This window comes from Bombina bombina, chromosome 5, assembly GCF_027579735.1.
Source record: "Bombina bombina isolate aBomBom1 chromosome 5, aBomBom1.pri, whole genome shotgun sequence".
NCBI classification, from domain to species: Eukaryota; Metazoa; Chordata; class Amphibia; order Anura; family Bombinatoridae; genus Bombina; species Bombina bombina.
This window is the reverse complement of record NC_069503.1, coordinates 59,164,158-59,276,657: the sequence shown is the minus strand read 5'-3', so window position 1 is coordinate 59,276,657 and position 112,500 is coordinate 59,164,158. Positions and strand designations below refer to the sequence as shown.

The window sequence follows — 112,500 nt, the reverse complement described above, 5'->3', positions numbered from 1 at the left end:
CTGTGTGTATATATATAAGCATATTTATTAGTTAATATGTGTATTTACACTGTGTATATAAATATATAAGCATATTTATTAGTTAATAACAGAATTTATGCTTACCTGATAAATTACTTTCTCCAACGGTGTGTCCGGTCCACGGCGTCATCCTTACTTGTGGGATATTCTCTTCCCCAACAGGAAATGGCAAAGAGTCCCAGCAAAGCTGGTCACATGATCCCTCCTAGGCTCCGCCCACCTCAGTCATTCGACCGACGGACAGGAGGAAATATATATAGGAGAAATCATATGATACCGTGGTGACTGTAGTTAGAAAAAATAATTCATCAGACCTGATTAAAAAAACCAGGGCGGGCCGTGGACCGGACACACCGTTGGAGAAAGTAATTTATCAGGTAAGCATAAATTCTGTTTTCTCCAACATAGGTGTGTCCGGTCCACGGCGTCATCCTTACTTGTGGGAACCAATACCAAAGCTTTAGGACACGGATGAAGGGAGGGAGCAAATCAGGTCACCTAAACGGAAGGCACCACAGCTTGCAAAACCTTTCTCCCAAAAATAGCCTCCGAAGAAGCAAAAGTATCAAATTTGTAAAATTTGGCAAAAGTGTGCAGTGAAGACCAAGTCGCTGCCTTACATATCTGGTCAACAGAAGCCTCGTTCTTGAAGGCCCATGTGGAAGCCACAGCCCTAGTGGAGTGAGCTGTGATTTTTTCAGGAGGCTGCCGTCCGGCAGTCTCATAAGCCAATCGGATAATGCTTTTAAGCCAAAAGGAAAGAGAGGTAGAAGTCGCTTTTTGACCTCTCCTTTTACCAGAATAAACAACAAACAAGGAAGATGTTTGTCTGAAATCTTTAGTAGCCTCTAAATAGAATTTTAGAGCACGGACTACATCCAAATTGTGTAACAAACGTTCCTTCTTTGAAACTGGATTCGGACACAAAGAAGGTACAACTATCTCCTGGTTAATATTTTTGTTGGAAACAACTTTCGGAAGAAAACCAGGCTTAGTACGCAAAACCACCTTATCTGCATGGAACACCAGATAGGGCGGAGAACACTGCAGAGCAGATAACTCTGAAACTCTTCTAGCAGAAGAAATTGCAACCAAAAACAAAACTTTCCAAGATAATAACTTAATATCTACGGAATGTAAGGGTTCAAACGGAACCCCTTGAAGAACTGAAAGAACTAGATTTAGACTCCAGGGAGGAGTCAAAGGTCTGTAAACAGGCTTGATTCTAACCAGAGCCTGAACAAATGCTTGAACATCTGGCACAGCTGCCAGCCTTTTGTGAAGTAAAACAGATAAAGCAGAGATCTGTCCCTTCAGAGAACTTGCAGATAATCCTTTCTCCAAACCTTCTTGTAGAAAGGATAGAATCTTAGGAATTTTTATCTTGTTCCATGGGAATCCTTTAGATTCACACCAACAGATATATTTTTTCCATATTTTATGGTAAATTTTTCTAGTTACAGGCTTTCTGGCCTGAATCAGAGTATCTATTACAGAATCTGAAAACCCACGCTTTGATAAAATCAAGCGTTCAATCTCCAAGCCGTCAGTTGGAGGGAAACCAGATTCGGATGTTCGAATGGACCTTGAACAAGAAGGTCCTGTCTCAAAGGTAGCTTCCATGGTGGAGCCGATGACATATTCACCAGGTCTGCATACCAAGTCCTGCGTGGCCACGCAGGAGCTATCAAGATCACCGAAGCCCTCTCCTGATTGATCCTGGCTACCAGCCTGGGAATGAGAGGAAACGGTGGGAATACATAAGCTAGGTTGAAGGTCCAAGGTGCAACTAGTGCATCTACTAGAGTCGCCTTGGGATCCCTGTATCTGGACCCGTAGCAAGGAACCTTGAAGTTCTGACGAGACGCCATCAGATCCATGTCTGGAATGCCCCATAATTGAGTTATTTGGGCAAAGATTTCCGGATGGAGTTCCCACTCCCCCGGATGGAAAGTCTGACGACTCAGAAAATCGGCTTCCCAATTTTCCACTCCTGGGATGTGGATTGCAGACAAGTGGCAGGAGTGATCCTCCGCCCATTGAATTATTTTGGTCACTTCTTCCATCGCCAGGGAACTCCTTGTTCCCCCCTGATGATTTATATATGCAACAGTCGTCATGTTGTCTGATTGAAACCTTATGAATTTGGCCTTTGCTAGTTGAGGCCAAGCTTTGAGAGCATTGAATATCGCTCTCAGTTCCAGAATGTTTATCGGGAGAAGAGATTCTTCCCGAGACCATAGACCCTGAGCTTTCAGGGGTTCCCAGACCGCGCCCCAGCCCACCAGACTGGCGTCGGTCGTGACAATGACCCACTCTGGTCTGCGGAAGCTCATTCCCTGTGACAGATTGTCCAGGGTCAGCCATAACGGAGTGAATCTCTGGTCTTTTGATCTACTTGAATCGTCGGAGACAAGTCTGTATAATCCCCATTCCACTGTCTGAGCATGCACAGTTGTAATGGCCTTAGATGAATTCGTGCAAAAGGAACTATGTCCATTGCTGCAACCATCAATCCTATTACTTCCATGCACTGCGCTATGGAAGGACGAAGAACAGAATGAAGTACTTGACAAGAGCTTAGAATTTTTGATTTTCTGACCTCTGTCAGAAAAATCCTCATTTCTAAGGAATCTATTATTGTTCCCAAGAAGGGAACTCTTGTTGACGGGGACAGAGAACTTTTTTCTATGTTCACCTTCCATCCGTGAGATCTGAGAAAGGCTAGGACGATGTCCGTATGAGCCTTTGCTTTTGACAGAGACGACGCTTGAATCAGGATGTCGTCCAAGTAAGGTACTACTGCAATGCCCCTTGGTCTTAGAACCGCTAGAAGGGACCCTAGTACCTTTGTGAAAATCCTTGGAGCAGTGGCTAATCCGAATGGAAGTGCCACAAACTGGTAATGCTTGTCCAGAAAAGCGAACCTTAGGAACTGATGATGTTCCTTGTGGATAGGAATATGTAGGTACGCATCCTTTAAATCCACGGTAGTCATAAATTGATTTTCCTGGATAGTAGGTAGGATCGTTCGAATAGTTTCCATTTTGAACGATGGAACCCTGAGAAATTTGTTTAGGATCTTGAGATCCAAAATTGGTCTGAATGTTCCCTCTTTTTTGGGAACTATGAACAGGTTGGAATAAAAACCCATCCCTTGTTCTCTTATTGGAACAGGATGAAACACTCCCATCTTTAACAGGTCTTCTACACAATGTAAGAATGCCTGTCTTTTTATTTGGTTTGAAGATAATTGAGACCTGTGGAACCTTCCCCTTGGGGGGTAGTTCCTTGAATTCCAGGAGATAACCTTGAGAAACTATTTCTAGCGCCCAAGGATCCTGAACATCTCTTGCCCAAGCCTGAGCAAAGAGAGAAAGTCTGCCCCCCACCAGATCCGGTCCCGGATCGGGGGCCAACCCTTCATGCTGTTTTGGTAGCGGTGGTAGGCTTCTTGGCCTGCTTACCCTTGTTCCAGCCCTGCATTGGTCTCCAGGCTGGTTTGGGTTGTGAAGTATTACCCTCTTGCTTAGAGGAAGTAGAATTAGAGGCTGGTCCGTTTCTGCGAAAGGGACGAAAATTAGGCTTACCTTTAGCCTTAAAAGACCTATCCTGTGGGAGGGCGTGGCCCTTTCCCCCAGTGATGTCTGAAATAATCTCTTTCAAATCAGGTCCAAATAAAGTTTTACCCTTGAAAGGGATGTTAAGCAATTTTGTCTTGGAAGACACGTCCGCTGACCAAGACTTTAGCCAAAGCGCTCTGCGCGCCACGATAGCAAACCCTGAATTTTTCGCCGCTAATCTAGCTAATTGCAAAGCGGCATCTAAAGTAAAAGAGTTAGCCAATTTAAGTGCTTGAACTCTGTCCATAACCTCCTCATACGAAGATTCTTTATTGAGCGATTTTTCTAGTTCCTCGAACCAGAAACACGCTGCCGTAGTGACAGGAACAATGCATGAAATTGGTTGTAGAAGGTAACCTTGCTGAACAAAAATCTTTTTAAGCAAACCCTCTAATTTTTTATCCATAGGATCTTTGAAAGCACAACTATCTTCGATAGGAATAGTAGTGCGTTTGTTTAGAGTAGAAACCGCCCCCTCGACCTTGGGGACTGTCTGCCATAAGTCCTTTCTGGGGTCGACTATAGGAAATAATTTCTTAAAAATAGGGGGGGGGGACAAAGGGTATGCCGGGCCTTTCCCACTCTTTATTTACTATGTCCGCCACCCGCTTGGGTATAGGAAAAGCATCGGGGGGGCACCGGAACCTCTAGGAACTTGTCCATCTTACATAATTTCTCTGGAATGACCAAATTGTCACAATCATCCAGAGTAGATAATACCTCCTTAAGCAGTGCGCAGAGATGTTCTAATTTAAATTTAAATGTCACAACATCAGGTTCAGCTTGTTGAGAAATTTTTCCTGAATCTGAAATTTCTCCCTCAGACAAAACCTCCCTCATGGCCCCTTCAGATTGGTGTGAGGGTATGTCAGAACAGTTATTATCAGCGTCCTCTTGCTCTTCAGTGTTTAAAACAGAGCAATCGCGCTTTCTCTGATAAGTAGGCATTTTGGATAAAATGTTTGCTATAGAGTTATCCATTACAGCCGTTAATTGTTGCATGGTAGTAAGAATTGGCGCACTAGATGTACTAGGGGCCTCTTGTGTGGGCAAAACTGGTGTAGACACAGAAGGGGATGATGTAGTATCATGTTTACTCCCCTCATTTGAGGAATCATCTTGGGCAATATCATTATCTGAGGCATTACTGTCCTTACTTTGTTTGGACACTATGGCACAATTATCACATAAATTTAAATGTGGAGATTCCTTGGCTTTCATACATATAGAACATAGCTTTTCTGATGGTACAGACATGTTAAACAGGCTTAAACTTGTCAACAAAGCACAAAAAACGTTTTAAATAAAACAGTTACTGTTACTTTAAATTTCAAACTGAAAACACTTTATTACTGAATATGTGAAAAAGTATGAAGGAATTGTTCAAAATTCACCAAAATTTCACCACAGTGTCTTAAAGCATTAAAAGTATTGCACACCAAATTTCAGAGCTTTAACCCTTAAATTAACGGAACCGGAGCTTTACATTTAACCCCTATACAGTCCCAGCTATATGCTTTGCTGAGACCCAACCAAGCCCAGAGGGGAATACGATACCAAATGACGCCTTCTATATGCTTTTTCAGTGATTCTTAGCTCCTCACACTTGCATCTGCATGCCTTGCTCTCCAAAAACAACTGCGCATTAGTGGCGCGAAAATGAGGCTCTGTCTATAACTAGAGAAGGCCCCCATCTGAAAAAGGTGCCCAACACAGTGCCTGCCGTTTTTTCTAAACAATCCCCAAGATTAATAGTTAGAATCTGCAAAATATGCTTAGCAAAGCAATCGTTTTAGCCCAGAAAAATGTCTACCAGTTTTATATGCCCTTATGAAGCCCTTTATTCTTTTATTTAACTAAGAAAATGGCTTACCGGTCCCCATAAGGGGAAATGACAGCCTTCCAGCATTACAAAGTCTTGTTAGAAATATGGCCAGTCATACCTTAGGCAGAAAAGTCTGCAACTGTTTCCCCCAACTGAAGTTACTTCATCTCAACAGTCCTGTGTGGAAACAGCAATCGATTTTAGTAACTCCTGCTAAAATCATCTTCCTCTTGCAAACAGAAATCTTCATCTTTTTTCTGTTTCAGAGTAAATAGTACATACCAGCACTATTTTAAAATAACAAACACTTGATTGAAGAATAAAAACTACATTTAAACACCAAAAAACTCTTAACCATCTCCGTGGAGATGTTGCCTGTGCAACGGCAAAGAGAATGACTGGGGTGGGCGGAGCCTAGGAGGGATCATGTGACCAGCTTTGCTGGGACTCTTTGCCATTTCCTGTTGGGGAAGAGAATATCCCACAAGTAAGGATGACGCCGTGGACCGGACACACCTATGTTGGAGAAATGTGTATTTACACTGTATATATATATATATATATATATATATATATATATATATATATATATATATATATATATATATATATATATATATATATATATAAAGCATATTTATTAGTTAATATGTGTATTTACACTGTGTATATTAATATATAAGCATATTTATTAGTTAATATGTGTATTCACACTGTGTGTATATATATATATATATATATATATATATATATATATATATATATATATATATATATATATAAGCATATTTATTAGTTAATATGTGTATTTACACTGTGTATATATATATAAGCATATTTATTAGTTAATACAGGGAGTGCAGAATTATTAGGCAAATGAGTATTTTGACCACATCATACTCTTTATGCATGTTGTCTTACTCCAAGCTGTATAGGCTCGAAAGCCTACTACCAATTAAGCATATTAGGTGATGTGCATCTCTGTAATGAGAAGGGGTGTGGTCTAATGACATCAACACCCTATATCAGGTGTGCATAATTATTAGGCAACTTCCTTTCCTTTGGCAAATGGAAAGCTTCTGAAGCGTGATCATCGAACAATCAAGCGTTTCATTCAAAATAGTCAACAGGGTCGCAAGAAGCGTGTGGAAAAACCAAGGCGCAAAATAACTGCCCATGAACTGAGAAAAGTCAAGCGTGCAGCTGCCAGGATGCCACTTGCCACCAGTTTGGCCATATTTCAGAGCTGCAACATCACTGGAGTGCCCAAAAGCACAAGGTGTGCAATACTCAGAGACATGGCCAAGGTAAGAAAGGTTGAAAGACGACCACCACTGAACAAGACACACAAGCTGAAACGTCAAGACTGGGCCAAGAAATATCTCAAGACTGATTTTTCTAAGGTTTTATGGACTGATGAAATGAGAGTGAGTCTTGATGGGCCAGATGGATGGGCCCGTGGCTGGATTGGTAAAGGGCAGAGAGCTCCAGTCCGACTCAGACACCAGCAAGGTGGAGGTGGAGTACTGGTTTGGGCTGGTATCATCAAAGATGAGCTTGTGGGGCCTTTTCGGGTTGAGGATGGAGTCAAGCTCAACTCCCAGTCCTACTGCCAGTTTCTGGAAGACACCTTCTTCAAGCAGTGGTACAGGAAGAAGTCTGCATCCTTCAAGAAAAACATGATTTTCATGCAGGACAATGCTCCATCACACGCGTCCAAGTACTCCACAGCGTGGCTGGCAAGAAAGGGTATAAAAGAAGAAAATCTAATGACATGGCCTCCTTGTTCACCTGATCTGAACCCCATTGAGAACCTGTGGTCCATCATCAAATGTGAGATTTACAAGGAGGGAAAACAGTACACCTCTCTGAACAGTGTCTGGGAGGCTGTGGTTGCTGCTGCACGCAATGTTGATGGTGAACAGATCAAAACACTGACAGAATCCATGGATGGCAGGCTTTTGAGTGTCCTTGCAAAGAAAGGTGGCTATATTGGTCACTGATTTGTTTTTGTTTTGTTTTTGAATGTCAGAAATGTATATTTGTGAATGTTGAGATGTTATATTGGTTTCACTGGTAAAAATAAATCATTGAAATGGGTATATATTTGTTTTTTGTTAAGTTGCCTAATAATTATGCACAGTAATAGTCACCTGCACACACAGATATCCCCCTAAAATAGCCATAACTAAAAACAAACTAAAAACTACTTCCAAAACTATTCAGCTTTGATATTAATGAGTTTTTTTGGGTTCATTGAGAACATGGTTGTTGTTCAATAATAAAATGAATCCTCAAAAATACAACTTGTCTAATAATTCTGCACTCCCTGTATGTGTATTTACACTGTGTATATATATAAGCATATTTATCAGTTAATATGTGTATTTACACTGTGTGTATATATATAAGCATATTTATTAGTTAATATGTGTATTTACACTGTGTATATATATAAGCATATTTATTAGTTAATATGTGTATTTACACTGTGTATATAAATATATAAGCATATTTATTAGTTAATATGTGTATTTACACTGTGTATATAAATATATAAGCATATTTATTAGTTAATGTGTATTTACACTGTGTGTATATATATAAGCATATTTATTAGTTAATATGTGTATTTACACTGTGTATATATATATATATATATATATATAAGCATATTTATTAGTTAATATGTGTATTTACACTGTGTATATATATATATAAGCATATTTATTAGTTAATATGTGTATTTACACTGTGTATATATATAAGCATATTTATTAGTTAATATGTGTATTTACACTGTGTATATATATATATATATATATATATATAAGCATATTTATTAGTTAATATGTGTATTTACACTGTGTATATATATATATATAAAAGCATATTTATTAGTTAATATGTGTATTTACACTGTGTCTATATATATATAAGCATATTTATTAGTTAATATGTGTATTTAAACTGTGTGTATATATATAAGCATATTTATTAGTTAATATGTGTATTTACACTGTGTATATATATATATATAAGCATATTTATTAGTTAATATGTGTATTTACACTGTGTATATATATATATATATATATATATATAAGTATATTTATTAGTTAATATGTGTATTTACACTGTGTATATATATATAAGCATATTTATTAGTTAATATGTGTATTTACACTGTGTATATATATATATAAGCATATTTATTAGTTAATATGTGTATTTACACTGTGTATATATATAAGCATATTTATTAGTTAATATGTGTATTTACACTGTGTATATATATAAGCATATTTATTAGTTAATATGTGTATTTACACTGTGTATATATATATATAAGCATATTTATTAGTTAATATGTGTATTTACACTGTGTATATATATAGAAAAGCATATTTATTAGTTAATATGTGTATTTACACTGTGTATATATATATAAGCATATTTATTAGTTAATATGTGTATTTACACTGTGTATATATATATAAGCATATTTATTAGTTAATATGTGTATTTACACTGTGTATATATATAAGCATATTTATTAGTTAATATGTGTATTTACACTGTGTATATATATAAGCATATTTATTAGTTAATATGTGTATTTACACTGTGTATATATATATATATATATATAAATATATATATATATATATATATACTATATATATATATATAAAAAAGCATATTTATTAGTTAATATGTGTATTTACACTGTGTATATATATAAAAGCATATACAGTATATTTACAGGAAACACACAGTTCCCATAGACCGCAATATAAAGGCACTTTTCAGTGCTGTCTTTTTTAACACTGCACAGCCGGCAAATTTAGCCCCCAAAAACTGCAGTTATTTTTGTTTTGTTTTTAAAAAATGCTATTTTTTTATTAAAGAAAAGTAACACTTATATTTAGGGACATTTGGTGGACATTTAGAAAATTAACCAGAGATCTTTTCTCTTGTTAATTTTATAAGCGTTAATTGTTACCATGAGCTCGTGGTAGAACAAATCAGCCGCTTGTAATGGCTGATAACTTATGGGACCATTTGCACATTTTTGTGTGTGCAATAAATTAGCGCTCCACTTGTAGTCTAGCCCATTGTGTCTCATTAAATAAAATCAGTTTCCCCTCGGTAATTCCTCTGGTATATAACATGTACAATGCTAAGCATCTATTGCTATAAGAAAAGGTTTATCCACATGATGTGCACAATAAATATATCTCCCAGATGTCAATCATTTGAGACTGATGTTCTTGTTTATATAATTCTCTAACACTCTATTCATATAAAGACTCTTTATTCTGTAAATGTAATTATTACCTCTATTCATATAAAGACTCCTTTATTCTGTAAATATAATTATTACCTCCCCTATGTAAAACAAACGTACAACTCCTAACACTGGCATATTAATAAACACTGGGGGTGCTTTGGTGGTGAATGGTTGTGTAAACTGGTCAGTATGAGGACAGATCTGTATATTCCTGTGTGGTGTTTGGATTCTATCACATTGATATGAGAGAAACTGAGGTGCACATATATAGAGGAACAAAGGACAGCAGGAGAGCACTTCCAATCTGGGGCTTTTATAACTAGGATTAGAAAGTGTTATTTACAAGAGGATCCTTTATGATGCTTCTATTTAGAAAGTAATCAGAAATACATCAAAGCGCCACCCAAAGGGAGGCTAGGTCTAAGTGGAACTAAATTTGGAGTGCCACATGCAACAGAAGTGAATTAGAATGACAATCCTACACGTCCTACACTGAACCCAGGAGCTGTCACAGATACACAGCTTCGATGCTGGGATCTTTAAGACCTAGCTTCACATAACATCTCATATCCACCCTTGGATTATTGCTTACTATATTTACGTTTGGGACACTTCAAGTTTATACACTTCCCCCTTTTTAAAGGCACAATCTTGTTTGCTGAAATTCAAGATTTTAAAGACACAAATCTATTTGCTGTAATTCAAGCTTTTTAATACCAACATAGTTTATTTTGTCACAACCAATCGTCTATTTGAATTTTGATTTTACTTTTTAGTAGTGATTTTATAGCATTGAATATTATAGTTGCTTCACTAATTTAACCCACTGCTATTTGTTATTGCTTTTTTATTTATTTATTTGGATTTTTTCTTTGACACATGCACTTTGAACTCTGAATTGTTTATCTACTCTGTCATAGCACACAGTCCACTGGCCTCTGCTTACAAGTTAGCTATTTAAAAGCACTATTTGTATTAATAAAGCACATAGTTGAAATTTCATTGTGAGAAAAATTAAGCACATAGTTAAAGCCACGCTGTGAGCTTCATTTTTTACCATCTTTTGGAGTCATCTATACCATTCGTACACCAACCCAACCAATTATATACATTATCAATTTGACACGTAAGATTCCACTTTGTTTTTCTTTTTCACCTTTGTTCATGAGCATCTCTTCTGAGTTGATTATATGAGTTTAAACTGTGCTACTTATCTGGTTGTACTTGTTTGCTCACCTGTTGAGTATAACCTTACTCATCAGGGTTGTTCCAACTTATACCATTTTTTTTTATGTTTTACCAACTTGTGTAATCAAGTAATTTTATTAGTATTGTTAATCTCATGGATCCATGATGTATGTGTATATGTACTGTTGTTATTTTGTTAATAAATTGTCATTCTAATTCACTTCCGTTGCATGTGGCACTCCAAATTTAGTTCCACTTAGACCTAGCCTCCCTTTGGGTGGCGCATTGATATATTTCTGATTACTTGCTATATTACCATTGACAACTAGGTGTCAACTATCAGAGCTAGAGGTCATTATTGAGTAGGCGCTTAGTGTATTTTCCTTTGCTTCTATTTAGGATAATTGTAAAAAGGTTTGTACACTGTGTAAATAAAGTTTGTGTGTAAATATTTGGTGTTTTGTGATACCTGATTTCAATAAAAAACTTTTTCCCACTTTCTAAACATGTGAAAGGTTTCTTCTCTTATGAATCCTTTCATGACTTTTCAGATTACTCTTATGTGTAAAACATTTTTCACACTCTGTACATGTGAAAGGCTTTTCTCCTGTGTGAATCCTTTCATGAGTTTTCAGATTACTCTTTAGTGTAAAACTTTTCCCACACTTTGTACATGTGAACAGCTTTTCTGCTGTGTGACTCCTTTCATGAATATTCAGATGACTCTTTAATGTAAAACTTTTCCCACACTCTGTACATGTGAAAGGCTTTTCTCCTGTGTGAACCCTTTCATGAGTTTTCAGATTATTTATTTGTGTAAAACTTTTTCCACACTCTGTACATGTGAAAGGCTTTTCTCCTGTGTGAATCCTTTCATGAGTTTTCATCTCACTAATGTATGTAAAACTTTTCCCACACTCTGTACATGTGAAAGGCTTTTCTCCTGTGTGATTCCTTTCATGAGTTTTCAGATGACACTTTACTGTAAAACTTTTCCCACACTCTGTACATGTGAAAGGCTTTTCTCCTGTGTGAAACCTTTCATGGGTTTTCAGATCACTCTTTTGTGTAAAACATTTTCCACACTCTGTACATGTGAAAGGCTTTTCTCCTATGTGACTCCATGTATGATGTTTCAGACTACTTTTTTCTTTAAAACATTTTCCGCACTCTGTACATGTGAAAGGCTTTTCTCCTGTGTGAATCCTTTCATGAGTTTTCAGACTACTCTTTATTGTAAAACATTTTCCACACTCTGTACATGTGAAAGGCTTTTCTCCTGTGTGAATCCTTTCATGGGTTTTCAGATCACTCTTTTGTGTAAAACATTTTCCACACTCTGTACATGTGAAAGGCTTTTCTCCTGTGTGAATCCTTTCATGAGTTTTCAGATTATTTATTTGTGTAAAACTTTTTCCACACTCTGTACATGTGAAAGGCTTTTCTCCTGTGTGAATCCTTTCATGAGTTTTCATCTCACTAATGTATGTAAAACTTTTCCCACACTCTGTACATGTGAAAGGCTTTTCTCCTGTGTGATTCCTTTCATGAGTTTTCAGATGACACTTTACTGTAAAACTTTTCCCACACTCTGTACATGTGAAAGGCTTTTCTTCTGTGTGAAACCTTTCATGGGTTTTCAGATCACTCTTTTGTGTAAAACATTTTCCACACTCTGCACATGTGAAAGGTTTTTCTCCTGTGTGAAACCTTTCATGGGTTTTCAGATCACTCTTTTGTGTAAAACATTTTCCACACTCTGTACATGTGAAAGGCTTTTCTCCTATGTGACTCCATGTATGATATTTCAGACTACTTTTTTCTTTAAAACATTTTCCGCACTCTGTACATGTGAAAGGCTTTTCTCCTGTGTGAATCCTTTCATGAGTTTTCAGATTACTCTTTAGTGTAAAACTTTTCCCACACTTTGTACATGTGAACAGCTTTTCTCCTGTGTGACTCCTTTCGTGAATATTCAGATGACTCTTTAATTTAAAACTTTTCCCACACTCTGTACATGTGAAAGGCTTTTCTCCTGTGTGACTCATTTCATGAGTTTTCAGTTTACTCTTTTGTGTAAAACTTTTCCCACACTCTGTACATGTGAAAGGCTTTTCTCCTGTGTGACTCATTTCATGAGTTTTCAGTTTACTCTTTTGTGTAAAACTTTTCCCACACTCTGTACATTTAAAAGGCTTTTCTCCTGTGTGAATTCTTTCATGAGTTTTCAGATGACTCTTTTGTGTAAAACATTTTCCACACTCTGTACATGTGAAAGGTTTCTCCCCTGTGTGGGTCTTTTTGTGACACTTAAGGCTTCCTTTAGATGTGAAACATCTCCCACATTCTGTACATGTGTGAGGTTTCACAACTGTGTGGTGTTCAAGGAGATGCAAATTACATGTGAAGCTTTTCTCACATTCTGTACATTCGAATGGTTTCTTATTTGTATGAATAATTTGGCTAGACTTAAGACTTTCCCTTCTTTTAAATGTTTTGAAAACTCAGTAAATGTGTGTGGTTTATCCTCTGGGATAATCATTTCACTAGATAAGGCATAAATGTTGTCCTCTTGTTTGATGACTAAATTACTCTCTGTACATAATGATTGCTGCCCAGTTCCTGCAATTCTCCATCTCCTTTAAAATATCTGCTGTGAGTTTCCCCAATGTTTGTGAATAGTCATTAGTGTCTGAGACTATTAGAGTTTTGTGGTATCATTCTGATGCTTCTGTAGTGAAGGATGGGTATGAACTATTCAAGTGATTGTCTACATAAAAAGAAAAGGAATGAAGAAAATAAAGAAAGTTTATTCTTTAAAATGGATTCCATCAAATTACACAAATTATATTATTTATTTACATTCCATAAAATGGCTTCTGTTTTGTGTTTATTTTTATATTGATTAACCTGTAAATCACAAATTTAAACAAAGAAAGACAAATAATGTAAATATTTCTATGTCATAATAAACTAAACCACTGATTACTGATTAAAACAATTTATAGCGCCCCATTAAATAAGGTGCAGGTGGATAATGTTCTCAGCCAGGGAACAAATACATATGTATTCTGGGCAAGATAGGTGGCATCTACCATCCTTATTTAACATTGCACAAGCAACTGCACATACAGCACTGCCCGGCTCTCATGGCTCAACACCAGTAGGGTGAGAATATGATGTCTTAATCATCACAGACTAATAATTAGTGTGAGATGTTTTGAAAGGCTAAAGGAGCAGTGATCTTATGATACTTCTTAGCTTGCAGTTGCAGTTGTTTAATTTATATAATCAGCCAAAAATGTATTAGTTTAATAAGACTCACTGTGAAATTAAGGACACAAATCAGTGGCGGTTCTGGGGTGGGGAACACTTACTGGTGGAGTTCTGGGTGTTCCACATATGGGAACAAGGTAGGCGTACGTGTAGTTATGGGAGTTCCATGAGTTGGGTTAGGGCAGGGGAAGGTAGAGTTGCAGGTGATCTGAGAGCCGGTGTTGACACAAATGTAATTAAAAGGTGCAGATATAAATATAATAGTTTATATTTGTTTAATGAGGGATCTATTCTATTTTCCCAGTAATTAAAGCCAGCATAATATCTATTTTACTCACCTAACACATATGAGTTCATGCTGATAATAGGCTCCAATGTCCGTGCTCAGGAAGAAGGTTCCCTTATTCACTCCAGTTACATCAATACCTGATATCTCTCAGTGCTCTGGCCGTGTCTGTAAAAAGTATATTAAATGGTTTAGACAGATAATAATAAATAATGGTTCTGATTAACTGTACGTATGGTATAATTAAAGGCACACATAACAATTCATGTGATACAGATCAGTGTTTAGGTTATTACATAGTGCTATATGATTCAGCACAAGCATTTAGCACAGTTAGCTCTGTGGATGTTACAGTTGCACATTAAATATTTAGCTTTCCAGAAATTTACAAGTACAGTATAAGCCCAGGAGTAGACAATCTATTTATGAGTGGGACAAACCACAACCTTACAAATATATTATAATCATTTTTAATATCATTTATATCAAAGAGCAGCAGTTACACAAATGTTAAATAAGAGTTGTTTAAATGTAATTTAAATCTAATACTACAGTATTGATATTGTACTTTCTACAGATCCTCACTGTCAGACATTTTGTATTTACTAAAAATAAAATGTGTAACAAAACGCACACACAAATAGTGATAATAATACAGACCAATATGTAGTAATATATCCAACGTGAAAAGAGTCTTTAATGGAGTCAGTACCACAAATACAAATAGTCCATACGATGTTCCTCAGAAGGAAGAGAAAGAAACACATCATAGCATAATACTGTGTAATCTTCACTCCCCAGATGTAAGGCAGACCCTGAATACTCACATTAGTTAGAGCTTCAACAGCTCAAGATAATCAGGTTTATTGTGCAGACACTAGGCAGACTGGATACAGACACAAACAAATGCTTAAAGGGACACTGAACCCAACATTTTTCTTTCGTGATTCAGATAGAGCATGCAATTTTAAACACATTTCTAATTTACTCCTATTATCAAATTTTCTTCATTCTCTTGGTATCTTTGTTGAAATGCAAGAATGTAAGTTTAGATGCCGGCCCATTTTTGTTGAACAACCAGGGTTGTTCTTGCTGATTTGTGGATGAATTTATCCACCAATAAAAAGGAAATATGTATGCTTACCTGATAAATTTATTTCTTTTTTGATACAATGAGCCCACGGAATTCATCCTTACTTGTGGGATTACGCCTCCTGGTCAGCAGGAGGAAGGGCAAAGAGCACAACAGCAGAGCTGTATAAATAGCTCCTCCCTTCCCTCCCAACCCAGTCATTCGACCGAAGTTAGGAAGAGAAAGGAAAAGCCAAGGTGCAGAGGTGTCTGAAGTTTAACAAAAAAAATTAATAACCTGTCTCATAGAACTAGGGCGGGCCGTGGACTCATCGTATCGAAAAAGAAATAAATTTTATCAGGTAAGCATAAATTTCCTTTTCTTTTTCAAGATACAAGAGTTCACAGATTTCATCCTTACTTGTGGGATACAATACCAAAGCTATAGTACACGAAATGAAGACGTGAGTTGACAAGACAGGATGGAAAGCACCACTGCCTGAAGAACATTTCTCCCAAAAACAGGCTCAGCCGAAGCAAAGATATCAAATTTGTAAAATTTAGAAAAAAATTGAAGAGAATACCAAGTCACAGCCTAGCAATCAGCTCAACTGAAATAATATGTTAGAATGTCCACAGGAAAGCAACAGCTCAACTGGAAGGAGCTGAAACTCTTTTAGGAGGCTGCTGTCCAGCAATCACACATGCAAAAACAGATAATACTCTTCAAACCAAAAGGAAAGAAAGAAGTCGTAGCTTTCTGACCCTCACTTCTCTAGAAAAAATGTCAAACAGAAAGGACGATCGACGAAAGTCCGTAGTCGCTGAGAAAGAGAATCTATCTTTTTAAAAGACAGACTACGCCAAAACGTGTAGAAGACTTTCCTTCTGAGAGAAAAATTAGGACCTAAAGAAGGAACAACAAATTCCTAAATAAAATGCTCGTCTGAAACAACGTTTAAGAAGAAAACCAAGATAAGCACATAACACAACCTTATCCAAATGAAAAATCAGGCAAGGCGAATTATATAGTAATGCTGAAATCTCAAACATTCTTCGAGCAGAAGAAATGGCAACAAGAAGTAAAACTTCCAAGATAACAACTTAATATCTATGGAATGCATAGGTTCAACAGAACCCCATGAAGAACTTTTAAAATCTAAATTCAAATTCCATGGAGGAGCAATTGGTTAAAACACAGGCCTGACTTGAATCAGAGCATTACAAAAGGATGGAACCTCTGGAACATCTGCAGACACTGGAGTGAACAGATTAGAAAAAAGCAGAGATCTGACAATTAGGGAAACTCACTGAAAAACCCTTTCCTAAAGAAAATACTAAAATCCTGAGAATCCTAGCTCTACTCCATGAGTAACCCTTGGATTCACACCAAGAAAGACATATATGTCCCTATCTCATGGGCAATCTTCCTAGTCACAGGCTTACATGCCTGAAAAAGGAACCTATGACCAAAACTAAGACACCTCGCTGGCATAGGATCAAATGTCCAATCTCAAGCAATCGAGCCTCAAAGAAACTGGACTTGGATTGAAGAAGGTACCCTGATAAAAATGCCTTCCCGCAACAGAAACATCCAAGAATTGCCGAGATGACATGTTCACCAGATCGGCATAAACCAAATCCTGCAAGGCCACGCGGAAGCGAGGAGAATCACTGATGCCTTGTTCCTATTTGATTCGAACAATCACCGGCAAAAAAAAAATGCAAACGGGGGAAACAGACATTCTAGGCTGAACGACCAAGAACTGCCAAGGCAGTTATCAGCTCGGACCGGAGGCCCTGGACCTGGGCCCGTATCTCAAAAAAACAGGCAGGCTGATAAGATGCCATGAGATCCAACTCCAGCCGACCTTATTTTAAAAAAGGTTGGAAAATACTCCCGGACAGAGTTCCCACTCTCCCGATGAAAAATATGACTACTCAGAAAAATCCATTTTCCAGGTGTCCACCCCTAGGATATGGAACGCTGACAGATAGTACGAAAGAACTGGGCCGAAGCCAACTGAGGCCAGACCAGAAGAGCCTTGAAGCTCGCTCTAAGTTGCATGAAGTCTATAAAAACAACAGACTTCCGCTAGAGTCCACACTCTGCGAAGTCAAGTTCAAAAATCATTGTCCCTGAGATAGGTGATCCAGAGACAATCATTATATAAAAAAGTCCCTTGTCTCCTGATCTAGAGTTATTGGAGGAGACAAGTTTTGCATAACCCTCCGTTCCATTGCCTGAATATGCTTAACTGCATAGGTCTGAGGTGGAATGAACAAACGGAAATGTAAGCGACAACAAGGCGCTGCTCAATTAATCAACTTCAGAAAGGATGATTGGTTGAGTGGACCTCACCGGGGATTGACCCTGCAACCCTCAAATCTTTACAGAGCTCAGCCATAGTGCCTTAGCATGCTGAGCCATCTGTCCGGCTAAGGTCCATTACCGTCACCATTAGCCCGAATACCTCTATGTACTGAGCCACTGAAGGCAAGAAATGGACTGAAGGGCTGGACCAGAAATGCCTAGATATCCTGATCTCAATCAGAAAAATCTTCATTGATATGGAATACATCATATTCCCAAGAAAGCTAGCTTGAGCTTGGGACTAAGGAACACTTCCAAAATCACCTTTCACCCGTGAGCTCACGGGAAGTATAACAACATTCGTGTAAATCTTGATTGCTGTAAGAATGACGCCTGGACTAGTGATATTAGCCAGATAGGGCGCCATTGCAATGCCCCGTAACTGAAGCACCGCCAACAGCAATCCCAGAGTCTCCAAAGAACTTGGAACTATGGCAAGACCAAATATGAGAACTGTAACAACCACTCCCAGGTCTAAGAGGTTTCCTACGCAGAATAAAGACGACTCTCCCTTTGTCTGATTGTCAGACAATCTTGAAATCAGAAACTGCCTCTGAGAGGAAAACATTTGAGCTCGAAACCAGACTTTCACGAAAACAGAAAGTCAGTCCCCTACAAGATCCAATCCAGGACCGGAGCAGGTTCAGCATGCTGTCTTTGATTCAACAGCAGGTAATGTGTGAATCCAAGAGCCGGAACAGAGTCACATATGCTCCCAGTTTGATAACTGAAAGAGAAGAAACTGAGAAAAAAAGGAATAAGTCAATTGAAAGATGTATCTCGTCCTGGATTTTATCCAGGGAAAGTACTGACTAATAACCTCATACAACACATCAAACCAATATGCTGTCACATCAGTGACGGTAAAAAAGTACATAGATGGTTGCCATAGAAAAAAAAAAGCTGGATTGTGTCCCATTACTAAATGTTATCCCTAGGAGTATCCTCTAAGGGTATAGAAGTTTTCGTAGTAATAATTGAAACTACTCCTTCCGCCCTAAGGAATGTCATCCAGCCTCCTAGCTGATACGGCTATGGAAAACAGTCTTTGAAGTAAACGCAGGGCACTGCATGTGGGCCAGAAAATTTCTGTGAAAAATTTGTAGCCATCGTTAACAGACTCTTAGACAGCAATGGCCGTAGAGGGAGTTGGTTCAAGAATAAAAAATAAAATGGAGAAATCATTCCATAGGAAACGATACAGATCCTTAACCTGAAAAGTAACTTTATCCTTGTGTGTGTCTGTTTCATCTTCAGTCACAAGAGATGAACTAACAAAGGAACAGCTGAAAGTCATTTATTATAATGTACCACGAACAAAACGTTACTGTCACTTTATAAATATGATAGTGTGTATGTATATACTGGGCACCTGTAAAGCGCAGCCAAGCACCCGTAAGGGTCTCAAGGCGCTGCTAATATTATTGACCACTGAAATCGAACCTGCAACCCTTGGGTTGCTACAGAGTTAAGCCCCAGTGTCTTAGCGTTTGTTGAGCTATCTGACCGGCTATACTCATTTATATGTGTTTTTATACCATCCTAAGTCACAAAGGATGACATAACAAGAAACAGTTACAATTCTTTTAATAAAATTTTCACACAAAAAATTGTACGGTCTCTTTAAATTATAAAAGAGCATCTTATTTCTGTCATGCAGAAACAGACCAATATGAATAACAATATTGCTGTAACTAGACATTGCTAAGGACATCAAAGCAATGTCTATGCAAGGAACCGCAGAGCACTGCCTGTGGGTGAGCAATAATTGCGGACACTATAAGTAGAAAAATGCGGAAAGCATTGACCAGTGTCACCAGACTTCTAACAGTCACTTTAGAAGAAGTATATAAAATAAAAATCAACACAAGTAAATATGTTACTATCACTTTAAATTTTAAAAGTGTAACATTTTTCCTTTTTAAGAATTTGCAGTAAATAGGGCCAAAAACAGCGTAAAATTTTTTGCTAGCTTATCAATACCCCTCAGTAGTATCTCCCTCTGAGTAGTATGTACTCTAAACCGGGGCCCCACCGCAACTCAAAGACTATGCAAGGGTCTTTTGTGTGAGTGTTTCAAATAAATAGACTACAATTGCGTCTAAAATATGGTAAAACATATCTCCTCGGATCTTTATAAAGATGATCCATATAGAGAGGGGAAACAGAGCGCGATAATCCACAATGACCACCCTCATGTGTGTTGACATAATCTATCTCCCGGTCAGCATGAAGAACTATTGAACCGCCGGGAGATGAGTAAAAGCATGTCATGTAAACAGTGTCACAAACTGTACTGTCTTAACAGATAAAAAGGAGCGCCATGTAAAAGACGCCTTCAAGGACCGCCCTTCGTGGGCGTATGCAGAAATTAACCATGCAGTCATCTCCCGGTCAGCATGTAGATCTATTGAACCACCGGGAGATGATCAATAGCGTGTCATTTAAACAGTGTAACTGCGCTGTCTCTATTTCAGGTCACCGACACAACAGATATCTCCCAGGCGGCATGATAGATTTATTGAACTGCCGGGAGACAAAAAAAGGCGTGCAATGTAAGAAACGCCTCAAAGGACCGCCCTTCGTGGGCGTATGCACACGTTAACTATGCAGTCATCTCCCGGTCGGCATTGTCTTCTGTAACCGTCGGGAGATGTGATAAAGTACACAATAACATAAAAAAGGCGCTTAATAACCCCCCAAAATTTCCATTCTGAAGCATAGGGAACAAAATCGCACATTAGGCATCTCCCGGTCGGCATTGCTCTCTCATGTAATCACTGGGAGATGCGACAGATTATCATAGAGAATCTGAACCCTGGCCCTGAGTCAATTATCCCGCCTAGGGAAATATCAGCAGAGTCATCTCCCGGGCTGCATGTAGGTAATGAAAACGCCGGGAGATTAGGTCTTCCTAAAGAGCCAAAGTAATACATGTGCTGTCTAAAAGTAAAACATACCTGAGTTAAGAGCCCATCTCTTTCTCTAAGGGCTTTTAATCACAATATGAGTGGCCACGTCTTCTGAGTTCTTGTATATCCTCTAAGGGTATATCCCGGCCCAGAAATAAAAAACATAATTTATGCTTACCTGATAAATTCCTTTCTCCTGTAGTGTGGTCAGTCCACGGGTCATCATTACTTGTGGGATATTTGCTCCTCCCCAACAGGAAGTGCAAGAGGATCACCCAAGCAGAGCTGCTATATAGCTCCTCCCCTCTACGTCACACCCAGTCATTCGACCGAGAACCAACGAGAAAGGAGAAGCTAAAGGGTGCAGTGGTGACTGGAGTATAATTTAAAAATTTTGACCTGCCATAAAAAACAGGGCGGGCCGTGGACTGACCACACTACAGGAGAAAGGAATTTATCAGGTAAGCATAAATTATGTTTTCTCCTGTTAAGTGTGGTCAGTCCACGGGTCATCATTACTTGTGGGATACCAATACCAAAGCTAAAGTACACGGATGACGGGAGGGACAGGCAGGATCTTTATACGGAAGGAACCACTGCCTGAAGAACCTTTCTCCCAAAAACAGCCTCCGAAGAAGCAAAAGTGTCAAATTTGTAAAATTTGGAAAAAGTATGAAGCGAAGACCAAGTTGCAGCCTTGCAAATCTGTTCAACAGAGGCCTCATTCTTAAAGGCCCAAGTGGAAGCCACAGCTCTAGTGGAATGAGCTGTAATTCTTTCAGGAGGCTGCTGTCCAGCAGTCTCATAAGCTAAACGTATTATGCTACGAAGCCAAAAAGAGAGAGAGGTAGCAGAAGCTTTTTGACCTCTCCTCTGACCAGAATAAACGACAAACAGGGAAGACGTTTGTCGAAAATCTTTAGTTGCCTGTAAATAAAATTTCAGGGCACGAACTACATCCAGATTGTGTAGAAGTCGTTCCTTCTTTGAAGAAGGATTAGGACACAAGGATGGAACAACAATCTCTTGATTGATATTCCTGTTAGTGACTACCTTAGGTAAGAACCCAGGTTTAGTACGCAGAACTACCTTGTCTGCGTGAAAAATCAAATAAGGAGAATCACAATGTAAGGCTGATAACTCAGAGACTCTTCGAGCCGAGGAAATAGCCATTAAAAACAGAACTTTCCAAGATAACAATTTTATATCAATGGAATGAAGGGGTTCAAACGGAACACCCTGTAAAACGTTAAGAACTAAGTTTAAACTCCATGGCGGAGCAACAGTTTTAAACACAGGCTTAATCCTGGCCAAAGCCTGACAAAAAGCCTGAACGTCTGGAACTTCTGACAGACGTTTGTGTAACAGAATGGACAGAGCTGAGATCTGTCCCTTTAAGGAACTAGCGGATAAACCCTTTTCTAAACCTTCTTGTAGAAAAGACAATATCCTAGGAATCCTAACCTTACTCCAAGAGTAACCTTTGGATTCGCACCAATATAGGTATTTACGCCATATTTTATGGTAAATCTTTCTGGTAACAGGCTTCCTAGTGATATTATGGAACAGGAGGCTAACACCAATTTGGACAATCTGTTTTTTAAGATGGATACTTTACTCAAACGAGACACCAGAATAGAACTGGACATTAAGAGCTTTCAGATGTATCAAAAAGCCCAGCGTATACCACGTGGGCTGCATATTAGGAAGTTTCCTTCTTTCCAAGTTACTAATCAGATGTTTATTGAAAAATGGAATAATGTTTTGACAACTTGTTCTTTGGCATTAATTGATCTCATAATTGAATTTAAAAAGACACTACGTCAAGAGTTGACTGTTGAAAAATTAAAATTGCAATCATTTTTGCACCCACTTAGTGAAAACCCTGAATTCAATAAATATGACAATAAACTTAACAAAGTGATTACTGATTTTAAAAAGGATCTCTGGCACTTCAAGAAACAAAAGATACTTAGAGATAAGCAAGATTATGAGCTTAATAAAGTTTACAAGTGGACTGTGTCAGATACTAGGAGACGGTATAGGAGGAATTCCAGAAATATAAATGCAGAAAATAAGCAAGTAAGGTTTGCAGACACTGACACGGAGTATGATTATGACTCTTCTGATCCTGAGACCACAAGCTTAATAAAAGAGTCTACTGCAGAAATTGGATCTTTTTCCCTTGGTACTGATGTTGTGATACCCACTCTTTCACAGTCAAAAAACGGGCAGCGCCCACAGAAGTCTCATGTACGCAGAAAAAAGTACGCAGAGGGGGCCGAGGAAGGTCGCGCAGACCAACACCAAGACTCAGAGACATTAATACCGAAGTCTCGTCGATACCCACAGAGGAGGAGGGCCAATCCATCTCAGAAATATGCTTAGACACTGAAAATGTTATTAATCTTTCCTCCACAGTACTTACCAAACCACAGATAGAGGTACTATCCTTAGGTCTTGGTTTTTCCCCCACGTCACACTTTAAACTATTTGACACAATAGTTGATCTAAATAGATTTGTTAGATCTATTGTTCTTAAAAAGCATTTTTTTGGGCTCAACTAGTCAAAGTATAGAAGTGGGGGAAAAACATGTTCAAAGAAAGTTTGGTTTTGATTTTTCAGATGAATGTTCAGCATTAGATCTCTTGGCACTAGATAGAGAGAATTTGGATTTCTCTGATGTTCAGGTATCTGGTGATGTACAGGATATCACCAGGCTTAAGAGAAAATCAAAATTTTATCCTGTCCAGGCACGATCTAGTGCCATTGAAGTTTTCCAAAAAACAGTTGAACAAGAGTTAAAGAAATTGTCTGGTAGGGCTCTTAATCCCTATAAAGATAATTTGTCTAAGGCACAACATTCTGCCATTAAGCAACTACAGGCTAACTGTGAGTTAGTCATACGTAACTCTGATAAAGGGGGTAAGGTTGTTGTTTTGGATCGGCAGGCATATCTAACTGAGGCATATAGACAATTGTTGGATACTACAGTGTATGAAAAGCTCAAATTTAATCCCATTTTCTTTTATAAATCTGAGTTACGTAACATATTGGTTACAGCATTGAATGAGGGAATTATCAAACAATCTAACTTTGACTTTCTATACACTGAGCATCCGGTTATGGCCATTTTTCACTATTTACCGAAGGTCCATAAGCAAGGTACCAACCCCCCAGGGAGACCCATAGTGGCAGGGATTGGATCCCTCAATGAACCACTTTCGGAACTCATTGATGGCTATCTTCAACCATTTGTATTGAATCTTACAGGTTATATTAGGGACACGTCAGATGTTATTAGCCAGGTTGAAAGCATTCAATGGCATAAAAAATTTACTTTTGTTACCATTGACGTGTCCTCACTATATACTTGTATACCACATCAACAGGGCATACAAGCAATTGAATTCTTTTTGAATACTTATTCAAACTATGTTGAGATTTGAAGCTGTTCATCAAGACTGCTGTGGAATATCTGTTGACACAACAATTTTTTCTTCTTTGAGGGGGAGTTCTATCTCCAGAGGCGTGGGACGGCTATGGGGGCCAAATTTGCCCCCTCCTATGCCAAACCTTTATATGGGGTTGGTGGGAGCTGTCCCACGTCTATGGAGATAGAAACCCCTTCAGACATTTCATTCAATATTATGGTCGGTACATTGACGACATCCTTCTTATTCTGGAAGGGCCAATGGATCTTCTTGAACAGTTTTCAAAATCTATCTCCAGGACAATTTGTTGAATCTTAAATTCACCATGGAGGTAAATACATCTTCGATTTCATTTCTTGACATCGAACTATGTGCTAATCTACATACCTCCACTATAGAAACACAATTGTTTCGCAAATCCAGTGCAGGAAATACTATTTTGAATGCCCGGTCATGTCATCCCAGACATACTATAAATTCCATACCCAAGTCCCAATATATCAGGGTTAAACGTAACTGTAGCAATCAACAGACTTATTCAAAATTTTCTGCAGAACTAACAGCCAGACTTATTGAGAGAGGTTATTCTAAGGACCTTCTTGAACGGACCAAACAGGAAGTAGATCAGTTTGATAGGAAAACTTTTTTTCAATCAGAAAAATCTACCAAAATGAGTGGATTCAATAAACTCAAGTTCATCACTACGTATAGTGTTGAATTTGGGCAAATCTGTGATATAGTAAGGAGAGCTTTACCAATTTTAGATACCGATGAGAGCCTTAAAAGCATTGTAAGAGATGGCACTTGCTTTGTGTCACGCAAATCACCAACTCTAGGGAATCTTCTCTCTCCCTCCATGTTGCCACGAGTACCACATACACAGAATTGGCTTTCAATTAAGCCAGGGTTTTTCAAATGTGGGAGCAGGAGGTGCAAATCTTGTTCTCATGCCTCTTTTGGGACAAGCTTTGTATCTTCTGCTAATGACAAGAGTTTTCAAATTCGGGAACACATGACTTGTAATTCTTGTTATGTCATCTATCTTTTGACATGCAAGGGTTGTTCAAGGCAATACGTATTGCCTTGAAAGCGATCTTTCAAGGCAATACGAGCCTTGAAAGATCGCTTTCTTGAACATTTACGTTCTATAGAGGACCCTGAGTCCACTACCCCAATATCTTTGCATTTCAAAAAATGTCATAACTCTGACATTTCCCTCTTGACATTCCAGGGTATCCAATGTATCCCGAGACACCCCAGAGGGGGTAATAGAGGGATAACCCTCAGTAAAAGAGAGGTTTTTTGGATTTTTCATTTGGATACTCGAATGCCAATTGGACTTAACTCAGAGTGGGATGTTAAGCTGTATGTGGATCAATAGCAAGCCTGATTTGAATCTTTATTTATGATTATTTTTTCAAAACCGTTTTCAATTTTTCAAATTTAATTGTTCATTGCTGTACCTTTAAATTTTTCATCACATTCTGCATTTAATGAAATGTGTCTTTAATTGTTGTTTTTTACAAAAAATTATACACATGCTCATACTGCACGTCCCACACTTTTTCAGTATATTATGGATATCAAATAATATATATATACATGAAGTCATTTTTTGACTATTTTTATTTTAGGGACTGTAGCATATTGAGCGTGTTATTTCTAACAATCCCCCTAATGTGCACCCAATTTTTCCTATAAGTGCAGTTTCCCCATATTTGCCCTGTTGCTTACACATAATTGGTTAGGCAATTACCTAGGAGGAGTTTACCTGTGCATATAAACCTTGGAATTATGGGTGCACATTAATGGTCACTGAGGAGCTAAGGAGCTAATGCTTATTATGTGCTTAATGCACTAGGAAACGCGTCTGACCTTTTTGTTTTTTCCTGACCTGAGCTGCCAGCCGTATTATTTTTGATGCCTATACATTTGTAATGTGATTCGTTACAAATAAAAGAGTTGGATCAAACATCATTTCTCTACGTATTTCTTTACCTACCTGGGTGCGCTGACTACTAACATTGCTGATTGAATTTGGAGCGCAGGTGGAACGTTCCTGTCCTCGCACCAGTCGGGTGAAGCTGTGACGTCATTACGACGCATTGGAGGGGGTGTGATTCTCTACGTGAAGGCCACTGCAGGGTTCCTGGTAACCATTTGCCGCATCGAGTGCAGTGTCTGAGCGCTTCCTGGAACTTTTGACTAACAGGCTTCCTAGCCTGTATTAAGGTATCAATTACTGACTCAGAAAATCCACGTTTTGATAAAATCAAGCGTTCAATTTCCAGGCAGTCAGCTTCAGAGAAATTAGATTTTGATGTTTGAAGGGACCCTGAATCAGAAGGTCCTGTCTCAGAGGCAGAGACCAAGGTGGACAGGATGACATGTCCACTAGATCTGCATACCAGGTCCTGCGTGGCCACGCAGGCGCTATTAGAATCACCGATGCTCTCTCCTGTTTGATCCTGGCAATCAATCGAGGAAGCATCTGGAAGGGTGGAAACACATAAGCCCTCCCGAAGGTCCAAGGTGCTGTCAAAGAATCTACCAAGGCCGCTCCCGGATCCCTGGATCTGGACCCGTAACAAGGAAGCTTGGCGTTCTGTCGAGACGCCATGAGATCTATTTCTGGTTTGCCCCAACGTCGAAGTATTTGGGCAAAGACCTCCGGATGAAGTTCCCACTCCCCCGGATGAAAAGTCTGATGACTTAGGAAATCCGCCTCCCAGTTCTCCACTCCCGGGATGTGGATTGCTGATAGGTGGCAAGAGTGAGACTCTGCCCAGTGAATTATCTTTGATACTTCCATCATCGCTAGGGAGCTTCTTGTCCCTCCTTGATGGTTGATGTAAGCTACAGTCGTGATGTTGTCCGACTGAAACCTGATGAACCCCCGAGTTGTTAACTGGGGCCAAGCCAGAAGGGCATTGAGAACTGCTCTCAATTCCAGAATGTTTATTGGCAGGAGACTCTCCTCCTGAGTCCATGATCCCTGAGCCTTCAGAGAATTCCAGACAGTGCCCCAACCTAGCAGGCTGGCGTCTGTTGTTACAATTGTCCAATCTGGCCTGCTGAATGGCATCCCCCTGGACAGATGTGGCCGAGAAAGCCACCATAGAAGAGAATTTCTGGTCTCTTGATCCAGATTCAGAGTAGGGGACAAATCTGAGTAATCCCCATTCCACTGACTTAGCATGCACAATTGCAGCGGTCTGAGATGTAGGCGTGCAAAGGGTACTATGTCCATTGCCGCTACCATTAAGCCGATCACCTCCATGCATTGAGCCACTGACGGGTGTTGAATGGAATGAAGGACACAGCAAGCATTTTGAAGCTTTGTTAACCTGTCTTCTGTCAGGTAGATCTTCATTTCTACAGAATCTATAAGAGTCCCCAAGAAGGGAACTCTTGTGAGTGGAAAGAGAGAACTCTTCTTTTCGTTTACCTTCCACCCATGCGATCTTAGAAATGCCAGTACTAACTCTGTATGAGACTTGGCAGTTTGAAAGCTTGAAGCTTGTATCAGAATGTCGTCTAGGTACGGAGCTACCGAAATTCCTCGCGGTCTTAGCACCGCCAGAAGAGCACCCAGAACCTTTGTGAAGATTCTTGGAGCCGTAGCCAACCCGAATGGAAGAGCTACAAACTGGTAATGCCCGTCTAGGAAGGCAAACCTTAGATACTGGTAATGATCTCTGTGAATCGGTATGTGAAGGTAAGCATCCTTTAAATCCACTGTGGTCATATACTGACCCTTTTGGATCATGGGTAGAATTGTCCGAATAGTTTCCATTTTGAACGATGGAACTCTTAGGAATTTGTTTAGGATCTTTAAATCCAAGATTGGTCTGAAGGTTCCTTCTTTCTTGGGAACCACAAATAGATTTGAGTAAAACCCCTGTCCGTGTTCCGACCGCGGAACCGGATGGATCACTCCCATTAGTAACAGATCTTGTACACAGCGTAGAAACGCCTCTTTCTTTATTTGGTTTGTTGACAACCTTGACAGAGGAATCTCCCTTTTGGGGGAGAGGATTTGAAGTCCAGAAGATATCCCTGAGATATGATCTCTAACGCCCAGGGATCCTAGACATCTCTTGCCCAAGCCTGGGCGAAGAGAGAAAGTCTGCCCCCCACTAGATCCGTTCCCGGATCGGGGGCCCTCAATTCATGCTGTCTTAGGGGCAGCAGCAGGTTTTCTGGCCTGCTTGCCCTTGTTCCAGGACTGGTTAGGTCTCCAGCCTTGTCTGTAGCGAGCAACAGCTCCTTCCTGCTTTGGTGCAGAGGAAGTTGATGCTGCTACTGCCTTGAAATTACGAAAGGAACGAAAATTAGACTGTCTAGCCCTAGGTTTGGCTCTGTCTTGAGGCAGGGCATGGCCTTTACCTCCTGTAATGTCAGCGATAATTTCTTTCAAACCGGGCCCGAATAAGGTCTGCCCTTTGAAAGGTATGTTAAGTAACTTAGATTTAGAAGTAACGTCAACTGACCAGGATTTTAGCCACAGTGCTCTGCGTGCCTGAATGGCGAATCCGGAATTCTTAGCCGTAAGTTTAGTTAAATGTACTACGGCATCTGAAACAAATGAATTAGCTAGCTTAAGTGTTTTAAGCCTGTTTGAAATCTCCTCTATAGTTATTGAGTCAAGAGTCTCTTCCAGGGACTCGGACCAAAAAGCGGCCGCGGCCGTGACAGACGCAATACATGCAAGGGGTTGCAATATAAAACCTTGTTGAACAAACATTTTCTTAAGGTAACCCTCTAACTTTTTATCCATTGGATCTGAAAAGGCACAGCTATCCTCCACCGGGATAGTGGTACGCTTAGCCAGAGTAGAAACCGCTCCCTCCACCTTAGGGATCGTCTGCCATAAGTCCCGTGTGGTGGCGTCTATTGGAAACATTTTTCTAAATACAGGAGGTGGGGAAAAGGGTACACCGGGCCTATCCCACTCCTTAGTAATTATCTCTGTAAGCCTCTTAGGTATAGGAAATACGTCAGTACTCGCCGGTACCGCATAGTATCTATCCAGCCTACATAATTTCTCTGGGATTGCAACGGTGTTACAATCATTCAGAGCCGCTAATACCTCCCCTAGCAGTACGCGGAGGTTTTCAAGCTTAAACTTAAAATTAGAAATGTCTGAATCCACTCTATTGGGATCAGAACCGTCACCTGCAGATTGAAGCTCTCCGTCCTCATGTTCCGCATACTGTGACGCAGTATCTGACATGGCCCTATTATTATCAGCGCACTCAGTTCTCACCCCAGAGTGGTCACGCTTCCCTCTAAGTTCTGGTAATTTAGACAAAACTTCAGTCATAACATTAGCCATGTCCTGCAATGTGATTTGTAATGGCCGCCCTGAAGTACCCGGCGTTACAATATCACGCACCTCCCGAGCGGGAGATGCAGGTACTGACACGTGAGGGGAGTTGGTCGGCATAACTTTCCTCTCGTTGTCTGGTGAATGATGTTCAATTTGTACAGATTGACTTTTATTTAAAGTAGCATCAATGCAATTAGTACATAAATTTCTATTGGGCTCCACTTTGGCTTTAGCACATATAGCACAGAGATTATTCCTCTGAGTCAGACATGTTTAACACACTAGCAATTAAACCAGCAAACTTGGAAATACTTTTCAATTCAATTTACAAATAGTATGAAAAAACGTACTGTGCCTTTAAGAAGCACAGAAAGTTATGACAGTTGAGTAACAATAAAACGGATAAACTATAAAATCAAATTCTTTCCGGTAAAAATACAATTTTAGCAAAGGATTGCCCCCATTAGTAATGGATAACTAACCCTTCAATAGCAGAAAAAAATGTACAGAATATAACGCTTTTATCACAGTCAAAGCACAATCTCACAGGTCTGCTGTGGAGTTGATTACCTCTCCTCAAATAACTTTTGAAGACCCTTGAGCTCTGTAGAGACGAACCGGATCATGCAGGGAAGAAAAACAGACTTGTGACTGAATTTCTGATGCGTAGTAAAAGCGCCAAATTAGCCCCTCGCCCTTCACAATACAACAGTGAGGGAGATCAGTAAACAGTCTTAAATTAAATAAAATGCCCGCCAAGTGGAGTAAAATAGTGCCAAAACAATTTTTCACCCAGTACCCTCAGAAAATTTAACGATTTAAAACATGCCAGCAAAACGTTTAACATCAAATAAATGAATTGTCATAGAAAGCCTGCTGCTAGTCGTTCTCACTGCAAGATAGGCTAAAGTTTTATGCATACAGTATTATTCCAGTGAAGTGCCATTCCCCAGAATACTGAAGTGAAAATATACATACATGACAGCCTGATACCAGTTGCTACTACTGCAATTAAGGCTGAACTTACATTATATAGGTATTGGCAGTATTTTCAGTCAATTCCATTCCTCAGAAAATAATATGCTGCTACATACCTCTTTGCAGGAGAACCTGCCCGCTGTCCCCTGATCTGAAGTTTACCTCACTCCTCAGATGGCCGAGAACAGCAACATGATCTTAACTACTCCGGGTTAAAATCATACAGAAACTCAGGTAGATTCCTTCTTCAAATTCTCCCTGAGAAGGAACAACACACTCCGGTGGCGGTTTTAAAATAACAAACTTTGATTGAAGTTATAAAAACTAAGTATAATCACCACAGTCCTCTCACACATCCTATCTATTAGTTGGGTGCAAGAGATGACTTGGGTGTGACGTAGAGGGGGAGGAGCTAATATAGCAGCTCTGCTTGGGTGATCCTCTTGCACTTCCTGTTGGGGAGGAGCAAATATCCCACAAGTAATGATGACCCGTGGACTGACCACACTTAACAGGAGAAAATGACAACTTACTCACCATCTGCTGACAGCAAGGGATCTCCCAGGTGTGTGAAGTCCTACTGCTCACATGGACCTGAGGATAACAAGGAAAGCACTGAGTAAGATCCCTCAGACTTTTTCCCTGAATAGGGAAGCAACAGTATATGGGAGGTGCAGTGAGAATAATGTCCACAAGTTCCCATTGCTTTAAAGCCACAAAATGCTCTACTGTAGAGACGATCTGGTCTAGGCTACACCCTAGCACAAGTAAGCACTCTTTGTCACTACTTAAAAAATAATAAACTCTTGATTGAAGAATCTATAACTAACACCTCACTTTGCCTCTTCCTATCCACTACACAGGCAAAGAGAATGACTGGGTTGGGACGGAAGGAGAGAACTAATTATACAGCTCTGCTGTGGTCTCTTTGCCTCCTCCTGCTGACCAGGAGGCGTAATCCCCACAATTAAGGATGGAAATCCGTTGACTCAATCGTACTTGAAAAAGAAAAGTTGCTGTTCAGAGTGCTGAACCAAAAAAAAAAGCTTAGATGTTTTTTTTCAAATAAAGATAGCAGAGAGAATGAAGAAAAATTGATAATAGGAGTAAATTAGAAAGTTTCTTAAAATTTCATGCTCTATCTGAATCATGGAAAAAAAATTGGGGTCCAGTGTCCCTTTAAAGCAAATGAACAATTTATTAATAACAAAAGCTAAAGTCTTGTAAATCCCTAAGGGTAAACAGGTACAAAACATACACAATACTATGGGTGTGATCAGGGGTGTATTTATGCATAGGCCAACAAGGCCGGTGCCTAGCGTAGCAAATTTTGGGGACGGCACTTCTCCGTTGGCACTGAAAATTTGGGCATGAGTTTAAAAAAAAATCATTTTGATTGTGCGGCAGTCACATGACCCATTTTTTCGCTTGAGGTCATGTGACTTTTTCATCCTGATACCCGCCTTCCTGTCTGTTGACAATGCCGCGGTGAGAAGTGCTAGAGAAGAAGTGGAGCTGGGACTGCTGTGGAGTCGACGAGATCAGTGGAGTTGCAGAGTGGATCCTGAGAAAACTGGAGAGGATGGGGCTGAGTACTTAACTCAGGTAGGGCAGGGCATGCCACAGCTCCAAAGTTTAATAGCGGTGGCAGGTGGTAGATTGGATAGCATAGCATACTAGCGTTAATTTCAATTAGGAATTGTATTATTAATGGAAAATATTACTAAGTTCCACCTCACTCACGGAGATCAGTGTTTAGCTCATGATCCACCAGCTCCAAACTAGTTTAGACAATTGGGACAGCTGGTAGCCACCTCTCGGAGATCAGACGATCAGTGTTAGCTCAGTTAATATTTCATGGAGACTGGAGAGAGCTGAGTCAGCTGCCAAATAAAAATAGATATGCACAGGACAGGTACTTGCCAAATGCCAACACATTAACAAAAACCACTCTCTGTTCAGATGGGAGAAACTTACAAAACTGGTACCCCGTGACTGTCTAATACAATATCCTCTCCATTCTCCATGAAAATATTTATCTACCTAAACCAACTTCCCACTAACTTTATTCACCATAGCTAGATTAATAATACAGAATCTAATATTCCTATCCAACTATACAAGGGAACCCTAATATATATATATATATATATTATATATATATATATATATATACACATACATATATATATATACAGTGTATGTATATATATATATATATATATATATATATTATATATATACTATATATATATATATATATGTAATTAGATTATATCCTAAGGCGCCCATATCTAATTACACTGATTTTATATATATTATAATATATTATATATATATATTATATATATATATATATATATATATATATATATATATAATAACAAAGGAAGAGAGCGCACAAGAAGACTCTAAGTGCAGAGTGTTTATTACAAAATGAATTTTTTATATATATATATGGGGTGGAGAGTGGAGACCGATCAAAGGACCTCCTTGCCAAGGAGGTAATCTGGATCTTTACCCTAGGTAGTCGGCAACCATCTGGCCTCAATATTGAGACAGATCTGATCAACCATTGGTAAAGGACTTTTACCGCCTTTACTTCCTTTGCTTCCTCTTCTTTACATTCTTTCTCCAATGAGTAATTGAGCGAAGTCACTATCTGTATCAATACATTAATGCAAATTTATGTAGTCTTCAGTACATCAATTTAGTTTAGTTTAAGGGTCCTGAGTTGATGAATTGAAGGGCATGATAACAACCTGACAGCATATACTTTAGATCTCCTAGGATAAAACAAGTAAAGTTAAAAGGATATAATCTTAAAATATTAAATGTCGTTGTGATTGGTTGCATGCCTTCTCATATATCAACAAAGGAGCACATATAGGTCACTGTATAGTGCACATAGTATTTAGAAAAATCACCATTGGTTTCTAAATTTAGAATCAGAGTGAGTTGATAGTAGGATAATTAGTTATAGTTGGTAAAATCTATGATGAGTAGTAGAAAAGTATTATTATCAACAATTAGGTAGTATTAACATACATCATACAAAATCATCTGAACAACATTAATTAACTTAAATTAAATTTTGTCAAATCTCAAGAATATAGATGACTAACTAATGACATATCCCTTCACACACTCAGGCCTAGATTTGGAGTTCGGCAGTAGCCGTCAAAACCAGCGTTAGAGGCTCCTAACGCTGGTTTTGGCCGCCCGCTGGTATTTGGAGTCAGTGATTAAAGGGTCTAACGCTCACTTTACAGCCGCGACTTTTCCATACCGCAGATCCCCCTACGCCATTTGCGTAGCCTATCTTTTCAATGGGATCTTTCTAACGCCGGTATTTAGAGTCGTTTCTGAAGTGAGCGTTAGAGCTCTAACGACAAAATTCCAGCCGCCTGAAAATAGCAGGAGTTAAGAGCTTTCTGGCTAACGCCGGTTCATAAAGCTCTTAACTACTGTACCCTAAAGTACACTAACACCCATAAACTACCTATGTACCCCTAAACCGAGGTCCCCCCACACCGCCGCCACTCGATTAAAATTTTTAACCCCTAATCTGCCGACCACCACCTACGTTATATTTATGTACCCCTAATCTGCTGCCCCTAACCCCGCAGACCCCTGTATTATATTTATTCACCCCTAACCTGCCCCCCACAACGTCGCCGCCAGCTACTTACAATAATTAACCCCTAATCTTCCGACCGCAAATCGCCGCCACCTACGTTATCCCTATGTACCCCTAATCTGCTGCCCCTAACATCGCCGACCCCTATATTATATTTATTAACCCCTAATCTGCCCCCCTCAACGTCGCCGACACCTGCCTACACTTATTAACCCCTAATCTGCCGAGCGGACCTGAGCGCTACTATAATAAATGTATTAACCCCTAATCCGCCTCACTAACCCTATCATAAATAGTATTAACCCCTAATCTGCCCTCCCTAACATCGCCGACACCTACCTTCAATTATTAACCCCTAAACTTCCGATCGGAGCTCACCGCTATTCTAATAAATGGATTAACCCCTAAAGCTAAGTCTAACCCTAACACTAACACCCCCCTAACTTAAATATAATTTACATCTAACGAAATAAATTAACTCTTATTAAATAAATGATTCCTATTTAAAGCTAAATACTTACCTGTAAAATAAATCCTAATATAGCTACAATATAAATTATATTTATATTATAGCTATTTTAGGATTAATATTTATTTTACAGGCAACTTTGTAATTATTTTAACCAGGTACAATAGCTATTAAATAGTTAAGAACTATTTAATAGTTACCTAGTTAAAATAATAACAAATTTACCTGTAAAATAAATCCTAACCTAAGATATAATTAAACCTAACACTACCCTATCAATAAAATAATTAAATAAACTACCTACAATTACCTACAATTAACCTAACACTACACTATCAATAAATTAATTAAACACAATTGCTACAAATAAATACAATTAAATAAACTAGCTAAAGTACAAAAAATAAAAAAGAACTAAGTTACAGAAAATAAAAAAATATTTACAAACATAAGAAAAATATTACAACAATTTTAAACTAATTACACCTACTCTAAGCCCCCTAATAAAATAACAAAGCCCCCCAAAATAAAAAATTCCCTACCCTATTCTAAATTAAAAAAGTTACAAGCTCTTTTACCTTACCAGCCCTGAACAGGGCCCTTTGCGGGGCATGCCCCAAGAATTTCAGCTCTTTTGCCTGTAAAAAAAAACATACAATACCCCCCCCCCAACATTACAACCCACCACCCACATACCCCTAATCTAACCCAAACCCCCCTTAAATAAACCTAACACTAATCCCCTGAAGATCTTCCTACCTTGTCTTCACCATCCAGGTATCACCGATCCGTCCTGGCTCCAAGATCTTCATCCAACCCAAGCGGGGGTTGGCGATCCATAATCCGGTGCTCCAAAGTCTTCCTCCTATCCGGCAAGAAGAGGACATCCGGACCGGCAAACATCTTCTCCAAGCGGCATCTTCGATCTTCTTCCATCCGGTGCGGAGCGGGTCCATCTTGAAGCAGGCGACGCGGATCCATCCTCTTCTTCCGATGTCTCCCGACTAATGACGGTTCCTTTAAGGGACGTCATCCAAGATGGCGTCCCTCGAATTCCGATTGGCTGATAGGATTCTATCAGCCAATCGGAATTAAGGTAGGAATTTTCTGATTGGCTGATGGAATCAGCCAATCAGAATCAAGTTCAATCCGATTGGCTGATCCAATCAGCCAATCAGATTGAGCTCGCATTCTATTGGCTGTTCCGATCAGAGCTTGTAACTTTTTTAATTTAGAATAGGGTAGGGAATTTTTTATTTTGGGGGGCTTTGTTATTTTATTAGGGGGCTTAGAGTAGGTGTAATTAGTTTAAAATTGTTGTAATATTTTTCTTATGTTTGTAAATATTTTTTTATTTTCTGTAACTTAGTTCTTTTTTATTTTTTGTACTTTAGCTAGTTTATTTAATTGTATTTATTTGTAGCAATTGTGTTTAATTAATTTATTGATAGTGTAGTGTTAGGTTAATTGTAGGTAATTGTAGGTAGTTTATTTAATTATTTTATTGATAGGGTAGTGTTAGGTTTAATTATATCTTAGGTTAGGACTTATTTTACAGGTAAATTTGTTATTATTTTAACTAGGTAACTATTAAATAGTTCTTAACTATTTAATAGCTATTGTACCTGGTTAAAATAATTACAAAGTTGCCTGTAAAATAAATATTAATCCTAAAATAGCTATAATATAATTATAATTTATATTGTAGCTATATTAGGATTTATTTTACAGGTAAGTATTTAGCTTTAAATAGGAATCATTTATTTAATAAGAGTTAATTTATTTCGTTAGATGTAAATTATATTTAAGTTAGGGGGGTGTTAGTGTTAGGGTTAGACTTAGCTTTAGGGGTTAATCCATTTATTAGAATAGCGGTGAGCTCCGATCGGAAGTTTAGGGGTTAATAATTGAAGGTAGGTGTCGGCGATGTTAGGGAGGGCAGATTAGGGGTTAATACTATTTATGATAGGGTTAGTGAGGCGGATTAGGGGTTAATAACTTTATTATAGTAGCGCTCAGGTCCGCTCGGCAGATTAGGGGTTAATAAGTGTAGGTAGGTGTCGGCGACGTTGTGGGGGGCAGATTAGGGGTTAATAAATATAACATAGGGGTCGGCGATGTTAGGGCAGCAGATTAGGGGTACATAGGGATAACGTAGGTGGCGGCGTTTTACGGAGCGGCAGATTAGGGGTTAAAAGTGTAATGCAGGGGTCAGCGATAGCGGGGGCGGCAGATTAGGGGTTAATACGTGTAAGGCTAGGGGTGTTTAGACTCGGGGTACATGTTAGGGTGTTAGGTGCAGACGTAGGAAGTGTTTCCCCATAGGAAACAATGGGGCTGCGTTAGGAGCTGAACGCTGCTTTTTTGCAGGTGTTAGGTTTTTTTTCAGCTCAAACAGTCCCATTGTTTCCTATGGGAGAATCGTGCACGAGCACGTTTTTGAGGCCGGCCGCGTCCGTAAGCAACTCTGGTATCGAGAGTTGCATTTGCGGTAAAAATGCTCTACGCTCCTTTTTTGGAGCCTAACGCAGCATTTGTTTTAACTCTCGATACCAGAGTTAAATTTATGGTGCGGCCAGAAAAAAGCCCGCGGAGCGTTAACAGCCCTTTTACCGCCGAACTCCAAATCTAGGCCTCAGATTTTCTAATTATAAATGCCTTAAAAGTGTACAACCTGAGTTAGATACATAATACCACAGTTGAATGAGTAAACTACCACCTTTGTAGTATGAGGTAATTCACTCACACAGGTAGCTCTTTCTGTGCATGAATACGCCCACCAGTGACACAGGCAGGTTCTGATATCCAATAGTAAGTTAGCACAGTCTATATCAGTCAGAGCAGGGCATTAGGGCAGCATTCTGTCTATGATTAAAGGGACACTAAAGTAAAAATTAACTTTCATTATTCAGATAGAGCATGACATTTTAAACAACTTTCCAATTTACTTCCATTAACAAAATGTGCACAGTCTTTTTATATTTAAACTTTTTGAGTCACCAGCTCCTACTGAGCATGTGTAAGAATTCACAGAATAAGTGTGTATGCATTTGTGATTGGCTGATGGCTGTCACATGGTACGTGTATGCATTTGTGATTGGCTAATGGCTGTCACATGGTACAGGGGGAGTGGAAATAGACATAACGTTTATAATTGTCAGAAAAAAAATCTACTACTCATTTAAAGTTCAGACTAAGTGCTATTGCATTGTCTTGTTATCTTGCATTTGTTGATTATGTAAATCTACTGTGTTGACTGGTCCTTTAAGGCTCTAAGGAGTTGAAACGCGTCAGACACCCACACCAGCCCCTTCTCTGCTATCTATCATAGCCATTTGCCTATCAATAATAATTTTAGGAGCTTCTAAATTACACTGTAAATAAATACTCACTTGCTTTGAGCTTCCTGTCTGGACTCTTCTTTATTATATATATATATATATATATATATATATATATATATATATATATATATATATATATATATATATATATATATATATATATATATATATATTCTGAGTGCCTAGGGCAGCACAAAACCTAAATACGCCACTGCATGTGATAGTTTGTTGTTACAGACCGCATGAAGCTACACACTGTATCTGTAGTCTTTCTGTACCGGATAGGTACCCTTCATTGTGACCAATTTGTACAATGCTTAAAAGACTACATTTTGTATTTTTCATGTGCTCCAACCCCAGTCCTTTAAATTTTCTTGGTCAGTAGTGAGTTGTCTTCAGAGGGGGATTCAGAGAGACAGGCTCTAAAATGTTAACTTTTAATTGTTTTCTAGGATAGAGATGAGAAAAGGAAGCCTTTGTGTTTACATATATTGAAAACATAATAAGATATGATCTCTCATCAAACTCAGCCCATTTAAAATGTTCATAAAGTATAAAATAACAAAATCAACAGATGCAAACTAACAATACAATTAGTGATACACCAAAATGGAAATTCTGGACTGAAATCGAACCTGAAAATCTGGGATGCAGTTGGTTGGAAACTGAAACCAATACCGAAAATTTATTTTTTCTAATTATTTTCAAATGTGTTGTTGTTGCATAATTAGACTATTTAATGAAAAGCCCACACTTTTATTGAAAGTAACACACTAAAATTGGAGAAAAATATCTTAAAACAATAATATGCTACCAGTGGCGTATTTAGGTTTTGTGCTGCCCTAGGCACTCCAAATTCTGCTGCCCCCCCCACACACACACACACACACACTCCACCCCCTAGGTTTTAGGCCTTTTTTAGCCATAATATTTTTGGTCAGGGTGTAACATAAAAAAATAAATGTTAATGTCTTTCTAAGTAGTTCACCAGTGCTTGCATTTACTCAGATGGGTTGATTTAAACCTAAATGCATAGGCAGGGTGTATTGAAAGCAAAGACTACAGTTTTGCTGATGGGGGTGTGCCAAGCAAGTGCATACTGTGTGTGTGTGTGTGTGAAAGAATAGACATTCACAGAACCTTATAGAGAAAAACGAAATCTTACATTTTTTTTTATACAACATAAGATTTGTTTGGCTCTATAAGTTCCTGTGAGTGCCTATTCTTTTAAATGCACTATATATATGTATATATATATATATATATATATATATATATATATATATATATATATATATATATATATTCACACATACAGTACATACACACATACAGTACATACACACATACAGTACATTCACACAGTATATACACACATACTGTACATTCACACATACTTACACACATACAGTACATTCACACATACAGTACATACACACATACAGTACATTCACACATACAGTACATACACACATACAGTACATACACACATACAGTACATTCACGCAGTATATACACACATACTGTACATTCACACATACACACATACTGTACATTCACACATACTTACACACATACAGTACATTCACACATACAGTACATACACACATACAGTACATTCACACAGTATATACACACATACTGTACATTCACACATACTTACACACATACAGTACATTCACACATACAGTACATACACACATACAGTACATTCACACATACAGTACATTCACACATACAGTACATACACACATACAGTACATACACACATACAGTACATTCACGCAGTATATACACACATACTGTACATTCACACATACACACATACTGTACATTCACACATACTTACACACATACAGTACATTCACACATACAGTATATTAACACATACTTACACACATACAGTACAGTCACACATACTTACACACATACAGTACATTCACACATACAGTACATTCACACATACCGTACAGTCACACATACTTACACACATACAGTACATTCACACATACAGTACATTCACACATACAGTACAGTCACACATACAGTACAGTCACACATACAGTACAGTCACACATACAGTACATTCACACATACAGTACAGTCATACATACAGTACATTCACACATACTTACACACATACAGTACAGTCACACATACAGTACATTCACACATACTTACACACATACAGTACATTCATACATACAGTACATTCACACATACTTACACACATATTCACAAACATACAGACACACAAGAGGTAGTACATTCACACATACAGTACATTCACACATATTTACACACATACAGTACATTCACACATACAGTACATTCACACATACTTACACACATAAAGTACATTCACACATACACACATACAGTACATTCACACATACTTACACACATACAGTACATTCACACATACAGTATATTCACGCATACAGTATATTCAAACATACAGTACAGTCACACATACTTACACACATACAGTACAGTCACACATACAGTATATTCACACATACAGCACAGTCACACATACAGTATATTCACACATACAGTACATTCACACATACAGTACATTCACACATACTTACACACATACAGTATATTCACACATACTTACACACATACAGTATATTCACACATACAGTACAGTCACACATACAGTACAGTCACACATACTTACACACATACAGTACAGTCACACATACAGACACACAAGAGGTAACTAAGGAAACTTACTTTCACTAATATATATGTTGCTAAGTCAGATATGATCCCTAACACATAAACAATGTAAAAGCTGTTCACCATTTTACAGATATTAGCTACATTGATAAACTATTAGAAAGCAGAGAACAGCCATACATTACCAGCTGCCCAGCTACAGATAAGGAGGGTGTTATACTTTCTACTCTCACATCAGGCATTTTAGCAAGCTCCATGGTGGACACACTCATTTAGTTTACTGTCAAGTCTGAAGCTGTATGAATGTAACCTGGGCCGCGATCCGATATACGGCGTATTTTTTGGCGCAAGCGAGGGAACCCGCACCGCCCGTAGTTTCACCTTGCAAATCTAGCTATCACATAAACCCTGCCGGCAGTTGCTAAAGTGCCGTAAGTCGGATAAACTAGCGATGTCCAGAAATGAGCGTAACTACAAATTTCTGGAGTCGCCAGTGACTTATGGCACTTTAGCAACTGCCGGCGCCTACTTACTAAAATATTAAATCTCCCTAACTGTCTAACACACCTCCCCCAAATAAGCCCAACATGTATACCCCTATATCCGCAATCCCCCCTCACTCTCCTAATAATAAATGTATTAACCCCAAAACCGCTGACCCCGGACCCCGCCGCCACCTACATTAAATATATTACCCACTAATCTGACCCCACCTACACCGCCGCCACCTACATTAAATATATTACTCCTTAATCTGACCCCTCTACACCGCTGCAACCTATTTTAAATGTATTAACCCCTAATCTGACCCCCTTACACCGCCGCCACCTATATTAAATATATTACGCTGTAACCCTAAGTCTAACCCTAACATCCCCTAACTTAATTATTATTTAAATAAATCTAAATAATATTAATATTATTAACTAAATTATTCCTAATTAAAACTAAATACTTACCTATAAAATAAACCCTAAGATAGCTACAATATAATTAATAATTACATTGTAGCTATTTTAGGGTTTATATTTATTTTACAGGCAACTTTGTATTTATTTTAACTAGGTACAATAGCTATTAAATAGTTAATAACTATTTAATAGCTACCTAGTTAAAATAATTACAAAATTACCTGTAAAATAAATCCTAACCTAAGTTACAAATACACCTAACACTATACTATCAATAAATTAATTAAATAAGCTACAATTATCTAAACTAAAATACAATTAAATAAACTAAACTATAGTACCAAAAAAAACCCCCACTAAATTACAAAAAAAAATATTACAAGAAGTTTAAACTAATTACACCTAATCTAAGCCCCCTAATAAAATAATAAAGCCCCCCAAAATAAAAAAAATCCCTACCCTATTTAAAATTACAAAGTAATCAGCTCTTTTACCAGCTCTTAAAAGGGCTTTTTGCGGGGCATTGTCCCAAAGTAATCAGCTCTTTTACCTGAAAAAAAAAATACAATATCCCCCCCAACATTACAACCCAACACCCACAAACCCCTACTCTAAACCCACCCAAATCCCCCTTAAAGAAACCTAACACTAACCCCCTGAAGATCACCCTACCTTGAGCCGTCTTCACCCAGCCGGGCCGAACTCTTCATCCAATCTGGGCGATGTGGTCCTCCATCCGGGCAAAGTCTTCATACAAGCGGCAAAGAAGAGGTCCTCCATCCGGGCGAAGTCTTCCTCCAAGCGGCATCTTCTATCTTCTTTCTTCCGGCTCCATCTTCAGACCTCCGACGCGGAACATCCAGCTGGCCCGACGGACTAACGACGAATGAAGGTTTCTTTAAATGACGTCATCCAAGATGGCGTCCCTCAAATTCCGATTGGCTGATAGGATTCTATCAGCCAATCGGAATTAAAGTAGGAAAAATCAGATTGGCTGATTCAATCAGCCAATCGGATTGAAGTTCAATAGATTGATCAGCCAATAGAATTCAAGCTCAATCCGATTGGCTGATTGGATCAGCCAATCGGATTGAACTTCAATCCGATTGGCTGATTGAATCAGCCAATCGGATTTTTCCTACCTTAATTCCGATTGGCTGATAGAATCCTATCAGCCAATCAGAATTCGAGGGACGGCATCTTGGATGATGTCATTTAAAGGAACCTTCATTCGTCGTTAGTCCGTTGGGCCAGCTGGATGTTCCACGTCGGAGGTCTGAAGATGGAGCCGGAAGAAAGAAGATAGAAGATGCCGCTTGGAGGAAGACTTCGCCCGGATGGAGGACCTCTTCTTTGCCGCTTGGATGAAGACTTCGCCCAGATGGAAGACCTCTTCTTTGCTGCTTGGAGGAAGATTTCGCCCGTATGGAGGACCACATCGCCCGGATTGGATGAAGAGTTCTGCCCGGCTGGGTGAAGACGGCTCAAGGTAGGGTGATCTTCAGGGGGTTAGTGTTAGGTTTTTTTAAGGGGGGGTTGTAATGTTGGGGGGTTATTGTATTTTATTTTTTTCAGGTAAAAGAGCTCATTACTTTGGGGCAATGCCCCACAAAAAGCCCTTTTAAGGGCTGGTAAAAGAGCCGATTACTTTGTAATTTAGAATAGGGTAGGGATTTTTTTTATTTTGGGGAGCTTTATTATTTTATTAGGGGGCTTAGATTAGGTGTAATTAGTTTAAACTTCTTGTAATATTTTTTTATTTTTTGTAATTTAGTGGGGGGGGTTGTACTATAGTTTAGTTTATTTAATTGTATTTTAGTTTAGATAATTGTAGTTTATTTAATTTATTTATTGATAGTGTAGTGTTAGGTGTATTTGTAACTTAGGTTAGGATTTATTTACAGGTAAATTTGTAATTATTTAACTAGGTAGCTAGATTAAATAGTTATTAACTATATAATAGCTATTGTACCTAGTTAAAAATAAATTGAAAACTGTTTATTATTAATGTTAGAGATTGTTTCTGTTCTGTCCTAAAATATCATAGGGGTATAGCATTATATTATGTTTTTATTGATGGACATTGTTATTTTAACAGAACTTTTTTTTTTTTTTTTAATATTTATTTGTAATCCAACAAGATCAATACAGCATTTTATGAAAAACTTAAAGCAATGTTACAATCATATCATTATCTCACTGCACAGGGTGATCAAATTATATCAACAAATATAACATCTAATAGTGTGCAGTATGTTTGTATATAAGCAATAAAGGAAGACAAAGGAGAGATAGACTGAATCATTTATCTGAGGAGGTGTTGATTAGTTGATTGTAACCAAAGTCAAGGGGAGGGATATCAATCCGTTATACTAGAGAGAGAACTAAGGAGAACCTTTTACGCCATTATTATTGATAGAGCATCCTCTTTTCCCTTTTCCCCTCTTTCCTACCCCCCCCCCCCCCTTTCCTTCTCTTACCCTTTCTTCTCTCTTTTTCCCCCCTTTTCCTTCCTCTTCCCCTTTTCTTTCCTTATTTTAACCTCCTATTTTTGTGGTGCTGTATTAACCTTGTTGGTAGATTTTAACTTTTTAGTATGTCACATTCATACACAACAACAACAACCACAACACTCACAACACAAGAAAAAAAAAAAAAAAGGAAAGAAAAAAAATCATATCCCTACCTCGCAACCCTCCCCATCAGAGTACTATATGCCCCTAAGGTTGTCAGGTATAGCACAATTATACCCATTCTGGGGTTAGATTACCTGTCTGCATCAGTTTATCAAAATAAGTTGTTTTCTTAATAATGAGTATAAATTGTTGTTGGATTAATGAAGAATAGGTTTTCATTATACCTAACCACTTTTGCAGATATTTCTCCAGTTTCCCTTCTATGTAAAGATCACTGGAGTATTGTTCCATAATAACTATATAGCGATCGATAGTTTATAATTTTTAAAAGACAGGGGTTTAGTGGATTTACAATTTAGTAGAATTAGATTACGGGCGGCTAAAATCATTGTATTGATTGTCTTGTATTGTTTGTTTTTCGTATGGTTACACATAAAAAAAACCTCCTGTTGACTTAATATGAATGATTCGTCTAAACTTCGGGAGATCCAGAACTTTACCTTGTTCCAGAATTGATTAATTAGCGGGCAACTCCAGAAGCAATGCATAATATCCGCGTTCAAATTACCGCATTTCGGGTAAGCGCTATTACCAGTGGGGTACCATTTTTTAAGTGGGCAGGCGTCACATATGTCATATTAAGGAGTTTGCAGTGTGATTCTCTCCATGATATAATGTTAGTTAATTTTCGTACTCTATTGAAACTGCCTTCCATTTCTTCAGAGGTAACTAGAGGAAGGTTTATTTTCCATTTCTCAACTAATACCTCTAAACGAGTCTGGCCGGGCCTATTAATTAATAATTTGTACATAAAAGAAGTAGACATGTTACCCTGTTTATAGATATTTATTATTGGATTAATATCTCCCAACTTCCAGTCTGTTTTATTTTCCTGCCAGAGTGATTCATACAGATGTCTCAATTGTAAGTATGCAAAGAAACAGTGTTTATGTAGCCAAAATTCTTTCTGGAGGTCCACAAATGATTTCGCCATGTCTAACGTAGTGTCCCTAATTTGTATCACTTCTAGTAGTCCTTTGCTGGACCAGTCCTGAAAAATTTTAGAAGAAATTCCAGGTAGGAATTTGGGATTACCACATATTGGAAGATATTTTGAGGACCTCCAGTTGACTTCTAGCTCATCACATATTTTATGCCACGCCAAAATGGGGTTCAACATTGTCGCCATTTGACCCAGCCGCTTGGGTAACTCTTTCTTATCAAGATGTATCAGCGCTCTTAGGGAATATGGGGTCACCATTTACATTTCTAGAGATAGGTTTTATTGAATAATCTTTTTCAGTAATCAATCCAGCACATACTTTCTTTGTGTAACTAGATTATAATATCTGAGATTAGGGAGTGCCAATTCTCCAGAATTTGCAGGTAGAGATAGATTATATATAGATAATGATATTCGTCTATGCCTTTTTGTTTCCATAAGAAAACTTTGCCTGTAATACTATTAAATAGAAGAACAGATCCCAGCCAAGGAGTCTTAGAAATGAATTTAGATTTTAATTTTTACAGCTACAAAATCATGCAAAAGGAAGAGTACAAGAGAGCTTACTCATATCCACACATACCCCATCCATTTTGATGGATGGGGTATGTGTGGGAAAATAACAGTTGTGGGAAAAAATGGTCATTAACTATAGCTACTCGAGCTGATAGAGATATAGGGAGCGAAACCCATTTATTTACCCTCACTTTTATATTTGCTTAGATAAGGTGTAACATTTAATCTGTACCCACATATTCGGATCTTTGTGGATTTTTAATCCCTAAATAGTTTATAATTTCTACTGACTTAAAAGGGATATCTAGTTTTTGCGGGATCATTTTGAGTAATCCACAGAATTTCGGATTTTTTCTAGGTTAATTTTTATAGCCAGCAAAAGATCCTAATTGATCAGCCAGAGTCAGAAAGTGATGGATCGAGGAGTCAGATTCATTCAAAAATAAAAGTAAATTGTCCACGTATAATGTGAGGACATTTTTAATTTTACCTACCATTATCCCTGAGAGTTCTTGCCTTAATTATGACCGCAAAAAAGTTCAAGTGCTAAATTAAACAATAGGGGTGACAAGGGGCAACCCTGGCGAGTACCTTTTCCTAGAATAATGTCTTGCGAAAGTTCAGCATTAATTAGTAAATTTGAGATTGGATTCTGATAGATTGCGTTGTATTGTGTTTAAGATATTGCCCTCAAATCCGAAACTTTTTAATGAGTAGAATAAATGGTCCCAATTAATGAGGTCAAAAGCCTTTTCGGCATCAATCACTAAAAGCGCCACACTAGGTCGTTCTCGCGTCCTAAAATATCATAGGGTATAGCATTATATTATGTTTTTATTGATGGACATTGTTATTTTAAACAGAACTTAGTTGCAAACAGATGTATAATAATTAACCTGTTATTAGATACATATGAGATAGAATGCGGGAGTATGTCAATACCTAATATTTTGATTCTTATTATTTGTTCACTAACTGTTTATCTAATCTTCCTTTTTTTAATCTTTCTAGCATGAAATTATATTTTTTCTGACTATATATTATTCTACACATATAAATTGCTGTACCCCTGCAACTAACTGTGAGATTTTGTATGTTTCATTGTGCTATATTTTATATGTAACATTTATTTCCATACATATGTCATATAAAATATACCTGTACACATAACCATTATTGCTCTAAAAAAAAAAAAATTCTAAATCCATACTATGTATTAGCCTAAAATCTAAAAGCTAAAACTAAAGTTTCATATAAAATGTTAAGGGTTAGAGATATTTTGCATTTTAGCTATAGTAAAAACACTTCTAGAATGGTTATTTCTGCGCTAGTCAGATTGCACTGGTGTTACAAGTACAAAGTAAACTGTTTTTTCTCTAGCAGTAACCCGACTAGAGTGGAAAATCTGAAGTTAGAATATCACGTGCGCGTTCATGTATTCCCCTATAGAAGTCAATGGAGAAAACAATGAAAAAATTATGAAAAACAAACCTAACACCCCAGTATCACGCAGACACAATAACATATTCGCATTCAAATACATAAAATATATTCTGATATGTACAGATCTTTGGAATGTGACATATTTACAGAAAAAAACATAGATAAAACCTTTATTTGTGTGTACATATATATGTGTTAATATGTGTATATATATATTGTAAATACATATACACAAATAAACACATCCTGCCAAATGACCTGGTTTTTGTGGTAACTGTACACTTTCTAAGTCTCTCTTTTGGTATGTGCCTGTAGTCTGTGAAATGTTATTTATTTTCTTTGATGATATCTTTCTCTGATATCTTTGCTATGTTATGCTCAAACCTTGTAAATACTTGAGATAATTTCTAATTGTATAATTTCACTCATGGTATAATTCCAGCCTCCTCCAAATTCTATTGTCTGTTTTTTAACTTCTCTCACCCTGCTTCAAAATTTCCCAATTGGCCTTTTGACTGTCTTTGATCATGTCATTAATTTATTGCAATCAGCTGAATGCTCTGGTCTTCAAATGTGTTACTGCTATGGGGTAGCATTGCAGATAGCATTATTGTAACATCATATGTTCAAATCCCTAATTGAACATCTATAAGTGAGGCACTAAGAATTATACAAGAATTAAGTGAACATCTATAAGTGAGGCACTGAGAATTATACAAGAATTAAGTGAACATATATAAGTGAGGCACTAAGAATTATACAAGAATTATGTGAACATCTATAAGTGAGGCACAAAGAATTATACAAGAATAAAGTGAACATCTATAAGTGAGGCACTAAGAATTATACAAGAATTATGTGAACATATATAAGTGAGGCACAAAGAATTAAACAAGAATTAAGTGAACATCTATAAGTGAGGCACTAAGAATTATACAGGAATTAAATGAATATCTATAAATGAGGCACAAAGAATTATACAAGAATTAAGTGAACATCTATAAGTGAGGCACAAAGAATTAAACAAGAATTAAGTGAACATCTATAAGTGAGGCACTAAGAATTGGGTAAAATAATTATACAATATTTGAACAAGGATTAGGCAAGTTCTGTTTAATACTGAGTTTTATCCACTATTTGTCTATTTTGTAAAAATGCTCAATATCTTCATATTTCATTTGCTACCTTTTGTCTCTATAACAAACTACTTTATTCAATTACTCCTCCCCCTCACCTCCTGCTCTGTTCATTAGCCCATCTCTCTTAAAGGGACATTCCAGTCACAATCTTAATGCACATAGATTAATTACATCTTTGCATAGAAACATATTTGCAATATAAATGTATTAGCAAAAATCCTTCTAGTAAAAGTTATCAGTGCTTTAGTGTTAACCTTTATCTCTGCATGTGCATGTGAAGCATAGCTAGATATTGTCACTGCACACACATTTTAAATAAGGCAGCTGCTCAGATCATCACTGGGGCTTGTATGATGTCAGCAATTAGCAAATTGAGTCATTACCAGATGGCACAAGCACCATAGGCTCTGAGCAAGTGCTGTGATTAAAATGCTGGTGCACGGTGCATACTTAAATAAACTTTTGAAACAGCGATAGCTTTTATTAGAAGCATTTTTGCTAATGCATGTATATTACAAAATTGCTTCTGTTCAATATCGAAATGCACCCATGTGGTTTCCAATTTTGTCTGGAATATCCCTTTAACCTCACCTTACTTTTGTATTCACAAACTTTACACATTCCTAAATACTCTCCCCCTTGCACCTCATCCCAAAAACATTACTGCAAATCAGCATCTCATCTCATGTCACTCTCCCTTTTGCTTATTCTAGCTGCTGGGGACATCTCCCCCAATCCTGGCCCCCCACAACTTCCTAGCCTTGCACCCCCATGTGTGCCTTTCAATAGACTTCAAAAACTAAATTCTGGTAACCTTAAAGGGACAGTATACACTCATTTTCGTATAACTGCATGTAATAGACACTACTATAAAGAATAAAATGCACAGATACTGATATAAAAATCCAGTAGAAAACTGTTTAAAAACTTACTTAGAAGCTCTGTTTAGCTCTGTTAAAAAGGTAACTGGAAAGCCCACTGGAAAATAGGAATTAAGATACCCCCTCCCCCTTCTTTTGCAAATGAAAAGACCCTTTACACAAACAGGAGCAAGCTGGATTAGGTAGCTGACGGTTATTCTCGTAAAACTTTGGGGCTTGGTTAGGGATCTGAAAATCAGAGCAATGTTTATTTAAAAATAAGCAAAAATATACATAAAAAAAAACAAAACTGTATGGGCTATATAAATAGATCATCTACAAAACATTTATGCAAAGAAAAAGTGAGTGTATAATGTCCCTTAAATCTCATTCCTCTTGCATCTAAAGCCACTACCCCTTCACTTGTTGCACTCTGGAACCTCTCACTCTGTTTGCAACAAGCTTACTTCTATCCATGACTTCTTTATCTCTCTCAATCTTCTGTCTCTCACAGAAACCTGGCTCTCTCCTTCAGACACAGCTTCCTCAGCTGCACTGTACCATGGGGGTCTCAACTTCAGCCACACGCCTAGGTCTGATATACACATACACATATATACTGTGTACCCTTTGGCGGGTTTATATTTCTAACACTCGAGAACGCATACTGTTATAACTTTTGTGTAAAATATATTTTTTAAAATGTTTTTTTGACAGTGTTAATATGAGTGTAAGTGAACTTTATAATATATTTTTGAAGAGCTATCTGGAGATACCCAAATTAGAATCAAAATGTGTCAGGAAGGTTATAGCTACACCATGCCCAAGTACAAAGAGAGGTGTAGTGTGTATTAACCCTTCACTAGCACAGAGAGTAGCACAGTGTGTATTAACCCTTCACTAGCACAGAGAGCTGCACAGTGTGTATTATCCATTCACTAGCACAGAGAGCAGCACAGTGTGTATTAGCCATTCACTAGCACAGAGAGCAGCACAGTGTGTATTAACCCTTCACTAGCACAGAGAGCAGCACAGTGTGTATTAACCCTTCACTAGCACAGAGATAGCATAGTGTGTATTAACCATTCACTAGCACAGAGATAGCACAGTGTGTATTAACAATTCACTAGCACAGAGATAGCACAGTGTGGTATTAAACCATTCACTAGCACAGAGATCAGCACAGTGTGTATTAACCATTAACTAGCACAGAGATCAGCACAGTGTGTATTAACCCTCCCCTAGCACAGAGAGTAGCACAGTGTGTATTAACCCTTCACTAGCACAGAGTAGCACAGTGTGTATTAACCATTCACTAGCACAGAGATAGCACAGTGTGTATTAACCATTCACTAGCACAGAGATCAGCACAGTGTGTATTAACCATTCACTAGCACAGAGAGCTGCACAGTGTGTATTAACCCTCCACTAGCACAGAGAGTAGCACAGTGTGTATTAACCCTTCACTAGCACAGAGATCAGCATAGTGTGTATTAACCCTTCACTAGCACAGAGAGCTGCTTAGTGTGTATTAACCATTCACTAGCACAGAGAGCTGCACAGTGTGTATTAACCCTCCACTAGCACAGAGAGTAGCACAGTGTGTATTAACCCTTCACTAGCACAGAGAGCAGCACAGTGTGCATTAACCCTTCACTAGCACGGAGAGCTGCACAGTGTGTATTAACCCTTCACTAGCACATAGAGCAGCACAGTGCATATTAACCCTCAGCTAGCACATAAAGCTGCAAATCTCAATCAATGGCATGGTCTTCAATCTATGTAATCTTTATGCCCCTAATAAAATAGACTGAGCATTCTGGGATAAATTGCAGACTCTTATCTTTAACCTACACGCAAATAATCTTGTTATCGCCGGTGATTTTAATTTAACTATATTCCCGACCTTAGATAGACTTAAACCAGCTTTAAATAGAAATAGCAAACAAGAATCAAAATTATTTAAAAACTTTATAAATTTCCTACATATGAAAGATATATGGAGGATACAGAACCCAGATATAAGACACTTTACATGCGAGTCACATTCATATCAAACAATGTCAAGGATAGACTATTTTCTGGTGGCTGAAAATATGCTGGGGTTAGATATGCTAGCAGACATAAAAGAGGTGGTTATTTCAGATCATGCGATTCTCACACTAAAGATCACTTTAACCCCTTAATGACCACAGCACTTTTCCATTTTCTGTCCGTTTGGGACCAAGGCTATTTTTACATTTTTTGCGGTGTTTGTGTTTAGCTGTAATTTTCTTCTTACTCATTTACTGTACCCACACATATTATATACCGTTTTTCTCGCCACTAAATGGACTTTCTAAAGATACCATTATTTTCATCATATCTTATAATTTACTATAAAAAAAAATATAAAATATGAGGAAAAATTGAAAAAAAACAACACCTTTTTCTAACTTTGACCCCCAAAATCTGTTTACATATCTACAACCACCAAAAAACACCCATGCTAAATAGTTTCAAAATTTTGTCCTGAGTTTAGAAATACCCAATGTTTACATGTTCTTTGCTTTTTGTGCAAGTTATAGGGCCTATAAATACAAGTAGCACTTTGCTATTTCCAAACCACTTTTTTCCAAAATTAGCGCTAGTTACATTAGAACACTAATATCTTTCAGGAATCCCTGAATATCCCTTGACATGTATATATTTTTTTTTAGTAGACATCCCAAAGTATTGATCTAGGACAATTTTGGTATATTCATACCACCATTTCACCGCCAAATGCGATCAAATACAAAAAATCGTTCACTTTTTCACAAAATTTTTTCACAAACTTTTGGTTTCTCACAGAAATTATTTACAAACAACTTGTGCAATTATGGCATACATGGTTGTAAATTCTTCTCTGGATCCCTTTGTTCAGAAATAGCAGACATATATGGCTTTGGCGTTGCTTTTTGGTAATTAGAAGGCCGCTATAATGCCACTGCGCACCACAAGTGTATTATGCCCAGCAGTTAAGGGGTTAATTAGGGAGCTTTTAGGGAGCTTGTAGGGTTAATTTTAGCTTTAGTGTAGTATAGTAGACAACCCCAAGTATTGATCTAGGCACATTTTGGTATATTTCATGCCACCATTTCACCGCCAAATGCGATCAAATTGAAAAAAAAAGTTAAATTTTTCACAATTTTTAGGTTTTCTCACTGAAATAATTTACAAACAGCTTGTGCAATTATGGCACAAATGGTTGTAAATACTTGTCTGGGATCCCCTTTGTTCAGAAATAGCAGACATATATGACTTTGGCGTTGCTTTCTGGTAATTAGAAGGCCGCTAAATCCTGCTGCGCCTCACACGTGTATTATGGCTAGCAGTGAAGGGGTTAATTAGGGAGTTTTGTAGGGAGCTTGCAGGGTTAATTTTAGCTTTAGTGTAGAGATCAGCCTCCCACCTGACACATCCCACCCCCTGATCCCTCCCAAACAGCTCCCTTCCCTCCCCCACCCCACAATTGTCCCCGCCATCTTAAGTACTGGCAGAAAGTCTGCCAGTACTAAAATAAAAGGGTTTAAAAAAATAAAAAATTTTTTAGCATATTTACATATGCTAGGGTGTAGGATCCCCCCCTTAGCCCCCAACCTCCCTGATCCCCCCCAAAACCGCTCTCTAACCCTCCCCTCTGCCTCATTGGGGGCCATCTTGGGTACTGGCAGCTGTCTGCCAGTACCCAGTTTGCAAAAAAAAGTGCTTTTTTTATTTTTTTTTGGGCTTTTTTTCTGTAGTGTAGCTTCCCCCCCCACACAGACAAACCCCCACCACCTTGCTGATCTTTTTTTTTTTTAAATATTTCGAAATTTATACATTTTTTATTAATTCATTTTCTGTAGTGTAGCGGTTCCCACCCGCTCCCTCCCCGTGCACGCGCCCGCCCCCGCCCTCCCGTGCACGCGCGCGCGTCCGTGCGCGCCCCCTTCTCGTCCCCGCCCACGATCCCGCCCCCCCTGCACATAACCAGGGCCATCGATGGCCGCCACCCCCGCCTCCCGGTCCGGCTCCCACCCAACAGCGCAGGGAGCCACCGATCTCCGGTGCAGAGAGGGCCACAGAGTGGCTCTCTCTGCACCGGATGGCTACCAAAGGTTATTGCAGGATGCCTCCATATCGAGGCATCACTGCAATAACCGGAAAGCAGCTGGAAGCGAGCAGGATCGCTTCCAGCTGCTTTCCAAAACCGAGGACGTGCAGGGTACGTTCTCAGGCATTAACTGCCTTTTTTTTGAGGACGTACCCTGCACGTCCTCGGTCGTTAAGGGGTTAAGGAATCCATTAGATGGCACTAACAATAGGCTGTTCTTCCCAAGATACTTGTCGGAGAATGTTAATTTTAAAGCATGGCTGAGAACAAAATGGAACGAATTTTTTGAAATAAATTTTTCTCCATCTATCCAGACAGAAATCTTGTGGGAATCTTTCAAAGCCGTAATTAGGGAGGAAATTAAGGCCTACTTAGTAATCCAAAAAAAGATAATGACAAAAAAGGATATACATTTAGCGAATCAACTGCGAAACGCCTATAATTCATATGTTAGTGACCCTTCACAAAAATTCTGGCAGATCTATCAACAATGTAAAAAGGAAAGAGAAACCTTCTTATCGCAAAGGGTTGCACATGACACCCTCAGAACTAGGTCATTTTATTATAGACATGGGGGGAAAGCTGGGAAGTTCCTGGCAGGCCTTACTAAAGCTAAAAATAAGAAAGTCATGATTGAGGCCCTTAATACCTCTTCAGGCAGAATTACTAAACCTAATGAAATTACTAATTGTGTTTCAGAATATTTTCAAGAGTTGTATGCGAAAGATAAAATAGATCTGGCTTCCAAACATAAATTTTGGCAAAATATCCAAATCCCAAAATTAAATATAGACCAACAAGAGGCACTAAACGCCCCTATTACCCACAACGAGGTAATAAAGGCAATAAAAAAAGCAGCAATAAATAAAGCTGCAGGCCCCGACCAGATCCCTATAGAACTTTATAAAATCCTATTAGAGGATATAGTACAGACATTAGTACTACTGTTTAATAGTTATTATTCTGATGCAAAACCCCCCTCTAGATATTTTTCAGCCTCTCAAATAGTTTTAATATTAAAAAAAAATAAAGACCCGGAACTGATCAGCTCATATAGGCCGATATCTCTTTTAAATAGTGATTATAAAATACTAACGAGTATCCTTGCTGAAAGGCTTAAGCTAATAATAGGTCCCCTCATTCATAAAGACCAGGCTGGCTTTATGCCAGGTCGGAATGCAACACGTAATTTGAGGAGACTCCAACTGATTTTAAATAAATTTTTCTTAGAGAAGAATGGTCCATTAAAATCATCTGATGCTGCAATAATATCAATTGATGTCGAGAAGGCCTTCAACTCCATTTCCTGGGATCATCTGTTTTCCACCCTTCCCAGGTATGGAGTCGAGGGTACCTTCTTAAGCTTCATCAAATTAATCTATAAATTCTCTAACACCTCTATCTTGATTAATAATTCCCACACTATCAACTTCCCACTTCTTAAAGGCTCGAGACAGGGTTGTCCACTCTCCCCCTATCATTTTAATTTAGCGCTTGAACCTTTAGTAATATATATAAGAAAAGAAATAGAGGGGCATAAAAATGGGCAAGAGGAGAATCACTACATTACTGTACGCCGATGACCTTTTAGTCTTGACAGCCAATACAGCTAGTAACATACCAATATTAACACAGATTCTTCAAGAATTTAGCAGCTCTCAGGGTATAAAGTCAACATGTTAAAATCAGAGATCTTTTGGCTTAAAAAACAAAGACTCGGCACAGTCATATTATTTTAAGGAAGCAAATTCCACTTTTGTATACCTGGGGATAACAATGTCTCTGGATAGTAAGGAATGGTACGACCTAAATTGTAAGCCAATTCTCATTAAAATTAAACGTGACCTAGGAAATTGGGCTAAATTTCATCTTACGCTATCTGGCAAAATTAACTTGTTTAAAATGGTGACTTTTCCCAAAATTTTACACTTGATGCAAAATCTTCAAATTATAATAAAACAAGCAGACATAAAAATAATCAAGCAGCTAATTACACAATTCATATGGGGGGGAAGAAAAGCTATTGCATATAATAAATTAATTTTATCCAGACGTGACGGGGGACTAGCATTGCCAGATATAGAATTCTATAATTTAGCGTCAATTTCTAAAATAGCGCTGGACTGGCTAACAGAACCAGATTACTATACAGATTTAGTAACAGAAGAATCGTTTGTTCAGCCATACTCTCTGAAGGCCCTGCTTCACTGTAACCCTGATAAATGCCCAGCGAAAATTAAGAAGATGCCTGTTATCTATAATGTAATTCAGGCCTGGTATAAATTATCAAAAAAATTAAATAGTTCTCACCGCTACTCTAATTTTCAGCGAATGGGCTAAAAAGGGTTTAAGATATATAGACCAGTTAAGAGACCCGGTTACTGGAGATTGCCGATCAATGCAAGATGTAATTCAAGAATATGAAATTTCTAATAAAGATTTTTTTTCAGATACGGCATTTCCTACAGGTCCTTTTACAGGACATACGGGAGGTCACAATTTTTGAAATATTAGAGCCTGCATTTATACTCTTTAAGGCAGGGAAATATAATATAACCACACTATACAAATTAGTCATGAATCAGAAAGGCTTGGATAATGTTAAAAAATTAGCAGATTGGTGGAAAGTCTCGGTTGATACTATATATAAAAGCTATAGGCAAGCAGATGCATCAACACTCGCTACTGCCTGGAGAGAATCACACACGAAAATTATCAATCACACTTATATCACACCGTGGATGAAAGCATCATGGGATAACCTAGGCTCTTCCTGTCCTAAATGTAGACAATTTAAAGCAGACATAAAACACTATTTTTGGGGATGCCCAAAGGTTAGGAAATTCTGGAATAAGATTAATCTTTGGACGAATAAAGTTAATAATACCCAGTTTCAATTAAAAGAAGACCATATCTTTTTCTTTATAGACTTACATAAAGATGGATTAAATAAAAACACACTACATTTAAATATGGTAATAATGGCAGCTAGGCTATTGATTCTTAAATATTGAAAAATCGTTTAAAGCCCCTGACCTGTCAGAATTTATTCAAAAACTTAAAAACCAACTTATAATGGAACAAATGGATACTTCGATAAACTCTGAGGCACAAATCAAACATTTCTTAATTAAATGGAAGAATGTAATTAACAGCCTTCCTAAAGAAATTCAATTGTTACTAATCTCGCCTTTTCGAGGTACAGAAACTTTAGAATTGGCCCTAATGAATAATGAATTTCTGGAACTACACCTGGATTAACACTATTTAAGTCTGCTTGTAGTTTGAGTGGTGGGTGGAAGCAACTTGAGGGAAATTTATTCACTTTTTTTTTTTTTCCTTTCTCTTTCCTTTTCCCCAAAAGGAAGTGGGATATTCCGACAGCGCTAACTTGAGATGTGACCTGTAGCTCCCTTACAATTGGGTCCCTAGTTACCCAATAGAAGATCTAACAGAACAGTGAATATGTAAGGAGCGCCTAACTGAAAGGCAAGGTCAGCACAACTGGGCCAAGATCAAATATGAGGTCAACACAATCGATAGTAAATAGGGTCGTTAAAAAATGATGTGAAATGTATAATTAGCATAAACGATGTCAGTTTAATCTCTAATTTAAAACTGTGTAGGTATAAAAGTGTTTACATAAACATATGATACAAATACATTTAATAACATGGATCCATGGTACAATGATAAAAACAAAAGACGAATATAAATAAAATCAATTGCAGATATAAATGACAATATGAAAATAAAAACAAATGTGAACAATATAATCAGTGTAAAAACGACAATGTATGATCGCTCCAAAGTAAAAATAATATGAGATAATAAGTGCTCCTGTGTGCAATGTGCGTCTTAAGTGACTGAAAACTCACAAAACTGGTAAAAACTAAAATGTTGCCAATAATCTAAAAATTAAAAAGTCCAATATTCAAAAGTCCAAAAAGGAATCCAATGGTCCACCTGATCCAATTAGTGTTTACAATCCCAATAGTGTTTATAGTTCCAATTTGTGGATGAGTGAAAAATAAAAATAAAAATAAATGTGTTTAATATTGGAGAAAAAAAATTGTATCCAAAAAATCAATCAAAAATTCAAAAATTCAAAAAGTAAAATTAAAAATCAAAAAATTCCTTGTGGTAAAAAGTGAATCAAATGTGAAAAACCGAAAAAGGTGGTGTTGGTAAAATACTTGATGGTGCTCAGCTATGAGCAAAAAAAGCAAAAAAACGAAAGAAAAACTCCCAACCTGTAAAAAAAGAAATAATACAACATAGAGCAGTAACATTTTAAATTAACAGAAATATATTGAAATGAAACTCACCATATAGGTCAACGCGTTTCGGCCCACCAATAGGGCCTTTTTCAAGACTGGTATATGGTGAGTAAAATTGAGCAATTTATATGTTTGCTGCCTTAAAATGGCACCAAAATGGTTTGATTTGCGCTTATTTTCTGACCCTATGACCCGGAAGTTTATTATGAGGTCAGATGTATAATCTTTTTCTGCCACCTTTAATATGTTAAGACCCTATATTTCTTATTCAGCCATTTGTGGTAGTGTCCTTTTCGTTTGTAATTCTTTTCTCTTAGTAATTGTTATTTAGTTTGTTATCTTTTAATAAAATTTAGTCCAAACCGGAAGTTCAATATTACCGCTAGACCGGATGTACTCCATGTAATTCAAAACCGGAAGTGGGGCTTTTGCGTCAAACCGGAAGTAAGGCTTCCATGTCATACCGGAAATCATAGTGGATGAGTGTAAACCGGAAGTGTGATACCGGATGTTTATATTCCTATATTTTCCGGATATTTTTGTTAATTCCCCTGTGGGATATTAAAATTCCATATGGTCTCAATAGAAAATGTTATTGTTGTGAGCAATAATAACCCAAGATGTTAGTCCCGAGTATGCCCTTTTGTTTTTATATGATTGAACGATTATTCCGGATTTTGGCGCCATTTTAAGGCAGCAAACATATAAATTGCTCAATTTTACTCACCATATACCAGTCTTGAAAAAGGCCCTATTGGTGGGCCGAAACGCGTTGACCTATATGGTGAGTTTCATTTCAATATATTTCAGTTAATTTAAAATGTTACTGCTCTATGTTGTATTATTTCTTTTTTTACAGGTTGGGAGTTTTTCTTTCGTTTTTTTGCTTTTTTTGCTCATAGCTGAGCACCATCAAGTATTTCACCAACACCACATTTTTGGTTTTTCACATTTCATTCACTTTTTACCACAAGGAATTTTTTTATTTTTAATTTTACTTTTTGAATTTTTGAATTTTTGATTGATTTTTTTGGATACACTTTGCGCAATTTTTTTTTCTCCAATATTGAACACATTTATTTTTATTTTTATTTTTCACTCATCCACAAATTGGAACTATAAACACTATTGGGATTGTAAACACTAATTGGATCAGGTGGACCATTGGATTCCTTTTTGGACTTTTGAATATTGGACTTTTTAATTTTTAGATTATTGGCAACATTTTAGTTTTTACCAGTTTTGTGAGTTTTCAGTCACTTAAGACGCACATTGCACACAGGAGCACTTATTATCTCATATTATTTTTACTTTGGAGCGATCATACATTGTCGTTTTTACACTGATTATATTGTTCACATTTGTTTTTATTTTCATATTGTCATTTATATCTGCAATTGATTTTATTTATATTCGTCTTTTGTTTTTATCATTGTACCATGGATCCATGTTATTAAATGTATTTGTATCATATGTTTATGTAAACACTTTTATACCTACACAGTTTTAAATTAGAGATTAAACTGATATCGTTTATGCTAATTATACATTTCACATCATTTTTTAACGACCCTAATAACTATCAATTGTATTGACCTCATATTTGATCTTGGCCCAGTTGTGCTGACCTTGCCTTTCAGTTAGGCGCTCCTTACATATTCACTGTTCTTTTTCTTTTCCCCCCATGTTCTTGGGAAGTTAATATGGTAAAATCACCAACACATTGTTTGGGTATAAGTAACTATGAGAATTATAGAAATTCAGGAATCAAGTGTGAATTTACATATTATTATTTAAATGACTAAAAGCAACTTTGTAATCTTGTAAAAGAGCGGCTTTAATTTATGTATTGTCGTCTCTTGCTTGGTTATGTTTCTGTTTGTTTTTTTGTTTTGTTTTTTCTCATTTCATATTATTGTTTCATACATGTGTTGGTTAGAAATAAATATTTAAAAAAAAAAAAAAAGCTGCACAGTGTGTATTAACCCTCCACTAGCAAAGAGATCAGCACAGTGTGTATTAACCCTTCACTAGCACAGAGGGCAGCAGTGTGTATTAACCCTTCACTAGCACAGAGAGCAGCACAGTGTGTATTAACCCTTCACTAGCACAGAGGGCAGCACAGTGTGTATTAACCCTTCACTAGCACAGAGAGCAGCACAGTGTGTATTAACCCTTCACTAGCACAGAGAGCAGCACAGTGTGTATTAACCCTTCACTAGCACAGAGAGCAGCTCAGTGTGTATTAACCCTTCACTAGCACTGAGAACAGAACAGGTTGTATTAACCCTTCACTAGCAGAAAGAGCAGGAGAGTGTGTGTTAACTCTTCACTAGCACAGAGAGCAGTACAGTGTGTATTAACCCTTCACTAGCATAGAGAGCAGCAGTGTGTATTAACCCTTCACTAGCACAGAGAGCAGCACAGTGTGTATTAACCCTTCACTAGCACAGAGAGCTGCACTGTGTGTATTAACCCTTCACTAGCACAGAGAGCAGCAGTGTGTATTAACCCTTCACTAGCACAGAGAGCAGCACAGTGTGTATTAACCTCTTCACTAGCACAGAGAGCAGCACAGAATGTATTAACCCCTTTACAAAGACAGAGAGCCGCAGAGAGAGTGTATTAACCCTTTCACTAGCACTAACATTTAAACAGCAGTTACTATTTTGTTGCCTGGCACAAGCAGGTAAATAACAAGCACTAAAAGGACAACATTTATAAAAACTGATCATTTTTAAGCAGTGCAGAAATAAACACAAACTTATAATCACACAATACACAGAGCCTGACTCACTCACCCTGCTGCAGCTGTACAGAGAAGGGTCTAGCTGCAGACTGGAGCTCCACTCTAGACAGGAAACATGTGACCTCCACTCAAAGCTTTTTTTTTTTTTTAATCAACTTTAATGTAACAAACAACCTATAGACAATCATTCTGAAAACGAAACCTTTTGCAGCTTTCTTGTTCTTCTGAATGTGCACTCACAGTGGTTACCTTATAAATGACAGTCAGCATAAACCACTGTGAGTGCACATTAAGAAGAACAAGAAAGCTGCAAAATGTTTCGTTTTCAGAATGATTGTCTATAGGTTGTTTGTTACATTAAAGTTGATTTTAAAAAAAAAAAGCCTTGAGTGGAGGTCACATGTTTCCAGTCTAGAGTCAGCGGAGGTCACATGTTTCCTGTCTAGAGTCAGCGGAGGTCACATGTTTCCTGTCTAGAGTCAGTGGAGGTCACATGTTTCCTGTCTAGCGTGGAGCTCCAGTTTGCAGCTAGACTACTTTGGCTGTAAAGGAAGTAAGGGGAAGAATGATATAAAACCACATCTCCCAGAAAATACCCTGAGAAGTCACATGTCAATCAGCAGCCAATCAGGCAAACAGAAAATGTGTCTCAATTTTAAAGACGGGTTGGATGTTTATTAAAATGTAATGCTGCAAATTCATAAGAATGACAGAAACTGAGCACATTGTCCTTGTTATATTATTCCTTAGCAGATACCAGTTACACAATATATATTATTAACACTAGCACATAACAGCTACACAATATATATTATTAACACAGGCACATAACAACTACACAATATATTTTATTAACACTAGCACATACCAGTTATATAATATATATTATTAACACAAGCACATAACAGCTACGCAATATATATTATTAACACTAGCACATAACAGCTACACAATATATATTATAAACACTAGCTCATAACAGTTACACAATATATATTATTAACACTAGCACATAACAACTACACAATATATATTATTAACACTAGCACATAACAGTTACACAATATATATTATTAACACTAGCACATAACAGTTATACAATATATATTACTAGTACTAAAGCCCATGTACACGGCCCATTTTTTGCAGTACAGCGGTCCCACCCCTTGCTCTCTCCCCCCTCTCTTTTGCTCTCTCTTCCCCCCTCTCTTTTGCTCTCTCTCTCCCCTCTTTTGCTCTCTCTCTCTCCCCTCTTTGGCTCTCTCTCTCCCCTCTTTGGCTCTCTCCCCCCTTTCTTTTGCTCTCTCTCTCCCCTCTTTGGCTCTCTCCCCCTTTCTTTTGCGTTCTCTCCCCCTTTCTTTTGTTCTCTCCCCCCCTCTTTTGTTCTATCCCCCCTCTTTTGTTCTCTCCCCCCTCTTTTGTTCTCTCCCCCCTCTTTTGTTTTCTCCCCCCTCTTTGGCTCCCCCCCCCCCCTCTTTGGCTCTCCCCCCCCCTCTTTGACTCCCCCCCCCCCTCTTTGGCTCTCCCCCCTCTTTGGCTCTCCCCCCTCTTTGGCTCTCTCTCCCCCCTCTTTGGCTCTCTCTCCCCCCTCTTTGGCTCTCTCTCCCCCCCTCTTTGGCTCTCTCTCCTCTTTGGCTCTCTTTCCTCTTTGGCTTTCTCTCTCCCCCCTCTTTGGCTCTCCCCCCCCTTTGGCTCTCCCCCCCACTTTTGCTCTCTCCCCCCCTTCTTTGGCTCTCTCCCCCCCCTCTTTGGCTCTCCCCCCCCCCTCTTTGGCTCGCTCTCCCCCCTCTTTGGCTCGCTCTCTCCCCTCTTTTGCTCTCTCTCCTCTTTGACTCTCGCTCCTCTTTGGCTCTCTCTCCTCTTTGGCTCTCTTTCCTCTTTGGCTCTCTCTCCCCCCCCCCCTGTTTGGCTCCCCCCCTTTGGCTCTCCCCCCCTTTGGCTCTCTCCCCCCCCCTCTTTGGCTCTCTCTCTTCTTTGTCTCTCTCTCCTCTTTTGCTCTTTCCCCCCCCCCCTTTGGCTCTCTCTCCCCCCCTTTGGCTCTCTGTCCCCCCTCTTTGGCTCCCCCCCCCCCTCTTTGGCTCTCTCTCCTCTTTTGCTCTTTCTCTTCTTTGGCTCTCTCTCCTCTTTGGCTATCTTTCCTCTTTGGCTCTCTCCACCACTCTCCTACTCCCTCTCTGGCTCTGTCTTAATTGAAAGCCTTTGCCACTCTGGCCACGCCCCCATCATGGCACCCCACCCGGCCACGCCCCTTGCGATGCCGGCCACGCCCCCATCTCGACTCTCCCGTCGGCCACGCTCCCTGACACTCCACTTCAGCCTTGCTCTGTGCTGAGTGCTGAGTGTCAGGATTCAAACGGCCAGGTATGTTTGTCACGTGCCGTCTCTACTGCGCATGACTGCATCTGACAAACATACTTGGCCATTTATTATATAGGATTAACACTAGCACATAACAGCTACACAATATATATTATTAATACTAGCACATAACAGCTACACAATATTTATTATTAACACTAGTACATAACAGTTACACAATATATATTATTAACACTAGCACATAACAGTTACACAATATATATTATTAACACTAGTACATAACAGTTACACAATATATATTATTAACACTAGCACATAACAGTTACACACTATATATTATTAACACTAGTACATAACAGTTACACAATATATATTATTAACACTAGCACATAACAGTTATACAATATATATTATTAACACTAGCACATAACAGTTACACAATATATATTATTAACACTAGCACATAACAGTTATACAATATATATTATTAACACTAGCACATAACAACTACAAAATATATATTATTAACACTGGCACATAACAGATATACAGTATATATTATTAACACTAGCACATAACAGCTACACAATATATATTAATAACACTAGCACATAACAGTTACACAATATATATTATTAACACTAGCACATAACAGCTACACAATATATAATATTAACACTAGCACATAACAGCTACACAATATATATTATTAACAATAGCACATAACTACACAATATATATTATTAAAACTAGCACATAACAGCTGCACAACATATATTATTAACACTAGCACATAACTGTTACACAATATATATTATTAACACTGGCACATAACAGCTACACACTATACATTATTAACACTAGCACATAACAGCTACACAATATATATTATTAACACTAGCACATAACAGCTACACAATATATATTATTAACACTAGCACATAACAGTTACACAATATATATTATTAACACTAGCACATAACAGCTACACAATATATATTATTAACACTAGCACATAACAGCTACACAATATATATTATTAGCACTAACAAATAACAGCTACATAATATATATTATTAACACTAGCACATAACAGCTACACAATATATATTATTAACACTAGCACATAACAGCTACATAATATATATTATTAACACTAGCACATAACAACTACGCAATATATATTATTAACACTAGCACATAACAACTACACAATATATATTATTAACACTAGCACATAACAGTTACACAATATATATTATTAACACTAGCACATAACAGTTGCACAATATATATTATTAACACTAGCACATAAAAGTTACACAATATATATTATTAACACTAGCACATAACAACTACAAAATATATATTATTAACACTGGCCATAACCGCTATACAATATATATTATTAACACTAGTACATAACAGTTAAACACTATATATATATATATATATATATATATATATATATATATATATATATATATATATATATATATATATATATATATATATATATATATATATATAATTAACACTAGCACATAACAGCTACACAATTTATATTATTAACACTAGCACATAACACTTATACAATATATATTATTAACACTAGCACATAACAGTTACACAATATATATTATTAACAATAGTACATAACTGCTACACAATATATGTATTATTAACACTAGCACATAACAGCTACACAATATATATTATTAAAAACACTAGCACATAACAGCCACACAATATAAATTATCAACACTAGCACATAACAGCCACACAATATAAATTATCAACACCAGCACATAACAGCTATGCAATATATATTAACACTAGTACATAATAGTTATACAATTTATATTATTAACACTTGCACATAACAGCTATACAATATATATTAATAACACTAGCACATAATAGTTACACAATATATATTATTAACACTAGCACATAACAGCTATACACTATATATTATTAACACTAGCACATAACAGTTACACAATATGTATTATTAACAACAGCACATAACAGCTATACAATATATATTATTAACACTAGCACATAACAGTAACACAATATATATTATTAACACTAGCACATAGCAGTTACACAATATATATTATCACTAGCACATGACAGCTATACAATATATATTATTAGCACTAGCACATAATAGCTAAACAATATATATTATTAACACTAGCACATAACAGCTACACAATATATATTATTTACACTAGCACATAACAGCTATACAATATATATTATTAACACTAACACATAACAGCTACACTATATATTATTAACACTAGCACATAACAGCTACACAATATATATTATTAACACTAGCACATAACAGCTACACAATATATATTATTAACACTAGCACATAACAGCTATACAATATATATTATTAACAATAGCACATAACTGCTACACAATATATATTATTAACACTAGCACATAACAGCTACACAATATATATTATTAACACTAGCACATAACTGCTACACAATATATATTATTAACAATAGCACATAACTGCTACACAATATATATTATTAACACTAGCACATAACAGCTACACAATATATATTATTAACACTAGCACATAACTGCTACACAATATATATTATTAACACTAGCACATAACAGCTACACAATATATATTATTAAAACTAGCACACAACAGCTACACAGTATATATAATTAACACTAGCACATAACAGTTACACAATATATATTATTAGCACTAGCACATAACAACTAAACAATATATATTATTAACATTTGCACATAACAGTTACACAATATATATTATTAGCACTAACACATAACAGCTACACTATATCTTATTAACACTAGTACATAAGAGTCAAACACAATATATATTATTAACACTAGCACATAACGGCTACACAATATATATTATTAACACTATCACATAACAGCTATTCAATATATATTATTAACACTAGCACATAACTGCTACACAATATATATTATTAACACTAGCACATAACAGCTACACAATATATATTATTAACACTAGCACATAACAGTTACACAATATATATTATTAACACTAGCACATAACAGTTACACAATATATATTATTAACACTAGTACATAACTGCTACACAATATATGTATTATTAACACTAGCACATAACAGCTACACAATATATATTATTAACACTAGCACATAACAGCTATACACTATATATTATTAACACTAGCACATAACAGCTACACAATATATATTATTAACACTAGCACATAACAGTTACACAATATATATTATTAACACTAGCACACAAAAGTTACACAATATATATTATTAACACTAGTACATAACTTTACACAATATATGTATTATTAACACTAGCACATAACAGCTACACAATATATATTATTAACTCTAGCACATAACAGCTATACACTATATATTATTAACACTAGCACATAACAGCTACACAATATATATTATTAACACTAGCACATAACAGCTATACACTATATATTATCAACACCAGCACATAACAGCTATAACATATATATTATTAACACTAGCACATAAAAGCTACACAATATATATTATTAACACTAGCAGATAACAGCTTCACAATATATATTATTAAAATTAGCACATAACAGCTACACAATATATATTATTAACACTAGCACATAACAGTTACACAATATATATTATTAACACTAGCACACAAAAGTTACACAATATATATTATTAACACTAGTACATAACTGCTACACAATATATGTATTATTAACACTAGCACATAACAGCTACACAATATATATATTATTAACACTAGCACATAACAGCTTCACAATATATATTATTAACACTAGCACATAACAGCTATACACTATATATTATTAACACTAGCACATAACAGTTACACAATATGTATTATTAACAATAGCACATAACAGCTATACAATATATATTATTAACACTAGCACATAACAGTAACACAATATATATTATTAACACTAGCACATAACAACTATACAATATATATTATTAACACTAGCACATAGCAGTTACACAATATATATTATCACTAGCACATGACAGCTATACAATATATATTATTAGCACTAGCACATAATAGCTAAACAATATATATTATTAACACTAGCACATAACAGCTACACAATATATATTATTTACACTAGCACATAACAGCTATACAATATATATTATTAACACTAACACATAACAGCTACACTATATATTATTAACACTAGCACATAACAGCTACACAATATATATTATTAACACTAGCACATAACAGCTACACAATATATATTATTAACACTAGCACATAACAGCTATACAATATATATTATTAACAATAGCACATAACTGCTACACAATATATATTATTAACACTAGCACATAACAGCTACACAATATATATTATTAACACTAGCACATAACTGCTACACAATATATATTATTAACACTAGCACATAACAGCTACACAATATATATTATTAAAACTAACACACAACAGCTACACAGTATATATTATTAAAACTAGCACACAACAGCTACACAGTATATATTATTAACACTAGCACATAACAGTTACACAATATATATTATTAGCACTAGCACATAACAACTAAACAATATATATTATTAACATTTGCACATAACAGTTACACAATATATATTATTAGCACTAACACATAACAGCTACACTATATCTTATTAACACTAGTACATAAGAGTCAAACACAATATATATTATTAACACTAACACATAACGGCTACACAATATATATTATTAACACTATCACATAACAGCTATACAATATATATTATTAACACTAGCACATAACTGCTACACAATATATATTATTAACACTAGCACATAACAGCTACACAATATATATTATTAACACTAGCACATAACAGTTACACAATATATATTATTAACACTATATATTATCAACACCAGCACATAACAGCTATAACATATATATTATTAACACTAGCACATAAAAGCTACACAATATATATTATTAACACTAGCAGATAACAGCTTCACAATATATATTATTAAAATTAGCACATAACAGCTACACAATATATATTATTAACACTAGCACATAACAGTTACACAATATATATTATTAACACTAGCACACAAAAGTTACACAATATATATTATTAACACTAGTACATAACTGCTACACAATATATGTATTATTAACACTAGCACATAACAGCTACACAATATATATTATTAACTCTAGCACATAACAGCTATACACTATATATTATTAACACTAGCACATAACAGCTACACAATATATATTATTAACACTAGCACATAACAGCTATACACTATATATTATCAACACCAGCACATAACAGCTATAACATATATATTATTAACACTAGCACATAAAAGCTACACAATATATATTATTAACACTAGCAGATAACAGCTTCACAATATATATTATTAAAATTAGCACATAACAGCTACATAATATATATTATTAACACTAGCACATAACAGTTACACAATATATATTATTAACACTAGCACACAAAAGTTACACAATATATATTATTAACACTAGTACATAACTGCTACACAATATATGTATTATTAACACTAGCACATAACAGCTACACAATATATATATTATTAACACTAGCACATAACAGCTTCACAATATATATTATTAACACTACCACATAACAGCTATAAAATATATATTATTAACACTAGCACATAAAAGCTACACAATTTATATTATTAACACTAGCACATAACAGTTACACAATATATATTATTAACACTAGCACATAACAGTTACACAATATATATTATTAACACTAGCACATAACAGTTACACAATATATATTATTAACACTAGCACATAACAGCTGCACAATATATATTATTAAAACTAGAACATAACAGTTACACAATATATATTATTAACACTAGCACATAACAGTTACGCAATATATATAATTAGCACATAACAGTTACACAATATATATAATTAACACTAGCACATAACAGCTACACAATATATATATATATATATATATATATATATATATATATATATATATATATATATATATATATATATATATTAACACTAGCACACAACGGTTACACATTATATATTATTAACACTAGCACATAACAGTTACACAATATATATTATTAACACTAGCACATAATAGCTACACACTGTATATTATTAACACTAGCACATAACAGTTACAGAATATATAATATTAATACTAGCACATAACAATTACAATATATATTATTAACACTAGCACATAACAGTTTCTCAATATATATTATTAACACTAGCACATAACAGTTACACAATATATATTATTAACACTAGCACATATCAGCTACATAATATATATTATTAACACTAGCACATAACAGCTATACAATATATATTATTAACACTAGCACATAACAGCTACACAATATATATTATTAACACTAACACATAGAACCAAAGGAAGACAAACTGGCACTACACTGTGAGGATAGATGAGATATGAATTATAAAATTTCCGGTGCTGCCCCTTAAAAATAATATTTAAACAACAGGACAGGAAAGTAAGGGTTACTATAGCACTCACTCTCACTCTAAGTGAAGATATAAAGTAAAACCATTCATACTTTATTAATCAAAAGTTAAAACCAGGATAAACATCCCTGATGGATAAGTTAAACTACCCACAACCACCTATTTAACAATAATAAAAGCATAGAGGGCCCTCCTAACACTCCTCTGTTTCCTGGCCGATAACTGGAAACATCGGCATCAGGTGGCTGGAGTGATAGGATAAGCCAGTAAAGAACGTGCTGTACAAATGCGTTTCGGCTATTAGAAAGCCTTTATCAATGTTTCACATTCAATGCCTAAAAGAGTAAGCCGAGGCTCCGATGTTCGGAGCTTAATATATCTCCAAAACACCGGTTAGCAGCCAATCCGGGACATATCCCAGACTCCACCTTCAATTCCTCCAATCGGTTACGGGCTTAATTCACGCCCATAGGAAAATATCCTTCCGATTGGAGCAATGCCGCACGCCTTGACATTGGTGCGTTATCCTGCATAATTCACGTCCATAGGAAAGTCTCCTTCTGATTGGAGCAATGCCGCACGCCTTGTCATTGGTGCGATATCGGACTTTGTGTATTATGCATAATATTGCTACTTAAGCCTCAATACAAATAACCCATAAGCAACATTTGGTTAATCCATCTAACATGTCATATTTCCAAACTGATGTTTCATTATTATATACAGCTTTATGGAGAAATAAAAAGCAAAAATGCTAATAATATTTAATTGCCGAGTTAGTTTGTTATGTAGTTTGCGGGCATAAAATACTCTGTGGTCAGAATTGTAATACCAACACAGAGGTATGCGTTCGTACATGATTAATATCAGCAATAAATAACTATACAATCAAGCATATCATCCTGTGCCCACCTATATATGTGGCAAAATTCTTATATCGGACCATAACCACATTAATTCAATGTTGTTGATTATCTTTCAAACAAAGGGACAATATTTATACATTACCCCTAGGATTGAAGACATTAAGTCCTATGTAAATTAGTGGATAAATATTAGGATCTCTTATCGCTTTTTAAATAATTAACTCCATATTAAGCACATCGGTAAATCACCATCAGTGTATCACAAATGATGGAAATTTACAGGTCAAGATTTATTTTAGACGTGGGAAAAACAACAAAAGGGTGTAAAGTTGAAGTTATTATAGAACTACCAGACACCCCAAACACGACCTAGTAGAAGCTGCTTGCTTGCTTCCAGACTCGGACAGTTGATAGGGTTACATAGATCTAGTATGTTGTGTATACATATAACTTCTTAAAGATATATCCCACCCCTATTATAAAATACTATTCATTGCAGTTGTATGTAGATTATCCATGGATTCTAAGAAAATGTATAAAACCAACAGATTCCTCAGTTGAAATAACTATTTATAGTCTAACATTTCGTATTACTACATATATCATGCCATATAAGATGTCGCTAATTTTCTGGAATAGTACCAGGAAATCATCAGTTGTGAGTTACAAAAACTGAACCGATAGTCATGTGTAATATCACATGCTTATCATAGAACAGAGATTATTCATCTGATGATTATAATTGTTAAAAATGACCTGTAAATGCTATTGGTTATTTCAGATATACACCCAGTAATTGTTGAATTCATTCATACCATTTGGTATGACCGTGTTCAGATTGAAGACCCATTTGGTTTCCATTTTAAGGAGTCTTTGTTCAGTCTCCCCCCCCCCCCCCTTATACCTGGTTTAAGTTTTTCAAGACCCCAACATCGCATTACATTGGTATTCCCATTATGAGATTGCAGAAAGTGTTTAGCCACACTAGTAATTTGTTTTTTCTTTTCTACATCTCTCTGGGCTGTCCTTATATTACTTAGATGTTCGGTCATGCGTGTGCCAAGGCAACGTGTAGTCATACCAACGTATAATAAATTGCAACTGCAAGATAAACAGTAAATCACGTTGGTACTCTGACAATTGATGTGTTCTTTAATGGCCCACGTTTTACCAAATCTATCCACTATAGATTGTTTTTTTACCATATGTTGGCACACTTTGCAGTGCCCGCACGCAGAAGACCCTTTGTATATAGGATTCCTCTTAGCATTTCTATCGTAGTGACTATTCACCAACTTGTCACGAAGATTATTAGCTCTCCTATATGTTATTAAGGGCCTATTGGGTAACAATGGTTTTAATAGGGTGTCTTGAGTAAGGACATGCCAATGTGTTTGTAAAATGTTTGTGATCTCATTACTTACTGGTGAGTAGGTGGTAATAAATCTCAGGGGGGTGTCATTTGTCTTTAATTTGGGAGTTAGTAACTCCTTACGGTCTCTGCGTAAAGCATTATTATATGCCTTAGCAAGTAATTTCCTTGAATACCCATGTTCAATCAGTCTCTGTTTCAGATCTCTTGCTGACTCTTTGAAATTCTCAATGGTGCTACAGTTACGTCTCAAACGTATGTACTCCCCCATGGGTAATCCCCTAATAGTATTCGGGTGATGGTAACTACTAGCATGTAGGATGTTGTTTGTTGATGTGGGTTTTCTATATGCATTCGTTATAATTGCATTATCAGACTTTTGGATGTACAGATCTAGAAATTCCACTTTCGATCTTTCTACAGTTGAAGTCAAATACAATCCAAAAGGATTAACATTGAGAATACTTATGAATTCTGTCAGGAGGTCTTCCGGGCCATTCCATACAAAAAATATGTTGTCTATATATCTGGACCAGTGGGATATATATTGGGTAAGATGTTTGTGGTTCACATGGAATACCACCGGTTCCTCCCACCAGCCCAGATATATATTAGCATATGTTGGGGCGCAGCAAGTGCCCATGGCCGTACCACAAGTCTGTAGATAGAATTTGTCGTCAAAGACGAAAAAATTGTGCGTTGAAACAAATTCCAACAACTTTAGTATAAACTCCTTAGCCTCCTGACTCATTATGGTATTTTTATCTAGATAGTAAGAGACCGCTCTACACCCCCATTCAGTTTTAATACTTGTGTAGAGCGACTCCACATCGCACGTTACCAAAAATAAAGAATTCATATCTAGTTTTAGGTCATTTACTTTATTCAAAAGATGCATTGTGTCCCTTGTATATGATGGAAGGGACTCCACAATGTATCTGAGCCTAGCATCGATATATCTGCTTGCTTTCTCTGTTAAAGAGCCTATCCCGGAGACTATTGGTCTCCCTGGTGGTTTAGAAACATCTTTATGTATTTTGGGCAATAAATAAAGTGTGGCAATTATGGGTTGTTTGGTCTCAAGGAAATTAAATTCTTTCTGATCAATTGTACCTTCCGTTAGGGCTGACTTTATCAGTTTGTTATAGCTGTTTAAGAACATGTCCATAGGATTACACAACAGAGTCTTATAATTCATAGGATTGTTTAATTGGCGTAATGCTTCTTCACGGTACATAGTGTCCGGCCAGATAACAATATTACCTCCCTTATCACTACCCTTGATCTGCACATTTTCAATTTCAGTTAATTGTTTTAGTGCCTGACTTTCTTCTTTGGTTAGGTTGTAGTTAGATTTTACTACATGTTCCTGAATCTGAAGGATGTCTTGGCACACTAAATTAAGAAAAGTTAGTGCACTGTGTGATGTATTATTCGGAGGTACAAATTTTGATTTAGCCTTCAAAATTGAACGCCAACTATTGTTCTTTTCAGTTTCCACATTACTGATAGATTCCTCTAACAGTGAAATTAAATCACTAATGGCTAATCGATCAGCATCATTCAACTGATCATAGTCTGAGTTGTTAAAATATTTTTTCAAGAAAACCTTTCTAGTGAAAAGGTGTAGATCTTTAATTGCCTCAAATTTATTAAATGGTGGTGTGGGTATAAAGGATAGGCCTTTTTTAAGGACTGATATTTGTTCTGGGGTCAGAATTAAATTCGAGAGATTAATGATATTTAATTCAGTGGTGTTTATTTCTTGTGATGTGATGGTTTCTGTGTGAATTTCACTTGCCTCCTGGTTCTGGGTTTTGCCTTTACGCCCCCTTCTAGTTCTACGCCTAAAGGGATACTAGCGTCCTTTACTTTGTGAGGCTTAATTCTGTTTTTAAGGATAGGTCTGGGTACAGATTCTCCATCGGATGCTTCTACATCCGTACTATCACCTTCTCTCTCAGAAGTATCTATATGAGAATTCACATTAGTATTTTTACCCCATGAGTAAATGTTTTCTGAGGAATAATCTTTGAGGTCTCTATCAATTTTGCGCTCTTTCTTTTCTGATATAAAGCGTGCAAACTTTTTTACCTCAGCCTTAATTTTTTTGTAAGATTTCTGAAAATCCTCATTAACCTCATATTGTTTCAAATCATCACAAATAGAAGAAATACCCTCATTAATTTCTTTAAGTTTATCTAACTCATGTTCCGTTAGATACCCCATAAGTTTGAGAGAGCACTCTGTAAGTGCAGTTTCCCACTTCAGTTTAAATTCAGGTTTGAAATCTTTAAAAGAAGGAAACAATTATAAGCGTAATCCTCGTGGGATGACATTGTTCTCTTTATAAAAATTGTACATGCCAATATTCCATTGCTTTTTTATTTGTTTCCTTCTGATCTTTTTAAGTTGTTTCAAAGAATCAAACCATTCTAAAGTGTCATTCATCTCTGTAGAGGTTTTATTTTTTAACTCTGATGTTAGGTTAGTAATATCATTAGTCCATTGGAGCATTTCTGCCCCTAAATCAAAAGAGGCCATTTTTTGTGCAAAAGTATGTGCTCTAGTTTATAGAAAATGTGAGTACAATTCTCACATTAATATACAATACTTAGAACCAAAGGAAGACAAACTGGCACTACACTGTGAGGATAGGTGAGATATGAATTATAAAATTCCGGTGCTGCCCCTTAAAAATAATATTTAAACAACAGGACAGGAAAGTAAGGGGTTACTATAGCACTCACTCTCACTCTAAGTGAAGATATAAAGTAAAACCATTCATACTTTATTAATCAAAAGTTAAAACCAGGATAAACATCCCTGATGGATAAGTTAAACTACCCACAACCACCTATTTAACAATAATAAAAGCAAAGAGGGCCCTCCTAACACTCCTCTGTTTCCTGGCCGATAACTGGAAACATCGGCATCAGGTGGCTGGAGTGATAGGATAAGCCAGTAAAGAACGTGCTGTACAAACGCGCTTCGGCTATTAGAAAGCCTTTATCAATGTTTCACATTCAATGCCTAAAAGAGTAAGCCGAGGCTCCGATGTTCGGAGCTTAATATATCTCCAAAACACCGGTTAGCAGCCAATCCGGGACATATCCCAGACTCCACCTTCAATTCCTCCAATCGGTTACGGGCTTAATTCACGCCCATAGGAAAATATCCTTCCGATTGGAGCAATGCCGCACGCCTTGACATTGGTGCGTTATCCTGCATAATTCACGTCCATAGGAAAGTCTCCTTCTGATTGGAGCAATGCCGCACGCCTTGTCATTGGTGCGATTTCGGACTTTGTGTATTATGCATAATATTGCTACATAAGCCTCAATACAAATAACCCATAAGCAACATTTGGTTAATCCATCTAACATGTCATATTTCCAAACTGATGTTTCATTATTATATACAGCTTTATGGAGAAATAAAAAGCAAAAATGCTAATAATATTTCATTGCCGAGTTAGTTTGTTATGTAGTTTGCGGGCATAAAATACTCTGTGGTCAGAATTGTAATACCAACACAGAGGTATGTGTTCGTACATGATTAATATCAGCAATAAATAACTATACAATCAAGCATATCATCCTGTGCCCACCTATATATGTGGCAAAATTCTTATATCGGACCATAACCACATTAATTCAATGTTGTTGATTATCTTTCAAACAAAGGGACAATATTTATACATTACCCCTAGGATTGAAGACATTAAGTCCTATGTAAATTAGTGGATAAATATTAGGATCTCTTATCGCTTTTTAAATAATTAACTCCATATTAAGCACATCGGTAAATCACCATCAGTGTATCACAAATGATGGAAATTTACAGGTCAAGATTTATTTTAGACGTGGGAAAAACAACAAAAGGGTGTAAAGTTGAAGTTATTATAGAACTACCAGACACCCCAAACACGACCTAGTAGAAGCTGCTTGCTTGCTTCCAGACTCGGACAGTTGATAGGGTTACATAGATCTAGTATGTTGTGTATACATATAACTTCTTAAAGATATATCCCACCCCTATTATAAAATACTATTCATTGCAGTTGTATGTAGATTATCCATGGAAACTGCACTTACAGAGTGCTCTCTCAAACTTATGGGGTATCTAACACATAACAGTTACACAATATATATTATTAACACTAGCACATAACAGCTACATAATATATATTATTAAATCTAGAACATAACAGCTAAACAATATATATTATTAACACTAGCACACAACAGTTACACAATATATATTATTAAAACTAGAACATAACAGTTACACAATATATATTGTACTGTCCTCATTAACTGATAACTAGACAGCTAGTTAACAAACCAGACAGAAATAGCTTTGTGTTTATTCCAAACTGATTTTACTTCTGAATAGTTATTTTTTTGTAAAACTGCAATACAATAAGAAAAGTTGAAATTACAATATGTAGTTACACGTGGTGCTTGCAATACATACAATAATACATGTTTCTAACACAGAGAGCTTACATTTAATCCTTACAGCAAATAGCAATGCAATTCAAATGTACAATGAACTCTTAGCAAAAAAACAAATAACTTACAGGCATATGTATGTTTAGAGGCAAATGTTTAAGAGCTGATTTCCATGCTTCTTGAAGCTAAGATGGCTGCTGAGAAACTGAAAGTAACTTTTTATTAACAAACTTTATTAACACTTCCTGTTTTATTCTTGAGAGGAACTAAGCTGTAATTGCAGCATGAAACCACCAGATGTCATCAACATGAACATAATAAGCATATAATAGACAGAACACTCCCCGCCTGATATAAACATATACCACTATTACATGATCTATAAATTATTATTAAATTCAACCAGATAACTTTTTACTTTGAAAAAGAACAATTAAATCTGACACAGGTCTAAGTTATACTATAGCAGTCCCTTGTTTAATGATTTTGACCTCTACTTTGCGAATTTTACCATCACCACTAGGAATGGTTTTTACAATAAGATCCATTGGCCATTCATTACGCTTTACTTGAGAGTCTTTCAACAATACAAGATCTCCTTCTTAAACGCTTTGTTTCTCCTTCCATTTTCTATATTTCCATGTTTGTATACATTTGATAGTCACTGTTTCAGCTTGCAAGAAATCTAAGGAATGGCATAACCCTTTGCAGCAATGCCAGCCTGTACACGACTCCTTTTGAGTGCTGCTGGAAAATGACTTAGCAATGCGAATAAGTGTTGCTATACCTCTCACAAGGGACTTCCACTTTGAGAATCTGAGAAATCTATGTGAGTCTAACTGGCATTCATACACTTCAGTTATTAAAGCTGTCACTTCAAGTCTGATCTCACTGTCAGAATCTGGTTCAATGAGGTCAAATACTTTAGCTTCAGATTGATCGCTTGTATCTGCCTGGTGTAAGAAATCTGGGCCTGAGAACCAGTTGGTATGTTTTAGGTGAGCTGCCTGAATTGTTCTAGTACCATGATCTGCTGGATTCTGACTGGTGTTAATATAATGCCACTGATCTGGATTAGTAGATTTTCTAATACGAATTATTCTGTTTGAGACATATACATGAAATCTTCTACAAGTATTGTGAATATAACCTAACACAATTTTGCTATCAGTGTAATATTTAACTGCATAAAGTTCAATGTCCATTTCTTCAGTAATAAGTTCAGCTAGCTCAACTGACAAAACAGCTGCACATAATTCTAGACGTGGCACTGTATGGGCTGGTCTTGGAGCTAGTTTAGATTTGCCCATAATAAAGCCTACATGACATTGACCGCTAATGTCTATGACTCTGAGATAAGCTACAGCTGCTATCGCTACAGTAGAAGCATCGGAAAAAACACATACCTCCTTTCTTACTGTGGACGATAGTGACACTGGCACATAGGGTCTGGGAATACTGAGATCTTCAAGATGGATCAGGTCTTCTGTCCATGCTCTCCATTGAGCTTCTCTATCTGGCAAGAGTGGGGAATCCCAGTCACATTGGTCTGTTGAGAGTTCTCTGACTAAAGATTTACCTTGCATAGTGATTGGAGATGCAAACCCAAGTGGGTCATAAAGACTGTTTACTGTAGCCAGGATACCTCTCCGTGTGAAAGGTTTTACCTCTTTAGACACTTGAAAAGTGAAACTGTCGGTCTGTAAATTCCAACTTACTCCTAAGCTCCTTTGGAGGGGTAGAGGATCGACACCTAAAACAAGGTCCTTTAGATCTTTAACTCTGTCATCTGCAGGAAATGCTTCCATTACTGGACTTTTGTTGGATGCCACTTTGTGTAGCTTGAGATTTGATCCTGCGAGCATGTCCTTAGCTCTCTGCAGGAGACTGACTGCTTCAACTTCAGTAGGCACAGATGCGAGTCCATCATCTACATAGAAATTCCTCAAGATAAACTGTTCTACATCTTCACCATACTCACTCTTTCCTTGCTTTGCTATTTGTCTTAGACCATAAATGGCTATGGCTGGGGAAGGGCTGTTCCCAAAGACATGTACCTTCATCCTGAACTCTGTAATTTCTTTGTAATCTCAAATAGTTACGGTGATCTTCTCTAACCATGAAACAGTAAAACATTTGTTGTACATCAGTGGTAATTGCAACTTGCTCTTTGCGGAAACGTAAAAGGACACCTAGTAGTGTAATATTTAAATCAGGCCCACTGAGGAGTGTGTCATTCAGTGAGATGCCTTCAAACTGAGCACTTGAGTCAAAAACTACTCTGATCTGTCCTGGCTTCTGAGGGTGATAGACACCAAAGATTGGTAGGTACCAACACTCCTCACCTGCTTCCAATGGTGGGGCAGGTTCTGCTTGATCATGGTCAAAGATCTTTTGCATAAAGTTAACAAAATGTCCTTTCATTTCAGGTTTTTTCACAAAGGAACGCTGTAGAGCAAGTAGTCTTTTCTGGGCTTGCTCTAAGTTGTTTGGTAATCTAAGACGAGGTGAGCGAAATGGTAGGGGTGCTACCCAGTAATTTGCTTCATCAATAAACATCTCTTTTTCAACTACATCAAGGAACATACCATCTTGAATAGACATAGCAGGTTTGTCATTGTTTGGAGTAGTAACAAACACATTATCATCTAAACTGCCCACATTATGAGTTGCAGTTCCTAAATAACACAATGAGGGGTTGTATGACTGTTGTTTACAAGCATTAAAAGTCTCTTTTACCTGTATATAGCTAGTGCATGTGCTGAACAGAGAAGTGCACCCACTAGGCAACACATTTGTCTTGAAAGAGTTCCCATCTGCTAGTCTATGAGCTCCTCCTAAGCATACTTCCCCAACTATGACCCAACCTAAGTCTAAATGTTGTGCATAAGGACTGTTGTGAGGCCCATTAATCTGCTCACGTACTTTGTGCACCTTCAGAATGTCTCTTCCTAACAAGAGAAGTATTTGTGCTTTAGGGTCAAGTGCTGGGATCTTGTCTGTTAAGGATTTCAGATGAGGGAAATGCTGTGTAATCTCAGGTGTTGGAATTTCTGACCTGTCATCAGGTATCATGTCACATTCAATGAGTGTGGGGAGTTTTATGTGTGTTTTCCCATCAATAGACTGAACAGTGAAGTTGGATACCCTACGCCCTGTTTTCTCTGTAATGCCTGAGCATGTTCTTAGAGTGTAGGAAAATGTTTCACCACTAATGTTAAACACATCAAAAAACTCTGATTTGGCTAAAGAACGGTTACTTTGATCATCTAATACTGCATACATCTTTACAGAACAGTCAGGTTTATTAGAGGGATATACAGTCACTAAACAAATTTTGGAACATGATCTGGGCCTTTCCCGCATACCTCTGTACACTTGGATACAATAGTGGGTGGAGTAGCTTCCTCTTGCTCCCCGCCTTGCTCTCCCTTTGGTAAAGGAGTCTCTACTGCCCAGGGAGCTGGACCTGGATGCAGAGCTGAAGTATGCTGGTCACTGTTGCATTCCCTGCATCTTATGTTATTTTTGCAGTCTTTGGCAATGTGTCTGGTGGATGCACAACATCTAAAGCAGATAGAATACTCTTTCAGGTAAGCTTTACGTTAATCAATGTGCTTGCTTCTGAACCCACGTCACTTTGACAGTGGGTGTGGTTTATTATGAATTGGACATTGACTGTCTGATTCCATGGATTTCCACGAAGGGCTTTTCACTTGTGGAGTTGCATTAGTAGCTGACACTTCTGTCTTTCTTACTGACACCGTTGGTCTGTTGCTGTACCTTGTTCCTGACTTCTCTGTATTTACTGGAACTTGGTTGCTGCATGTTGAGAATATGAAGCTTGGATCATTTCTGGTCTATGCTTGGTTGACAATAAATCTGGTGAAGAAACTGAATGTTGGAAGGGAGACATGATGGTCTTCTTTGTATTTGGAACCTTGAAAGATCCACTTTTCTTGCAGGCTATATGGCAGTTTTTCAATAATTGGTTTGATGCCACGAGCTGTGTCTAGGTATGCCAGTCCTGGCAAAAAGCCTCCTGTCTTAGCTGCATTCACCTCCAACAACATGTCACCAAGTTCTCTTAACTTTATGTTGTCTTTGTTTGAGATTTTGGGGAAGTTTTCTAGCTTCTTTAACAGTGCATTCACAATAGCTTCAGGGCTGCCATAACATTCTTCTAAACTCTGCCATACCATTTTAACTCTGTCAATTGGGTTATGAACATGCACTGACCTGAGTCTCTTAGCCTGTTGAGATGACTCTGGTCCAAGCCACTTAGTCAAAAGATCTAGCTCTTCTCTGGCTGTAAGATTAAGATCTATGGTGACACCTTGGAATGATGTCTTCCATGCCCAGTAGTTCTCTGGTCGATCATCAAATGTTAGTAGCCCTGTACTCACTAACTCTCAACAAATCATTTTGCAGTGTCAGTCTGGGAAGGAGGGTGCAAGTCAGGAATACTTGGAGTAGACTGTAAATATGTTGAGTCAGGAAACTGTGGCATTATGCTGGACATATGTTGGATAGGAGCATGCTCTGTTTTATCTTGGTCTAGAGCATGGTTCTGTACATACCCACGAGTCCTTTGTGCTGAATCATGGGTAGTTATTTCTGCAAAATCTTGAAGTGATACATAGATACATAGATGATCTTATATTTTTATGGGAAGGTGATATTACCTCTGCGGAAACATTTGTGCAATATCTTAATTCCAATCAGATGGGGCTAACTTTTTCCAGTTCTATTGAACCTAAGACAATAGTATTTTTAGACTTGTGTTTGACTTTCTCCAATGATAACAGAATTACCACCACCACACATTTCAAAACTGTTGATTTTAATAGTTATTTGAACTATCATAGTAATCATTATGGCTCATGGCTTAAAAACATTCCATATGGACAGTTTAAGAGAATACGTAGGAATTGCAGCCATATTGAAGACTATGAACAACAAAGTCTTATTCTCAAAGCGAGATTTGAAGAAAAAGGTTATCCCAAATCACTAATTGACACCGGATATGAACGTGCTAGATCTGACAATAGAGATTCATATTTTTTACATAATAAAAATAGTAATAATACAAAAACAACAGATCAATGTAATTCAACCTTTATTACCCAATTCAATGTCAATCATGGCAAAATTAAACACATCATCAAAAAACATTGGAATTTGGTTAAAAAAGACCCTATTTTGGGAAAGCTTGTAGATCCTGAACCAAAATGTGTTTTTAGACGAGCTCCAACACTAAAAAGTGTTCTGGCACCCAGTAAGGTGGTGGTTCACAAGCCTAACCAAAGAACGAATTCTAACATACCATCAAAAATAAAAGGCATAGGGAAGTGCCACCTCAAGAAATGCAATATGTGTAAATACATTAAGCCAGGGTGCAAAACTCTAATATCACTAAAAAAATCATACAATATTCATCATTTTTTGACATGTACATCTGTTTATGTAATATACTTATTAACTTGCAATCTCTGTGGGATTCAATATGTTGGCCGTACTTGTAGGCTTATTAGGAACAGATGGAATGAACATCTGAGAAATATCAAGAACAAAGTTCCTACCCATAGTGTCCCCAGACATTGCAATAACACACACAATAGTGAACTTGGTATTACCTGTTAAGGGGGTGGAATTTTTTCCTCATTCTGATTGGTTGTTTAGGGTTTAAATATGGCAGCTGTGAGTTTGTTTGTTATACAGCCTGATGAAACAGTGTGTTACACTGAGAAACGCGTTGCTTATGTTTTTATTATTTTAATAAATTTTAAAGATTTATTCATCTCCTCACTTGCTGCCTACCTTTTTGATCTTCTGAATTGTTGACCTTCTTGGAGCTGGTCTAGTCTCCTCTCTAGTCATTTGAGGTGTGGGACTGGCTATTGTTGGATTCCTTTCTGCTGACTGACTCCTGCCCTAAGGCATCCCTGGACTCTCCCTGGTGAGACGAGGATTCGCCCCTGTGATCATATCCATTTGGTCTACCGGACGACAAGTGGTTCCGGATTGCTGGTTTTGCACATCTGTGCTTTACATCTCGTGAGTAGGATTCTTTTGTCCTCTTTAGCCTGTAATATCATTTACCATCTGATCTGCACCATGTGGTGCCCTCTATTTTGATTTTTCTAAATCTTGAAGTGGTTCCTCTTCTAGTTCAGCTGCTGCTTCATAGACTGCTGCTTCTGCAGATGCTGCAACTGTTGCCCTTTGAATCTTTAGCACATGCATATTAGCTTCTAACTCTGCCTTGCGTTGCGCTGTTTCAGCTTCACACCTTACTGTCTCTGCTTCCATATCTGCTTTGTGCCTAGCTGCCTTTGCTTCTAGTGCTGGTTTCTGCTTTATCATGTCTGCTTCTTTTTCAGCATTAGAAATTTGTGCCTGGGCTGCTTGTGCTTTAGCACGGGCTGTGAGTCCTGCAGAACTGGCTGATGATCTGCTGGAGCGCATTGAATATTTAGAGCCAGAGGCATAGGATCTGGTCTCTAAAGTTTGCTGCATCATATCAACACTCTTATCTTGGTTCATAGTGATCAGGTTAAAGTAGCACAATATTTTAAATGCAGTTCTTGTGCAAATTATTTTTTACTGCCTTTCACTTTAAATTGCAGGTCTTGTATGTTTGCTTGTTATTTACTGCTTTTTACTTTAAAATGCAGCCTTTGTATCTTGCTTGTTATTGCTTCTCACTTTTAAATGCAGCTCCTATATCTTCCCTTAATATAGCATGCTTTTTACTTTACAATGCAGCTCTGTATCTTCCCCTGATATAGCATGCCTTTTTACTGTGCTGTCCTCATTAACTGATAACTAGACAGCTAGTTAACAAACCAGACAGAAATAGCTTTGTGTTTATTCCAAACTGATTTTACTTCTGAATAGTTATTTTTTTTGTAAAACTGCAATACAATAAGAAAAGTTGAAATTACAATATGTAGTTAAATGTGGTGCTTGCAATACATACAATAATACATGTTTCTAACACAGAGAGCTTACATTTAATCCTTACAGCAAATAGCAATGCAATTCAAATGTACAATGAACTCTTAGCAAAAAACAAATAACTTAGAGGCATATGTATGTTTAGAGGCAAATGTTTAAGAGCTGATTTCCATGCTTCTTGAAGCTAAGATGGCTGCTGAGAAACTGAAAGTAACTTTTTATTAACAAACTTTATTAACACTTCCTGTTTTATTCTTGAGAGGAACTAAGCTGTAATTGCAACATGAAACCACCAGATGTCATCAACATGAACATAATAAGCATATAATAGACAGAACATATATTATTAACACTAGCACATAACAGCTACACAATATATATTATTAACACTAGCACATAACAGTTACACAATATATATTATTAACACTAACACATAACAGCTACACAATATATATTATTAACACTAGCACATAACAGCTACACAATATATATTATTAACACTAGCACATAATAGTTACACAATATATATTATTAACAGTAGCACATAACAGCTACACAATATATATTATTATCACTAGCACATAATAGCTACACAATATGTATTATAAACACTAGCACATAACAGCTACACAATATATATTATTAACACTAGCACATAAGAGTTACACAATATATATTATTAACACTAGCACATAACAGCTACACAATATATATTATTAACACTAGCACATAACAGCTACACAATATATAATATTAACACTAGCACATAACAGTTACACAATATATATTATTAACACTAGCACATAACAGCTACACAATATATTATTAACACTAGCACATAACAGTTACACAATATATATATAATATTAACACTAGCACATAAGTTACACAATATATATTATTAACAGTAGCACATAACAGCTACACACTATATATTATTAACACTAGCACATAACAGCTATACAATATATATTATTAACACTAGTACATAACAGCTACACAATATATATTATTAACACTAGTACATAACAGCTACACAATATATATTATTAACACTAGCACATAACAGTTACACAATATATATTATTAACACTAGAAGATAACAGTTACACAATATATATTATTAACACTAGCACATAACAGTTACACAATATATATTATTATTAACACTAGCACATAACAGCTACACAATATATATTACTAACACTAGCCCATAACAGTTACACAATATATATTTTTAACACTAGCACATAAGTTACACAATATATATGATTAACACTAGCACATAACAGCTTCTCACTATATATAATTAACACTAGCACATAACAGCTACACAATATATAATATTAACACTAGCACATAACAGTTACACAATATATATTATTAACACTAGCACATAACAGCTACACAATATAATCAAAAAATATATATAGAAAGAAAATAAGGATAAGTAATTTTTATAAAAAGATAGGGAATTCAGCACTCTCCACTACACATAAAGGAAAGGATATATATCAGTATAACGTAACGCAATTAAGCGCTAAATTAGGCCCCTCCCACTCATGTCTACACAGTGGGAGGCCTAAGAAAACAGTTTCTAGGCAAATTTAAGCCAGCCATGTGGGAAAAAAAACTAGGCCCCAATAAAGTTTTATCACCAAAACATATATAAAAACGTTTAAACACTCCCAGCAAACGTTTTATATGACAGGAATTGAAAAATAATAAGAGTATTACCTCTGACAGGAAGCCTGATACCAGTCGCTATTAAATCACTGTAATCAGGCTTACCTTAAATAAATCTGGTATCAGCAGCATTTTCTAGCATTTACATTCCTCTATAAAAAATTTAAACTGCACATACCTCATAGCAGGATAACCTGCACGCCATTCCCCAGCTGAAGTTACCTCTCTCTTCAGTTATGTGTGAGAACAGAAATGGATCTTAGTTACAACCTGCTAAGATCATTAGAGACCACAGGCAGATTCTTCTTCTATTTTCTGCCTGGGACCAAAATAGTACAACTCCGGTACCATTTAAAAATAACAAACTTTTGAATTGAAGAAAAAATCAACTACATTTCACCACATCTCTCTTACTGCTTCCATGCTTGTCGAGAATTGCAAGAGAATGACTGGAAAGTGGAAGTTAGGGGAGGAGCTATATAGACAGCTCTGCTGTGGGTGATCCTCTTGCAACTTCCTGTTGGGAAGGAGAATATCCCACAAGTAATGGATGATCCGTGGACTGGATACACCTTACAAGAGAAATACCCACTCAAGTTCAGATCGGAATCCATTCAACTATATGAAGATTTGACGCCCAGAACTTTGCAGAAAAGAAGGGAATTTAAACACTTCACTGCTAAGTTGAGACAGCGCAACATCCCATATAGGTGGGGCCACCCTTTTAATCTACAAATACCATGGAAAGGTAGACGACTAATCTGCAGCTCCACAGAAGACATATTAAGGGTCTGTAATGACTTGGAGATCACACCACCATCACCGCAAGGTGAGATCCGTGAAGCGACAGTGGTGGAATCTAGATCTGCGCCACCACTTCCCCAGAGAGTTGAGTGGAAGAAGATCCCAGCAAAATCTGTTAACACTGAGGCCCAGGGTTCTGGACACACAGCTACACTGGGAAAGTGATCTCTCTGCCTCTGAGACAGTTATTAATAATTGATTACACATTAGTGGACATTGCCTGATTTGGCTGTGCCCCTGCCATGTGGGACTCGCCTGCCCTAGCTCACCCCGGAATTTTAAGATGGGGGGGGGCTGCGGCGGGCTGAGCTCAACAAATGGAATCAGGGATGAGGACTCTTATTAGTTGACAGAGAAGACACAAGCACGAGAAGAGTGGTATAAGGTAAAATCTTAACTGATGCCGGCTTTTGCTCTGTTGGTTGTTGTATGTTTATATTACAATGATGTTTACAATGATGTTTGTTATGTTGAAATCTTCCTATATGCAATATCTGTTGTATGTCCTTTTATATGTTCCCATATTCTAGACAATGAGGTAGAGCCGCTGGTACCGCCTGTTTTATTATACTAGGTGTACCACACATACAAAGCTCGAGATAAAAATATGATGCCGTTAGGGGTCTGTGTTCCATCTTTAAAAGAATACTGCTTTCTGTTTTTCATGTTTGCACCAGTTGTGCTATGATTGCATTGTTTGTATTTTGTTTTGCCTACTTACAACTACACTGCCATTGGTTCCATACCAGCACGAAAATAGTAGATCATGTTAGTGGCCATCCCTTAAAAAGTAAACCATAGCTATATTATCACAAGTATCTAAAACTAGAACACAGCAAATATGATGACAAATCCTAATACACAATCTATACAAATTCTCACCCAAAATGTGAGAGGATTTAATAGCCCTAATAAGAGAAATATGGCTATCCGGGATCTTTGTGGGGGGGGGGGAATACTCCTATTACAGGAGACTCATTTCAGAACTGGGGGAATTCCTAGTTTTTTTCTTCTCAGTATCCACAACACTTCCACAGCACAAATACACATAAACGGTTAATGGTGTCAGCATATTGATACATAAGTCAATGCCGTTTAAGCTCCAACTCATAGACAAAGAAAAAGAAGGTAGATATTTGGGTATAATGGGCTTGATGTTTGGCAAATTAGTAACCATCATAAATTTATATTGTCCTAATGTTGGACAAGACCGTTTTTTCTCTCGTTTTGCCAACAGAATAGCAGATTTAGCTAGGGGCCCTTTGATCGTTGCGGGAGACTTTAATATTCCCCTGGTACCAGACATAGATAGTTCTAACCCCACCACCCGACAAAATAAAAAAATGCTCCATTCCATATGGAAGGATATTAAGAAACTGACACTTCATGATACATGGAGATACAAACACCCACAGACAAGGGACTATACATTTTTTTCAAATCCACAAAAAAGTTATTCAAGGTTGGATTACATCTTGGTGGACCACATTGCTTTATCACTAATCAAAAATGTCAATATTAAGCACACGGCGTGGTCAGACCACTCACTAGTGGAATGTAAAATAGCATGGCCATCTGCCCCCATCAGACCTTTTTCATGGCGACTAGACAACTCACTTCTAACAGATTCAAAAGTGGTGGAATCATTCGCTGAACACCTAGACACATACTTCACTCTTAATAGCACTTTAGAAGTCAGCCCCGCGATGGTCTGGGAGGCCCATAAATCCTACATTAGAGGTGAATTCATTAAACTCAAAGCTTTTAAACGTAAACAATCTCTTAAAGAATACACTAAATTAGCCCAGGAGGTAACAGAAGCGGACCTAGCCCTGAAACTTCACCCTGAAGATAGAGCTCTAGCTAAAAACCTTCAGGAAAAAAGAGAAGATTTAAATAAACACTTACAAATTGAATCACAGAGATATCAATTATATATAAAGCAAAAGTATTATGGGGAGGGAAATAGAACGGGAAAACTCTTAGCTAGGGCATTAAAAAAACAGCAGGCCAGTTCGTACATCCACTCCCTCAAAACAGCACACAATACCTCAATAGAAGACACGGGGTCCATTGGAAACTCTTTTAAAAATTTCTATCATAGACTCTACAATTTATACCCTAACAGATCGCCCACATCACATCAGTCAAAATGCGAGGAGTATTTAGATACTGTAACTCTTCCCAAGCTCACTGACAGCGAGGCATCATTGTTAGAAGCCCCAATTTCTAAGAGGGAGATACTAGAAGCCATAAAAGAGTTGAAACCGGAGAAAGCTCCGGGCCCAGACGGCTTTAGTAACCGATATTATAAAGTATTTAGGGCCCAACTTGTACCACATTTGCTCACTTTGTTTAACCAAATTTCGGAATCCATAGTTTTCCCCGACACTATGTTACAGGCCCATATTTCAGTAGTCCCCAAACCTGGTAAAAAAACAGAAACTCCAGCAAATTTTAGGCCAATCTCCTTGTTAAACGTAGATCTTAAGTTATATGCCAAAATCATAGCAAACAGAGTTAGTACAATATTGCCAAAATTAATTCATTATGATCAGGTCGGCTTCGTTCCGTAGAGAGAAGCTAAGGATAATGTATGCAAAGTATTAAATTTGTTGGATTACATTAAAAAATCAAACGCACCTGCAGTGTATCTATCAACTGACGCTGAAAAGGCGTTTGATAGACTAGACTGGTTCTTCCTAGAAACTACCCTTCAAAAATTTGGCTTCCCCAATACATTTATTCAAAAAATATTTGTTTTATATTCTAACCCTTCTACTCAGATTAGGGTCAATGGGGCGCTTACTGACCACTTTGCAATTCGTAATGGCATGAGACAGGGCTGCCCGCTCTCCCCATCCTCTTTATATTATCCTTAGAACCATTAGCTGTAAAATTGCGTGAACACCCAAATATAAAAGGCATAAACATTCAGGGAGAAACATATAAATTGGCAATGTTTGCCGACGATATTCTTATGACTCTCACAGACCCAATACATTCCCTCCCATACGTCCAGCGTGAGCTGCAGGCTTTTGGTGCAGTGTCAAATTTTCTAATAAATACTAATAAGTCAGAACTGTATGCAATTAATCTTTCAGAGGCAGAGGTGATGGAGATCCAACAAACATTTCCATATAAAATTCAGACTCAAGCGTTAAAATACTTAGGAATATTCTTCTCCCATAACACTGAGATCCTACGAAAATTAAATTATGGTCGCCTGTTGGAGGAATATCAATATTTGACATCTTCCTGGCTCCCAAAAAAGAATATTTCATGGTTGGGGAGAATAGCAGCTGCCAAAATGACTCTTCTACCGAAGGCCCTATATGTTATGCAGGCTCTGCCAAGACCGGGGGTTGCAACAGATATATGCAAACTACAAACTATCATAGACACTTACATATGGCATCGTAGACCGCCAAGACTAGCCAAAAATACACTTTACAGGCACAGGGTGATGGTGGACTTGGGGTCCCAAATCTGCATTTCTATAAATTGGCGATTGCTTTAAATAGGATTGTGGAGTGGTGCAGACAAGGCAATGATTCCTACAAGAGATGTGTTCATTTGGAATCCCAATTATTAGGCATCCCCCAACTGGGCACAATGTGCTGAGCCCCTCAAAAAAAAACCTTTAGGAAAAATTGCAGATTACCCAGTTATTAGAGAAACTTGGTCAGCTTGGACAAGAATGCGTAATTCGCATAAGCGTATAACATCAAACTACTCACCATTGACAATACTTAATCCAAATAGAGAACTTCAGTGTGGCTCTTCGGGAAAGAAGCAACATATAAACATACCTATAAAACTATTAGACCATACACCTGTGTTTACGTTAATAGTAAAAGCGTGACTAGTACAAAGAGATACGTTACAATCACAAGGTTTTAACCAATTTCAATCTTGGATTGTCTATCATCAAGCCCGTCACTATCTTTTCATGCACAAATATAAGCAGGACCTGTCTAGAATGCGTACTACATTCGAACTTTTATGTAGATCGCAACAGACTCCCAAAAAAGTTATCTCCATAATGTATAAAGACATTCTTAGATCACACTACCCCACTAAACCAAACTACACATGTAAATGGGAAAAAGAGCTATGGAAAGAAGTCACTCACAAGCAGTGGGACCTATGGTTTCAGGCGACTGCTAAATCTGCACACTCAGCGGCAGCACTTGAAACCAATATCAAAATTCTTACTAGGTGGTATCTAACCCCTAGTAAATTAAAACATATGTTTACAAATGCCAGCAATAAATGTTGGAGAGGGTGCGATCAGGAAGGCACAATGTACCATATATGGTGGGGGTGTGATAAAATACACACATTCTGGGTCCAAAAAAAGAAAGAAAAAGGCACAACACCTCTAAGTGCAATATGTAAGTTCAATCACACAATTTATTCACAAGTTAACAATTTAAAACTCACAAAGATAACCTCAATGAAAATGAGGTATGAAACAGGTGCTGGAGAACCATCCAAGTCTCACAAACGATGTCCCTTAGTTGTTGATGTCTGCCATAGAAAGGATTTATTCAGGCGTCCTGAAGTCTCACTTGCAAACCAAATGGGCTTCCTATACTGGGATCACCGTCAAACCTTCCAAATGTTAAGGTTATACCGTCCTTTGTAATGGTCAAGTTAAAAAATCACGCTACTTAGAATCAGCTGTATGCGAGCATTAAAGCCGGCAGCTTGCATCAGATGTTTGCGGTAGCGTGTGTGGTGGGCGTGGCCTTACGCGTTTCGTAAGGGTTCTTCTTACTTCGTCAGAGGCTGCCCACTTGTTCCACCAATGTTCTTTTATGCTGGTTTTGGTGCTCCTCTTTTGCAGGCGTAATTTAATAAGATGTGGCTAAAACACTGCTCTCTCTGCCTCTCTTCCTGCTGTGTAAGAATTCAGGAACAAATTGGCAAAATAATTGGAACTGACTTAGTCCTCTCTCCTGAAGGGGTCTTGCTCAATGCCAAGCCACATATTTCCTGTAAAATTAGAAAATGCCTTTATCAAATTTTATTAAATGCAGCAAAAAGACTCATCCCAAAGTTTTGGAAGAAAGTACAGCCACCCACTATTATTAATTGGCTTGATCTACTTAAAAATACCCTACTTTTGGAAAGATTAAACTATTTCAGATTAGGTTGTCTGAACATATATCATGATATGATATTCTTATGGGAACAATACCTATATGGCAGGAATACAACTTGTAGATAACTTCTGATACTGGACACAATATGGGATAAAATGCACATTTATATAAGAGACATATAAACCAAAAGGGAGGTAGCCCGGCCTGCCCCATGTGGTTGGTGATATTCCCCCCTTTAGGTGGTGTACTTGTTTTGTTAGGCAACACATTGATTCAAGGTTTATATATTGGACTATTTACCTCATTTACAGGTCTCCTTTTGAGAAAATGTCTGTAATAAAGTTGATATACACATAAATGTAATTCAGTTGAAGCACTCTTCAGATGGATTCTGGAGCAGAAGAAAGATTCTAGCATTTAACTATTTAGCCAAACAGCCTGAGTCATAATCTGTGTAACCTTGGTCTATAACGGTAACTAATGTGGCTATATGAATAAAAATACTGCCCTGGACCTAATCTGAATGTAATTGAAAGTAATATTATGTTTGTATCATATTGATTTTGTCATGTTGTAAACCTAATTTTGTTTTTCCTTTGATTACTTGTTTGGAAAACCAATAAAAGAAAAAAAAAAATCCTAATAAAAAAATATAATGGGAATAAAACTAGGATCCCGCTACATATGATTTTTAAATAGAAGGTAATTCAACAGTCTAAAGAGATATAAGATATATTTCTTTCTTTCTCCAAAGGTTCAATTGGTCACACTATATCGTCTTGTATCGTAAAGGATATTTGAAAATCATTTCCTAACACGGACTAACCTGAATTAATACAGTGGCTGGCCACCATTATCACACTAACGATTAAAAACAAGAAAAGGAATTATTCCTAATAACGTGACTGTTTCAAAAATAACATTGCCGCCAAAGGTTGTTCTATTAGCGATGCAGATAGATTGCTGTTTGTTTTCTACATAGACTTTATTCCACAAATCTATTTTGGAACTTCTATCAGACTTTTTCTAAGGGTATTTATTCATAGAGATCATTTGGGCTCTCTCAAAACGTTATGAAGTCATTTAAGGATTTTTTATGTATATTGTATCTTTTTTTTATGTATATTGTATCTATTGTTTGTTTTTATAAATACGTTGTATCAATAATTTTTTGCGTAATTAGTATACATTATTATCTGTATCCAAATATCTTTGAATTCTTTATCTTATATCTCTTTAGACTGTTGAATTACCTTCTATTTAAAAATCATATGTAGCTGGATCCTAGTTTTATTCCCATTATATTTTTATTAGGATTTTTATTAGGATTTTAAATATTAACTTATATCCTCCAGTTAGATATTGCATTTTATTCCCCAATCATATTATCTCCCTTTTTTTAAAAATATTTATCTGACTATTTTAAATGAATCTTTAGAATAGTGTGCACATTGAATAAGCATTTATTGTACTGATCTCCATATAAAGTTAGTTAATCATTCTAGAGTAATCTAAAAGTGATTGATTTTATCTTATAACATTTTGACTATACACTTATAGCTTTTACTAGCGCCTCTCTCATTTTACACTTTTTTATCTCGTATACTTTTTAACCAGGAGGGGGTTAACAGAGAGAGGCTTAAGTGTTTTAAGTCTTAGCGCTTTTTATATATCTTTTACTTATCTCTATATCTATTTCTCCACATATAATAGCTGCAGGACAAACTATGGAGATCTTTTCCTACAGAGATAAACTATTGTCTGAATTAGAAATTAAAGATAATACTAATTCTAAAGGAAATTATGAAAAAGTAGATATTAGTAAATTAGTAAGTGATCTAGAAACAAAATCTAACAAAAGAATTAAAACAAAAGATGGAATTGATATTTTTAAATAGATATCTATATAACAATATCATACCTAGAGGTCTTAAAATTAAAAAAAGCTTGCACATTTAAACTAAGTGATATTCTGCAAGAAGAATGGAATAAAGCTCTCTTGGATACTTCTAAAATTTTAATTGAAATTATTAAGAAATCTAGAAATGAAACATTGGAGAATATTAATAATGAAATATTAGAAATCAAACAAAAATTGATAACAGTAAGGAACAACATATTTTAATCAATAAACAAAAATTAATTATTGAAAGACTAGACACTCTTAAAGACGAGATTCTTAATAACAAATGGAAAAAGATGGAAAGGGACCAGAAAGAAAAAGATTCCCAACGAGATCTAACAAATGAGAATGAAATAAATGTATATCAAGAACCAGAGAAAAGACATGCTGATACTTGGCAAATACAAAAAAGTAAGAAATTAGAAAAAGAAAATAGAAGAATGAATGGACACTATCTAAATAGACATACAGAAAGAAACTATGAGAGAGGGGGAGATAACTACCATTCCAACTCTAATTACCAAAATAATTTTAATCATAATCCCATACAAAATAGACACAACTTTTACAATAGAACAAATAATTGGAATAGACACCCCATCTGGAATAGGTCCAACAATTAGAATAGACCCAACCCCTGGAATAGATTCAACTCCTGGAACAGATCCAACAATTGGGAGGAACAAAAATATTACAGACCAAATTATAATAGAAACCATCATTATGAACGTAATCATGAAATCTATGATCACAATAGGAGAAGTGATTTTAACACTCCAACACATAATGATAGAAATAGGGAACAAGGGGGAAATTGGAAAATCACTACTCAAAACCGATATACTCCATTAGATAATGAGAGGAAAGAAAAACCCTCTCTGACTTCTAGAGAGGAAACTTTTTTTAGGGAGAAGCCATCCAATGGAGGGCACATCAACAATATTAAAAGAAATAATCAGACTAGAAAATACACCAAAAATAAAAAAAAGAACCATAGAGGATGTAGAGGAGGACAGAGAAGAAAGAGCAGAGCCAAAAAGACAGAAATAAAAGATAACTCCCCTATAAAGAAAGGGCTTTTTAATTTGAGCAAGAAAAAACTAAGCAAAGATGAGGAAAGAATATTAAGCTTAGGTTTATCATTTGCCCCATCCCAAACTCTTAATAAGTTCAATACACATATTAATGTAAAGAAATTAGTTAGAAATCTCACACTAAAAAGGTTTTTTCTAAAAAACCCATTGGAAAATTTTAATCGTGTAAGCATCCAAGAAACAGAAAAATTCAAACATACTTCATTAAAACCTAAATCACAGTTATATCCTACTCAAGATAGAGGAAGCAATCTTGAGTCATTTGAAAGATCAGTACTTTCTGATATAAAGAAAATAAATGTTAATAATGAAAGACGAAAATTTATCCCAAATCTAAATAAGAAAGAAAGAGAAATTTTGGAAAATCTCAAAAATGATGCCAACATAACCATTAAGCCCGCTGATAAGGGCGGCGGCATAGTCCTTATGGACACAGATAAGTATTGTGCTGAAGCAGAGAGACTCCTAAGTGATCGAAAAACCTATAGGAAATTAGAGTTAGATCCAACCAAAAAATTTAAAAAGAAACTACTGAGGATTTTGGACAATGATAGAGAAAGGAGAATCCTTAAAGATAGGGAATATAATTTTTTAAATATTCAGTACCCTCGGATACCTGTTTTCTACCATTTGCCCAAAATCCACAAGGATATTAACAATCCAGCGGGTAGACCTATCATATCCGGAATAGGGGCCATGACATCAAATTTGTCTTTATATGTAGATAACTTTCTTCAAAAATATGTCAGAGATTTAAAATCTTATTTAAAAGACTCAACAAGTTTATTAAGAATTTTACAAGATGTAAAATGGGAAGATCAAATTATTATGGTTACATGTGATGTATCCTCTCTGTACACCTCATAACTTTGGGATTGAAGCAGTTGATTATTTTTTATCAAAAGATAAGGATATCCAAAAAGAACAAAAACTTTCTTTTGGAAAGTATAAGATTTATTTTAGAACATAACTATTTTTCATTTAATGGCAGGTACTATTTACAAATCGAAGGTACAGCAATGGGCACAAGGTTCGCGCCAAGCTATGCAAATTTATTTATTGGTGCATGGGAACAAAGTTTCCTAGAAAATTCGGATCTTGGCGCGAACCTTGTGCTCTTCAAAAGATATATAGACGACATAGTGTTTATATGGAAGGGGAATGAAGAATCTTTAAAAGAGTTCCTATTGTCAATGAACAACAATGACAAAGGAATTAGCTTCACTTATCACTATAGTAAAGAGCATATTGACTTCTTAGATTTGGAGATTAAAATAGAATTTAACCAAATTGAGACCAGTACACATTTCAAATTAGTTGACTCCAACAATCTGATCCATGCCTCTAGTTGTCATCTTAACAAATGGAAGGAAAATATCCCAGTAGGACAATGCCTTAGAATAAAGAAAAATTGTTCAAAATATGAAGATTTTGAGAATCAAATTTCTTTATTAGAAAGTAAATTTCAACAAAGAGGCTATAAATTTGAAACTATTGATATAGCCATCAGTAGAGGTAAGAAAATGGAAAGAAAAGAATTGTAAAAACCTAAAATAAAATCTACTACTGGAAAATATGATGATTATGATATACCATTTGTAAATGAGTATAGTGAAGATCATATCTTGATTCGAAAAATACTACAAAAACATTGGCATCTAATTCAAAATGATCCAATTATAGGAGATAAAGTACAACCCTACCCAAGAATGATTTTTTGGAAGGCAAAAAACTTTAAGACTATACTTGCTCCTAGGGAGTTTAAGTCCAAACAACAGAAAAAAAATAATGGATAAAGAGTTTTTAGGCAATCAACTAAAAGAGTTTTTTCCCTGCCACCTATGTTGAGCCTGTCAATACAGCTCAAAGAAAAAATCCATACCTGTCCCAGGTTTAAAAGATGAATTTATTATTAAAGACACCATTAGGTGCAATAGTAAAGGGGTTATTTATTTATTAAAATGTTCATGCAATTTATTTTATATAGGAGAGACAACTAGAATGTTAAGAGATAGGATAAGGGAGCATTTGTGCAATATTAAAAAGGGAAATTTAGACACTCAACTATATAAACACTTTAGGGAAATTCATCAAAATAAACTATCTGACTTATCCTATTGGGGCCTATTTAAGGTTAAACATAACTGGAGAGGATGAAATTATGAACGTAGCCTTCTAAAGAAAGAGGTCAAGTTCATATTCAATTTCAATACTATACACCCATATGGGTTAAATTCTGAATTGGACTTATCCCCATTTCTTAACAGTTAAACTTATCAAATATGCATATTTTTAGACCTTTTAAAGTTAAATTAAATTAATAAGTTTTTTACATTTATATATTTTTTCACATATATAACATAATTAATTATTCACTACACTACACTATTTAATTAGTATCACCCCTTAAAAACATTAAAATTAATAGCCCATATTTTTATAAAAAGCACAAAGAAAATTCAATACAAAATCTAGTACATTTTTAAGAATCACACAGTATTAAGGTATCACATTATTTTTGGTATACCAATTTATTGGTTTTCATACCCTATTATTATTCAGTCACTATAAAATATCTTAGTCACTTTGAAGCTATGTACAGAATTATTTATTTATATTTATTTAGTCTTATTTATTTAGTCATTTTCAATTAAAAAGAAATAGGGAGTATATTTACGTATAAGGACCCACTTTTGTAATTAGAAGCAAATAGGAAACATTTTTATTTATTGCTAATTATCTAAGTTAAAGCTAAGGAGGTAATTTTTGGCTACATATTTAAAAAAAAAATCTACATTTAAAAAGACAAACTTTCAGCAAAATTCTGAGATATAGAAAATTGCTATTATTCCCTATACAAAGATACTTATTGGTTTCCGTTTGTATTAGTACTATCATATTTTATATATATACATTTAGATTTTATATATTGTTTTTTAATGTTATCCAAAACGAATATGAAAGTTACCAAATTACCATCTACAGAAAAGTGATGTTTTTATTAATGGAGAGAGACCGATCACTATATTAAGTTTTTCAAAAAGAGCCCAGTTACGTCATAAAATTCAGGCCCAATCAAATTGAAGGCGGCATTATTTGAATCAGTAAGCTAAGGAAACACAGTATCTTGAAAAAGCCCATGATATGGGTGAAACACGTAGAAACTGTGTTAAGATTATTCATTGTGAAAGGCTGTATGAACTATTAGCTGTGAAAGGCTATAAACTTTACCGCATACATTCTACCACTTTGAGGTGCACTGTTTACCTCTTCGTCATTGATACAAACTATACCAGCGGACCGCCACCTGCGTACATCAGAGTACTAAGTGCAGTGAAAGCAACGGGTCCCAAGCCGATCGTCACCTGCGTATATTGGAGTACAGGAGAGCAGGAGAAGAAATCACTGGTAAAAGGTAAACTTGTGCAAGTTGAAAAAAACGGATCACATCGACTACCATCACCAGAATTCCTAAGATCGTGAGTCATCTAAGCCTACTACAAGGAGGTAAGAACACCTGCAAAGCGGGTTAAATATAGACTTTCTCCAAAGGTTCAATTGGTCACACTATATCCTCTTGTATCGTAAAGGATATTTGAAAATCATTTCCTAACACGGACTAACCTGAATTAATACAGTGGCTGGCCACCATTATCATACTAACGATTAAAAACAAGAAAAGAAGTTATTCCTAATAGCGTGACTGTTTCAAAAATAACATTGCCGCCAAAGGTTGTTCTATTAGCGATGCAGCTAGATCGCTGTTTGTTTTCTAAATAGACTTTATTCCACAAATCAATTTTGGAACTCCTATCAGACTTTTTCCAAGGGTATTTATTCATAGAGATCATTAGGGCTCTCTCAAAACGTTATGAAGTCATTTTAGGATTTTTTATGTATATTGTATCTATTTTTTATGTATATTGTATCTATTGTTTGTTTTTATAACTACATTGTATCAATTATTTTTTGCGTAATTAGTATAAATTATTATGTTTCCAAATATCTTTGAATTCTTTATCTTATATCTCTTTAGACTGTTGAATTACCTTCTATTTAAAAAATCATATGTAGCGGGATCCTAGTTTTATTCCCATTGTATTTTTATTAGGATTTTTATTAGAATTTTAAATATTAACTTATATCCTCCAGTTAGATATTGCATTTTATTCCCCAATCATATTATCTCCCTTTTTTGATAAATATTTATCTATTTTAAATGAATCTTTAGAATAGTGTGCACATTGAATAAGCATTTATTGTACTGATCTCCACTTACATATAAAGTTAGTTAATCATTCTATAGTAATCTAAAAGTGATTGATTTTATCTTATAACATTTTGACTATACAAACCTGTCTCCTAGTTGTAACACTTATAGCTTTTACTAGCGCCTCTCTCATTTTACACTTTTTTATCTCGTATACTTTTTAACCAGGAGGGGGTTAACAGAGAGAGGCTTAAGTGTTTTAAGTCTTAGCGCTTTTTATATATCTTTTACTTATCTCTGTATCTTGGCCGATATTTTGGGTCAATAATGCATTATGACTAAATTTAAGAAGATCTAAAGAACAAAAGATAGAGGACGCCACATGGTGCAGATCAGCCTGATAAAACAGGCAATGAGAATATAGGTGATATTAGTCCTACTCACGTGATTTAGAGCACAATTGTGCTATATAAACAGGCCAAAATCAAAAAGTCGTCCAGCAGACTCTTGAACGCACCTGGAGTGGGGGATATCCTCGTCCAACCAAAGGGAGTCCAGAGATAGTCCAGGGGAAATCAGGCCACAGTCAGAGTTGGTGACCAAAACTCCAGTGTGACCAATACCAGTCAAAGTGATGGGACCCAAATGAAAGAAGTGCAGCAACAAGAATATATGGGTTAAACATGTATTAAAAACATTAAAACAACAGCCACGCATTTCTCAGTGACACAGCACTGTTTCCTCAGGCTATACAAACAAATTCACAGCTGCTACACTTATACCTAATGGAATCCAATAAAAAAAAAATCAGAATGAGTACACACCCACTAGATACAAATAAGAACGAACAAATATTATAATACATCATAATAAAAGATGAGACCCCAGCAGATATGATATGTCACTGAGAAACACATTGCTGTTGTTTTAATGGACTATCTCTGGACTCCCTTTGATGGGACGAGGATATCCCTCACTTCGGGTGTGTTCAAGAGTCTGCCGGGTGACTTTTTGGTTTCGGCCTGTTTATATAGCACAATTGTGCTCTACATCACGTGAGTAGGACTAACATCACTTATATTCTCATCGCCTGTTTTATCAGTGTGATCTGCACCATGTGTCGCCCTCTATCTTTTGTTCTTTAGATCTTCTTATCCTGTGTTGTGGTGTGACACATTAGAGGAGCTGCCTGAAGTTGTGGATGTCCTCCGTTATTGGATAAAATTCTACATTTGGGACTCTATTCCTTATCCTTTTACTTTATGACTTTTAGTATCTAAGGTTTGATATAAACTTAGATATAATATATATCTCTGTATCCATGTCAGGCTCGGCCGCTGGGAAGCTCTGGCAGTCCTCTCTGTGTGCTTGATTGACAGGTAGTCTGAGCCGCCCCTTCCTGATGTCACGACCAGGCTTTTTATTCCGGGCTTCCTGTTTCTTCAGTGCCCGTTTGTTTGTTCCTCTTTGTGGCTTCTGTGAGGAATTCGCTGTGGAAACTCTCTGTTGATTTTCTGTTGCCAATCTCTTCAAGGACTGACTATGCTGGGTTAACTTCCTGATTACCTGTTTCCAAACAATGCAAGTACTGTTCATTCTGTGAAACTCTCTAACTGCATGTTAACCTGCTGCCAAACTCTGCAAATACTGTTTATTCAGTGTAAACCTTCAAACTGCTCGATATCTTGTTGCCAAACACTGCAGGTACTGTTTATTCTGTGAAACTCTCAAACTGCATTATTAACCTGCTGCCAAACTCTGCAAATACTGTTTATTCTGTGAAACTCTCAAACTGCATTTTAACCTACTGCCAAACTCAGCAAGTACTGATTAATCTATGTTAACCTTCAAACTACCTGATGTACTGTTGCCAGACTCTGCAAGTACTGAATATTCTGTGTTAACCCTCAAACTGCCTGATAACCTGTTGCAAACTCTGCAAGTTCTGACTATTCAGTGTTAACCCTCAAACTGCCGGTTAACCTGTTGCAAACTCTGCAAGGACTGACTACACAGTGTTAACCCTCAAACTGCCTGATAACAAATTACCTTTTCCTGCATTATTAACCGTTTCTTGTTTTACCCTTCTTCTGTCTGAGTATAAGTGGACTATCCCTGCTCTCCTGATTCTGTGGAAGACATTTCCTGAAACCAGTTCCTTATTCAGAAGTCTATCTGGCTGTTATCTTGAATTACTTTGGACACAGGCTAACCCTGCTCCATATCGTGAGTACATTGTTTTTTGGAGGTTGTTGTAGGGTCACGTCCTGGATTAAACTCAGAGTGCAAGGGTGTTGTTTAAGTTTGCCCTAGCATTTGGGTCTTCTTCTGGACATTTCCTAACCTGACAGTACAAACGGGCCATATATGGACCCTGATGAGTTATCCAGGGCTGTGGCTCTACAAGGGCAACTTCTGGGAAATCATTCTGCTCATTTGCAAACTTTGGATTCCAAGCTTGACCAGATTACTGCTCTGCTACATAACCTCTCCGCTCCTTCTCAAGCTACGGTGACTCCTGCTGTAGCTGCTTCTAGCTCCAATGCTGTCTTTAATCCACCTCAACCTGTTGGACAGTATATACCACAAATTCCACTTCCAGATAAATATGACGGTGTTGTTTACACTTCAGAAACAATCCTCAAATTCTACTTCCAAAATCACCTTTATTCTATCCCTCATGAAGGGTAAGGCTCTAGCCTGGGTGTCTCCTCTTTTAGAGAAGAATGATCCTTTACTACAGGATGTGGAATTATTTGTGTCCATTTTTTCTTCTGTTTTTGACAAGTCTGGAAGGTCTGCAGCTGCTGAGGCAGGATTGTTGGATCTGAGACAGGGATCCCTTTTGGTAGCTCAATATGCTATTGAATTCAGGACTTTAGCCGCAGAAACTGATTGGAACCATCATTGGAGGGTCTTATCAATTTGTGTATTACTCTTGACGCCCGGCATTCAGAACGTCTTCAGGAGAGAGATAGGAATCGGAGATCCTTTGTTAAATCTTCTTTTCATCCTCCTATTCGAACCTCAAGTCTTTCTAATAATAATTCCCAATCTCCTAAGTCTGTGGAACCCATGGAAGTAGGAGCTATTAAATTGTCAGAAGCTGAACACCATAGAAGGCGTACTCTTGGATTATGTCTCTATTGTGGTACCAAAGGACATTTACTGAAGGATTGTCCTATCCGGCCAGTAAAAGCCAAGGCTTAACTTTTGATAGAGGGACAGAGTTAAGCCAGAATCCCATGTCTTCGCTCAATTCTAAACTTTTTGTTCCTGTGACTATCACTTTTGGAAACACCAAGTTTCAAGCTCAAGCTCTCATCGACTCTGGAGCTGCTGGAGTTTTCATTGATTCAAACTTTGCTGACTCTCTCAGGATTCCTCTTCAAGCCAAGAAACAGTTAATTAAGGTAACTACTGTTAGTGGATAGCCTCTAGGTTCTGGTATCATACAACATTCTACCATTCCTCTTCTTTTGTCTGTGGGCATACTCCATTCTGAAATTATTAATTTTGATGTCATCTCTTCTCCCCACATACCATTGATTCTGGGGTTACCTTGGTTGCAGCTTCATGATCCAGTTTTCTCATGGTCTAAAGGAGAACTTATTTCCTGGGGAACTTCCTGTTTCAAACATTGCCTGCAAAATCCCTCTAAACCATCTTGTCCTGTCGTAGCTATGGTGGAAGTTCCTGATTTATTGCCTAATTACTATCATGCCTTTAGTGATGTGTTTTCTAAAAAGGAGGCTGAGACGTTACCTCCACACCGGATATTTCACTGTCCTATCGAATTGTATTCAGGGGCTCCTCTATCTACGGGAAGGACCTATCCCCTCTCTCGTCAAGAAAATGTCTCTCTTGAGGAATACATAAAGGACAACTTAGCCAGAGGATTTATTCGTCCTTCCTAATCACCTGTGGGTGCGGGTTTTTTCTTCATTGGGAAAAAAGATGGAGGTCTTCGTCCCTGTATTAATTATCGGGCCTTGAATCAGATTACTGTCAAAAACAGCTATCCTCTGTCGCTCATTTCTGAGTTATTTGATCGTCTTCAAGGTGCTTCTATTTTTTCCAAGTTAGATCTCCGTGGGGCCTACAATTTGGTCAGAATCCATAAAGGAGACGAATGGAAGATGGCATTTAACACTAGATTTGGTCACTACGAGTATCTAGTAATGCCATTCGGATTGTGCAATGCACCAGCAGTATTTCAGCACTTTGTTAACGAAATCTTCAGAGATTATCTAAATCAATTTGTTATAATTTATCTCGATGACATTCTGATCTATTCGAAAACATTACAGGAACATGTACATCATGTAAGACTGGTACTTCAGAGGTTACAAGACCATTCCCTGTTCGCTAAATTGGAGAAATGCTCTTTTCATCAGAGTTCCATTCCCTTTTTGGGGTATATCATTTCTGAATCAGGTTTTGAGATTGATCCTGCTAAACTTTCGGCTATCAAGGACTGGCCCAGAACAACTACTCTCAAATCCCTGCAGAGGATTCTTGGCTTTGCCAATTACTATAGAAAGTTTATAAAGAACTTTGCTGACATCACGTCTCTGCTCACTTCTCTTACTAAGAAAGGGCAAAATTGTAAGAACTGGTCCTCTTCGGCAGTACAGGCTTTTGAAACGCTAAAATCAGCATTTTCTTCTGCACCTCTTCTCAGTCATCCAATTCCTGATCTCCAGTTTATTTTGGAGGTTGACGCTTCCTCTATAGCAGCTGGAGCTGTTCTCTCCCAACGTGATCCGACTACCAGCAAGATACATCCTGTGTGCTTTTTTTCGAAAAAATTCAATCCTGCCAAGTTAAATTATGATGTGGGCAATAAGGAGCTTTTGGCTATAAAATTAGCTTTGGAAGAATGGAGGCATTGGTTTAGAGGGTAACAGTCAACCTTCTTTCATACTGACAGATCACAAGAATCTCTTATACCTCCAAACAGCTACACGTCTCAATCCTTGTCAGGCTCGGTGGGCCTTGTTCTTCTCCAGGTTTAATTTTGTACTTTCTTATGTTCCTGGTTCAAAAAATTCCAAGGCAGATGCTTTATCTAGGCAGTTCCAATCTTCTGAACCTTCGCCATTGGATTCTGAACCTATACTACGTACAGTCAAAGTTTTGGCTAAAGTATCTTCTTTTCCAGTACAGGCTTTACATGCTGCCCAAGTCCAGGTACCATCTTCTTGCAAACTACCTTCTGGTATCCTGTATGTACCCAAAGGATTACGTCTTAAGCTTCTACGTTGGGCTCACGACAAAATTTCAGCAGGTCATCCTGGAGTAACCATCACTTTGTGGAAACTAAAGCAGCATGTTTGGTGGTCCACTATGAGGAGGGATGTTAAGGATTATATTAGGGCTGCAACTAACGATTATTTTCATAATCGATTAATCGGCCGATTATTTTTTCGATTAATCGACTAATCGGATAAAAAGAGAATCAATAATAGTTTTCTATGTTTTAAATAAAATCCACATACTGAGTGTTACAAATATAAACTTCAGACTAAAACTTTACATAAACACAACTGTTTCTTCCATTTTTAAGCAGCAGAGCACAGTTTTATAATTAAACAAAACCAAACCACAAACTGTTTGAAAAGAGGTAGAACTAGAAAGAGTTAGACTATCACAGTTAATAACATTCTGTTCACTCTTTCAGAAACTTTGCATTGAAATGCAAAAATCTCAACATGTCCACATGCTTCTGGCTAAAGCTGGTTCTCTGTTTGCAGCTATATTTCCTGCAGCAGAGAAAAGGCTGTTGAGGTGTATAAGTAGGGTTTTGCCAATTTCACCAAAGTGGGATATTTATCTTTGTTAGCTCTTCACCAATGCTAAGTGTTTTCTACCTTGGCAAGGAGCCTCTCAAAGTAACCATTGACTTCATTCTAACATAAAAATATCTTGAATATCTATATGCAATGGTAAATAACCAGCTATAAGGTTAGGGGAAATATCTAGTCCGCTCTAAAAATAACGAATATATACTTATAAAGGTTGAATCTGGTACATATCACAATTTATTAAAAATATAAAAAAAAACCCCAATAAAAACAAAATCAAAAGCACTAAGGACTGTATATCAATAACAGGACAAAGCCTTACACATTTATTGATACAGTACATATAATCAGCAATAGCAAACAATACGCCAATAATTGTGCAAACAGATAATAGTGCACATCAATTTAAATAACTCCCATCAATCTAGGGGCAAGGTGTAAACAACAAGCTTGGCACTATATCATGAAAAGCATAGTTCCAAATCACCAGATTTAATATAAACAATCCAAATGATAACTATTATATCTGGGTTGCACATAAGCCAGGGGTAGTTGTAAACTTATACTGTCCTGAAAAAGTGAAAAGTAGACGTCCTTTAGGCTAAGGACATAACCATAAAACACAATACCATATGCAGGAGTTCATTGGAGTGAAGCAGCTGGTGTTGTGCACAGACCAACTAATTGCAAACCAACTAATCGATAAATCGATTATGAGATTCGTTGACAACTATTTTCATAATCGATTATTATCGATTATGGCGATTAGTTGTTGCAGCTCTAGATTATATTGCTGCTTGTAGTTCTTGTGCTTCGAACAAACAATCTTCTCATCGACTGTTTGGTCTATCACACCCTCTTCTTATTCCTCATTACCCTTGGTCTCACTTATCCATGGACTTTGTTACAGATCTTCCTGTTTCTGCTGGAAATACGACCATTTGGGTAGTGGTAGATCGGTTCTCCAAGTCTGCTCACTTCATACCTCTTCCAAGCTTGCCTTCAGCTCAAAGACTTTCTGAACTCTTTGTTCTACATATATCTCGTTTACATGGTTTTCCCATTGACATAGTCTCAGATCGTGGAGTCCAATTTGTTTCCAAATTTTGGAGGTCTTTTTGTAAGCACTTCGGAATCAACATATCTCTTTCTACTGCACATCATCCTCAATCCAACAGACAGACTGAGCATGTAAATCAAGCCTTGGAATCTTTTCTTAGACATTATGTAGACCATCACCACTCCAACTGGTCTCAGTTATTGCCTTTGGCAGAATTAGCTCACAACTCACATTATAACGCCTCATTACAGACCTCTCCCTTTAAGGCAGCTTATGATTTTGAACCTAGAACCTTTCCTATGATTACCAGTTCTACTGAAGTCCCTGGAGCAGATTGTATAGTGAAAAATCTCAGTAACCACTGGTAACTCATTCGTCAAAATCTACTTTCTTCTTCCTTAAGACATAAGAAATATGCTGATCGCAGAAGGTGCAAGGCTCCTTTACTTCATACTGGAGACAGAGTATTTTTATCCACCAGACTCATACGTTTAAAACAACCTTGTACTAAGTTGGGTCCTAAATACATTGGACCTTTTCGAATTGTTTCCAAAGTTTGTTCTTCTGCATACCGCCTGGCCTTACCCAAGACTCTCAAGATCCATCCAGTGTTTCATGTCTCCCTACTCAAGCCAGTCATCTACAATCGGTACTCTATGAGGAGTAAACCACCTCCTCCACTTTCCGTAGAGGGAACTTCTCAGTTTGAAGTCAGCCAGATTCTGGATTCCAAGCTACGGGGCAATCAACTGTACTACCTGGTCCATTGGAAGGGTTATCCTATCTCTGAACGATCTTGGGAACCGGCCTCTCATGTCTATGCTCCAGCTCTTGTCAAGTCTTTTCACAAGAAATACCCTGCCAGGCCCGGTCGGGTCCTTGAGGAGGGGGCACTGTCACGCTCGCCACTGGGAAGCTCTGGCAGTCCTCTCTGTGTGCTTGATTGACAGGTAGTCTGAGCCGCCCCTTCCTGATGTCCCGACCAGGCTTTTTATTCCGGGCTTTCTGTTTCTTCAGTGCTCGTTTGTTTGTTCCTCTTTGTGGCTTCTGTGAGGAATTTGCTGTGGAAACTCTCTAACTGCTGATTTTCTGTTGCCAATCTCTTCAAGGACTGACTATGCTTGGTTAACCTTCAAACTTCCTGATTACCTGTTTCCAAACAATGCAAGTACTGTTTATTCTGTGAAACTCTCTAACTGCATGTTAACCTGATGCCAAACTCTGCAAATACTGTTTATTCAGTGTAAACCTTCAAACTGCTCGATATCTTGTTGCTAAACACTGCAGGTACTGTGAATTCTGTGAAACTCTCAAACTGCATTTTTAACCTGCTGCCAAACTCTGCAAATACTGTTTATTCTGTGAAACTCTCAAACTGCATTTTAACCTACTGCCAAACTCAGCAAGTACTGATTAATCTATGTTAACCTTCAAACTACCTGATATACTGTTGCCAGACTCTGCAAGTACTGAATATTCTGTGTTAACCCTCAAACTGCCTGATAACCTGTTGCAAACTCTGCAAGTTCTGACTATTCAGTGTAAACCCTCAAACTGCCTGTTAACCTGTTGCAAACTCTGCAAGGACTGACTACACAGTGTTAACCCTCAAACTGCCTGATAACAAATTACCTACTCCTGCATTATTAACTGTTTCTTGTTTTACCCTTCTTCTGTTTGAGTATAAGTGGACTAAGTTTAAGTTCGCCCTAGCATTTGGGTCTTCTTCTGGACATTTCCTAACCTGACAATCCATTTTTTATATTTTACCATTTTGTTTTGTGCCATATTATTGCCATTATTTTTGCATCCCATACTAATTGTATTTGAACTTACCTTTGTACACTAGAATATACCATCTTATCGTTTACATTTTCTATTTTATGATTGGCGCCTCTTATAGATATTAGCTTGGCACTTAGTTGCTTTTGCGTATCTTATTTATGACTAAATTTAAGATTATTTCTTGGAATATAGGTGGTATCTCGAACCCTATGAAAAGGAAACAGGTTTTGTGCCAGCTTAACAAGAGTAGGGCTGATATAGCTTTCCTACATGAGCGCCACCTTTCTGAAGCTGAGCACAATAAACTTAGGATGCATTGGGTAGGGGAAGTCATTGCCATCCCGTGTACCTCACGTAAGCATGTTGTGGCCATTCTGTTTAGGCGGGGAATAGAATATCAAATTACATATAAGGAATTGGATCCTAAGGAGCAATTTATTATTTTAAATATAAGCATTGAAAATAGGTTACTTACCTTTTGTAATGTATATGGGCCCAATGATATGGATGAGCCCTTTTGAAGACATCTTAAAAATAAATTAGTACAACATGCTAATTCCAACTTAATTGGCCCTGGTGATTTTAATATGGTGTTTAATAGTATTGATAGATCTCGCAATGTGGGTGGTTGTTGGTCAAGGCTAAGTAAAAAAACTCTGAGACCTCTAAACACCTTGGTGGGGAAAAACAATGAGTACAGCTGTATACTCACAAGTGAAGATGCACATCCAGTGCAATAATCAACAAACAAGACGTCGGATGAAGAGGATGCTCTGCGCCGGATGTCTTGAAGATAGAGCCGCTCCGCGTCGGATGGATGAAGATTGAAGATGCCGACTGGATGAAGACTTCTGCCCGTCTGGAGGACCACTTCACCCGGCTTTGCCTTCTCCCGGTAAGACGATCTTCAGGGGGTTAGTGTTAGGTTTTTTTAAGGGTTTATTGGGTGGGTTTTAGAGTAGGGTTGGTTGTGTGGGTGGTGGGTTTTAATGTTGGGGGGGTATTTGGAATTTTTTTTTACAGGTAAAAGAGCTGATTTGTTTTGGGCAATGCCCAGCAAAAGGCCCTTTTAAGGGCTATTTGTAGTTTAGTGTAGGCTAGGGGCTTTTTTATTTTGGGGGGATTTTTTATTTTGGGGGGATTTTTTATTTTGATAGGAATTAGATTAAGTGTAATTAGTTTAAAATTCTTGTAATTTGTTTATTATTTTTTGTTATTTAGTGGGGGGGGGTTGTGCTTTAGCTTATTGAATTTAATTTAGGTAATTTTTTTAATTGTAGTGTAAGATTAGGTGATAGTGTAGAACAGGTTAGGTTTTATTTTACAAGTAAATTTGTATTTATTTTAGCTAGGTAGTTATTAAATAGTTAATAACTATTTAATAACTATTATACATAGTTAAAATAAATACAAACTTGCCTGTAAAATAAAAATAAACCCCAAGATAGATACAATGTAATCATTAGTTATATTGTAGCTAGCTTAGGGTTTATTTTACAGGTATTTAGTTTCAAATAGGAATTATTTAGGTAATGATAGTAATATTTATTTAGATTAATTTAAATTATATTTAATTTTTGTGGTGTTCGGGTTCAACTTAGGTTTAGGGGTTAATAAATTTATTCTAGTAGCAGCAATGTTGGGGGCGGCAGATTAGCGGTTAATAATTTTAATGTAGGTGTTGGCGATGTTAGGGATGGCAGATTAGGGGTTAATAAGTGTAAGATTAGGGGTGTTTAGACTCGGGGTTCATGTTAGGGTGTTGGGTGTAACATAACTTTTGTTTCCCCATAGGAATCAATAGGGCTGCGTTATTGACCTTAACGCTGCTTTTTTGCAGGTTTTAGTTTTTTTTCAGCTGGCTCACCCCATTGATTCCTATGGGGAAATTGTGCACGAGCACACAAAACCATCTTACCGCTGATTTAAGCAGCGCTAATATTGAGTGTGGTAAGTTACGCAATGGAGCTTAACACTGACATTGTTCCAGCTAATGCAAGCTATTTACGACCATGTAATAGCGGCGTTAAAAAAAAAAGGTGCGGTGCAATAACTTGCAAGTTTTGCATTATCGCAAAAAATTGTAATCTAGCCGTAATTTACTTATATTATCAATTGCGCTTAGTTCTCTTGGAATCCTTTGTTAAAGAGTACTCCTAGGTTTACTCAGGAGTGTGCACGTGTCTTTAGGCAGCAGAGATTGCAACAACATTTATAGCAATGTTATATATAGTTACAAGCACTGCTGCACAGAGTGCTAAATACACATCATTAATGGAATATCTATCAGCCTCTGAGGTTTACTCTTTGACAAAGGATACCAAAAGAGCAAAGCAAATTAGATAATAGAAATAAATGAGAAAGTTAGGTAAAATTGCTGCTCTATATAAATTATCAGCGTTTAACTTTCTCTGTCAGATTTGACTTCTGTTTTTGATGATGTTTTCCTAATTATTCTGTGATATTGTGTTTTTAATTATACAAAAAACACAAAATACTGTTCTGGATTCCAATCATTTTTATTTGCATGAAAAAAACATTACATATAATTATATAGTCAAAAGCAGCATTACATGATATATGCACACAATGGTATAAATATACCCTACACTTGTTCTTGATACAAAGGGATTTATCAGACATATAATGTTCCCTTTATATATACATATATATACACAGTATGTGCAGGGCCGGACTGGGAAATCAGACCGGCCCTGGAAATTTATATAGACCGGCCCAGCCATGCCCCTTACAGCACAGCCACGCCCCCTACTGCACAACCACGCCCCTAATACACAGCCACGCCCCCTACTGCACAGCCACGCCCCCTACAGCACAGCCAACTATGCTCATTAAAAAAAAGAGAAATAGGTTTTTTTTTCCTATAGACCAATCATTGCAATGAAATGGAGTAATAGAGAAAGTCATACTTGAAACTGTTTATAAGCAAACAACAAGGCAGTCTTTGAAATAAGTATTTTGTTTTAAAAATATTTAAATCACACCCTTTAGTTGCAAATCACAATTGACTACACAGCAATGCACCCAGCCTCAGTTATACGTATCAGTAGTTTGCAATTGCTAAGGATTTATATGTTTACAAGACAGCTTTGCCCCCAGTTGTGTCACCCACCTACATTAGCCTAAAAAAACACTTGTGCCCCTTCAGGCAGGACACTACCCCATGGTTCCTGTACCGGGCACACTTGGGAGTCCTGCAGAGCTTCCTCTGCTCCGCCTCCGTGCCAACTTTCTCTGCTGGCTTCTCTGCTCTCCACGTCTATCTCTGAGTCCCCGGCTAGAGAGGAGGAGTTAGGAGTAGGATGAAGTGGGGGAAGAGGATGGAAGGGCTGCTGCGGCCCATGTGATCATGCCATGCACGCTTCTCTAGCCTGCAGCTACCAACACTGAGCTAGGAGAGAGGGGGCGGTCCCAATCCTACTGTAATCAATATGCAACAGCAGAGAGACGCTCTAAATCTAAAGTGATAAAACTTTACTGCAATCTGCTCTGACCTGCTATAACTTCACATTCACCCAATGAATGCCTTGTTCAACCCACATACAAACTCTGCTGCATTTATTTTACCCAGCAAACAAACAAAACAAAATTACACTTTAAACGTCCTATAAATTTAGTGTCTAAATCCACTGATATATACCACATACAAATGAAACTGTTTAAACAAAGTAAATAAAACTCACATTTCATAGTGTACTGCTAAATTGCACTAAATTTGTTTCCATTTAAATTGCAGAGAATTGCAGAGAATACCCCTTATCACAGTACAGGGATTTCAATGTTTTGGTTATTTTTGCATCCTCACAGACCTGTCTGCTAAATGGCCAAAACACCCACTGCCCTGAATTTCTGTGTTATTTTAACCTCCAAAGAGAAGTCAGCCTGTAAAAAAGATGTGACATTTTGTTAAAGGTCACAAATATTTAGTAAACCTGTGAACATTTTACAGTTCTTTGGTCTTATGAGGAGACTTCCTTTGATCCTTTCTAGTGTTCTATTCATCTGCCGCTCTGCTCCCGCCTCAGTTCTCCCGCCTCCCAGTCCCTCACCTGCAGTGCTCAAACTCGGTAGCTCGGCCACTGCGCTGCGCTCCCTGACTCATGTGTTGCGGCGCTTTTGCTGGCGCTGACTGTGCTCGTTGATCTCCTCATGTCACTCTGTGTAGCTTTCGGCGGCCAGCCCAGCCCAGGCCCGGCCCACCGAGATTTTTACCGGTATCCCGGCTGCCCAATCCAGCCCCGAGTATGTGCTATTATCAGTTCTTGTGGCTTCTAACATGAAAACATCTAACAGACATAATATCAAGTTACAGAACATGGCACACATATTACATACCCAGTATACATGTAGGTTATAGTAGCCATTTAAATTAAACTGATTATGATCACATGACACACATATTACATACGCAGTATACATGTAGGTTATAGTAGCCATTTAAATTAAACTGATTATGATCACATGACACACATATTACATACGCAGTATACATGTAGGTTATAGCAGCCATTTAAATTAAACTGATTATGATCACGTATGTACCGGTTACTGATATTGGGTCTGACTTTAAATGGAACGCAAAATATCACTTTAGTTTAAGCAATATTTGAGCTCCTATTTGTAATAACAATGCACTCAAATGTGCGCTGGTATTACAGGGGAGATGCAATGCTAACACGACCTCACATTCGTATTGCACTGAAGCATTGCACTCACGAGAGCATGCTCCAATAGGCTCCAATGAGCTTCGTTCTCATGAGAACTAGCGCAGCGCAGGGGGTAGGTCGCGCAGCGATGGCAGCAAAAATAATATGTGTATTTACACTGTGTATATATATATATATATATATATATATATATATATATATATATAAGCATATTTATTAGTTAATATGTGTATTTACACTGTGTATATATATATAAGCATATTTATTAGTTAATATGTGTATTTACACTGTGTATATATATATATATATATATAAAAGCATATTTATTAGTTAATATGTGTATTTACACTGTGTATATATATATATATATATATATATATATATATATATATATATAAAAGCATATTTATTAGTTAATATGTGTATATACACTATGTGTATATATATATATAAGCATATTTATTAGTTAATATGTGTATTTACACTGTGTGTATATATATATATAAGCATATTTATTAGTTAATATGTGTATTTACACTGTGTATATATATATATAAGCATATTTATTAGTTATTATGTGTATTTACACTGTGTATATATATATATAAGCCTATTTATTAGTTAATATGTGTATTTACACTGTGTATATATATATATATATATATATATATATATATATATAAGCATATTTATTAGTTAATATGTGTATTTACACTGTGAATATATATATATATATATATAAGAGCATATTTATTAGTTATTATGTGTATTTACACTGTGCATATATATATAAGCCTATTTATTAGTTAATATGTGTATTTACACTGTGTATATATATATATATATATATATATATATATATATAAGCATATTTATTAGTTAATATGTGTATTTACACTGTGTATATATATATATATAAGCATATTTATTAGTTATTATGTGTATTTACACTGTGTATATATATATATATAAGCCTATTTATTAGTTAATATGTGTATTTACACTGTGTGTATATATATATATAAGCATATTTATTAGTTAATATGTGTATTTACACTGTGTATATATATATATATAAGCATATTTATTAGTTAATATGTGTATTTACACTGTGTATATATATATATAAGCATATTTATTAGTTAATATGTGTATTTACACTGTGTATATATATATATATATATATATATAAGCATATTTATTAGTTAATATGTGTATTTACACTGTGTATATATATATATATAAGCATATTTATTAGTTAATATATGTATTTACACTGTGTGTATATATATATATATATATATATATATATATATATATATATAAGCATATTTATTAGTTAATATG

The 112,500-nt window shown here is 36.8% G+C and overlaps 1 protein-coding gene and 2 long non-coding RNA genes across 3 annotated transcripts; all 3 read right to left on the bottom strand.

The window, feature by feature from the left end:
• Positions 1 to 9,727: 9,727 nt before the first annotated feature.
• LOC128659202 (uncharacterized) lies at positions 9,728 to 11,178 on the bottom strand. The gene is made up of 2 exons (XR_008402310.1): positions 9,811 to 11,178; positions 9,728 to 9,765 (listed from the first exon to the last, which is right to left on the bottom strand). It is a non-coding gene; the product is annotated as an uncharacterized LOC128659202 (long non-coding RNA).
• Positions 11,179 to 11,264: 86 nt separating this feature from the next.
• Positions 11,265 to 13,637, bottom strand: LOC128661309 (oocyte zinc finger protein XlCOF6-like). Its single transcript, XM_053715579.1, has 2 exons — positions 13,606 to 13,637; positions 11,265 to 13,435 (listed from the first exon to the last, which is right to left on the bottom strand). Exons 1-2 carry the CDS (start codon positions 13,635 to 13,637, stop codon positions 11,452 to 11,454), a joined length of 2,016 nt encoding a protein of 671 aa, XP_053571554.1. The 3' UTR covers positions 11,265 to 11,451.
• Positions 13,638 to 13,691: 54 nt separating this feature from the next.
• LOC128659201 (uncharacterized) lies at positions 13,692 to 60,505 on the bottom strand. Its single transcript, XR_008402309.1, has 3 exons — positions 60,463 to 60,505; positions 14,566 to 14,681; positions 13,692 to 13,721 (listed from the first exon to the last, which is right to left on the bottom strand). It is a non-coding gene; the product is annotated as an uncharacterized LOC128659201 (long non-coding RNA).
• Positions 60,506 to 112,500: the final 51,995 nt, after the last annotated feature.

Bases quoted from the DNA above. Each gene is read 5' to 3' on its own strand.
- LOC128661309 (XM_053715579.1), bottom strand. From the start codon at position 13,637: ATGACTATTCACAAACATTGGGGAAACTCACA. The intron at 13,436-13,605 runs GCAGATATTTTA...AACATTTAAAAG, and splicing joins AAACATTGGGGAAACTCACA to AAGGGAAAGTCTTAAGTCTA.